Source organism: Helianthus annuus, chromosome 9 (genome assembly GCF_002127325.2).
Source record: "Helianthus annuus cultivar XRQ/B chromosome 9, HanXRQr2.0-SUNRISE, whole genome shotgun sequence".
NCBI lineage: Eukaryota > Viridiplantae > Streptophyta > Magnoliopsida > Asterales > Asteraceae > Helianthus > Helianthus annuus.
The window spans coordinates 5,191,264-5,335,442 of record NC_035441.2 but is presented as its reverse complement, the minus strand read 5'-3'; the positions used below and the strand labels follow the sequence as shown (position 1 = coordinate 5,335,442).

At 38.4% G+C, this 144,179-nt stretch overlaps 7 protein-coding genes, 1 long non-coding RNA gene and 1 other non-coding gene across 10 annotated transcripts; 4 read left to right on the top strand and 5 right to left on the bottom strand.

The window, feature by feature from the left end:
- Positions 1–43,893: 43,893 nt before the first annotated feature.
- TRNAE-UUC lies at positions 43,894–43,965 on the bottom strand. The gene has a single exon. It is a non-coding gene; the product is annotated as a tRNA-Glu (tRNA).
- Positions 43,966–45,913: 1,948 nt separating this feature from the next.
- Positions 45,914–46,733, top strand: LOC110874058. Its single transcript, XR_002555597.2, has 2 exons — positions 45,914–46,114; positions 46,463–46,733. It is a non-coding gene; the product is annotated as an uncharacterized LOC110874058 (long non-coding RNA).
- A 5,793-nt stretch (positions 46,734–52,526) lies between these two features.
- On the top strand, positions 52,527–58,230 carry LOC110877078. The gene is made up of 7 exons (XM_022125236.2): positions 52,527–52,688; positions 52,810–52,871; positions 53,787–53,870; positions 54,026–54,080; positions 55,893–56,028; positions 56,797–56,847; positions 57,905–58,230. Exons 1-7 carry the CDS (start codon positions 52,589–52,591, stop codon positions 58,002–58,004), a joined length of 588 nt encoding a protein of 195 aa, XP_021980928.1. The 5' UTR covers positions 52,527–52,588; the 3' UTR covers positions 58,005–58,230.
- Positions 58,231–58,844: 614 nt separating this feature from the next.
- LOC110877079 (60S ribosomal protein L31) lies at positions 58,845–76,072 on the bottom strand. Of its 2 annotated transcripts, none has more exons than XM_035977251.1 (3): positions 75,919–76,072; positions 61,538–61,651; positions 58,845–59,217 (listed from the first exon to the last, which is right to left on the bottom strand). In XM_035977251.1, exons 2-3 carry the CDS (start codon positions 61,618–61,620, stop codon positions 58,938–58,940), a joined length of 363 nt encoding a protein of 120 aa, XP_035833144.1. In that variant the 5' UTR covers positions 61,621–61,651; positions 75,919–76,072; the 3' UTR covers positions 58,845–58,937. The 2 variants fall into 2 exon arrangements, with proteins under 2 accessions (XP_035833144.1, XP_021980929.1); XM_022125237.2 differs by lacking the exon at positions 75,919–76,072 and adding an exon at positions 61,785–61,873 and having other exon boundaries at positions 61,538–61,648.
- Positions 61,645–65,955, bottom strand: LOC110875182. The gene is made up of 3 exons (XM_022123381.1): positions 65,250–65,955; positions 63,760–63,898; positions 61,645–61,648 (listed from the first exon to the last, which is right to left on the bottom strand). The coding sequence occupies exons 1-3, from the start codon at positions 65,953–65,955 to the stop codon at positions 61,645–61,647; spliced, it is 849 nt and encodes a 282-aa protein (XP_021979073.1).
- A 688-nt stretch (positions 76,073–76,760) lies between the features above and the next one.
- Positions 76,761–77,289, bottom strand: LOC110875183 (Werner Syndrome-like exonuclease). Its single transcript, XM_022123383.1, has one exon. It carries the CDS (start codon positions 77,287–77,289, stop codon positions 76,825–76,827), a length of 465 nt encoding a protein of 154 aa, XP_021979075.1. The 3' UTR covers positions 76,761–76,824.
- Positions 77,290–78,154: 865 nt separating this feature from the next.
- LOC110875184 lies at positions 78,155–79,430 on the bottom strand. Its single transcript, XM_022123384.1, has 2 exons — positions 78,480–79,430; positions 78,155–78,313 (listed from the first exon to the last, which is right to left on the bottom strand). The coding sequence occupies exons 1-2, from the start codon at positions 79,428–79,430 to the stop codon at positions 78,155–78,157; spliced, it is 1,110 nt and encodes a 369-aa protein (XP_021979076.1).
- A 2,511-nt stretch (positions 79,431–81,941) lies between these two features.
- On the top strand, positions 81,942–82,487 carry LOC110874059. Its single transcript, XM_022122994.2, has 2 exons — positions 81,942–82,241; positions 82,346–82,487. The coding sequence occupies exons 1-2, from the start codon at positions 81,980–81,982 to the stop codon at positions 82,390–82,392; spliced, it is 309 nt and encodes a 102-aa protein (XP_021978686.1). The 5' UTR covers positions 81,942–81,979; the 3' UTR covers positions 82,393–82,487.
- Positions 82,488–90,423: 7,936 nt separating this feature from the next.
- On the top strand, positions 90,424–103,523 carry LOC110875185. Its single transcript, XM_022123385.1, has 3 exons — positions 90,424–90,574; positions 90,664–90,970; positions 102,851–103,523. Exons 1-3 carry the CDS (start codon positions 90,424–90,426, stop codon positions 103,521–103,523), a joined length of 1,131 nt encoding a protein of 376 aa, XP_021979077.1.
- Positions 103,524–144,179: the final 40,656 nt, after the last annotated feature.

Genomic DNA, 144,179 nt, shown 5'->3' with positions numbered 1-144,179 from the left:
AGAATAAACAACTTCAGCACGAACTCGCCTAAGCCAGTCCATGCCTACTATGATGTCAAAGCTACCCATTTGCATAGGTATAAGGTTGATCGAAAACGTATGATCGTTGAGAATCAAGGAACAATTGGAGAGAACGGAATCGACAGTGACGGTTTTACCATTAGCGACCTCGACAGCGAAAGATTTTGGCAACTTAGAGCGTTTACACTTGAGCAAGGACTCGAATTCTAACGACACAAAACTTTTATCGGCGCCAGTATCAAATAGACAAGAAGCATAAATATGGTTCACAAGGAACGTACCAGTAATGACATCATTCGCGTTTTGAGCTTGAGCAGTAGTGAGAAGAAAGGCTCGGCCTCGAGCGGGTTGTTGAGCCTGTTGTTGCTGCTGCTGCTGTTGTTGCTGTGGTTGTTGTGGTTGTTTTCGTTGAGGACAGACATCTGCCATGTGGTTGACATCACCACACTTATAACATGCTCGCACACGAACGGTTTGGTTCTGAGGTTGATTGGGAGCAGGGTGTTGAGCTACCATAGCCTGGTTTTGATCGGGCTTCAGGTTGTTGCGACAACGGTTGGCAAAATGCCCTAGCCTGTTACAGGTGAATCATTTGCGACAGGGGGTGCCAGTAGGATGATGGTAAAAGCATTGGTTGCATTTGGGCCACGACCCAACGTAGTTTCCTTGTAAAGGTTGTGGGTTTGGCGGAGTGACGACCGCACAATTTTGGCTTGAAGCCTTCCGCTTCTTGCCTTGGTTTTTCTTAGACGGTTGGGAGGGTTTGAGCTCATCAGGAGCGTCAATTGTAGCTTGGCGTGCACTCTTCGTTGAAACCTTGTCAAAGCTTCCATGAAGAACGCAGTTGTTGTTAAGTTCGGTGGCTATACGAAAAGCATCTTCGATGGTTTGGGGATTAGCAGAGGCAAGGTGGTTTGTCAGGGAAGGTGCAACACAACGAACGAATTTGGCTATGGTCTTAGGAACGGTCTCAACTTGTCCAGGGCAAAGAACACTGAGTTGTTTAAAGCGCGTAATCAGGCCATCCATGTCACTCCCCTTTTGAGTAAGGTTCCAAAATTCGTTCTCCAATTTTTGGAGTTCATGAGGGGGACAGAAGTGGTCTTTCATAAGCTATTTGAGATCGTCCCAAGGCATAGCATGTGCGACCTCGTTTCCTCTTTTGTTACGTTCAGTCGTCCACCACTCGAGTGCCTTTTCACGAAACGCCCCAGTTGCATTCAAGGTTCTTAGTTCGTCAGGGCAACCACTTTGCAAGAAGGTAAGCTCGATGGCATCAAACCAGTTCATCATGGCGGTAGCGCCATTCTTGCCAGTAAATTCTAAGGGTTTACAAGCCATGAATTGCTTAAACTGGAAGGTCGGTTTGGGTTTGTCTGCCTTTGAGTCAACAGAGCCATGCGGTGAATCGGTTTGAATCTTACTAATGATGTCGGGTGGGACTTTAGCAAATTGCTTGGCCATAAATTTCATGCAATCTTTTTGAGACATGGCGGTGGAAGTCGAACCCTTCTTTGACTTGCGTCTCTTGGAGGAACTAGACGACATCTAAAAGATTGAAAAAGAGAAGGAAAGGATGAGACTTGATCATTAGTTGAAAATAAGGTTTGTGTATGTAAAAGCAAGTAAATGTTCATGTATCAAGTAAAGTTCACATAGAGTTTCCACATGCATTCAACAAGTATAACACATAAGTTGCGTAAAGAGGGTATAAATTTAGTTTGTTCACGAGAATTATTATTGTTTGTGATTGCGGTAACGTGCGAAATGATTAAAACGACATTTCGAAATAAATGAACGTTCAAGTATAAAATCACATATAAATTGAGATACATAAAAGAGAGGCTCAATAAAACATAGGATTGTTTCGGGTAGAGAAACGTCGACAATTCCAAAGTGGGTCGAAAGTCCTTTCGATTTAGAGATATTGTGCTTTGGCCTATAAGTAAGATACTCTCGTCGAGAAGCGATTAACGGTATCTTACCCTTCCGGTTACTACACATCTCTAAATGATTGGAACATTCGGGACTTTGGCGAGAATAAAAATCAAGGAATGGGACTTAATCGACAAGATGCGGGTTTCACCCCTAACTTGACGATCTCGTACCCTAAATGTGGTTGGTACTTGTCGGCCAAAGATAAAATTTTGACACTTTGACAAGGGTCCACTAGAGTTGAAATGGAAATTACCATTAAGTTGTGGATGTCACTCCTAGCTTAATGGTGAATTTCGTGCAAAAATAGATTAAAGGTAGAGTGAGAGTCGTTTACCAAATTGTGGGTTTCACACCTATTTTGGTAAAGTTGTCTCGTTGATGTTAAAGAGTATAAAATAGCATAAGTGTATTCGTGTTAGCCTTAGGAAAGGCGCATAAATTTAATAACAAGAAGTGTAGCTAGGAAGCATGCATGGTAGAGTACAAAAGTTTTAAACAACAAATAAGAGACAAAATTCCTAGGACTATAGATTAGGGCAAAAGCATGGCAATTTTCCTAATTCCCTATAGTTATGGCTCTGATACCAATCTGTCACACCCCAACCAATGGCGGAAACATCAGGATGAGACGAAGTGTGAAGATTGCTCGAGACATCATAACGCTAATAATTGTGACAAGTATTTAAATAATCCGATTTCATTTCATAAGATAAACTGTCAACATTGCAAAAAAATTCAAATACGACAAGTTTAACGAAATAACATAACAACATAACAAAATTGATACAACATATTAAACCTAAACGTCAATATGTGTATCTAGGCATCATTGCTACTTCATTTCATAGCATCGTCATCATCAACCTGTAACATGTTAAAATAAAATTCAATGCAAAAGCAAAGGCGAGTACACAAGGTTTAAATAGTATAACATAAGTATAAAAACATTTTACTCGAATCCACATGGCAATTTGTAAGCAAGGTAATTAGCATGCATATCATTACATCTAAACCCAAAGTGTCCACTAGTATTTAGCATCCCTCGCCACAAAGTGACGAGACCGTATAGTATAAAGACCTAACAATCCCCCGTCGGGTGGTGTGCTACTCCTATAGCGCTATAATTGTTAAGCGAGGGTGTAACATAGTAATGGCATAAAGCATGTATTATCTAGCATAACAAGTAGCATGTATAACGGATTGAGTTCACAAAGTATGTTTAAGTGTGTGTAAGTGTAGTTTTTGTATGGTAACATGTTACAACCCAAAAGTGGTTTAAAATGTAAATGGGTCGAGTGTACTCACGGTTTTGCAAGTCTTGAACTTGGGAATCCGAGAGTAAGTTGGTTGTTGGATTAGCTAGTTGGAGCACCTTGTCCTTCTACACAAAGGAACAAAGTGTATGAGTTTGGGGAAATCGGAAGATTAAGGATTCGAAACTAAAGCGACATGAAAATATTATATCAAACTAATCATCTTCACACATAACACTTGTATGACACTTGGTAACCACAAGGGTTTTAATGATTTCATGAGTTGAACACCCATAAGAATCATAACAAGGTTTAGGTCCTTAGACGATGTTCTACTACTTTGACAAATGAACATGATTTCAACATCAAAGGTTCGAGTGTACATAGATATTATTTAGGTTGTATAGTATATTATTAAGTCCAAATGTTCAAGTATTTCAAATATGAGGTAGAAGATTACATCTCCATTTAGGTACCTCAAGGTGTGTCATAGAAATCATGTAGGAGGTAGGAAGAACAAGCTTCCATTTAGGCACCTCGTATATGTTCACCACTACACTTGTTGTAACAACAAACAAGGAGGGTCATGAACTAAGATTAATACAATAATGTAAACAATCTATGCTATGAGAAATCATCAAATCATGTGGGGATTTTATGTTGGAAAAACCCAAGTTGTTCCATAATCACTCCTATATCAAGTTTGAAACTTGAACATGATTTGTGGGTTAAAATCCTAATCAAAACAGAATTTATTTGAGGTTTAACCTCTGATTTTGTATGTCTCAACCTTGTTTTTAAGCCTAACTAACCATAGAAGTGGTTATAATCATAAGGACATAGGTTTGAGATGAGTTAGACTCAAGTTGAACAAGTTAGTGAAGAATAGATGAAATCATAAATGAACAATGAACTTTGGAGCCTTTTTGCCAGAGTTCCAGGGACTTATTTACTGTGAAAAACCCATGGAATCGAAGGTAAGGTAGATCCAAGCACATAGGAAAAAGAATGGACTAAATCGGACAAGTATTGAATGAGTTATGCTCACTTTAGTGAAGCTTGCTGAATCTGTCCGAAATTCTGATTATAGCTGCGAATTTTAGGGAGTTTGAGAGAGTTTTGAGAGTGAGATTTGAGTTTGTAAAGTGGTAAGGAGGCTGAGATTAAGTTGTATTTATAGGGAAGGATTAGGGTTTAGGTTGGTTGGCATTAAATGTAGTTTGTTGAGTGTTAAGCTAAAAAAATTTAATAAAATAAAATTCAAACAGGAACATATAGTTGCGGCCAGACATGGCTGTTTACAGCCACAACATCTCTTACTAATTAATAGTTTAGGTGTTGAATAATATTAAAAGTTCCACTAACTAAATACATATCAAGTTTTAGGTTCTTAATTAATAAAATAAAAAAAGACAACTTGAAAATGTGGGGTTCTGGTCGTTGGCTTAGATAGCCATCTACCATCTTTTTTTTCATTTTTTTTGCAACATAATATTTGAATAACTAATATCAACGTGAATTGATGTTTAATTATATTGTTATTATTATTATTACTATTTTATGGTTATTAGAAATACTATTATTATTATTATATTACCAGTATTTAATCATGTATTTAATAGTTAACAAGCATGTATAAGTAATAAGTATCGGTATGTCGAGTATCGGTTGCGCGTATGCATTCGAGATTGGTAACGTATAACCCAAGTATCGCAACACGTATAAGCATGTATATAAAAAAAAAGAAAAAAAAATAGAATTTCATTACGATCGAAGTCTCGGATTTACATTGGTTTGAAACGAAATACGAAATACAAAAGGAACAAGCTTCCAAAAATAGAAATACAGGACACGTTTTCTAATTATGGAAAGTACAAAGTAGCGGGGCGTTACAGGTCAACATATGAGCATTTAACGGAAACTTGCATAATAATTAGACAACTAGTGAACCAAGCCGTATAACCACAGAGGGTTATACTAACATATAAATAGGTCCAAAAGAAGCTTTAAGGTAATCCTAAACTTGGCCTAAACGGGTCAGAAATGAAAGTCAAAGCGAAAGTCAAACTATGCGTCTTTCGGTTCCAAACCGGGTCTAAACTGAAAATTGTCGAGTTGAACATGTTGGGACATGTTCTTACATTAATTACCAAGTTATTTTAATGATCAAACAGGTTGCATGTATCCTACATTGCTAATTATGCATAAATTTGAAAATAATCATTCTGTTGACTTTTTTAAGATAAGCTTTGACTCGACAATTAACATTGTTAGAGTGGGAATCTGAAAATACCCTTTTAAGGGTTTGTTACCCACCTAATTACCTATTTATAGGTATTTTTAATTCGAGATATTACTGAGTAATTATTGATTAATCTCGAAGTCAAACCTTAATTACGACGGTTTGACTTTTAGCTAATTAACTAAGCTAAAACGGATTAGAAAGGATTAAGGACACTTACAATAGTCCTAAATAGGATTAGGGACTTAATGAGAACTTGATTGCTGTCCAGAGAGCTCCAGAAATGCTTGAACCACAATTGCAAGTGAGCAAGTGAAGTGGTTACAACTTCACCTCCTTATATAGGGAACAAGAGGTCACAAGATGTTGCCAAAGTGGTCTACATGTGTTGCAAGATCATCCCAGGTGTCCCTAATATGCTATAAACTGCCTAGTGAGTCCCTGATTTCGAAAACCATTCATGAAAGGCGGTGGAACTGGCTGAACAGGCAGCTGTCCATTTTCTGCTGCCAGCGACAGGCTTACGGATCGTAAGCCAAAGCTCTTGCAGCCCGTATGCTCCTTTTGTGGACCGTATGATTGTACGGTTGCGGTCCGTAACCGACCCTGGTTAGATACGCCCAGATATGCACCTTGCGGACCGTAAGCCTAGGGCCTTACGGTCCGTATCCGCTGACCAGAACCAAAAATTTTTATAACTCTCAAGCCTTGACCATGCAACTTCATAGACTCCGAATTTTCATGCTTTTACTGCAGTAGGGGACCACCTAGTTAGCCATTGCATGTCTAACCATGCATTACACTCTTTTGGGATCTTGTGGGAATTTTGAAATGACGGAAATCTCAAGAATTTCTCTTGGATTCTCATATAGTTGGACAAGAATCATATTTCAAGTGTAATTCCCCTAATCCAGAAGTTATTTACTGGATGTTATTGTAACAATTTAAAGAATCCAATTTTCCATATAAGAATGGAAGTATTTATTTGGAAACAACCGGCTAATATATCATATGTTTATCAAACGATTTAAGGATCTTGGGATTTATAATTTGAGTCGCTCAGAGGTGTTTTAATAAGATGACGCCCTTTTTAAATCCTACCATACATCCTTATTTGATCCGGGTTCCTGACACGTTTGTCTTACTTGACACGTGTCTTTAATTTATTGGATATGAATTTTCGAGGTGTTACATCCTCACCCCCTTAAAAGAAATCTCGACTTTGAGATTTACGAAAACAATTAAGGGTATTTCTCTTTCATCGTGGACTCTAACTCCCACATATACTCGGGACCTCTACAGGCATCCCATTTGACCTTGACAATAGGCACATGCTTCCTTCAAAGCTTCTTTACCTGTCGATCCTCAATCGACACAGATTTTTCCACAAACTTCAAGCTCTCGTCTATGTGCACATCTGTATGTGGTATGACTAGCGATTCATCAGCTAGGCATTTTTTCAGATTGCAGACGTGGAATACATTATGAATACCACTGAGCACTTCAGGTAAGTTTAACTTATAAGCCACTGATCCTAGACATTCAATGATCTCGAATGGTCCTATATACCTCGGGCTTAACTCACCCTTCTTGCCAAATCGCATTACTCCTTTCCAAGGTGATACTTTGAGCAAAACTTTATCGCCAACCTCAAACTTGAGAGGTTTTCACCTTTCATCAGCATAGCTCTTCTGCCTATCCCGGGCAGCTTTTAGGCGGTCACGAATCTGGACAATCTTGTCCGTTGTCTCAAAGACTATATCAGGACCTGATAATTGAGTGTCTCATACTTCTGCCCAACAGATGGGCGTTCTGCACTTTCTACCATATAGTGCCTCAAAAGGTGCAGCCTTGATGCTGGTATGGCAGCTGTTGTTGTAGGAGAATTCAACCAAAGGTAGATGCCTATCCCAACTACCACCTAGATCAATCACACACGCACGTAGCACGTCTTCCAAGGTTTGGATGGTACGCTCACTCTGCCCATCCGTTTGAGGATGGTAAGCCGTACTGAAATTTAAATGCGTGCCCAAAGACTGTTGGAAACTTTTCCAAAAGTGCGACGTGTATCTGGTATCTCTGTCAGAGATAATAGCCACTGGTACTCCATGTAGAGACACAATCTTATCAACGTACAGTTAGGCTAACATGTCAGAACTATAAGTCTCTTTAATGGGTAGGAAATGTGCTGACTTAGTCAGTCTATCAACTATGACCCATATAGTATCATTTCCTTTCTTTGTCTTTGGCAGTTTGGTGATGAAATCCATCGTCACCATTTCCCATTTCCAAGTGGGAATTTCTGGCTGTTGTAGCAAACCTGACGGCTTTTGATGTTCAGCCTTGACTTGAGCACACGTCAAGCACTTAGCTACATAAGCAGCTATAGACTTTTTCAAGCCTATCCACCAATAGTTTGCCTTCAAATCCTGGTACATCTTGTCAGCTCCAGGATGAACGGAATATTTGGAACTGTGGGCTTCCTGAAGGATGACGTCTCGAAGTCCTCCATAAACAGGAACCCATATTCTTCCATTTAATCTTAGGATTCCGTCCTTGCCATAGGATAACTGTTCTTCAGTTACTCCTAGCTTTTCATTAGGATAATTAGCTTCCAACACAGCCTCTTTCTGTGCAGCTAACAACCTTTCATTCAAACTATTCTTGATTTCAATGCTCTTGGCATTGATCCTTATTGGCTTTACTCTTTCTTTTCTGCTCAAGGCATCTGCGACTACATTAGCCTTGCCTTGATGGTATCTTATTTCACAGTCATAATCGTTCAGAGTTTCCATCCAGCATTGCTGCCTCATGTTCAAATCCTTCTGATTGAACAGATGCTGAAGGCTTTTGTGATCAGAATAGATCACACACTTAGTTCCATACAGATAATGCCTCCATAGTTTTAGTGCGAATACAACGGCACCCAGTTCCAAATCAAGGGTGGTGTAATTCTTCTCATGCACTTTTAACTGTCGTGAAGCATAGGCAATGACCTTGCCTTTCTGCATTAACACACAACCCATCCCGGTGTGTGATGCATCACAGTACACTACAAACTCTTCAATCCCATCAGGCAATGTCAATACAGGAGCATTGCTCAATTTCTGCTTCAAAATATCGAAAGATTCTTGCTGCTTAGGCCCCTAGTTAAACTTGCTATTCTTGCGAGTGAGAAGAGTCAGGGGTGCTGCAATCCTTGAGAAGTTTTCAATAAAGCGTCTGTAGTATCCTGCCAATCATAAGAAACTGCGAATCTCCGTAGGCGTCTTCGGCTCCTGCCAGTTCATGACAGCTTCAACCTTAGCGGGATCTACTTGGATACCACGCTCACTCACAACATGTCCAAGAAATTGGACTTCTCGAAGCCAAAACTCACATTTAGAAAATTTGGCATAGAGCTTTTCTTGTCGAAGCAGTTTCAGAATGCGACGGAGATGCTTCTCATGGTCAGCTTGATTCTTCGAGTAGATGAGGATGTCGCCGATAAATACGATAACAAATTTATCCAGATAGGGTTTGCACACGCGATTCATGAGATCCATGAATGCGGCAGGTGTGTTAGTGAGCCCAAAAGGCATCACTAAGAACTCGTAATGACCATAACGAGTCCTAAACGCAGTTTTGTGTACATCTTCATCCTTGACCTTCAATTGATGGTAGCCTGATCTTAAATCAATCTTGGAAAAGTAACTCGCTCCTTGAAGCTGGTCGAACAGGTCGTCGATCCTGGGCAAAGGATACCTATTCTTTATAGTGACCTTATTAAGCTCACGGTAATCGATGCACAAACGCATCGAACCATCTTTCTTCTTGACGAACAAGATTGGCGCTCCCCATTGAGACGAACTAGGTCTAATAAAACCTTTGGCTAGCAGATCATCTAGCTGCATCCTCAATTCCTTCATCTATGTTGGTGCTAGTCTATATGGAGCTCTTGCAATAGGTGCTGCTCCTGGAATGATGTCGATTCTGAACTCTACTTGTCTATCTGGTGGCAAACCAGGTAGTTCTTCCGGGAAAACTTCGGGGTAGTCAGAGATGACCGGAATATCTTCAATCTTGGGTTTCTCCTTACCAATGGTTACCTGTGCCATATAAATGACACAACCCTTCTTCAAACATCTGGATGCCTTTAGCATAGTCACTTGCTCAGGCAATCCATGCTGAGTATCTCCTTGAATGGTAAGTGGTTCACCAGACGGGGTCTTGATCACGACTTGCCTCTTGTTGCACACAATCTGGGCTTGGTTATGCGATAACCAATCCATACCTATCACTACATCGAAACCGGCTAACTTAAACGGAAGGAGGGACAAGGGAAAAGAGTGGTTCCTAATGGATATAACACATCCATCTAACACAGTCGAAACTGTTTCCATGGTCCCATCAGCTAATTCCACCTCATAATTCACACTTAAGGTTTTAACAGGCAATCTTAGCAACTCACAAAACTTATTATCTACAAAGGATTTATCTGCTCCAGAATCAAACAATACTCTAGCGAAAACATCATTAATGAGAAACGTACCAGTTATAACATTGTCGTTCTGGATGGCCTCCTGAGCATTCATTTGAAAGACCCTGGCGTTGGTCTTCTTCCCTTCCTCAGCTTTCTTTGCCAGCTTTGGGCAGTTGGTCTTGATATGCCCTTTTTCATTGCAATTGTAGCAAGTTGCATCCTTCAGCTTTTTGCACTCAAGGGTCCTGTGCTCAGAGGACTTGCAAATCCCACATGCCTTTGGCTGGGATTGGGACTTCTGTTCATACCTGCACTTCCCGAAATGGTTCTTCTTGCAAATCTTGCACTTGGGCCTATCACCCGATTGATGCCCATCTTTCTTGGTTTCAGTCCCCTTCTTGTGGTCATGGTTTCCTTTGTGCTTCTTGTTCGACCGACGTGAATTATCATCCTCACGTTTCCTTTTCTCCGTGTCAGTATTTCTCAATAATCTCTGTCTCACTGCGTCCAGTGTGAGGGACAGAGATATATCAGCTACGGATCTGAATGTAGCGGGCCGAGAGGCCTTCACGCTTGCTTTTATTTCTGGGGCCAAACCCCCAATGAAACGTGCGATTCTTTTGGGTTCCGGGGTCACAAGGTCCGGAACCAATCTTGACATGGTGTTGAAGCTTGTGAGATAAGCCTGGCAATCCAGGTTCTTCATGACCAGAGATAGAAAATCAGACTCTATTTTTTCAACCTCATGCTGAGGGCAGTAATTTTCTTTGATAAGAGCAACAAATTGCTCCCATGACATGTTGTACAATGGAACTTTTCCCGAAGCTTGAATTAATGATCTCCACCACGCTAGGGCTTCACCCTTAAATGACTGGGACACAAACTTTACAATGTCCCTTTCAGCACAACCACTAATGTCTATAACAGTGTCCATTTCATCCAGCCAAGTCATGCAATCCACAACGCCCTTCTCCCCAGTAAAATCTCGGGGTTTGCACGAAACAAAGTACTTGTATGCGCAACCCTTGGCGCGAGGTGCATCATCGAACACTATCTTCTTAGGGTGAACACTGTTCTCATTTGATGAGTGTCGATCATCATCCTTCTTAGGTTTAGGCTGGACAGAGGGTGGTTTGCTATGAGCCTCAGAATGGGTTTTTGGTTTGGAATGAGGTGTAGACAGGGTTCTACTTTGGGTCCCAGAGGACTCACTGTTCTGCCTCTCCAAATCTTTTGTAACGGCGTTGTCCACTAGTGCTTACAATTCCGCACCCGTTAACTGGATTCTAGCGTTATCGTGGTTTTCCACCGGATGACTATTTGCTTCATCCGACCCAGCCATGTAGCTTCAATTGCTACATATGAAAATAATGGGCAAGGTTTTATTTAAGAGTTTTTACATTATTTCATATTCCATTAACCATGGTTTTAAATTGCCATTTTAGGTTAATTTGCTACAATTTTAGGATTCTTATCATTACCCTAAATTTTTAATTAATAATGGCACATAAGGCCTAGTCACAAGGACAATTTGATCTAATTATAAACCAGGATCTTATAGTATCCAGGTGTTTTAGGTTCGAACCACAGTTCATCACCTTTTCTTGACAGGGAGTCGTGAGCTACCACTGTCCTTAGTCCCGGAGGACATTTAATTATTGCCCACAGGCACTTCGTCCACAAGGGGCGGTTATATAATTAAGGGAATTTAAATTAACCCTTTTTAAAAGATGGCCTGTGTGACTTTACTGATTCACAGTTTGCCAAGAATGTTAACATACTCAGAGATGTTAACAAAATTTGGAATCCTTTGGACAGGTTCTACCGTCTTGGCCATGTCTACAATGACACGTGGCTAGGTTTTATCCCCAAGATTCTTTTAATAATTAACGCAGAGCAATCCTAATTTGAGATGTTAAATTGGATCTAAATCTAATTATGGAACTGTCATCTTGGCCTTGTCTTAAGATGACATATGGCTAGGTCTTGTCCTTTTTAGATTTTTGCCATTTTAATATAATGGTAGATCTCTTAATAAAAAATTAATTTCATTTATGTTATATTTCATGATTATGCATATAATAATTAATAAGCAAAACTGAAAATTTAAATCAAACATCTCATTAAGATTTAAACAGTACATCTTGCCCTAAACGGGACTTCTACAAAATAACATGCCCACGCAGGGGCGAAAGACAAACAATTAAACCCATGCAGGGGTCAACTAAAAGACATGCCCAGGCAGGGGCAGAATACAGAAAGACAAGCCCACGCAGGAGCTGAGTACAGAAACAAAAAGTCCACGCAGGGACTGATTACAACTAAACAGATAAACAACAAAGGTCTTTAATGACCCCTTCTCTTGGACTTCCCTTTGAGTAGGTCCGACAGACCCTTAAAGAAGCCTCGGTTGCTCTCCCGTACCGTTCGAATTTCCTCTTCACAGTGGTCCAATCTATCGAAGACCTCTTGCTGGCGCTCCGGCGGGACCAGCGGCGGCTGATACAGAGGTTGAGGAGGTGGCGGACGCTGGTACCCATAAGTTGGGTAACCAGTGGTCCAAAGACCACCATAGGGTCCTTCTGGATGACGAACATTGTAGTCCCATGCCTCCTGGTATGGGTCCACATTGGCATAGTCATAATTGGTATGAGCCGGCTGCTCAAAGGGGTTATACACCGCTGAACCGGCGTAGGCAGGGATTGGGTTGTCAAAACCCACTGGTGGCGCCATAGGCGCAGAGTTGATCTCTGGAACGGGGTTTGATGGACCCCCTATCTGCGGTTCTTCTTCTTCCTGGAGTGGCGGATAATGACTGCCACTCGAGGGCTCGGGAGTGCTGATGCGGACTCCCCCTCGCACGGACATCCGTGCGTTTGACCTTCTCCGCCTTGGTGGCTCCGGAGGCGGTTGTTGTTTCACTGGTGGTGGTGGTGGCGGAGTGACTACCACAAACCGAGAATCCTTGGAAGGATCCTGCTGCTGTTGTTGTTGCTGCTGCTGCTGCTGGTATGGGGACGAGTGTTCAGAGGGCGTGAAATACCAGTCCCACTGAGTAAACCTCGCCTGGTAGCTGTCAGGACCACGGTAAGGTGATCCATGAAAAGATGACCCATCAGAGATTTCGATGGGGTGGTTCGGGGTCCCAGTGGCAGGCTCCACGGGATCCGTATCTTCGTCCATGTCATTTTCACCCGAGAAGTGATCCTCGGGTCCTAGTGGGTTAAAACCCACAGGTTCTTGAATAAAATTAGCCGGGTTGAACCGGCTCTGGAAAGCAGGGGTAGGGTCACAAAAGAATGGTGTGAGTTCGACCGCTGTAATGGTATGAAGGAAGGCGGAGGGTGGTCGGGCTCGTTTTCGGATTGCGGCTCGAAAGAATGTAAATAAGACGGTGAGGAACTTAAGGAGACTGATCGCCTCCCGGGTTCTACGTAAACCCTCCACGGCTCCTGCGGGCTAGTGCTCATTGTAATCGAAGGGGTACGCTGGTGCGAAGGCCCGGCTTCATGGTCGTGTCCCGTAACTGGGCCCTTGCCTCGTCCTCTCAAAAACCTTGGCGGCATTCTTAACCTGCAAACATGATTATGATAACCACAACAATATATAAAATAAAGACCAAATAAAACAAAACAAAACAGAGTTTGTCCTATGTTCTTTGTCTAGACTCGGAACTCGAGGAATGTGCAATTTGTGCACTGAGATTAAACACAAAAGGCTAGTGTTTAATTCACTCAGTGTTGGCTCTGATACCAACCTGTCACACCCCTAATTTCCACGTGTCACCAGTGGGCCCGGTGGGGGTATAGTGACGTAGTTGATATCGTCATAGTCAAACAACACAAATATATAAATGCACAGCGGAAGCAAAAAGATAGATTTATTTCAACCAACAAATTGTAATATCCAAGTATCACAAGTAGTCCAAACAAATCCACAGGCGGATCAAAATAAAAAGGAGAATTGTTCAACAGATTCATTGCATCCAAGCTTGCGAGACTCTAAACAATGCTAAGGAGAGGCCAGCCTATTTCGTTTAGAACCTGCACTTAATCTTTTTGGGGAAAATACATCAGATTACACTGGTAAATACGAATTAACTGACTCATTTTGAAAATGTTTAAAAAAATTGCTTTAAATGCACATGGCACAAAACTTTTTATAACGTGGGATAATTAATCAAGGTTAAACTTGTAAATGAATTACATGTTTGTTATGCGTTTAGTCGCCCGGTTCGTGCCGGGTTTAAGATTAATAGACACACCACATAGTATAAATCCGCGGCGGGAAACCAACGGTTATACCTTAATAATATGGACACATTGTCGGGTGTACGCCTAAACCCGCGTGTCAAGGTCGTGGCCATTTCATGAATGATGCCAAGGATATCCGGGACATGGTCATTAAACTCTCAAAGTCGTAAAACAAACAAAACAAATTTTTAAACGGGTCACATTGATAATACTCAACTACTAATGAGTTAAGGTCAATTGCCCGACCAAGCGGTATTTTATATACCGTACCCCAAGCCCGTATAAGGGAAAATAAGTTAAAAGTATTTACTTGAGCAAGTACAAACCACAACAAGCAAGTGCAAGTTTCTTTTACTGGATCTTCTATTCTGGAACGAAAGTTTATAATAACCTATTAGAACCCTAACGGGTCTTTAATTTAGCTTAAGCTTAGACCAGTTAGTTTTCAAGGATGAATACGGTTCAATCGCATGAAAAGCGAAAACCGGTTTAGAATGTAGTTTTTTTTTTTTGACCCGACAAGCTTGCATGCTTGTTTTATATGGGCAACTTAAACACATTCTGGATTTGAGATAAAAATGATATGGTGTAACCCGTTTCGGCTGATATGTGTAAACTAGTTACATAAGCCGATCCAAACGCGAAAATGCGTAACGAGTAACCATAATAATTATATACAAGTTTCCTGAGTTAATATGCACTAAATATGTTGTTATATCAGTAAGATAGGTCCTATTATGCCCAAAATAATTTTAAACTCAATTTATGCCTCATAAGGGTATTTTGGTCATTTTAAAGGGTGTAAAAGAGTTAAACTAGTAACCTGAGTTACATATCTGAATAAATCAGTAATTATACTTAGTTTATTATGTTATAACAGTAGGGTATCACATATATGTGAATTTTATTAATTATAACCATCCTACGCACTGAAAGGGCATTTTGGTAATTTCACATAAGCCTAAAAGGTCAAAACTGGAAACCTGAGTTTAAAACTTTAGTTTACTGTTATAATACAAAAATTTACTGAATATATCAGTAGGTATCGATCTTTATATATATAAACTAGTTTTGAGACATACTATGTCGTAAAAATGCCTAAAAAGGCGATTTGGAGCCATTTCCGGGTTTGGTATAAAAAGCTGATATTTTTAAAATTCCAGAAGGCTCAAAATACTTTAATTAACATATTAGTTCAGTAGAAAAAGGTTTGGGGTCAATAGGGTTCATCAAACTTATTTTATAGCCTAAAAGGGCGAAACCGGCATTAGTCGAATTAAGCTTAGAACACTAAGTTATGCTCAGCCTAAAATTGAATAAAAATCTTTAAAAATCCCAAAATATACTTTTATAACAGTAGGTATAAAGTTTTGTATAAAAATTTGGGTTTAGATAGGCAATATGAAATTTACTCAATTTAATTACTAAAGAAGCTTCTAATTACGCTAATGAGCATAACTCTTAATCTACACCTCAAACTGATCTCAAATTTTAGGTGCAAGCTTATAAATCAGTAGCTAAGGTGTCTACCCTTTTACATTTTCAAAAATCATACTTTAAGGTCATTTGGGCATAATGGTCAACATATGAGCATTTAACGGAAACTTGCATAATAATTAGACAACTAGTGAACCAAGCCGTATAACCACAGAGGGTTATACTAACATATAACTAGGTCCAAAAGAAGCTTTAAGGCAATCCTAAACTTGGCCTAAATGGGTCAGAACTGAAAGTCAAAGCGAAAGTCAAACTATGCATCTTTCGGTTCCAAACCGGGTCTAAACTGAAAATTGTCGAGTTGAACATGTTGGGACATGTTCTTACATTAATTACCAAGTTATTTTAATGATCAAACGGGTTGCATGTATCCTACATTGCTAATTATGCATAAATTTGAAAATAATCATTCTGTTGACTTTTTTAAGATAAGCTTTGACTCGACAAGAACATTGTTAGAGTGGGAATCTGGAAATACCCTTTTAAGGGTTTGTTACCCACCTAATTACCAATTTATAGGTATTTTTAATTCGAGATATTACTGAGTAATTATTGATTAATCTCGAAGTCAAACCTTAATTAGGACAGTTTGACTTTTAGCTAATTAACTAAGCTAAAACGGATTAGAAAGGATTAAGGACACTTACAATAGTCCTAAATAGGATTAGGGACTTAATGAGAACTTGATTGCTGTCCAGAGAGCTCCAGAAATGCTTGAACCACAATTGCAAGTGAGCAAGTGAAGTGGTTACAACTTCACCTCCTTATATAGGGACCAAGAGGTCACAAGATGTTGCCAAAGTGGTCTACATGTGTTGCAAGATCATCCCAGGTGTCCCTAATATGCTATAAATTGCCTAGTGAGTCCCTGATTTCGAAAACCATTCATGAAAGGCGGTGGAACTAGCTGAACGGGCAGCTGTCCATTTTCTACTGCCAGCGACAGGCTTATGGACCGTAAGCCAAAGCTCTTGCGGCCCGTATGCTCCTCTTGCGGACCGTATGCTTGTACGGTTGCGGTCCGTAACCGACCCTGGTTAGATACGCCCAGATATGCACCTTGCGGACCGTAAGCCTAGGGCCTTACGGTCCGTATCCGCTGACCAGAACCAAAAAATTTTATAACTCTAAAGCCTTGACCATGCAACTTCGTAGACTCCGAATTTTCATGCTTTTACTGTAGTAAGGGACCACCTAGTCAGCCATTGCATGTCTAACCATGCATTACACTCTTTTGGGATCTTGTGGGAATTTTGAAATGACGGAAATCTCAAGAATTTCTCTTGGATTCTCATATAGTTGGACAAGAATCATATTTCAAGTGTAATTCCCCTAATCCAGAATTTATTTACTGGATGTTATTGTAACAATTTAAAGAATCCAATTTTCCATATAAGAATGGAAGTATTTATTTAGAAACAACCGGCTAATATATCAGATGTTTATCAAACGATTTAAGGATCTTGGGATTTATAATTTGACTCGCTCAGAGGTGTTTTAATAACATGTCGCCCTTGGGTCGTTCAGAGGTATTTTAATAACATGACGCCCTTTTTAAATCCTACCATACATCCTTATTTGATCCGGGTTCCTGACATGTTTGTCTTACTTGACACGTGTCTTTAATTTATTGGACATGAATTTTCGAGGTGCTACAATCACGAAGGAAAAGCAAATGTAGTCGCAGATACCTTAAGTCGTAAGTATCATGAGAAACAACGACGAGTTCGTACTCTTAGATTCAATCTGCAATTGGATTTAATGGAACAATTAAAGAAAGTTCAAGAAACAGCAATCGAAGACGATGCTGAAGGAATGAAAGGACGAATAAAAGAGTTAGAGCAAGGAAATGATGGAATTTGGAGATTCCATAAGAAAAGAATTTGGGTACCTAAGCAAGGAGAATTAAGAGATAAGATTTTAGAGGAAGCTCATAAATCTAGGTATACCATACATCCAGGAAACAATAAAATGTACCAAGATTTAAGAAATAATTTCTGGTGGATAGGTATGAAAAAGGACATAGCTAGATATGTTTCTAAGTGTCTTACTTGTTCACAAGTTAAGGCAGAACACCAGAAACCTTCAGGTCTACTTCAACAATTAGAAATGCATGTATGGAAATGGGAACTCATAACAATGGACTTTGTTACTAAGTTACCCAAAACCAGAAAAGGTCATGACACAATTTGGGTAATTCTAGATCGATTAACCAAGTCAGCTCATTTTCTACCCATGAAGGAAACCTTTAGCATGGAAAGGTTAGCCAAGTTGTATGTAGACGAAGTAGTATCCTTACATGGAGTTCCACTCTCCATTGTATCGGATAGGGATAGTCGTTTCACTTCCCATTTTTGGACTAGTTTCCAGGAAGCAATGGGAACTCGACTAAATTTAAGTACTGCATATCATCCACAAACAGACGGACAAAGTGAAAGGACGATACAAACTTTGGAAGACATGCTCCGGGCATGTGTGATAGATTTCGGTGGAAACTGGGATGATCACCTACCTTTGATCGAATTCTCCTATAATAATAGTTATCATGCAAGCATCGAAGTTGCCCCATTCGAAGCACTGTATGGACGAAAGTGCAGAACGCCAGTTTGTTGGGCAGAAATAGGAGAAAGACAATTATCAAGTCCTGAAATCGTGCAAGAGACCACCGACAAGATAATCAAATCAAGGAAAGACTAAAAACGGCTCGAGATCGTCAAAAGCGTTATGCTGATAATCGACGCAAGCCACTAGAGTTTCAAGTTGGAGACAAGGTACTCTTGAAAGTTTCTCCTTGGAAAGGAGTAGTACGGTTCGGTAAGAAAGGAAAGCTGAGTCCAAGGTACATAGGACCATTCCCAGTAATTCAACGAATAGGACCAGTTGCTTATCGTTTACAACTACCAGAAGAGTTAGCAAGAGTACATGATGTGTTTCATGTATCCAACCTCAAGAAATGTCTATCTGACGAATCCCTGGTAGTAGCTCTTCAAGATATAGAGGTAAATGAAAAGCTGAAATTTATGGAGAAACCACTGCAGATAGAGGACAGAAAGATCAAGTTTCTCAAGCATAAACGACTCGTGCTAGTCAAAGTCAAGTGGGATTCGAAAAGAGGACCCGAATACACCTGGGAGCTGGAATCAGAGACAAAGCAAAAATATCCTCACTTATTTCAATAAATCTCGAGGACGAGATTTTAATTAAGGTGGGGAGGATGTAAGGACCTTCAAAAATGTCCCTAAACAACCCATAAATAAAAACCCAGACCCCTGAAAACCTAATCCATATCAAAAATCAAGAAATCAAGAATTATGGTTTTCAGGCGGGCCGCGTAAGGGTTAAGCATGTCCTTACGCGGGCCGCGTCAACTCTATGATTGACCGGATAAGCGTCCAGATCCAGGTGTCGCACGCGTGGCAAGTCTACTGATGACAACGTAGCCCTAATCTAAGAATAGATAGCCCTCGCGGGCCGCGTAAATGTTATGCATGGGTTTACGCGGGCCGCGTAAAACCCATATTTTTGTTATAAATAGCCTGGACATCGAGCTTTCATTCTGTGTCGAAACCAACTTTCAAAAACGAAAGTATACTGTCCAAAAGTTGAATTCACTTTCAAAATTAGCGAGGCGCTGCTACGATACCGGGTATTAACTCGATCGCTGCTACGATTCAATATCCGATCGATTGAAACTATCCGATGAATGTTTAGAGTTAATTACTGTTTTCGTCCCTGTGGTTTGTCAAAAATCACTATTTTAGTCCATTAGTTTAAAAATTGCGATTTCAGTCCCTGTGGTTTCACTTTTGAAACCATTTCAGTCCACCTCGTAACTATTTCAGTCCCTGTACTAACAGAATAAATGGATTGAAATGGTTACGAAAGTGAAACCACAGGGACTGAAATGGTTACGAAAATGAAACCACAGGGACTGAAATCGCAATTTTTAAACTAATGGACTGAAATAGTGATTTTTGACAAACCACAGGGACGAAAATAGTAATTAACTCGAATGTTTAAGTGCTGCTCAAATTAGGGTTTATACTTTGTCATTCGTCGTAAAGTATTGCACTTTGTCATTCGTCGTGAGGGTTTAATCTCGTGAGTTATCGTAAATGTTGTATTAGTTACTGACCTAGTTCATGTGCATTGTTATTTAAATTAGGTTATCAGGCTAATCAGTAGGCTAAACTCTGCCCGCATAAATCTGCAATGTGAGTCCATTCTCTTTTCTCACAGTTTGTGAGTCATTCTCTTTTTACCAAAATTGCTTTCAAAATCATGTTTGGTTTCAAAGTTATAATTACAGGGATTAAGTCTTTGTAGTCTTCAATTACAGTCGGTATGTGGGATTTTGTATACATTACTTGATAACCGTCACCATTGGACAACGGGTTAGCCAAGGGGTGATATGACCATAGTCACAGACGCCATTGGACAACGAGATAGCCAATAGGTGGTCGAGTGACAAATACCGTGGGTAGATGGTGGATATATATAAACATTGTAATCGCTCTTAATACTGTAACAATGCGTCGTTTTAGACAAAAAGAATGATTCACCAGTATTTCCCCGCTGACAAAACCTTTTTCAAACATGTTTCAGGTGATCTGTTATGATCCAGGAAAAGTGTCGTGAAGCACTACAAGCTTAAGGAAGTGGCTCAATATAAATAAAGAAACATGTTTTGTAAAATAAGGATTTCCCAATGAAATCACTTTATTGTAAATTACGGGGTTTATCCCGAATTATGAAATAAGATAAACGGACATTTCAAGTTTTAAAAGATCCTGTTAAAAATCTTCCGTTATCGCATCAATTAAATACCACGGGTTCCTGTCCCGCGGCTCCTGACCGGGTCAAACCGGGGCTGGGGCCGTGACACTTCGTATCCCTAGAATTTAAGAATATACTTGGGTTAGTTGCCAGTAAGCTAGATATTCCGTACTTGATAGAACTAGCTAATGGAAAGCTAGTAGAAGCAAATGAAGTCATTAGAGGTTGTGTGATAGAACTCGGAGAGCGTGAGTTTACGCTTGACCTTCTGCCAGTCGAGTTGGGAAGCTTTGACGTAGTAGTTGGAATGGATTGGTTATCAAGTAACCGAGCTGAGATCATATGTCATGAGAAGATAATCCGTATTCCGTTGGCGAATGACGAGACGATTATAGTGCACGGAGAAAAGCATGATACGCCTCTAAGGATTATCAGTTGCTTGAAGGCACGAAAGTTTGTGCGCAAGGGATGGGTTTCCTTCTTGGCTCACGTTATTGACAAGGAAGCCGACGAACCAAAGTTGGAAGATATCCCTGTGGTAAGGGAGTATCCTGAAGTCTTCCCTAAAAACTTGCCAGGGTTGCCGCCGCAACGACAAGTCGAATTCCATATTGACTTAGTTCCAGGCGTCGCGCCTGTAGCCAAGGCACCTTATCGACTTGCACCCTCAGAAATGCAAGAGTTGTCGACGCAGCTTCAGGAGCTACTGGACAAGGGATTTATTTGACCAAGCTTCTCGCCTTGGGAAGCTCCAGTTCTGTTTGTAAAGAAGAAGGACGGTAGTTTCCGTATTGCATTGACTACCGAGAGCTGAACAAGCTAACAATCAAAAATCGGTACCCTTTGCCGAGGATTGATGATCTCTTCGATCAACTTCAGGGTTCGAGTTACTACTCCAATATCGATCTTCGATCAGGTTATCACCAGCTGCGGATTCAAGAAGAGAGTATACCAAAGACTGCTTTCAGAACTCGTTATGGGCATTACGAGTTTCTAGTGATGCCGTTTGGTCTGACAAACGCGCCAGCAGTATTTATGGATCTAATGAACCGAGTTTGCAAGCCATATCTCGATAAATTCATGATTGTATTTATCGATGATATTTTGATTTATTCAAGAACGAAGGAAGAGCATGAACAACACCTTAAAGCCATCTTAGAATTGCTCAAGAAGGAGAAACTGTATGCGAAGTTCTCGAAGTGCGAGTTCTGGTTGCGTGAGGTCCAATTCCTTGGTCATGTAGTGAATAAAGATGGGATTCATGTGGACCCCACCAAGATCGAGGCGATAAAGAATTGGGAAACTCCTAAGACGCCAACTGAGATCCGTCAGTTTCTAGGTTTAGCTGGGTATTATCGCAGATTCATTGAGGATTTTTCTAAAATCGCTCAACCGCTGACCTCCCTTACTCAAAAGGATAAGAAGTACGAATGGGGAAATAAGCAAGAAGAAGCTTTTCAGTTGCTGAAGAATAAGCTTTGCGATGCACCTATACTATCCCTACCCGAAGGCACCGATGACTTCGTGGTATACTGTGACGCCTCGCGTCAGGGATTGGGTTGCGTGCTGATGCAGCGACAGAAGGTTATTGCTTATGCTTCGCGCCAGTTGAAAGTTCATGAGAAGAACTACACCACACATGATTTGGAATTAGGTGCAGTGGTGTTTGCATTGAAGATTTGGCGACATTATCTGTATGGTACGCGTTGTACGATCTTTACCGATCACAAGAGCTTACAGCACATATTCAACCAGAAGGAGCTTAATATGCGACAACGCCGATGGGTGGAGCTGTTAAATGATTATGATTGCGAAATCAAATATCACCCAGGAAAGGCAAATGTGGTGGCAGACGCCTTGAGTCGAAAAGAGAGGATTAAGCCCATAAGGGTTAGGGCTTTGGAGATGATCATACAAACGGACCTCTCGTTGCGCATTCGTGCCGCACAGAGAGAAGCTCTTAAGAAAGAGAATCTTAAGGATGAATATCTCCATGGGATGGAAAAGAAGTTGGTACCCAATGAGGAAGGAACCTTGTGTTTCATGGGATGAATTTGGGTTCCCCTCTTTGGTGGTCTTAGAAATGTGATTTTCGATGAAACTCACAAATCGAGGTACTCCATCCACCCAGGATCAGATAAGATGTACCAAGATTTGAAATATTTTTACTGGTGGCCAAGACTAAAAGGTGATGTTGCGACCTATGTTGGAAAGTGTTCGACTTATGTCAAAGTGAAGGCCAAGTATCAGAAGCCTTCAGGACTCCTACAGCAACCCGAGATACCCATGTGGAAGTGGGAGCGGATCTCGATGGACTTCATAACCAAGTTGCCAAAGACACCCAGAGGTCATGATACGATTTGGGTAATCGTAGACCGTCTGACAAAGTCTGCGCACTTTTTGCCAATCAAAGAGAAAGATAACATAGGTAAGCTAGCTGAGCTATACCTAAGGGAGATTGTGGCACGGCATAGAGTGCCTATCTCGATCATATCTGATAGAGACGGAAGATTTATGTCAAAGATTTGGCAATCTTTCCAGGAAGCGTTTGGCTCTTAGTTGAATCTGAGTACTGCCTTTCATCCACAGACGGATGGTCAGAGCGAGAGAACGATTCAAACGCTTGAAGATATGTTACGAGCTTGTGTAATGGACTTGGGTGGAAGTTGGGACACACACCTGCCTTTGGTTGAGTTCTCCTATAATAACCAGTGTTGTAAAAGTCGGATTCCAAGGCCGAGTACTCGGCGAGTACTCGGTCCTCGGAACCCCTCCGAGGCGACTTCCTCCTAGGCGGACTTGATGTGTGTAAAATGCAACATATAAAACACATCAATTAAGGCATAAAACTAACCCTTTTTAAGTACTAATGTTGGAAAAAGAGTGTTTTTGTCTTCCTTTTGTATTTTCAGGATGAAATGAGCTCAAAATCACAAAAGAAGCAAAAAAGACCACTAATTCTACCATAAATACAAGAAAAGGAACAAAAGTGGACTGCCCGGACCCTCAACGGCACCTCCCAAGGCAAAAAGAAGGAAACAGAGTCTGAACACGCCCCGTGTCCAGCGAACACGGGGGCGTGCCCAGGAAGCAGCAGAAAAGACAAACCAGTAGAAGCTTCCATTGCCCACCACGGGGCCGTGTCCAGCGAGCACGGGGGCGTGGTGAAAGTACAGCAGGCGCATTAATTGTAATTCGCAATTACAATTAATGAAGAGAGAGTGTCAGGCGGGCACGGGGCCGTGTCCAGCGGACACGGGGCCGTGTCCAGCCTTCTGTTCAGCCTATAAATAGAGGAGCTTGGCTTCATTCTCTCTCATCCCTTGGCACACCACCTCTCTCACACTTCATCCACCACCCACCACCACCATAACACCATCATCCACCACCATCATCCATTGTCCATCGTAGAGTGTGTGAGTCGTCTCGGGATCCAAGATTGATCGTAAGAGTTCTTGACAATCAAGCCCATGTTTGCCTAAGTCTCTTACATCACTTGGTGAAGACAAGTGTTTAGTATAATACTTTTTATTTTTAATCCTTTGCACTTTTTATTTGGTTTTGTATTAATGACTTTAATAACTAGTTACTTATGTTGAAGGTGATCTTTCCTTATCGTTTGTCCGTGGTGTCTTGGCGTTATTTTACTGTCTATATAAAATAAAAGATTTTCACCATTCATATCTCCACGGTCTATATGGAGGTATGTTGGCTACCTGGTCGGGGGTTAAGGGAACGGTTTGGTAAGGGTCTTGCCCTTGTTCAGCGTTTAGAGGTCCTGCTTGGGACCTGGGTCAAATTTAGTAGGATCTCCTTCAATGCCCATAGGTATTGGATGGCGGGGATCCAAACTCTTTGACCCCCTCATAAGTTAACTACTATTAATACTATAACCCGGCTATTTAGGACTGTATCCCTGCTGACTCAGACTACTTAGCCGAGGGTAACGTCGCCGCCAAAAGCGGGGCCTACCATAATTTGCATTAATAACTTAATTCATTATCTTTCAATAATCCGACCCTTTAGGATTGTATCCTTGCTGACTCAAACTACTGGGTTGAGGGTAACGTCGCCTTCAAAAGAGGGGCCTACTACAATAACTAAGATAATCTCTTAAACAAGTGCAAAAGTGCGAAAATAATCAAAGGTTATACTAATACACGTGTCGGAACCAAGTGATTCATCTTGTCTATCTGTTTTTATTTTATTTTTATTTTCAGCATTTAGTTAGTTTTTATTTTTCTTAGTTTAAAACATTTTTCTATCTTTTTGATTTGATTAGACGTTGAGGATAAACCGGTATTAAAAGCTCTTGTGTCCTTGGACGACCTCGGTATCTTACCAACACTATACTACGTCCACGATGGGTGCACTTGCCCATATGTGTGCTTAGTGTTAGTAAATATCGTGTTTTATAAATTTAAAACTTGGCTAAAAGTGTAAAAAGGGCTTAAATATATATCTAAAAACATATATACACTAACACGCATCAAGTTTTTGGCGCCGTTACCGGGGACACAAGGATTTTAAGAAAGCTTAAAATCGACGGCCTAATCAGTTTTTCAAAACCTTTTCAAAACGCGCGCATTTTTCTGCATTTTAGTTTAGTTTTGCATTTACAGTAGCCTGAACACGGGGCCGTGCTCACTGAACACGCCCCCGTGCTGCATATTTTTAGAGTAGATACCCAGATACAGAGTCTGAACACGGGGCCGTGCTCACTGAACACGCCCCCGTGCTCAACGTGACCAGTAACTTTAATTAAAACGCCCAGATACAGTCCCTGAACACGGGGCCGTGTTCACTCAACACGGGGCCGTGTCCAGCTTCTGTCTCCGTCTTATTTTTGTTTTCTGGTCCCGAGACTCAGTTGTGATCTGTTGAGTGATTCTTATGGATCAATACTCAAGAGGTTACAACTACACCTATGATGAGGATGATTATAGGGGTAATTATTGCACTAATTGTCGTAACACACGCTCGGTTCAATATAATAACTCATATCAACCATCCAATTCATACAACCATTATGAGGAGCCCAGGTACGAGCCATCAACTTCATACACATCCTATGAAGACCAAAGGTATGAACCTACTCCCTCATACTCATATTTTGATGAACCAAGGTATGAGCCTTCATACTCATACTTTGAAGATTCAACATATGAGCCACCACCTTCATACACTTATTATGAGGAACCATGGCGTGAACAACCCACCTCATATGAGTACTATGAAGAACAAAGTTTCGACCCTTATCCATCATATACTTACAATGAAGAACAATGGTGTGAACCATCTACTTCATATGAGTATTATGAGGAACCTAGGATCGAGCAACCGGATTCAAGCTTTGAGGATCCAAATTCTTTCAATCTCACCGAAGTGACTAATAGGATATTAGAACACATTAAAACTATCGAACGTTGTATAAAAGAATCTCGCGCAAGGGAAGAGGAATCCCGCGCAAGAGAAGAGCTAAAAATGATAATAACGTAGAGATAGTTGAAAGTGTAAAAATGGAAGAACAAGAAAGTGAAAAACCGACACATGAGTTAAACAACGAAAATGGTGAGTCCGTTAATGTTAAAATTCAAGAAGAGTCTAATTTTGAAAAAATTAACCTCTTGTCACCTACTTTCGAAAACCATTGTTTAATAACCCCTCATGCCAAGTTTTTAAAAGAGTTAAACACTAGTGCTAAAATCAAAGACTTAGTAAGCGTTAAGTTAACTAATGATCAAACCTCGCTAATAAAAGAAGACCCTTTTGAAATTAACATCACACCGGTTCCATGTTTCTTTCAAAATTCCTTTATTAGTAATATCACCATTGATAAAGATCTCTGCGTTAACATAATGCCTAACTACATTTTTGAAAAATTAAGTGTTAGTGATTTTACTCCACTTCAAATACCCATTTTTCTATCCGATCGGAAAGTAATGAAATCAATCGGTGTAGTTGAAGATGTTTTGGTTCAAACAAATCAAATGGTAATCCCAACCGACTTCGTCATCCTAGATGACGCCCCCTTAGTCTTGGGAAAACCTTTTGTACAAACTCATAAAGCTTTGAAGAACCGGAAATTCAACAATCTACCTCTTCAATTAGGGGCATTCAAAAGGAGCATAGATCTTGAGCGCTCAATGAAATATCCTTTTGGCAACAATGACCCCCTAATTGAAGATGAAGCTGAACCACCCGATACAACCAACGAAGAAGACCACTTTGTCGAGGAAGAGATAGCCATAGAACAAACTTTTAAGGTTCTTGGTCTAGATGAGCCACAAAATAAGGTGTCTTCTAAAGACCCACCCATTGAGCTCAAAGAACTTCCTAAAGGTTTGGAATATGCTTTTCTAGGCAAAGATGGTAGTTTACCAGTAATTATTTCGTCTAATTTAAGTAGTATAGAAAAAGAGAAATTAGTTAACTTACTTAAAAAACACAAAAACGCAATCGCTTGGAAGCTTGTAGATATTAAAGGAATAAGCCCTTCCATGTGTACGCACAAAATTTTAATGAATGATGACTACAAGACGGTAATTCAACCACAACGAAGAGTGAACCCCAATGTTCAAGAAGTGGTTAAGAATGAAGTCATCAAACTACTCGACGCCGGACTAATCTACCCTATCTCCGATAGCCCGTGGGTAAGTCCAGTCCAAGTAGTCCCAAAGAAAGGAGGTATGACGGTAATAACTAACGAGAAAAATGAATTAATACCAACGAGAACCGTCACAGGATGGAGAGTCTGTATAGATTATAGGAGATTAAATGAAGCAACTAGGAAAGACCACTTTCCTTTGCCCTTCATTGATCAAATGTTAGAAAGATTATCCGGTCATAAATTTTATTGTTTCTTAGATGGTTTTTCAGGTTACTTTCAAATACCGATAGCACCAGAAGACCAAGAGGAAACAACTTTCACATGTCCCTACGGAACTTTTGCATATCGACGCATGCCATTCGGTCTATGTAATGCGCCTGCAACATTCCAACGTTGTATGGTCGCCATTTTCCATGATATGATCGAAAAGACAATGGAAGTCTTCATGGATGACTTTTCCATCTTTGGAGACTCATATGACCAATGCCTCGATAATCTTGAACGAATGCTATCCCGATGTGAGGAAACTAACCTCGCCCTTAACTGGGAAAAATGCCATTTCATGGTAACAGAGGGAATAGTACTCGGTCACAAAATCTCAAGCGAAGGAATGGAAGTTGATCGAGCTAAAATAGAGACTATTTCTCGATTACCTCCTCCATCCTCCGTGCGAGCAATCAGAAGTTTCCTAGGACATGCCGGATTCTATAGAAGGTTTATCAAGGACTTTTCAAAAATTTCGAGACCTCTAACAAAATTGCTTGAAAAAGATGCACCCTTCATCTTTGACAAGGAATGCAATCAAGCATTTCTAACCCTCAAGGAAATGCTAGTCAGTGCACCTATCATGATAGCGCCAGATTGGAAATTTCCATTCGAAATCATGTGTGATGCAAGCGACTTTGCTGTTGGAGCAGTCTTGGGACAAAGAAAAGAAAAACATTTCCACCCAATTTATTATGCTAGTAAAACTCTTAATGATGCACAAGAAAATTATACAACTACAGAAAAAGAATTACTAGCGGTGGTATTTGCTTTTGATAAATTTCGTTCTTATCTTGTTCTTTCTAAAACAGTAGTTTATACAGACCATGCAGCCATCAGGTACCTCTTCAAGAAGCAAGACGCAAAACCCCGTTTGATAAGGTGGATTCTACTTCTCCAAGAATTCGACATTGAAATCAAGGACAAAAGAGGAGCGGAAAACACTGCTGCAGATCATCTCTCACGCTTAGAAGACCCAGCTTTGGAGACAACCAGGGACGAGCAAATCAACGAAAAATTTCCCACGGAGTCCCTGGAAATGATGGAAAGTAAACAAGAACCATGGTATGCCGACTACGCTAATTTCTTAGCTAGCGGTATAGTCACCAAAGGATGGCCACATCATCAAAGAAAAAAATTCTTTGCCGATGTAAAGCATTACTTTTGGGAAGACCCCTATCTTTTCAAAATGTGTGCCGACCAGCTCATCCGAAGGTGTGTCCATGGTAATGAAGCGCGAAGAATACTCCGTCATTGTCATGAAGGTCCATACGGAGGACATCATGGTGCCGCAAGTACCGCACGAAAGGTATTTGACTCAGGATTTTACTGGCCAACCATTTACAAGGATGCACAAAACCTTGTAAAGATATGTGATGCCTGCCAGAGATCAGGTAATATTTCTTCCAAAAACGAAATGCCTCAAAATGGCATTCTCGTTTGTGAAATCTTTGATGTGTGGGGACTCGATTTCATGGGACCTTTCCCACCTTCAAAGGGAAACAAATATATACTTGTGGCAGTAGATTACTTGTCTAAATGGGCAGAGGCCGAAGCTCTTCCAACAAACGATGGGGGAGTGGTGGTAAAATTTCTGAAAAAGCTGTTCTCTCGTTTCGGGACACCAAAGGCTTTGATAAGTGATAGAGGTACCCATTTTTGCAATCATCAACTCGAAAAAATATTAACAAGGTATGGGGTCTATCACCGGGTCTCGACAGCATATCATCCTCAAACAAATGGGCAAGCCGAAGTGACTAATCGAGGTTTAAAACGAATACTTGAAAAAACCGTAGGAATAAATAAAAAAGAATGGGCCGACAAATTAGACGACGCTTTATGGGCTTTTCGAACTGCTTATAAAACCACTATAGGCACAACCCCATATAAACTCGTCTATGGAAAAAGTTGCCACTTGCCAGTAGAAATCGCTCACAAAGCCTACTGGGCAATAAAAAACGTAAACTTAGATTTAGAAGTTGCCGGTAAAAATCGATTTTGTCAAATAAACGAATTAGAAGAACTTAGGAATTATGCATATTCTAACTCCGAAATTTATAAAGAAAGAATGAAAAATTTGCATGATAAATATATTAAATCTAATGAATTTCGGGTTGGAGACCAAGTTCTATTGTTTAATTCACGACTTCGATTATTTCCTGGTAAGTTAAAATCTAGGTGGTCAGGACCTTTTTCCGTCACCCATGTTTTTCCACACGGTGCAGTAGAAATTAAAACTCGAAATGGGACACCATTTAAAGTCAATGGCCAACGGCTGAAACTCTACAGAGGATCCATTGAGGATGAGGAAGAGGAAATCACACTACAAACGGTCAACGAATAAACTCGTACCCGACATGTTACAGGTAAGTGTACGTTCAAAACCAGTAAATCATCTAACCATTTTTCGGAAATAAGGGGCATGCACACGAGCACATAAAATATATATATATATATATATATATATATATATATTTCAAAAACTTCGCCCGGCACGGGGCCGTGTCCGCCGAACACGGGGCCGTGTCGAGGTGACTGTCGGGATAAAACCCTCTTTTCCTATCAGTTACACCATTCCACACGCCCCGTTTCACCGAAAACTCTCTGGTTAGAGGCGATTTTCTGCAGATTTCGAACGTCACCACCGAATCTAACAACGTCAAGGTATGATTCTATCCTTCTTAGTAGTTAGATTAGTTACTTGCATGTAGTTAAAACATCAAAAATTGGGGGAAAATCTAGGGTTCTTCATGTTCATCCGGATCGAACTCAAAATTTTTGATGAAAATTGTTAGTAGTAGTTTAGAATAGAGTAGTAGGAAGTAAATAGACATGTATTGTTGATAGATTCGTCCGATTTCCAACTAAAAACCCAAACCCTTGTTCTTGAACTGAAAAACACGAAATTGAAAGGGTAAATGGTTTGTTTTTGGAAAAATGACACTTAGGGTTTCATTTTTGGGGGAAACCGCTACTATTGGGCTAAAAATTTTCAGGTTTTCGAAACCGGGACGAAAAATGGAATTTTTGGGTTACAGACGCCTGGACACGGGGCCGTGTCCGCTGAACACGGGGCCGTGTTCAGCCCACTGTTTGCAGTTTCCAAGCCGATTTTCCTGGTTTCGTACTAACTTCTTATGTATTCTTTTCAGATGTCGAAATTCACAAGGTTTGGTGCAAACGAACTTGACGCTAGGGCACGCTACGAGGTCCTACAAACAAGACCCGTAGAATACCCAAGGCGGGCATGTACTGATTTGCTAACCATGGTGAACCAACTGGACCGCTTCAACAACATTGTGAGGGGTCCACTGCACGTAGCATTGACTGCCCGACTTCGGTCGGTCCACCAATGCACGATGGAGTTCTATAGCACCTTCATCTTCAACTCAAGGCGCGAACCGTTTGATCATGACGCGGTTGAATTTCGATGTGGAGGGACCACCTATAGAACCTCCATGGCGCAGTTTGGAGCCATTATTGGGCTATACAATGATGAAGAAGCGGGAAATGAAGAGAATACAGGGGGGTTAAGAGACTTGGATGCAACCGAACGCCAAGCCGCATGGGCTCAAATAGGTGAAGGAATCTACAACCCGAGCAGCACAAAGAGCACCAAACTGAGGGACCCGCTATACCGCTACATCCACAGGCTCCTCACGTACTCGCTGAACCAACGCCATGACAGTAGTGGCGTTGTTGGGTTGAAAGATTTGGTTGTCCTTCACTGCATCCACAACCAGAAGCCTCTCGATGTTCCTTACTTCCTACTGCGAAACATGCACTTGAACCGCCTTGCCTCTGCTCCTACACCAATCTTCTTCGGGGGATGGGTGTACCGTCTTTTCAAGCACTTCACGAATATCCCAAGGTCCTTCGAAAGGAGTCCGTGGTCGGGACGGGTCGATTATCATATTTGCCGAGCCATGAACTTGCTTTATGAAGCGGAGGACGGGACGGTGAGCTTTCAGAGGACGCAAGGCTACGCATGGAACCCGCAGGAGGCTCTAGTTCTTCATGCACCACCTCCACATTTCCAATTCCCACCCCAAGGCGATCCGGGTCAATCCTCCTCTCAAGGAGGCGGTTTTCCTAATTTTCAAAGTTTACATGATCTTTTGCAGGAAAACCTTATGTGCACCAGGAACACCTACAACCTCGCCAACAACACATACCACCGGGTTGGAGCTATCGAGCGCAGCGTCAACGATATACAAGATGATATCGGTAGCATCCGGGAGTACATGGCGAGGCAAGGGGGTGGAGGTGATGGTAGTGATGAAGACATGGAGTAGGAGCCTGGGAGGAACAAGGGGCTGGCTGGTGATGAGCCCACAGGTTTGATTGCCCTTCTTATCCATCAAACAATTCATGGCCTGCGTGCCAGTTGTCGAACAATTTACTTTCCTTAACTACTTTTTATCTTTATTTTGTTTTTATTTTATGTTTGGATAATGTTTGAGAATGATAAGTTAGGATGGTTTGTGCTTGGTTGGATGGTATTGAATGATTAAACAGGTGCAATGCGAGGGTTAGAGTGCTAAACATTAGCACTTGCAGCCCTAGGATGGAGAAACCGGGAGAAAAACCTATTTTTTCTGGCTAACAGACTGTCCACACGGGGACGTGTCCAACCGACACGCCCCCGTGTCCATCTCCCAGATCTGCTGTTTGGCTACTGACCTGCAATTTTTTGCCCGACACGTGGCCGTGTTCACCCAACACGCCCCCGTGTTCATCTTCTGTAAGTTTTTCGTTACTGGCAGTTCACCACGGGGCCGTGTCCAATGGACACGGGGCCGTGTCCAGACTGCCAGTAACACAAATCCTTGCTTTTTAACACAATTTTATACATTTTAATCAACCAAAAATATTGTTTTTGGACACATTGAGGACAATGTGTAATTTAAGTGTGGGGGGGATGCTAAAACCTTGAAATTTTGCAAAATCCTAAAACACAAGCCTTACACAAAACTCTATTGGAACCGCTAAACACCCCAAATTTTTTTCAAAAACTTTCTCATTTTTTTATTTACTTGTCTTAGTTTAAGTTGGGAATAACAAAGTCTAAAAAGGTTATATTTTTACAAGTTTACAACCGATAGCGTCGTGATAAAAAAGGAACCAACATAAGAAAATTATGAAACGGCATAACAAGTCTAGTTTAAAATTCGATTATATATGCTTGGTCACATTAAAAACCCATTCCCACAAAAGTGAGTTTTGAGCCTTTATTGAGCATAAAAATACACATATTTAGATTAAATGCTCATTTTTCGTTTCTTGTGTGAATAGCCGCTCGGTACTTACAAATCTAGAACTTGCCACGACGATACATTCCCGGTCCTTACCAACTTAAACCCAAGTAAGTAAATGATGGAGGCATTAGGACTAACTATTTTTCTTTCAAAACCATTATTTTCCATTTTTTTTTAACTTACCCAAAATCCCCCTAGATAGCCCCTTTGAGCCTAAACCTTTCATTTCATTACCCCAAAAACCATTTTTACCCACCAAAAACCTTTTTCATTTTTTTTTCTCACCCTTTATTTTAGTAACAAGCTCGGTTTTTCGTCAACTTACCCTTTCATGTGACATCAAAAAAAAAACAAAAAAAAAAAAAAAAAGCTATAAAAAGCTTGTTTGGAGAAATACTTCAAAAATAATAAGTCACTAAAAACAAGGTATTTTACGAAAACCGACGCTTGCTACGATTTTCGCCTTTTTACTAACCACTAACCAACCACCCACCTTTAAACCCAAGCATTCACCCAAAAAAAAAAAAAAAAGTCCTCTTGATATTTACAAAGGTAAAAAGTTAAAAAGGAGGAGGATTGATTGCTTGGCAAGCCTATGGAAATACGTAAGTTCCGTGCCGCTCTCGAGTGATTCACTAAAATATACACCTTCGGCCGAGTGTTGAGTGATCTCCCGTGAGGTATGTGAACTTGTATATAAATGGAATTTTAATAAAACATGTTATGCCCAAATAAGTAATTTATCTTGTGAAAAGTTCAAAATAAATCATAACGAATAGGATTGTAAATAAATAAAAATAAAACCTATAAAAACCTTGGATTCCCGACACTCTAGGACAAGCTAAAAAACTTCTCTTCTACCTATTCCATTTGGGAGTGTAAGCCACATTTAAAGAGTTTTGCTTGAGGACAAGCAAAAGTTCAAGTGTGGGGGTATTTGATGTGTGTAAAATGCAACATATAAAACACATCAATTAAGGCATAAAACTAACCCTTTTTAAGTACTAATGTTGGAAAAAGAGTGTTTTTGTCTTCCTTTTGTATTTTCAGGATGAAATGAGCTCAAAATCACAAAAGAAGCAAAAAGACCACTAATTCTACCATAAATACAAGAAAAGGAACAAAAGTGGACTGCCCGGACCCTCAACGGCACCTCCCAAGGCAAAAAGAAGGAAACAGAGTCTGAACACGCCCCGTGTCCAGCGAACACGGGGGCGTGCCCAGGAAGCAGCAGAAAAGACAAACCAGTAGAAGCTTCCATTGCCCACCACGGGGCCGTGTCCAGCGAGCACGGGGGCGTGGTGAAAGTACAGCAGGCGCATTAATTGTAATTCGCAATTACAATTAATGAAGAGAGAGAGTGTCAGGCGGGCACGGGGCCGTGTCCAGCGGACACGGGGCCGTGTCCAACCTTCTGTTCAGCCTATAAATAGAGGAGCTTGGCTTCATTCTCTCTCATCCCTTGGCACACCACCTCTCTCACACTTCATCCACCACCCACCACCACCATAACACCATCATCCACCACCATCATCCATTGTCCATCGTAGAGTGTGTGAGTCGTCTCGGGATCCAAGATTGATCGTAAGAGTTCTTGACAATCAAGGCCATGTTGCCTAAGTCTCTTACATCACTTGGTGAAGACAAGTGTTTAGTATAATACTTTTTATTTTTAATCTTTTGCACTTTTTATTTGGTTTTGTATTAATGACTTTAATAACTAGTTACTTATGTTGAAGGTGATCTTTCCTTATCGTTTGTCCGTGGTGTCTTGGCGTTATTTTACAGTCTATATAAAATAAAAGATTTTCACCATTCATATCTCCACGGTCTATATGGAGGTATGTTGGCTACCTGGTCGGGGGTTAAGGGAACGGTTTGGTAAGGGTCTTGCCCTTGTTCAGCGTTTAGAGGTCCTGCTTGGGACCTGGGTCAAATTTAGTAGGATCTCCTTCAATGCCCATAGGTATTGGATGGCGGGGATCCAAACTCTTTGACCCCCTCATAAGTTAACTACTATTAATACTATAACCCGGCTATTTAGGACTGTATCCCTGCTGACTCAGACTACTTAGCCGAGGGTAACGTCGCCGCCAAAAGCGGGGCCTACCATAATTTGCATTAATAACTTAATTCATTATCTTTCAATAATCCGACCCTTTAGGATTGTATCCTTGCTGACTCAAACTACTGGGTTGAGGGTAACGTCGCCTTCAAAAGAGGGGCCTACTACAATAACTAAGATAATCTCTTAAACAAGTGCAAAAGTGCGAAAATAATCAAAGGTTATACTAATACACGTGTCGGAACCAAGTGATTCATCTTGTCTATCTGTTTTTATTTTATTTTTATTTTCAGCATTTAGTTAGTTTTTATTTTTCTTAGTTTAAAACATTTTTCTATCTTTTTGATTTGATTAGACGTTGAGGATAAACCGGTATTAAAAGCTCTTGTGTCCTTGGACGACCTCGGTATCTTACCAACACTATACTACGTCCACGATGGGTGCACTTGCCCATATGTGTGCTTAGTGTTAGTAAATATCGTGTTTTATAAATTTAAAACTTGGCTAAAAGTGTAAAAAGGGCTTAAATATATATCTAAAAACATATATACACTAACACGCATCAGGACTCAATTAGTCGGCCTCGGTCAACTCGGCGCCTAGTCGGCCTAGTCGGCGCCTAGTCGGACGTAGTCGGAAAGAGTCGGCCTAGTCGGTCTAGGCGGTCAATGTGGTTTATTGACTTTTAATTAGTCAAAATCGGTCAAAATCGGCCTACTCGGCCTTATACTCGGACTACTCGGCCTTGTACTCGGACTACTCGGACTTGTATTCAGAATATTTGAACTTTAAACATGTTTCATTATAAATTATACTCAGTTGACATGAATTATGCTTATTTTAACATATGTATAATATATAATAATTAATTTTCTTTATAGTTACCATGTCCGCGTACTCCCCGAGTACTCTCCGAGTACTCCGATTACTCCCAACTCCCAGTCGGCCAACTAGAGACCGCCTAGCGACTTTTACAACACTGATAATAACAGCTACCATACAAGCATCCAAGCTGCACCGTTTGAAGCTCTCTATGGACGAAAGTGTCAATCGCCGTTATGCTGGGCAGATGCAGGCGATAGAGAACTGGTTCGTCCTAAATTGGTTCAAGAGACGACAGATAAGATCATTCAGATCCGAGAGCGCATCAAGGCGGCTCGTGATCGACAAAAGAGCTATGCGTACCAAAGAAGGAAGCCTTTGGAATTTGAAGTGGGAGATATGGTTTTGTTGAAAGTCTCACCTTGGAAAGGTGTAGCACGCTTTGGGAAGCGTGGAAAGTTAAACCCATGATTCATTGGACCGTTTAGAATCCTGGAAAGGATTGGCACTGTAGCATATAAGTTGGAACTACCTGCAGAACTTAATGGCGTTCACGATACATTTCATGTATCCAACCTGAAGAAAAGTCCAACACAGGAAACGGTGGTTATCCCTGCTGACGAAGTTCACATTGACGACACACTCCATTTTACCGAAGAACCCGTTGAGGTTACTGATTAGAAGGTTAACAAAACTCGGAGGAGTAGTGTTAAACTTGTCAAGGTTAGATGGAATGCGCGTCACGGCCCAGAGTTTACTTGGGAGCGTGAAGACCGCATGAAAGCTAAGTACCCACATTTATTCCCTAACACCCCTGCAACTAGTATTAGAGCTTAAAACTTCGGGACGAAATTTTCTTAACAGAGGGAGAATGTGACAACTATCAAAAATCCAGGTATCCGTACAATTAATTAATCATGATTAGTGCCTAATGACTGTGCTAAATTACAAGCACCTGCTTTTTGATTTCTGCTATACACCTACATGTGCATCATACATTGTTTAATATCATACAAATATTGCATGAAAGCTATATTGCCTCCAATGACGCATTAAGTACAGTTAGCACAATTATCTGATAAATCAGGAAGATGCTGACAGAACTCAGCACATAGACAAACAGTGTTTTGAGACCTAGTATGAGCCAGAAACTAAGTACTACACTAGTATAGTGTGTAGGAAAGTAAGGATCCCAAAACTGCCTTTCTAAGTGATAGTTTAAGTGCCGGAAAGTGCCTAAAACTCACCCAAAGTGCTGAATTCAGCATAAATCAGCATTTTAACAATCTAATTTCATGCAAAATATGCTTAAATGGTCCTGAATGCTTTCCTAAGTGTCGGGAATTGAAAGTGTCACAAAAGGGTACATAAAGAACACTAAACTGTATAATTTAGCACTTTAACGAACCATTATCTAACCGAACAACCGGACACTGCCCGAAACATCAAATTTACACTAGAAGCACTGTTTTAACATTACCAAGCTACTTATGATCCCCGAACATCATAACACCTCCTAAAAACATCTAATAACTAGAAATCCTAACTAACACTTGGATTTAAACTAGTAACTAACCAATTTGGTTAAAACCTAATCTAGACCCCCCCCCCCACACCTAGTTCACGGCCATACATGGCCCCCACATGAAGATTTCATTTGTTTAATTTATTTGATCTTGTGTTTGCTTTATAAGACACATTATACATAAGTTAAAACTAGAGAATGGATTATAAATATAACCTAAGTGTCAAGCTCTCATTCTTACACATACTTGAAACACACACTACTCTCTCTTCTCTCCCTCTTGTGCTCTCGGCCGAGATCAACAACACCACCATCATTCATTCATCTTACATCTATTACAAGCATATACCAAGGTGTTAGAGATCCTACAAGGAAGCTTGGTGGCCTTGAAGCTTGAAGGACCCCTCTTGTTTGCTTTTATCCACTCATTTTCTTCACTTGAATCATCCCTAGCCTTGAGCTAGTGGTAAGAACCTTGATCTATCTATTTCACATCTATTTTAAGTGGTTAAAGAAGTATCATGATCAAAAACTTGAAGAACACTAAAGATCATAAGCATGAAACATGAACATAAGCTTGTTTAATGATGTAATCTTGATGAATATGAGTTGTTATGATTGTTGATCATTGATTGTTTGTAGAAATGATGTTGATCATCATATGATCTTGCTAGATCATGATTAAAAACATAATCTAGCAAGATGAGAGGATGAACTTGATGAAAGTGAATGGATCATCCTTATGAAAATCATGAACTTGAAAGAATAAAGTTGTTTTCTAGAAAAACCATGATCAAAGTAAGTTGTTAAACATATAGATCTAAAGATTTATGAATGGTTTTTCAAAGAAACCAAGTTAAAAATAAAAGTTTCATTTGATCTTGGTTCATACATGAACAAATCTTGTTTTTAGTGGTTAAACAAGTGTAAGAACACTTGTGTAACAAGAAGATTGCATAAAGAAATATTTTTAGAAAATATGTTTTGAAGTTGTAAAGATCCAACTTCCTTAAAAGTGAAGTTTTTAAAGAACTAATCACATTTTAAAGGGTAACAAGACTTACTAAGGACACTAGTAAGTTACTACAAATTTTTACAAATATGCAAGTTCATGAAGTAGTAGATCATTACTTGTTTATGGCAAAATTGGTAAGTGTAAGTTGTTTAGTGTTGATTGTGAATTGATTGTGATGATTTTTACAAAAGAAAATGATATGCTTGAAAGCATGGAAACCTCCATTTTTAGGGGAAACTATGGCAAAATTTTCTAAAAATATAAACACTTACAAAAATATTTTTAAACAAATATTTACAAGTGTATTTTAACCATGAGTTTTCCACATAAACTTTGCCATAATTTTTGTTACAAAAATATAAGTATTGGAGATTGGTTTTCATAAATAAAAGTGACTAAATATGTATTTAGGAAATATATATTTAGATGACACCATGTGTGTGATTATTTGTATATTTAGTGTATTAGTTATATTATTTTAGGACTTGAAATAATATAACACATCAAAATACCAAGAATCACAATCCAAAATAATACCAAAATTCTAAAGAATAAATATACAAGCTTACACAAAAATATTGGAGAACCAAACTATGAAATGAGACTTACAAAAATATTCCGGAATTTATTCACAAAAGTATATTTGGTAAATAATATTTTGGGACACCAAGAAAACAAAATATGATTTTTACAATTACCACAAGAGTATATCATATTTTTGACAAGGAAAAAGATATTATTTTTGGCAAGTATGAAATACATATTTTCTTGAAATTTTTAGAAGATATATTATTTTTAATATATATTTTTTTCTTAAACAAACATGAAATACAATATTTTTGGGAAAAAATATACACTTTCTTAAATAAATGTGAAATATGTCATTAATGGGAAAAATGAGTTTATATACAGATTTTCCAAGTGGACTTGAAAATATATTATTTTTGAAACTTATAAGAGAATACAAATATTTTTAAATAATTTTTCTAAGTAATATCCTTAAAGTATATATATTTTGGAAATATATATTGGATTTTTATTAAGGATACTATTCCGGAAAATTTAATACGAAATTAAGTATAAAGAATACTTAATGAATACAATAAAAATACGTATTCTCGTACATATAAATACACACCGGAATACGACCTCAAAACATGGCAAAAATACACATGTATAAGATACCCACATCCTTGGGAAGGAAATACATGTATAAATACTTGGGAAGTATTATTACAATAATATTGTTCAACAATTATTCCAAAATTTATAAATATAATTTAAGTTAAAATATTAATTATATTAACAAATAATTATGTAACTTGGAATAATATCGAGGACACAAAAGAAACGTAACTCAAAGATATTAATACTAAGTCAAGGCACGGCCCGTTCGTCTAATAGACATTAGTACGTTGTACGTAGTCATGTTCACCAAAGAAGCTCGAATTACGATTGCTGAAGACGCAAGACAGTGAGTTCATGTCCCCCTTTTCTTTTAACTGTTTTCGTTTTATAACTTCGGGGGTGAAGTACATGTTACAAATGATTACGACTACAAATGATTTACAAATGAAATGAACTGTTAGATCATGTGAAAGGGTAGGCGTTATCTTGAGACCATTAATCCTTTAGAAGGACCGAGGGGCATGAATGATAGATCTATTTGGATGTTGCGAGCCCCACCCATGAGTCCGCGAGTTGGCTCATGTGGTGACTATGTCGTTCCAGCCGGGAGGCCCGGTGCGAAATACGCAAAGGATTGAGCCTTCCTACACCGTTGCACACATATTGATGGCCTTGCAAACCATTAATTGATCTGTTCATTTTCACATACGAACGTACATACTTTCAATGATTTCAAAGGTTATTCATACTCACAAACAAACACATGAACTCGCTCAACTTTTGTTGGTTTTCAAACTACATGTATTTCAGGGAATTAAAGGTGGATCTGGCGAGCGTTCGAAAGTTTCAAGTGTTGTTAAGAATAAAAGATGTCATCCATGGTCTTGAGATTTGATTTGGGTGTCCTATCCTGGACAAGACACCACTCCCAAATCTTGGTTTTTATTTAGAGTCTTTTGATGAGTCCTTGTGAACTCTTAAACAATTTGCATAGGTTGTAAAACTTGAAATTGGAGTCTTGTTTAAACAATGATGTTTGTGATGTTTTCGAATCTATTTAATGGATGACGATCTATGGTTTTATCATATAGATGTTGTTATGGTTGAATACGATGGTATTAAGAAAGTCACACCATAATCACGCTTCCGCAAAAGTCAGGGTGTGACAGTACCATGAGTGGTAATTGATATGACTTGGAAACAAATGTAATCGCGAGACCGCCCTCAATACTGTACAATGCTTTTTACTTAAACTTGATTAAACTAGGATTCACTCACCAGTATTTCCCACTGACAAAATGTTTTTAAACGCGTTTCAGGTAACAAAATGTGAAAGCCCAATAGAAGCCAGCTGGACAGCACTGAAGGCTTGGAAAAGTGGCAATAAAGTTACCTAAAATAAATAGATGTTTTTATTAAATAAAATAGGATTTATTCATATTAAAATGTGTGTACTTAAAACTTGGGTTTTATCCCATGTGTTTAATATTATGAAAGTATGGTATTTTACTCTGATAAAATATTTCCTAACTACGGTCCTGATGTAAATTCCGCTGCCAAAATGGATAAAACCTAGATACCACCGAAACTGGCCGCGGCCGCCCGTTCCCATGTTTGTTAAAGGGGACGGGGGTTGCGACAATTTGCATATGAGTGTTTGTGGCTTTAATATGAAATATATATATATATATATATATATATATATTGCAGGAAAGAGGTCATGTATACTCACGGTTTGCGAAGTAATTTCCATTTAGTGAGGTTGACGAGTCTTGAGTTTGTGGAACACCGAAGTTACCCTAAGAGGGAAACGAAGGTGTGTGAGTTGCGGTTTTTGTTTATTGGACTCGGAATTTTAGGAGTTAACATATATGAATGCAAAGTAAGGTGCCATGAGAATGGTCAGGCAAGGAGGTAGGATGAATTTCATCCATTTAACCTCATCATATGATTCACCAAAGCACAAAATCATCAACTTAGTTGATGGTTTCGTTTGTCATGAATATATACTAAAATAAAAAAAATTACATAAACTACTAAATCTTAAAACAACCAAGTGAGCAAGCTAGATGTGTGTATCCCAAACATGGAGAATGTTTGGGGATGTGATGTAGCCTTGTCCCTTTGTTCGAAATTGTTTTGAGATTTAGTGTATGAATCTAAACTAAAGTTTAAACGAGTGAGGTAGTGGAACAAGATTGGAGAGCCAAAGCTTCCATGGTTCATACATTCATCAAAACACAAATCCTTAAACATTAAGGTTGAAAGCATGAATGGTTCCAACACTTTTGAAGTCACTTGAGACTTTTAGGGCAGAATTTTAGGGAGGTTTTTGAGCCTCATTTCTTGTGGAAATCAACCACAACACAAACCTACAACTGTTAGCTTAGTTGGGAGCAAGGTGGGTATAAGATTCTATCAAGTTTCAAGCAATATATACAAGAAATAAAAAGATGACTCAAAACATAATTTTAATACCACTTTAGACCTCAAATGTGGTGAGGTTCCACCTTAGTTTGCCATGAAAACTTGTGGACACCTTCCTAGAGGTTGTCCAAGTAGTTTGAAAGAAGATTTGAAGAAGAAAAGTGAAGAAACGAGCTCAAGACTCATTGTTTTGAACTTGGATAAATCTGCTCAAGCTTAAGAAATGTAGAGATTTGAGAGTGTTTGAGAGAGTGCTTGGAGTGTGGAAAGTGTTTTGGATGTGGTAAGGGGTTGTATTTATAGTTGGGATTAGGGTTTGGGTGTTAAATGGGGTGGTTGGGGTTGAAATGAGGGAAATGGAGTCAAAATTCATGAGTTTGAAAGCATTCTGCCAGACCTGGTGCTTTTTGCACGGCCGTGCAGATCAAATGCATCGTCGTGCGGGTCACAGAACGCAGGGTGGTGTGCATCAGGTTCGCCGTCATGCGGATCGTAGTATGCATGGTCGTGCGCATCAGTTGCATAGTCGTGCACCACCTGCAGAATTTACCAAAGTTTCTAGAATTTGCAGTTTGGCCCCAGAGTTTGATAATTTCATTATTTTATGCTAGAAACTCATAATTAAGCATGTTTTTAGGTATTCCAAGCGTATTTAAATATGCTACGAGTATGATGAACGCATGATTGATATTCAAAGTTTTTTAAGTCTCGGTTTTGCGTATAAACACGTATTTAAAGATTGATTGCGTATATCACAGAAGTATGAAATGTATCACGTATGAGTATAAAAGTGAATTCCCATTATGATCAAAGTCTCGAATTACAAGATTGTAAATGAAATACGAACACAAATTTCTGAAAATAGGAATACGAATACAACTTTCTAAATAAGAAAAGTACAGAAATGCGAAACGTTAAAAGTAATACATACACTTGGTCCATTGAATATGAAATATTGTCTATGTTATTATTAATTCTTAACAATTCAAGGAATAGTACCTTATTTTGTCTTTTTTGGTTTCTTATTTTTACTTTTATCATAAAAAACTTAAAAGAGCTTAGTTTTTTTTATTAAATTTTGCTTTACTTTTTTTTCTAGATTTGGTCGTTGTTTGGTTGTCATTTAGCGCAGTGTTGCTCATCACATTTAGTCGCTCAGGTTTTTTTCCCCTCGACTTTCTAATACGTGTCAATATAAACATCACTTTGTCTATGTTTGACGTCACGTGAGTCACAAGGTATTAAAAATCCGTGCTTTTGTTTTACGTCGTTTTCCGTTATTTGGCGTCGTTCAGTTTCTATAGATTAGAACGGTTTTACTATCCCGCCCCGCAAAGCTGGTAGCATGGTTTTGCGACACCCCCGCAACTAGGGGTGTTCAGAATTCATTTCGAATTCGAAAAATTCGAAATTCGATTCGATTATCAAGAATTCCATTCGATTATAAGAATTCGAATTCGATTCAATTCGAGTCAAGCAAATCGAATACTAATCGAATACGAATTTATAATTTCAAATTCGATTCGATTCGAAATTCGAATAAAAAATATACATTTTTTTATTTTTATATATAATACATATATAACTTTTATTGGGCTATATTATAAATTATTTTCAAAATTTATTTCAAGTATTAAAATTACCCGCTACCAAATCCACTACATGACTCATAACTAAACCTAAGTAACAAATCTATCAATAGATTTCTAACCCTAAAAATATTAACTTGTAATGTGTAGTGGTTATTTCCGACTTCTTGTTTTGAGGTTTAGACTTATGGTGCTTTATTTAGAACTTTTTAATTTGATATGGTGCTTTATGGCTGTCTTAAAATTATGTTTCATTTTGATAGTTTTTTACATGTTTTAAAAGAATCTTAATCGAATCGAATTTATTCGAATTCGAATTCGATTTTTTAATCAAATACGAATCGAATACAAATTGGGTTTTCTATTCGAATCGAATTCGGTATGTTTTAATCGAATTTGAATTCAAGGAAAATTAAAAATTATTCGAATAATTCGGAAATTCAGTATTCAACGAAAACCCCTACCCGCAACGCAACGGCTTAAGGCTAGTTACTATAATTCTTCACATATTGCTTTGTTTTTAGGTTAGTTTGATAACAGGTGATGTTTTTAGATCTTGCGAGTGTAAACATCACTCCAATCAGGAAATATATAAAAGTGGAACTTGTTAAGAAGTTCCAGCAATCCAATCTCCTAAAACATCATCAGCATGGTTTATGAATGAATAGTAGTCAAAGTGAAAGCAAGTTCTCTTTGGCATTTTAACGAACAATTAGCATACTTAAGATCAAAAATAAATGAAAAAAGGTTCCATTGCCGGGAATCGAACCCGGGTCTCCTGGGTGAAAGCCAGATATCCTAACCGCTGGACGACAATGGATTTGTTGTAAAAACTTGGTTATGACTCTATAAAACCTATAGCTTCACACCTTGTTATAAATATAGAAACATAGAAATTATAATAGTGTGTAGTTTTTTTTTTTGTACTATTGATTCGTAACAAAAATACTGCTTTAGTCTTTTTTTAGTTTATTGCATATAAAAGTGGGGAAATATAATTTGATATGTGATAAAAAGAGGTTAATAATATAGAGGGTTATATTCATTAAACTTATTTTTGTTAAAAATTATAAATACGATCCAAACTTAAAATCCTATGTAATATGTAATTCTACATTTCTATCAATGATAGGAAGGCTATATTCTCATATATTTTCATTGCAGCTGTATAAAATTCATATTTATATTCATACTCCCATCAAACAGGGGTATATTTAGCATTGTTAGCGTGACACCGATAACAAATATTCAAATATTTATATGTTATATGTACCTGACATAAGTGAGAGTTTACATGTCCTTGGACGGTGATACCATATATCTTCTAATGATAATACACCATGGTAAGCCTAAAATAGAAAGGAGTTTTGAAGGTATATTACGCTTTTAACACAACACGGTAAGCTCAAAATAGAGAGTAGTTTTGAAGTTGTTTTACGCTTTTAGCATGAGTTGGATCAATAAAATTATATCTAAGAGTATCATGGCCAACCCACAGCAAGTGCCGGGTAGGTGACTGCTCTGGCCCAAATCGAAAAAGGGCCCGAAAAATTTAGAATTTATATATACATATATATATATATATATATATATTTCAAAAAATATGTATGTTTTTAAAGAAAAAAACTTAAAGGGTCTGGATTTATGAACAAAAAACGTTAAAGACCACCTATTTCAATGCTCAACTATTTTAGTCCACCTGTTTTAGTGTGTAATAGATTAATGACTTGACCCATATCAATAAACAAACATAATAGATTAATGAATGAGACCCAATTTTTTATCTTGCACACGGCCATAAATTTTTTATGATGTTCGGAGACGGCCGTGAAGAGTATCATTGTGTATATTCCTTAATCGTAAAATTTTAATTATTAATCAATCTTTGGTTAAGTTTTTTTACAGCAGCAAGTTGAATCATTAAACTTAACCAAATATATTTATATATAATATATGTAATTCTGTAATATTGACTTTTATGATATGAGGGGTTGGTTCCGGTACAAACCATATTTATCATACAAACCATAAGAACAGATCCTAGCACTTAAAAAAAGTTAAATTAGCACATACTAAAATAATACATACATAAAAGTAGCACTTTTGAATTATATTAGCACATAAAAATTAATCAAGATAATTGATTTTAGCACATATGTGAAACGATATCAGCACTTTTCTTTATCAGCACATTGAAAACAAAAAGAAGATTCAAATAAATAATTAATTGTTTGTTAGCATAATTATAAGGAATTCAAGATAATTGATATTATTTAGGTTATCATTTTACAAATTCTCTATAATTGGTTGGATATCACATGACACTTTTTAAATGGTTCTTACAGTCTTAACGTTTGTATACGAAATGTGGTTTGTATTTAATCCTACTCCTTACGATATAAATAATAAAATAGAATTTTAACATTTTTATAAAGAAAGAAAACCAGAAATAAGAACAACAAAAAGAAAGAATATTCGACAAAGGGGCAAACAATCATATGCATGTGCTAACCCAGCTCAATCCAGCCTAAACTCGTACATCTTAACGTGCATCCATTCTACACCCTACACGTGGCATTGATCAACGGCCAAAATAATTTCTTAACTACATAATCTTCTTTGTAATCATCATTTCAACGACCATCCAGAGAGGTCGTTACATTTTAAGGTTATAAATTAATTAAAAAAGAAGTAATTAATCTTTTTTAAATAAATATATCTTTGTTCTTCTCTCACTATATATACATCTCATGTAAACACATTTATGGCTATGAAATACTTGAAAAATTAAGGTTGGGTATTTTTCAAGATTTTATTATTTATTTATTTTTTAGAGTAAATAATAAATTTGGAAATGGAGTGTGTGAGAATGAATTTTGTGATGGCTATTTTCGTTATCACGGTTTCTTTGATTCTTTCAACGATCAATGCTCAAGCTTCTTCCCCTGCCCCGGCCCCTTCAAGTGATGGTATGTTTCTCTCTTGCACATTAGATTTCAACGAGTAGTGTGAAAACCGATCTAGACTAGTCGCTCTAATCAGTTAAACTGTCGTCAGTTGATTTCTAGATAATGAACCCATTACAAATAGACTGGTTGATTTAGAGTGTAACTGATAAAAGCGGTGAAAACTGTCTATCTAATCTTTTCCCTTTGGGTTTCTCAAATAGATTATCCATGTTATTATATTAAATAGATATGAGAAAATAGAGTTGTTATATTTTTTTTTATAAAAAAAGATTAAACCAAATTATTAGGGGTGTGTAAATATGTGTGTGTAATATTTGATTTCTAAATTGGTTATGGTTATTGTTATAGGTGCAACAATTGATCAAGGGGTGGCTTATGTGCTCATGATGGTTGCTTTGGCCTTGACATACATCATGCACTAGTTCTTTTTAATCTTCCAAACAACTTCTTGGGTTTGTTTTGACTTCTTTTAAGTCAAACTCCATTCTTTGTACTATAAAGATTCATTCTTTATTTTATCTCGTTTTAAAGCATTGGTTCAATTCTCAAATGTAGCATGGAACTACTTGGAAATGTGATTATTTTTAAATATCCATGTTGCTTTGTATTTTGTTATAAATTGTTAGTTTTGCTGCAAAACTTCAGAAAAATAATACCTCTTTATAATCAGGAAATAACTTAAAAGAGTTGCATATTCTGAAACTTTACAATTAGACTAATAACATCAGTACATCATAATAATTTTGAAAATATTTAAATTAATTTTTTTCGAACGATAAAGGTTCCATCTACCCTACTTTACACCAATTATTTAAATAACTCTCTTTGCCCAAGTTTAAACCTGGGACGTCCTCAGTGGCGTCTCTGAGAATTCACGTGCCCTGTTCGAGCTCGAAAAATGAGCCCCTATGCTTTAATGATAAACAATATAATTACGACAATGACAAAAATTGTAGTATTTGATAAACTATACAATTATAATAATGACAAAATCATAGTATTCTAATAAGTTACATACCGTAATAACTAATAAGTTAATATAATAGCTAACTAATGATTCGTGCAGCCCTCCTTGCGTTCTTCATAACAAATTGCTAAATCAACTCTTCACAATTTATATTATCTAAGACTTTGTTCTCGATAGCTATCATCGCCAACCCACTAAGTCTATCTTGAGACATTGTAGATCGTAAGTAAGATTTTAACAACTTCAACTTTGAAAAACTTCTTTCTGCAGATACTACAATGACTGGAATAGTTAATAATATTCTATATGCAATGCATGTTTCTGGGAAATAATCATTTTCTTTCATATGCTCCAAAACATCTACAGGGTCCCTCGGCATAACTTAAGCTAAATTTATTGGTTAGTGATGCACGAAATAACTTAAGCTCCATATATAGTGCCTCGGCATCAATATCTGAGGTCCCTTCAAACTTGAGTGCATCTTCTTGTTCCTGTTCTACTTCTACTTCAACGTCTTCTTGTTGATTTTCAACATTAACTGTAGGTGGATTAGGCGCCAAAAACTTTTGTATAGCACAAGCTTGAGACTTCACCAATTCTTCCGCTCGTTTCCTTTTTTGACGTTTTTGCCATCCAGATGCTTGTTTAGGAGCGATTAACGCCTAAAAATAATAATCAATGTTCAACAATTAACAGACTAAAAAAATTACGACAACACTTAATCAATACGAGTATACGACAATATACGGTTTCTGATGTTATGTTCTATCGATGTTCAACAAAATAATAATCGATGTTCAATAATTAACAGACTTACGAGTCAATAACACTAAACGAACGGACTTGATGTTATGTTCCGAAACTTCTGAAATCGAAAATTCAGAATCAGAATCGCCCTCCTGCAACACAACAGTGTCTGATGTTGTTGACTTGTTGTTCTTTTTCTAACTTCTGGTTTAATTATAAATATGATGATGATATTCGATTGTTAGTCGGCCCTTCTTGTTTTGTTTCCAGCAATCCAGCGTCTTTAGTGTTTCTAGGGGATATGGGTTCTGATGTTCGTTCAATCGCCCTTTCAGTTTCCAGCGTGTCAGTGTTTTTTTTATTTTCATTTTTTAAAATCATATTAGTATTGGGTTGGACCCAATAAACCTAATGTTAAGTTGGGTAAATTATAAAGCATAAAAAATGTATTTGATAATGGGCCTCTATATTGGATTTGATATGTATTTACAATTTTTTTTATAAAAAAAAATAACATATACATATATATTGATTTTTTTTTAAAATCTCGTGCCCCTCGAAATCACAGGTCTTGTGCGGAAGTCCTCCTCGCACACCATAAGAGCCGCTCCTGGACGTCCCTCTTAGAGATATATGCCCCTACTATTGGGTTAGCCCCACATTGCAATTAAAATTTAAATGTTTTGAGGAATTCAATTAAAAGTTGACGAATAAATATGTAAATACAAGGGAAAATGTCACAAAAAACCAACATACTTTCTAAAATTTCTTATAAAAGTCCCTTCACTTTTTTTGCACATAAAAACCAACATACTTTCTTTTTGTTAAATTTAATGTTTAGAGGGACTTTTATATACAAAAAGTTATTAAGAGACTTTTATGAGACAAAAAAAAAGAAAGTACATTGGTTTTTTAGTTAAAAAAAGTAGAGGGACTTTTATGAGAAAAGTTAGAAAACATTTGCCCTAAATATAAAGAGAAACAATATAAAGGAAATTCGAATGTGAATCATTAAATAATTGATGTTAATATTTAATCAAGTAAAATACAAATCTTCCTATACTAATAAATAAAAATCTTTTTTACACGTGTCACTCTCTGATGCCTCACCACTTTTAATAATAATATTAAATATTAATTTTTTATACACAAATTATTATAATATTAATTAATATAGTTAGAGATAAACGTATAAATTCAAATTAAATTAATAATTATCTATAACTAATATAAAGGATTTAAATGAATATGGGGAGATTAAGATAATGTATGTAAGTAAATTTATATTAGGATATTTATTTCTGTGATTTATTTTATTATTAATTTATATATTTTAATTTTTTTATATTTAAAGATTCCAAGATCACATTTATTTATTTATTTTTCCTTTTATAACTTTAGAACAACTTCTATAAAATTCTGAATTTAGTGTTGCAACATATTTATTTTAGTATATGTTTGATATAAGTTTTATTAAAAATTTTACTGTTAATTACACAGGGTTATAAACTTGTGTATTACACGGGTTTGAGGATTAAATTTATATAATTTAATAATAATGTATGCACAAATTTACATAAATAAATTATTCTCAACCATGTAACTTGAGGGGCAATGGAGATAGTAAATCATGAAACTTTATTTCTGGTCGTGACTTCGTCTAAATCTTAATAAATGGTCAATTGCAATTTCATAATTAACCACTTTGATGTTATGATTTTTAATCTGAGAAAAAATAAAATATACTTATAAAAAAGTTATTACAATATGTAAACGTTATATATAACGAAAATATAACCAGAATCAAATCATAACAAAGCCAAGTTGTGTAAAAAAATTGTCCATAATATAATAATTATGTTCTCATCTTACTATCCAGTATATTATGGAGTTGCTAAGCCAATGTAGATACATGTTTGCTTTATGCTACTATACATGACCGATATAGGTGTTAGATTTACCTTTTTAATCAAATATCGCAAATATATGGTAACCATACCATATTTACTATGGTAACTATTTCATTTCCTTAATTACATGATTTTATTGGATTTTCTAAACTATTTTGCACGTTTCTAATTTTTTAACTCACGAAATATTCTTATAATTATATCCAATTATATTATAAAATTTTATCCTCAAACCCGTGTAATACACGGGGTCTATAATCTAGTACAAAATATATGAAAATATATACTCAAAACAATATAAATGTGATTTAAAATTAAGACTTTGTATATATTATAAATTGTTTTCAATATAAGCTACCTTTGTTGTAATTAATTAATGTTGTAGTTATTTTTTTAAGGGCTAATTTTTTCCCTTAAATACTTACACCTCCTAAGGATTGAACATTGGTCTCACAAGAGATAATTCCTCTTGACCACTAGACTATAAGGCTCGAGGATGTGGTTGGAGCCTCCTAGGGGCTTTATCAGGCCACATAAGCGCCACCTAGGATCCACCTCAGCGATGGGCCTTTATCACGTCCCTCTTTAACTTGCATGGCGTGGATGGAGCCCCCTATTAAAAAGTTAAAAAAAAAAAGATTTCATTGGGTGAAATGACATGGGCCCCACCTGATAAAGCCCTTCGAGCTCGTTACCATTATGGAGCCCTATCAATGGCACCCCTTCTTAAAATGGTGGGTGGGGGTGTATAGCGCCGGGGGCGCTATAGAGTGTGAGGTGGCGAGGGTGGCGCCTCCATACCCTCCGGCCTAACCTAAATGACTAATGTTGTAGTTAATTAATTATACTTTCAAAACTTTCAGTGTTTTTTTTTTCCTAAACCGACACTAACATTATATTACACTAAACATCCTCACCTTGTGTTAGGCTAATCATTTAGTGACCAATTTTAACAATATAATGTTGCATCAGTAGCACATTGCTTGATGTATTGCAAGTTTTACCAAAAGAAAGAGGTATTGGTTGGAGATGACCACAAGAATTATAGTAGGTAATTATAACAACCTATTTTGATGAAGTATAAACTTCTACTAAAGCGATTATTTAACGTCACCATTTATTGAAAGAAATACGTTACAAAGTAACACAATATGCCACTGCTACCAATGTAACATTATATTACTAATTTTGATCGCAAAAATAATAAGGTAAAAATATAATGTAGACGATGTCAACAAAGCAATAGGTGAGAACATGTGAACATCAACGACTATGTAACGGTTAAAAGGAACTCATAACATGCTATCGTTTCGTCGGGTGTCATGAAAATATGTACATGTGAAATGGAATTAGCCTTGCTTTAACCTTTTGATGAATGAAAATGTTTCACAAAATCATTAAAATGGTTTATTAATCGGTATGTTATTAAAGTGTTAACTACTAGTTATCATATATCAGTTATTAACTATTAAGTATCTAATTCATATGTGTTACATCAATTGTGGAAATCCCGTCTTGTTATGTTTCTTTCCGTTCCGTTCATATGAGAGAAATTAGCTGTGGATGAAAAGAGAACTCCACAATTAAGTTTGCTTGAGTGAGAGTAATTCATGGGTGATTTCTTGGAAAGTTTCCACTTAGGCAACCAAATACATGTATGTGAGCTCTTCATGGCAAACATATGAAGTGAATAATATTGGTTGATATAAGAGTACTGGATATTACAAATGGCATTAGAGTAACTACTATCCAACTACTATCCAATTATATATACGATGGGAAGACAAACCTCACCTTAGGCAAATCCTACATAAACTTTTAACTAGTGTTTTGTTTTTATACACAAGTACCGAGCCACAAGGAATATCCTGCGTCAAAGATCTCCAACGTGTTTTAGACGCATAGGATGTGTATGAAAAGAGAACTAATAGTTAAGAATGCTTAAGTAGGAGCAATCCATGATGGTTGATGGGAGCCGTTTACTTTTAATTGGTCTTTACTCAGTTACGTCCGTTCATATATATTTAGTTATGTTCGTTCATTTATATTCATTTGTGTTCGTTTATATAATTAACGAACGAACAAAAAACAAACATGGACACGTTATTAACGAATGAACACTAACTAAAAAACCTCTTTCGTTTAGTTGTTGGTGTACAATCATTCATTCCGTTAAAGTTAAATGAACTCACAAAAAATTCCACATTCGTGTTTGTTAGATTGGTTTAGAGTAGCGTTCATGAGTCGAGCAGAGCTAGGGCAAGCTCAGGCTCGACTCGGCTTGGTTTAGCTCGATTTTAAAAAGAAAAATTAATACAAAGCTCTCAAAATTCAGTAGTTAATACTTCAAAAAAACATATCCAAAATAAGTTTAAGATAATACATTACAAGCCAAAATCAAGCTAAATAACGCAAAATAAGTTTTAAATTTCAACGAAGAACAATATTAGTTATTAGCATGATAACCAACCTTCAAATATGCCATAAATATCAAATTACAAGCCGAAATACATGTAAATAATAATAACTTTTTTCTAATATTATAATGTATATAAAAATAAAATACACTATAAGTAAAATAATCTGAGCCAAGCCGAACCAAGCTACCAAGTGAGCCAAATAAAGCCAATCTGACTCTCGCTACGAGCCGAGACGATCTAGGCTCGCTTTCTAACCAAGCTGAGCCAGCTCGGCTTAGTTTTAAACAGAGCCATATCAAAGAAACTTTTTTCAAACTAAATCCGAATAAGTTTTAAGCGAGTTACGAACCGCGAACTTTACGACGCCTTCACTTCATAAAGGACACATTAAAAGTTAGTTGAGGTGTTTGGAAGGTTTTGATCGTGGAGGATGAAGAGGCTAGCGAAGGGATGGAAGAACATTCACTCCGACTCCGACGACGAATTCTCTCTTCCGACCAGCTCCGATTTCCAACCCATGGATACCGAAGGTCTATTTCTCCTTCCTTTTCATTCCCCCAATTTTCTAAATTAGGGTTTACAATTTTGCACGAACAATTTAAACTTTCGTTCTCGATTTACTAAATTCATTAATTGATGAACGTGTGACAGAGCAGGAGGAACTTGTTAGGTCACTTGAACGATCTCAAGCTCAACAATCTCGGTTTTGGCGGGTAATTTGTTCACAAACACATTGTTTGATTGTCTAGTGTTGTTTTTGGATCAGAAACTTTGAATAATATTGGTAATCGTATCTAGGGCTGTAAACGAACCGAACGCTAATTGTTTGACTGGAAGTTCGTTTAATAAATGTTCAATTGTGTTTGTGAACGTTCGGTAATATGTTCGCTTATGCTTGTTTACGTCCGTTCATGGTCGTTTGTTTTGTTTAGCTTGTGTTCAGTTATTAGTGAGTGGTAACCAAGGTTTTAAAAATCGGTTTTTAAGTCATACTGGGTTGGGCTCTAAAATGGTTTTACCTGGTTACTAGACCCTATAAATTCCATAAAATACAAATTCATCTAAAAAAACAGTCAAATCTCAACTTGGGTTTATGTAACTGATCATAGTTTTATCTAAAAACAACTATTTTTATTGTAAACTATTAAGCATTTTAAGAATATTTTTATTAGTTATAAACAGTATTGCATTGTACGAGGTGAGTAACAGTTTCAACAACGATGAAATATTGGAATAGAAGACACGAGGTTAATTACCGGAAATATGGAATATCAATATTACCTTAATATCGTATTTTATTAAAATTAAGAAATCATATCTTAAGATAATGCAAACCTGTTCAACGGTTTGAACAGGTAGAACCGGATTTTCCGCTGGTACATAAGACATACCGTATTCGGGTTTTACCGGCCTTTATCGTACCGGACTCGTGTCAGATATCCGGTTTAACCGGTATAACCAGCCGGTTCATACTGGTATTTAAAACATTGGTAGTAACTTAGATCTTTGAAACATTATTTTGGGATAATCATGTTCATGCTTATTATGTCTTAACTTGTGTATTTGTTGTGGGATAATTATGTTTGTGATTATTATATCAAGTGCTTAACAAGGTGATCTTTGTGTAGAGCGTGTTTGCGGGCCTGCTTTGTTGCTTTGTGGCGTTTCTCATTTTCTCCATTCATGGACAAACTACAATGCCCTGGGAATTGGTATGTTATATGATGTCTGTAGAATGACAAACAACAATGTCTGCCTATTTTGGGAGATAATGAGTTTTTTTTTTTTTTTTTTTTTTTTTTTTTTTATGATCAATATGTTTTTCTTTATATGAAGATTGTGCAATAATTATGTTTTCTTGTAACAGCGTTACCATGCGTACTTCATGGGTGAGATTGAATCATGGCTTGTGATTGCTGCAGGTTTGATTTTTTTATTTAAGTTTATATACATTTATTTTTTATTTGATCTACATAGACAATATTCTATATCTAGACCATCTTACTAGAACTAAAATACATATATAGGATCATATGGTAATGTCTTCTCCTATTCCATATTTTGGCTCCACGGATTAGGATCAAATACAAAGGATCCTAATTGTAAGAAGTGTAAGAAAGATTTATAAAGTGACAAGTGTCCAATAACCTAAAAAAACCCACTACACAAAAAAAAAAAAAAAAAAAAACCCTTCAACATCCACCACCACCAAAAACCTAAACCCCCACCCCTCCTCCCCAATCACCCACCCCCAAATTTTTTTTTTTTTTTTGCCGAGGGGGTGGGTGTTTAGTTTTTTTTTTAGATTTTTTTTAGGTTTTTTTTTTTTTTTTGGGGGGGGGGGGGTTTAGGTTTTTGGAGTTTTTTTTGGTGAGGTATAGTTTTTTTTTGTTCTTCTTTGCCGCGTGGGGGGGGGGGGGGGTTGGGGGGTTTAGGTTTTTGGGTTGAGGTGGGGTGGGGTGGGGGTGGGTGTTTAGGTTTCGGGTGGTGATGTAGTGGGTTTAATTTTAGGTTATTGGACACTTGTCACTCTATAAATCCTTTTTACACTTATTACAATTAGAAGCCTTTGTAGAATAACTTGACCCTTGGTTCCACAGCTTTGATGTCATTATGTAACTGCTTATGTCATATTTTGTATCCTCAACTAATGTAAAACTATTCCTTAAATTACAATAAAGAGTAAAATGCCATTTTCGTCCCTAAGGTTTGACTAGTTTGGCGACTTTCGTCCAAAGGTTTGTTTTTTCACGTCTGGATCCAAAAGGTTTGAGATTTTGCCATTTTCATCCGGCTCGTCATCCATTTTTCTCCGTTAAGTCATAGGTATTTTCGTCTATTTTTTAACTTTAAGGGCAATTCGGTCTTTTTCACTTTATGTACAAGCATTTAAAATACCCCTGACTGAATCCGTTAGACCAAATTGTCCTTTAAGTTAACAAAAAAGAAGAAAATACCCTTGACTTAACGGAGAAAATGGATGGGGTTAACTCCGCAGATGAAAATGGCAAGATTTCAAACCTTTTGGACCCAGATGCGGAAAAATAAACCTTCGGACGAAAGTCGCAAAACTGGCCAAACCTCAGGGACGAAAATGACATTTTACTCTACAATAGTCAATAATTCATTTTCACAAAAGCGTCCAACTTAAAATTACCTAATTTGCTCATTATTACCATTACGAAGTACAAACAAATTAATAAGGAAAAATTACAAATTTTGTCCTTTATCTTTATACTACTTTTCAGATGGTGTCCTTTTTAACGAATGTTGACAGGCGGTGTCCTTTACTAGGTATTTTGTTGCAAGTTTAATCCTTTACACCCAACCCAGTTAAAAAACCCTATTAATTGTTGACAGGCGATGTCCTTTACTAGGTATTTTGTTGCAAGTTTAGTCCTTTACCTAGGTATTTTGTTGCAAGTTTAGTCCTTTACCTAGGTATTTTGTTGCAAGTTTAGTCCTTTAGACCCAACAATTAACAGGGTTTTTTAACTGGGTTGGTGTAAAGGACTAAACTTGCAACAAAATACCTAGTAAAGGACACCGACTGTCAACATTCGTTAAAAAGGACATCACCTGAAAAGTGGTATAAAGATAAAGGACAAAACTTGTAATTTTTCCAATTAATAATAGATGGGTCTGCACGATACCTGTGTTTTCTTTTTGAGGGTATTTTAGACATTTAACACACAATACAGCAGTTTTCTTAAATTTGCATCACTCTTTGACAGATTGGGCAGCAGTATTGGTGTGTTCATTGGCAATTGCTGGCTTGTTGAATAATTCACGATCTCGTAGACGGTTTCTTTGGTTCTCTTGCTGTGCTGGCGTTTTGTTAGCAGTTTTCTGGTTATATAATATGCTAAAGTATTAAATTCGTAACACTTTTTTTTATTTTTTTACTTGCACATCGGATTTACGCTTTTCATATTACCGAAATGAAACGAGTGGGTTATTGCATAGTTGTCAATAGCGGCTATAGCGACCGCTATGTAGCGAAGCGACCGTGTGTCGCTATTTGGGTCATAGCGACCCAATAGCGTGAATAGCGACAGTTAGGGTTTTTTTTTTATTGATGTAAATAGCAATTAGATATAGCTATAAAATAGCTGGTTTTATAGGTTTTTGTTAAATATACATGTAAAATAGCATATATACCAAGGTATTTTGATATAATATACATATAAAATTTTTCAAAATTATTTTTCTAGTGTATCGCTATATATAAAATAGCGGTCGCTATTTGTCGCTATTCGCTATGTAGCATATAGGTCCCTTGTCGCTATTTGTCGCTATTCGCTAATAACAACTACGGGTTATTGTAATTTTGTCAAATTTTTTCCATAATGGTAAAGTTTTATCTGATTGAGAAGACAACATAATGATTGGAAAACATATTTTTACCATCACAGACTATTTTTTATAAATAAATTGATATTAGGAGGTTTTATGTTTTCTAATATGCTTTCGGGTGCTTCTGATCTGTTTGACCCGTTTGACTCGGTTGATGTAGAGTATAACCCAAACGGGCCATTTACCTATGAATAGGTTAAATTTGTCACCTTTACGATGTACCCTCAATGTTTTTACTACGTTTGAGTTTGACTCTTACAAATTGCTGTTCTTTTTTTGTAGGCTGGATAAATTCAGATGGGATGTTATTTGGCTTCCTCTTGGTCCCTTGAGGTACTACTTATTACTTATTCTCTTTCCCTTTAATTACACCAAAATGCTAAGCATTTAATTATGGTGATATATCGGTTATCCCCATGTAAAATATCGGTATTGATATTATCGGTGATATTGACTGATATGTCGCCGATTTTCCCGATATCAATACCTCCTTAGTTGTACTTATACCGTTCGTCTTTCTTCTCATTGCTGCTATTAGTGTTTAAGTCTTAATTATTAATAGTTAGTGTTTAATGTTAGGGGCTGTTTGGCAACATCTGAATGGTTAAGCGCTGGACCAGTAAGAGGAGGTCTGAACCATTAAGTGCTAAACCAGTAAGAGGTCTGAACCATTAAGTGCTGAACCAGTAAGAGGTCTGAACCATTAAGAGTCTGTATAAAGCTTAACTGTTTAGAGGCAAATATCTGACCAATTCAGATTATAGGTCTTAACCATTCAGACTCTGTATAATGCTTAACCATTCAGAGGCAAATGTCTAAACCATTCAGACATCTGCTCGTGAAACAAACAGTTTGAACCATTAAGTGCTGAACCAGTAAGAGATATGGACCATTAAGAGGCTCATTAAGAGGTAAGCAAACAGCCCCTAAGTGTTTTAAGTCTTATTCAGTTCCTACTTGCTACAATTGGCACTGTTTGCAAGTTGCAAAAGGTTAATTTGTTTATGGTAGGAGAGTAAAGTATATACTGAATTGCTAGTGTTAAATTGCAATATATATAAATTCTGCATGATATTAAAATTACCGATATCTCACCGCGATAACCTATATCTCAAATATCGGTTCTCGACCAATATCCGATTTTTTACTGCATTAACTGCATAGCCAAAATGTTTACTTTCACCTTTGTCATTTAATGTAAGATTTTCTTCTATGTTATATGTAACATAGTTTCAGTTTTTTACAATTTTCTTTTAAAAGGTGGAAGCAGGTTACATTTTAGTGTAATAACCCCGTCATTTTCCGGTGTTTTATTCAATCTAAACCCTAAATAATAACCATGTTACAAACAATCTTTTTTCAAACCAACAAATTTGCATTTGTGTTGCAGTGGAGCCGGGTTTTGTCTCTATGTGGATACGCTTCTGAACGAGTCATCTGAGGAAGTTAAAAAACTCAGAGGCTACATGTATGCCTACAAGTCCCGTTGACTCGGATTACAAGTGACGGATTTCTGTTTCCTTCTATGGCAAGGAGGTAGCCACGAGATGTGTCGAATTTGTTAGATTATAAGCATGATTCCATGAGGCGTAAAGAATTTTGCATCAAGTTTTAAAGACCATAGAAAATTTTGTACATTAGGTGGAGATGGAGAGGAATGAGATTTTGTTTCATGAAGGTTGCATTAATAAATAGTGGACTTGTTTTTGTTCCTTATATCTAGTAGTCAACATGTGTGAAATATGAACAAGCTCGGGCTCGGCTTGATTATAAACCGAGTTGGCTCGGCTTGGATTTGAAACCGAGCTGAAAATCTAAGCTCGGGCTCGGCTTGGTTTTAAACCGAGTTGGCTCGTCTCGGCTTGGCTCGATTTTAAAAATAAAAATTAATACATAGCTTTCAAAATTCAGTATTCTAAAATATTATTTAATACTTCAAAAGAACATATTCAAAATAAGTTCAACCTGATACATTACTAGCTCGGCTCGGCTCATGAACAGCCCTATTTACGCTTAAATAATACAATTAAATGCATATCTTGACTTATTTTGCAGGTATAATGGTATGAAAAAAAGTCATTTTCTAATTTTTCTAAATACATTATCTGGTTTTTCTAATTTGTTTATACTATGTGGTTTTTCAAAAAGTAAGTAAATTGCCAAAATCGTCCCTGGTGTTCGGCGATCTGTGCCAGTTTCATCAAAAACAATTTTTTTGTATCATATTGTCCTTCACTTTTGAGATTCTTTTGTCATTTTCATCCAAACGTCTAAATCTATGGCAGACGATTTTTCAAAACTATGGCAGACGATTTTTCAAAACTATGGCAGACGAGTGTAAATCTCCCACCACAAAAGATAAACTTAAAAGAAATGTAAATAAAACGTACCAAAAATTAATAAGAAAATTACAATTATGTAAATCAATCTTCATCATCAATGATTTTGGTCCCAAGACCCTTCAATCCTTCTGCAGGAATTTCAGCTACAGTAACAAGTGAGTAAAGTTCTTCCTTTGCATCTTCATCATCATTTCTCTTGCGCGCGATTCGAACCCTAATTCGTCTTGGGATACTTCTGATTCCACGGCTCCAAACGTATTTGTTTAGTTTAACATCAACGCGTACGTCTGTTGTTCCCATGGCTTTTTGTGCAAACTTCTTGATTTCCTTGATAGCTTTTGGCGCTTTCTTCTTAAATGTGCTGTAAAAAAAGAACATGTGAATCAATATTTACAATCATACACGTCCCATAGAATTATTTTGACTAATGTCGATGCCACAAAGGCGCTATATGATAAATACAGCGTATAATAAGAGTAAAGTACACGGATGGTCCCCGTGGTTTATCAAAATTTTGGATTTAGTCCCTAGCTTTCCAAAAGTACACAGATGGTCCATATAGTTTGCACGTTATAACGCATTTAGTCCCCAACTTTTTTCCAAAAGTACATGGATGGTCCCTGTGGTTTGCACTTCGTAACGTATTTAGTCCCTAACTTAGACTTGCTAATACCTTTAGATTTGTTGGTTGGCGACTAAATGCGTTACAAAGTGCAAACCACACTACCACAGGGACCATCCGTGTACTTTTGGAAAGCTAGGGACCAAATCCAAAATTATGGTATACCACAGGGACCATCCGTGTACTTTACTTGTATAATAATGTTTTTTTTTTACTTTTTATAGAAAATAGAAGTTAACAAAAGTGTGGCATTTCCATCAACATATATTTGATAACAGAAAAACAAGCGTGCAACTCTCCGAAAAAAAACCATATATCATTCATAACGAGTAAAAAAAAAACAATAATGCAGATCAAATGAGGCAGAATTGACAACATTATACATTTTGTGTACTGGCTACATTAAAAAATATTTAAAAAATATTACAAAGAAATATTACAAAAAATATTTGATTTGCAATAATTAAAAAAATATTACAAAGATTTATAATCAAGTTGAAGAATAGTGAAAATAAAAACTTTGGCAAGTCAACCCAGCCTATTTGAACAACCAAACCCAACCAGTTTCAATCTATTTCCCAACTACAAGTCTATAATCATAGTTGTCAATAGCGAGCGTAGCAATCGCTATAGCGCGCTACGTAGCGTATAGGTCTAGGCTCGCTATTAGGGTTGTAGCGATAGATAGCGACAATTTATTTTATTTTTTGTTTCTTAATATAAATAGCAATTAAATATAGCTATAAAATAGCTCGATTTTAGGTTTTTATTAAATATACATGTAAATTAGCATATATACTGGGGTATTTTGATATAATATACATATAATTTAAAAAAAAAAACATTTCTAGTGTATCGCCGCCTGCTATTTATCGCTATTCGCTATGTAGCATACAGGTACCTTATCACTATTTGTCGCTATTCGCCATTAACAACCATGTCTATAACAACCAAACCCGTTTAAACATATTTCCCGACAAACACAACCCGGAACACTCATTTCGCAAAATACGCGAGTCTTTGGACTTTAGAGAGAAGACTAAAGAATATGTATGGTATCATCAAAATCATAACGCCAGTCCTTACCGGATGGATGTATAACATGATATGAAAAAAACGAATTATTAATATACCACAAATGTGCAATAATCAACAAGTCGGAATGGTAAAATGTCGATATCTCTTCACGAGAAGAGACCGAATGGTAACGAACTTGTCAGTGCAATAGCAATAACAACGATACAAAGCACATAAAGATGCCTAGAGTTCATTTTATAAAGCCATTAACATCATGGATAACATATAAACACGCATAGGGTTCAAATTATCAAAACATTAACCAGAAACCTATGCAGTTAATGCGGTAAAATATCGGATATCGGTCAACGACCGATATTTGAGATATATGTTATCTCGGTAATTTTAATATAATGCAAAATTTATATAGAGTTAAATGCCATTTTAGTCCATGTGGTTTTGGCCATTTTGGCAAAAGTTCTCATTTTTCACCTATGGGTCCAAAAAGGTTTCAGTGTTGCCATTTTAGTCCACTAGGTTAACTTCATCCATCATTTCTGTTAACGAGAAGGGCGATTCGGTCATTTTGTATGGCCGAATTGTCTTTCTAGTTAACAGGAATACATATAAAATGACCGAATTGCCCTTCTTGTTAACAGAAAAATTGGATGAAGTTAACCCAGTGGACTAAAATGGCAACGGTAAAACCTTTTTGGACCCACAGGAGAAAAATGAAACCTTTGGACTAAACTGCCAAAATGGCCCAAACCACTGGACTAAAATGACATTTAACTCATATATATATATATAGCAATTTAACACTAAAAATTCAGTGATATATTGGTAAAATATTGGTGATATATCGGTCAATATCGCCGCTAATATCGGTACCGATATTCGACACCGCTTTTATACTAGAGGACCGATATATCACCATATTAACTGCATAGCAAGAAACACAATCAAACAAAAAAAAAGAAGAAATTAAATCAAGGAATAAAAAAAAGAGAAAAAATATTATAAAAATTAATGGTGTACTGACCATCCATGTGTACGCTTGTGAAGATTAATGGTGTACTCTCTCGTCACCAACTCTTCCTTCCTTATTTTCGTCTTCTCTATCATTCTTTTGCCTCTGCAAATCGCACCTCACCTGCAAAAAATATTATCAAAATTAATAAAATGTTAAGAAATTTTCAATCGATTTCATACGAGACAGTCAAGATCAATACAAATAAATACACATTGATTAATTGAAGTAATAGTGAGAGAGAGTTAGAGAGAGAAACCTAGGGTTTTGAAAACTGTTGCGCAGGAGGAAGACGGAGGGAGGATATAAAAACCCTAACCCGAAAGGGTCCAACCCAACATTCAAAGGGTACTATTCGGGTTACCGTTTTTTTAATATTTGTGGGCCTTAACCCGAAAGGATCCAACCCAACATTCAAAGGCTAATGGATTCACTAAAAAGGTACTTAATATTAGTGGTGCACAAAAAACTCGAACCCGGACCCGGACCCGAAAAAAAAACCCGGAACCGGGTATTATAAAACCCGGGTTTTTCATACCCGAACCCGAACCCGAACCCGAACCCGAACCCGACCCTACTCGTAGGGTAGGGACCGGGTATGCATATTTGATCTAAAACCCGAACCCGGAACCGGGTTTTTTATACCCGGTTTATACCCGAAACCCGGTTTTATAAATACCCGAACCCGGAACCGGGTTTTATAAATACCCGGAACCGGTTTTTTAAAAAAAAAAAACCCGATTTTGATGTAATCTTGTTTAATTATGTATGCATTAAGACTTCTAGTTCTTATGATTTAACAAAATTATGTATGCACTTTGATGTAATCTTGTTTAATTATTAGGTTTCTAATGATATTTGCCACCGCTACTTAATTATTTAGTATATTTCATTACAAGTGGAAACAAATATGCCAATATATGTTGGCCCTTCTATTTTCTTTGTTTGTTTAATATCATTATTAGTTTTTGTATTTAATAAATTGTGCCTCTGTTTATAAAGTTCAAGAATAACCACATGAAGAACTATAAATTGTGCCTCTGTTTATCAATAGATTTGATGTCTATGTGTGAGAGTTATGTTTGATACATTTTATAAGCATAGTTCCGGTCGGGTTTTTTTAATACCCAGTGCAGGTTTTTTCCCAACCCGATGCATACCCGAACCCTACCCGATGAATACCCGAAACCGGAAATAGGGTATTAAAATACCCGGGTTTTATAAAACCCGACCCGAACCCTACCCGAACCCGGGTATATAGAGTATACATTTTTGGTAGAGAACCCGGACCCGACCCGGTTTTAAAAAAAACCCGATTTTGTAAAACCCGATCCTACCCGAACCCGATCCTACCCGAAACCCGGTTTTTAAAAAAACCCGATTTGTGCACCACTACTTAATATCACTAGTATAAATTTTTATTATTATTATTAGAGTAAATTGCCAAAATTGTTCCTGAGGTTTGGGTATGTTTGTCATTTTCATCCAAAACAACTTATTATTGAGCAGTCAACTCTCATAACACGGATTCTCTCTAAGACAAACATGCCCAAACCTCAAAGACAATTTTGGCAATTTACACTTATTATTATTATTATTATTATTATTATTATTATTATTATTATTATTATTATTATTATTATTATTATTATTATTATTATATAAATAAAAATACCTTTCGGGCTCGTGTCATGTGATTTGGGAAGGAAGGTGTGTGTTTTGGTGGACAAAGTTTTGGGGGAAGGGGTTAGTCGTAGATCTGCGTTAGGACTCTCATTGAAAAAACAAAGTTAAGCTTTTAAGTATTTCGGATTATTTGGCTCTGGAATACCTATCCGAAGGTATAGGTGGAGATCGCTAGTTCGATCCTTGAACTGAGCGGGTTTTACCTCACCACATTGTTGTGCCTTCGGGCGAGTGTTCACGGGCTTCGGCCCTAGGTGAGGGTTTTCCCCGGTTCGGAGGCGAGTGTATACCGATGTGGTAAATTTCGTCAGTAGCCCATTTGAAGTATTCGTTGGCCGTTCAAAAAAAATTCACTTGACACCTTGGGGATAAGTTTTCTTTATTTTAGCAAAGATATGGGTGGTCAAACATGAAGGTGAATACGGACCGCTTTCGACCAACAATTCACAAACATGGTATATAAAAAGATAACATCTTATAAAAACATGAAGCTGAATGCATCTAGTAATATTATACTATATAGATGCATTATAGGTATATATAGGTACCCATATTCCTCAAACATATACGATAAACTGCGAGACCCCAAATGGCTCCTTATTGACCAGTCAACTCTCATAACACGGATTCTCTCTAGAGACTTTCTCTCACTACTTTCTCTCTCTAGAATTCTCTCTCTACTCCGCCCTACGAATAACAGAAATATTCATAACACAGATCAAAATCTGTACGGTTACACTGGGAAACTCAAGAACATGACGAACTCGATGAAGATCAAACCCAGAAATTCAAAATTATTTTTTATTTAAAAAAATTAATAAAATTACAGAAAATTAAAAAAACAATATTAATCATTACTAAACATCATATAATTAATTATAAATTAACTAACCACTAATTAACACTAAAATAAATAATTATAAATTTAAAACATTATTTATAATCCTCTCTTATTAATTAACAATTACTAGACGTAATTACAACAACACTTAACACGTTAACAACTTCGATGATCAAAAACAACATACTTAGCTACAATTAACACCAGACTTAAGCTACTTGGTTACAAACACATCTAATCCCTTTTACACATCTATTGACATAGACAACAACAAATTAACATCTCTTTAAGACATATCCCCTAACGGGGCCATTTTTAAACACCTAACACGATTCATCCTAAATACATTAACCCTAACACCAGAGTTAAACCTAGTTTAACTTATCAAATTAACCCTAAATACACTCAACCTACACACGTTAACCCTAAAGACTATATATATATAACTAACTAAATAGGATTTAAACCCAGTTAAACCTTCATTATAACCCTAACTTAGTATAAATGAGTACATTTAGTATCAAATAAACACCAGACTTAACCCTAACCACTTTGCAAACATCATTAGCGATATCCCGCTCTACAGTCATCAAAGAATTCAAATTCAAATATGTGGTAACAGTTGTTCCCACTAACAGAAACTTTTAACTTTTCATAAACCTACGAGATCAAAACATGTACCTTTAGTCTGACGAACAACCAAACACTATCATTTAAAAAAAACAGCAGATCAGAACTTTATATTAAAACAGAATATCAAGAACACGATGAACATACACCACTATCATCAAGAACAACATAAACATCAACCTAGGTACTAAAAATATATAATTTTTTTGGGTAAAGGGTTACCCCGGTGATTCTATTAAATTCAACCGCAAATAAGTACAAGTAGTGAGGATGAGTTCCACACTAGTTCATATATAGGACATGCCCCATATATGTAAAACAAAGCAAACAAAAACTATGACACCCCATAACCTAGCCTACTATACATCAAGAAAGAGATCTAGTAGACAAGACAATGCAAAAACAAAAACAAAATCCTCAACCGCCATCATCAAAAATAAAGCTGCCACAAACCGGCAACCCCTTCAAACGAACCAATAACAGCCTATCCATTTGAGAATTTTGTGGAAGAGGTGCTTGCCCCTGCTTTCGAAGAAAAAGGATGGATACCCGATGTCATAAATTTACTCGTTTCATTGTAGACTTCAACTACCTCCTCTTCATCCGAATCCTGCCTATCAGTCACCTGTTTATCTTTTTTCTCTATTCGCCCCACAGTTTTACCTTCCTGATTACCATCATCGTCCTTAAGGGCATCAAACGGGTTTGATGTTGAAACCCGGTTCGAACTCCTCAGAGGCGGTTTTGGTTTAGGATTGGTAACTGGTCTATAAACAAACTTAGGTTTCTGATTTTTCATGTGTAGACCTTGGTTGTTAGTTTTCTTCTTTTTAGCACCCACATCCTGGAAATCATCCACATTCTTTCCAGAATCCCCGTTTGGAACAACCTGAGGGTTCTTTGGGCACGAACTATCATCATGACCAAAAACACAGCAAGAAGAACACTGTAAAGGCTCCCAATCATATTCAATCTTTACTTCCACCTTAGAATAACCATTACCATCTAAAGATGGAATTGCAACAGTGACACTTCTTTTTAAGTCAGCCCCTGCCTGCACTTCAATAAGAGCTCTAGCGTAACTACTTCTTCCCCAAGATTCAGCACACATCGTAGCAGTATACGTATCCAACATCTTAGGCACCCCTATCTTTGATGCAATCAAACTAAGACCATCCTCAGTGTATGCCGTTAACGGCACATCGTGCATCTTTACCCACACCGGAATAGCTTTAATATCCTCTTTTTCTAGTCTGATAGAGGCCGACCACATCTTCAAGATAATCGGAACATTTCTTATCATCCATGGCCCATCAAAAAAAAAAAAAAAAATAAAATAAATTATACAAAATTTTATAAAAAATAACAAGTACTATAAAACACTCATTCATTTGATTAACAACTACCAACTCTAATTCTAACTTCGTTATAATTAACGAATCTGAACCAAGAACCAGATCGACAAATAAAAACAAGTAGTATTGTCAGTACTAATTCACCACCGTAATTATAGCCTACTTATAATAAATACTATGCAGTCAATAGCGTGCTATAGCGCTTAGCGGACATACGAACCCATAGCGGTCCAAATAGTGGTCCCGCTATTAGCGGTGCTAAATCCCGCTAATTTGAAACCCATATAGCGGTCGTAGCACTGCTTTTAGCGGTTTTTCTTATTTCAGCCCAAAAGTAATGTAAAGCCCACATTAATTAACTTTTGTTTATAAATAAACCCAAAAGTAAAGGTCCACACCCAAAATTAAACCTAAATCGAGACCAAAAGTCTTCACTCGTTGGTTCTTCATCAGTTCATCATTCAACAAAATTAAACATAAATCTCTAAATTGCTAGACTTCCCCAGTTATTGTTTTGGATTTTGATATTACTACTAATATTTTGCATGATAATGTGATATTACTATAAATTTTGATATTATTATTAATATTTTTCAATATATATATTTTTCAACAGTACTCCATCGTACTGAACACGCCAATATAAAACAGTAAATTAATAAATCAAAAATAAAATTAAAAATAGATAAGCCTTATTGGAACAATATAAGGCTTATAGCAACAGTACTCCAACGTACTGAACACACGCCTAATAAATAACTAATTAAATAAATCAAAATAAAATTAAAATTACATAGGCCTTATCGTAACAGTACTTCAGCGTGCTGAGCACGTTCAACAAATAACTAATTCAATAATTAAAAAAAGATAAGCCTTAAGGGAACACTGAAAGGACACGTGGTAGCATCTCCTACATTCATTTTACTGAGCCTTACAATACATAAGGCTTATATTGTTACGATAAGCCTTATAAGAACAGTATCCATAGTTACGATAAGCTTTACTGGTACAGTATTCACTATTACGATAAGGCTTACACTGTTACACGAAACGTTGGGAGTGGCAAAATTGTAATTACTTCCAATTGTCCGGACACAAAACTGTAGACTGTCACCTGGCTGCGCCTCCATCAATCAAATTTTCTCTCTCCTCCACATGTCGTCATCCCATTCTCCAGCACCTAGAGGGGCTGAATGCATCTAGTAATATTATAATATATAGATGCATTTAGAGATATAGGTATATATTTGCTAAACGACAAAATAGCTGACGTGTCACGTGTGAACAAACCAAAATACCCCTGAAAAAGTGCTGCAGTACTAACAGATCTGTTAGTACTGTTCCGTTAATTAGACTAACATTGTCACTTTTCAAACCATAAGGACTAAAAGTGTAAATCTAAACCCTGTTACGATAAGGCTTATCATAACAGTGAAAAACATGTGGCACAATCTCAGCCCTTCCTTTTTCTCCTCCAGACGACGTGGCAAGCTCTCCTCCGTTAGATCACCCTGCGGGCCAGGCTCCAATAGACCCAAAGGCTTCTAGTAATATTATATATAATTAATGTTGATATAAGAACAAAAAATTGCAAGCTGTTCCCCATAACAAATCAACCATTACACCAAACTTAACCAATGTGTTTACGACACTGGCCCGAACCGCAACATTTTGAAGGACGTCATGATTATGTATTTTCTAGGACCAAGGTCTTTGGTCCCTCCACACCAAGAAAATGTAGAATACAATCATAAGTTTAATGACATTTAGTACTATAGCAAAATATTGCGATTCTACCAAGAAAATGTAAAATCTGATCATAACTTATGAACATTTTACCTCTCAATTTGAGTAAGAAGTGTTCCATCAGTTTGCTATTCATATTCCATAGAAGAGAAAAATCAAGTTGAAACGACAAAGAGTACAACAGTTTGTACCTCCACAAACCACAAGATCAAATAAGGTTAGAATTCAAGTTCAAAAACAAGAAAAACAGCAGAAAAGGTTATTAAACTATATAATAAAATTTCTTTACAAAGAAATATAAAATATGAAAATCACATAGATAAAATCATTAAAAATAGATTATTAACAGAAAGAACTATATCAAGAAAGGAATTCACGCTACAATAGCAACCTTTGTCACTCAATCAACCGCAAAGTACAAGCCTCAAAGTACAAAGACAAGTTGTAATGGGTTTTTAGGTGCTTTGGTAACGGCATTCTATTTCTCGAATGTATGTTCAGTCATGTAAAATACCATAAAAAAACCATCAAACCACAAAGCTATTAAACTATATAAAAATAATCTCTTTACAAAGAAATAAAATATGAAAATCACATAGATAAAGTCATCAAAAATAGAATATTAATAGAATAAACTTCATCAAGAAAGGAATTCATGCTACAATAGCAACCTCCGTTACCCAATCAAACGCAAATTACAAGCCCCAAAGTACAAATACAAGTTGAAATGAGTTTTTAGGTGCTATAGTAATAGCATTGCTAGCTAGTTCTCAAATGTAAGTTCAGTCATGTAAAAATATCATAAAAAACTGTGAAACTGCCAAGCTATTAAACTATACATAAAAAATCTGATTACAAAGAAATTAAAAAAAAAACATGAAAATCACATAGAAAAAATCATCAAAAAATAGAATATTAACAGAAAGAACCTTATCAAGAAAGGAATTCACGCTACGCTAGCAACCTTCGTCACCCAATCAACCGCAATGAGCCTCAAAGCACAAAGGCAAGTTGTAATGGGTTTTTAGGTGCTCTAGTAACGACATTCTTATTTCTTGAATGTAAGTTCAGTCACGTTACCATAAAAAACCGTCAAACCACAAAGCTAGTAAACTGTATAAAAATAATCTCTTTACAAAGAAATAAAAATATGAAAATCACATAGATAAAACCATCAAAAATAGAATATTAATTAATAGAATAAACTTCATCAAGAAAGCAATGCTACAATAGCAACCTTCGTCACCCAATTAACCGCAAAGTACAAGACTCAAAGTAAAAAAGACAAGTTGAAATGAGTTTTTAGGTGCTCTAGTAACGGCTTCCTGTTTCTCAAATGCGACAAAGCTATTAAACTATAAAAAAATATCATTACCAAGAAAAAAAATTATTAAAAAAAAGTAGTCAAAATCATTAGAAACGAAAAAAACAACTTCGTTCAGAAAGCAATCCATGCTACAGGAACAACCTTCATTACCCAATCAACCGCTAAGTACAAAGACAAGTTGAAATGAGTTTTTAGGTGCTCTAGTAACGGCTTCCTGTTTCTCGAATGTGACAAAGCTATTAAACTATAGTAAAAAAACTCATTACAAAGAAACATGAAAATCACATAGATAAAATCATTGAAAATAGATTATTAACGGAAAGAACTATATCAAGAAAGGAATTCACGCCACAATGGCAACCTCCATTGCCCAATCAACCGCAAAGTACAAGCCTCAAAGTATAAAGACAAGTTGTAACGGGTTTTTAGGTGCTCTGGTGACGGCATTCCAATTTCTTGAATTTAAGTTTAGTAATGTAAAATACCATAAAAAAATTGTCAAGCCACAAAGCTAGTAAACTAAATGAAAAAAAAATCACAACAAAGACATTAAACTATAAGAAAATCACATAGAGAAAACAATCATCAAAAATAGAATATTAACAATCATCAAGAAAGCAATTCACCCTACAATAGCAACCTTCGGCACCCAATCAACCACAAAGTAAAGAAGATCTAGACTACTTTTACAGTAATAAGATTTTAGTTAAGTCATACTTTGCATATTTATAACTTTATAAACGAAGAAATTAATTAAAAAGAGTGTAGGTTGATCCAACCCTTTTTGGCCCATTTTGACCCATTACAGTTCAGGATGAGTTGACACGAAATACTTTGTCCAGGATCTCTATTGTTATAGGGTAAATTACTTTTTGAGTCCCTGTGTTTTAGTGGTTTTAACTAGTTGAGTCCAAAAGCAAAAAGTTTAACGACTTGAGTCCTTATAAGCATTTTCATTAACCATTTAAGTCCAAATTTTAACCTTTTGAGTCCAATTTTTTTGGACTCCAATCGTTATAAAATAAACAAAATTGGACTCAAAACGTTATAAAATAAATGACTAGGGACTCAAGGCGTTAAACTTTTTGATTTTGGACTCAACTGGTTAAAACCACTAAAACACAGGGACTCAAAAAGTAATTTACTCATTGTTATATAATAAGAGTCGGTATGATTAAAACACATATATTTTCTCAATAATACCCTAACCTCTGTAGAAACGATAACCATAATTCACATACTAATAAAAATACCCTTTGGACCTGTTTGAAAAATGTAACCAGAACCGATGGATCCAAAAGTAAATGGGTCAAACTATACTTGTAAAAAAAAATATGAGATGAGAAGTTATTAGTTATTACCTCTTTCACGTAAAATAAACCAACATGTTAAAAAATTTGCCAACACCTGAATTGGGACCCCTTCCCTTCTGGTTTCTCTGATGCCATAAACGTTTGACCACGTGTAACCTATGATAAGGCTTTCAATGGCTTGGTTGCCACTAGGGGTGCAAACGAGTCGAGCCTTATCGAGCCCGAGCCGAGCTTGAGCCTAAAATAAAGCTCGTTTGCTTATCGAGCCCGAGCTCGAGCCTCGCATGTGAAGCTCGTTAGGCTCGTCGAGCCTTAGTGTAAACGAGCCGAGTCGAGCCGAGCTTATTCAAACGTGTTTACAAGCCGATCTCGATCTAAAAATAAGTTTATTTAGTAAACGAGCCCGAGCCCGAGCTTCACTTATCGAGCTCGTGAGCCTAAGAAGTCTATTATTTATATTATTTTTATTTAATATTTTAATTAATAGATAATAAACGAGCCGAGCCCGAGCCGAGCTCGAGCTTGAGAAAATACAAACGAGCCGAGCTCGAACCTTGAAAACAAAGCTCGAATCGAGCCGAGCTCGAGCCCGAGCTCACATAAGTTAATCGAGCTCGAGCTCGAGCCTGGTCAAGCTCGGGCTCAGCTCGACTCGTTTGCACCCCTAGTTGCCACCTCAGCAAATTCTTCCACTACAGAAGCATCTACAACAACAATAACCTAAACAGGCATCCATGATTACGGTGAGAGACTTTTTAATTAATTTCAATGTGAAATTTACATATTCAGTATTGTATTTTACAAAATGCTTATCAAAGATGTGCTTCATATAGCATTTAGCGCATATTCTGTTTCAGCTTCAGTTTGAAGCAGGGGCGGTTCTTAGTAGAGCTCTGGCAGGGCCATGGCCCGGGCAAGTTTTTCGGCCGTTGTGCTAATTTTCCACATTTCGATCGAAACTTTTTATATATACTATGTTTGGCCCGGGCTTGCACGGGCTTTTTTTAGTGCCTGTGTCTTTCGGCCCTGGCACATTCAACGGGCAAGATCCGCCACTGGGTTTGAAGCAACATACAAGAACATGAAAAAAGCCATGATGGATGAAAAACACGTATAATTGGCAAAATGGGCTGCCCGGATATCGAGCCAAAACAGGTCGGATTGGGTTGGCCTGAAACACCTTTTTGTATATATAATTATTATCTAAATATGCTTAATATTGCATTCTTTCAAAAAGAAATTACTTACTTGAATAGAAAGACTTAGGAGGGTTTATAGTTAGTTACATTATAACACACATTGGGCATTTTTCAACCCGTTCATCCCATTTTACACTTTTCATTTGACCTATTTTTCCACCGGAGAAAATCAAGTCTAGTGATCCAAAGAGAAAATCCTTTACATCTTTATCAGTTTCAACGACTGAACCATCTCCTCCAAATGGGTCAGACAAGCTGGAAGCCATACGCAGGGTACTCAAATTCATAAAAACCTCTTAAATGTATTTATTAAGAAAAGATCAAGATTATTTTTGTAATATTTGCAAAATAATCATTTTAAAATTCGAAGAAATGAATAAAATGAGTGATTGTATTCTAGCCCAATCCGTTGTGACCCGAATTAAAAATTTGACTTCTTCAACCAATTTCTCAACCCACACGACCAATCCATTTGGCCATCTCTATCCAAAAGGTATGAAAAGATATTTCTTTGAAATAAAACAACCAGTAATTACAGTGTATGATATCCAAAACTAGCTTTAGAAGAATCTATAAAGGTTTTATGGCTTGAAGAAAAAACATGTTTACCGTATACAAACAACAAAAACTATTGTTACAAATGCAACTGACCTTATCATCATACAAGCAACACCTCAAAACAAAAAATGCAACTGACCATGTTAGTAGCCAAAAATAGATAATCCATGTAATGTCGATATAAGAAAAAAATGCAAGCTAAGTTCCCCTTAACAAATCAACCGTCACACCAATCTTAGCCAACGCCATTCCTATCTCTCGAATGTGACAACGCTATTAAACTATAGTAAAAAATATGAAAATCACGTAGATAAAATCATTGAAAAAAGATTATTAACAGAAAGAACTATATCAAGAAAGGAATTCACGCTACAATAGCAACCTTCATCGCCCAATCAACCGCAAATACAAACCTCAAAGTACAGAGACAAGTTGAAATGGGTTTTTAGATGCTCTAGTAACATAATTCCTAGTTCTCGAATGCAAGTTCAGTCATGTAAAATATCATATAAAATTACAATAGAAATAAAAATAATCTATTTACAAAGAAATAAAAGTATGAAAATCACATAGAAAAAATCATCAAAAAATACAATATTAACAGAATAAACTTCGTCAAGAAAGCAATTCATGCTACAATAGCAACCTTCGGCGCCAAATCAACCGTAAAGTACAAGTCTCAAAGTACAAAGACAAGTTGAAATGGGTTTTTAGGCGCTCTAGTAACATAATTCCTTCCTGGTTCTCGAATGCAAGTTCAGTAATGTAAAATACCATAAAAAAATTGTCACGTCACAAAGCTATTAAACTATATAAAAAAATAATAACCAAGACATTAAACTATAAGAAAATCACATAGATAAAATCATGAAAAATAGAATATTAACAAAATAAACTTCATCAAGAAAGCAATTCACGCTACAATAGCACCCTTCGTCGCCTAATCAACCGCAATGTACAAGCCTCAAAGTACAAAGACAAGTTAAAATGAACTTGTAGGTGCTCCTATTTCTCAAATGTAAGCTCAGCCTTGTAAAATACCATATAAAGTACAAAACTGTCAAACCACAAAGCTACTAAACTATATAAAAAATAGCATTACCAAGAAATAAAATATTTGAAAATAAAGTAGTCAAAATCATTATAAACGGAGTATCAACGAAAAGAAACTTCCTTCAGAAAGCAATCCACACTACCGCAACAGCCTTCATCACCCAATCAACCGCTAAGTACAAGCCACAAAGTACAAAGACAAGTTGAAATGAGTTTTTAGGTGCTCTGGTAACGACATTCCTATTTCACGAATGTGACAAAGCTATTAAACTATATAATAAAATCCCATTACAAAGAAATATAAAATATGAAAATCACATAGATAAAAATTATCAAAAACACCAATATTAACATAAAGACCTTTATCAAGAAATGAATTCACGCTATAGTAGCAACCTCCATCGCCCAATCAATCACAATGTACAAGCCTCAAAGTACAAAGGCAAGTTGTAATCGGCTTTTAGGTGCTCTAGTAACGGCATTCTTATTTCTTGAATGTAAGTTGAGACACGTAAAATACCATAAAAACCGTCAAAGCACAAAGCTATTAAACTATATAAAAATAAACTCTTAACAAAGAAATAAAAATTGAAAAATCAAATAGATAAAATCATCAAAAATAGAATATTATATAATAGAATAAACTTCATCACAATTCATGCTACAATAGCAACCTTTGTCACCCAATCAACCGCAAAGCACAAGCCTCAAAGTACAAAGACAAGTTGAAATGAGTTTTTAGGTGCTCTAGTAACAGAACTACTCGCTCTCGAAAGTTCAGTCATGTAAAATATCATAAATAAAAACAAAAATTGTCCAACTGCAAAGCTATTAAACAATATATAAAAAATCTGATTACAAAGAAATAAAAAAAAACATGAAAAACACATGTATAAAATCATCAAAAAAGCAAGTCACGCTACACTAGCAACCTTCGACACCCAATCAACCGCAAAGTACAAAGAAGAGTTAAATGGATTTTTAGGTGCTCTAGTAATAGCATTCCTAGTTCTCAGATGCAAGTTTGGTCTTGTAAAATACCATATAAAAGTGTCAAACCACAAAGCTATTAAACTATATAAAAATATCATTACCGAGAAATAAAAATTATTAAAATAAAGTAGTCAAAATCATTAGAAACGAAAAAAAATTATTCGGAAAGCAATACAGGGACAACCTTCATTACCCAATCAACCGCCAAGTACAAAGACAAGTTGAAATGAGTTTTTAGGTGCTCTGGTAACGACATTCCTATCTCTCGAATGTGACAAAGCTATTAAACTATAGTAAAAAAACTCATTACAAAGAAATATAAAATATGAAAATCACATAGATAAAATTATTGAAAAAAGATTATTAACAGAAAGAACTATATCAAGAAAGGAATTCACGCTACAATAGCAACCTTCATCGCCCAATTAACCGCAAAGTACAAGCCTCAAAGTACAGAGACAAGTTGAAATGGGTTTTTAGGTGCTCTAGTAACAGAACTCCTCGTTCTCGAATGCAAGTTCAGTCATGTAAAATATCATAAAAAATAGCAATAAAAATAATCTTTTTACAAAGAAATAAAAGTATGAAAATCACATAGATAAAATCATCAAAAAATACAATATTAACAGAATAAACTTCATCAAGAAAGCAATTCACGCTACAATAGCACTAGGGTTGTTTAAAAAACTCGTGGCTCGCAGCTCGCTCGAAACTCGCTCGAAAAAAGTTCGAAAAGAGCTCGGCTCGAAATTGGCTTGGTTTTAAACGAGCCAGCTCGGCTCGGCTCGGTTTGTAAACGAGCCGAGCTCGAGCTTGGCCTGGCTCGGCTCGCGAGCTCGTGAGCCAGCTCGATAAGGTTTACATCCTTCATTTTTTGTTCCACATCGCTCAGAAAACAAAAAACTAAGGGAGTATCTCCCCTATAAAAGAAGGTAAAGAAAATGTACTAAGTGAGTTAACTATATATACTTACAATTTAGCCAATTGGTTAAATATAATTGCAATTATACCCCTTATTCTATGAACAAATTCATTTTTAGGGCTTTTTAAGTCGTAAATTTTGCGGTTCTTTGTTAGTTCGAGCTAGATCGAGCCGAGCCGAGCTAGCTCGAATTTTAATCGAGTCGAGCTCGAGCCTCAAATCTCAGCTCGATTTGAAATTCGAGCTCGAGCTTAACCAGCTCGAACTGAGTTCGAGCCGAGCTCGAGCCGGGTCGAGCTCGGCTCGGCTCGTTTACAGCCCTAAATAGCACCCTTCGTTGCCCAATAAACCGCAATGTACAAGCCTCAAAGTACAAAGACAAGTTAAAATGAGCTTGTAGGTGCTCTGGTAACGGCATTCCTATTTCTCGAATGTAAGCTCAGTCATGTAAAACACCATACAAAACAAGAAAAGTACAACACTACAAAATCAAATAAGTTCAGAAGTCTAAATTATAAACAACGAAAAAAGATTAAAAAAATAAATGAAACAGGTCTTGATTGTGTCTAAATTTGTTTATATCTGTCTGTATATTTAATCGCTAATCAACCCAGAAAAAATAAGAATTTCAAAAACTTGCCAATTAATTAGTTGCAAGAACACGTCAGATGAGCGTTGATTGAAAAACCTTAAACTCGCAATTATGCCAAAAGCGTGCAACGCAATTCTTGTTTTACAAAAGAATGGTTGTGTGCGTACTTGTTGAAGTGTTGATTCAAATATAGTGTGATTATCGGCTACATCTAGTTGATCTGAAACCGACGATGTATAATGTGGTTTGATTGAGACACCCTGAACCCGTTGATTGAAAACCCTAAATTTGCAATTCTCCCAAACCCTGCAACGCGACTCTAGAAATACCAAACCACAAGGGTTTCTTTTCTGACCATATTGTGCGCGCAAGAATGTTGGGACATTTTTGGATTTGATTAATTTTATTTTGTCTAAAAATTATGAGACCCTGTGTGTTTGTGCACTCTGTGATATTACCCCCTGCCACCACTGTCACCGCCATTCACCACCACAACCACCACTGCCACCTCCAGTCACCACCACAACTTAATATCCCTTTCATATATAACACCACCACTACTTCCGTCACCGGAAACCTGCAACTCCGGTCATCTTCTCCAACGACTGCCACCTCTGCCACCTCCAGCCACCACCACAACCACCACTGCCACCTCCAGCCAAACCGAAGCTGCTGCTGAGTCAGCTAAAATGGCAATAGTTGTCGCAGTTACAATGCATCCGGTGTGAAGTTTGATGAATCAGACTGTGACGAACAAGTATGCAGCTAAAATGGCACTGATTTGAAGTTATATTAGTTGAAGTTATATGTAAATAAAAGATATGATCTGAAATACTCTTTCAACTTTTACGATCAAATATCACTTTGTTATACCACCTTCCAGTATTTAGTAAAGTGGAACTTTGTACATATAAAAGTTTACAAACAGAATTTTTGACCCCAGTCACATCAAAAACTAAATACTAACAACCCTATTTTTCTTACAATATAAACGTTACAAACAGAATTTTAAAATATTAAACAGTCGCATCAAACACTAAATATTAACAACGCAAATTTTGTGATCATAGATTGCAACCTTCACTCAGTTATGATTCCCATTAATCAAGATCATCCCTATCTGAAAACTCAAGAACGCATCAACAGAGGCATACTGTACCTGCAACAAAGTGAGACACTGATCATCCCATCTACTCATCGTAACACTCTTCGGCTTGTTTATCTCCTTCCCAAGAACTATCCTCGCCAGTTGCAACAACCCAGCCTTCTTAAACTCCCTCACACCGTACACATCCGTAGCCAGCGTCCTTAAATCCACCGTCTTCGCAACCTCCACGCCATAATCCTTCCTAAGTTTCTCGACATCATTCTCAATCCCGACCCCAACAAATATGTAAGAAGGGTTACCGAGGAAGTTTACGAGCGATTCAGGGATTAAAGTGGCAAGGAGGATTTGGAAAATCAGGCAGTGGCGTCCCACACATAGTTGGAGCGTGGCGATGGGGTTTTCGAGGTTTCGGGTTTGGCAATAGCTAAAATGGCAATGCATCCCGTGTGAAGTTTACGAATCCATGTGGTTGAGTTGACTGGTTTGATTCTTTGCTGGCTAAGTATGCAGCGGCTTCTGCGGCAGCTATTGCCATTTTAGCTGACTCAGCAGCAGCTTCGGTTTGGCTGGAGGTGGCAGTGGTGGTTGTGGTGGTGGCTGGAGGTTGCAGAGGTGGCAGTGGTGGCAGTCGTTGGAGAAGATGACCGGAGTTGCAGGTTTCCGACGGAAGTAGTGGTGGTGTTATATATGAAAGGGATATTAAGTTGTGGTGGTGGCTGGAGGTGGCAGTGGTGGTTGTGGTGGTGAATGGCGGTGGCAGTGGTGGCAGGGGGTAATATCACAGAGTGCACAAAACATAGGGGGTAATATGAAAGGGCATTATAGTCATTTCAAGTTATAGTCAACAGATTAGTCAACAAATTTGAGGCCAGGGGGTAAGGTTGCAACATAACAGCAAATAGTGGGGGGTAAAATTGCAATTATTTCCTTAGGGGGGTAAGGGTGCCAATGGACCCTAACCCCAGGGGGTAAAATTGCAGTTTACTCTTTTTTTAAGAAGCTAAAGTTTCTTTTTTACGTTAGGGTGGAGGGTATGGTTCAATCACTCTAGGGTGATTGAGTTATTCTCTACCCAATAATAGCATGCCATGTCAACTCCCCATTTTACACTCAATCAGAGGGTATGGTTCAATCACTTTAGAGTGTTTGAGTCATATATTTTTTATTTCTAGAAATTATTCATAAATAAATAAACATAATTTAATGTAAATAAAGGTACTTTTAATTAAAAAAACACATTACATAAAATTAAAATAATAACATGACATTAAAATATAAAAATAAAATAAAAAAAAAACTAATTTAACTATTCGTCGTCGGAATCCGCCAAAAGGTGGGGTAAATCTTGTTCCCCAAGATGCTCCACAAGATCATATTTTAGTCTACAATGCGTATCTTCATCAATGAGCTCGTTATAAACAATGTCTTCGAAAACGGGCTCAACTGGAGGATCCCGAATATGTACCTGTGCAATCACATTTCCGTCATCTTTTAGAATCATATTATGCATAATAATGCATGCATATACGACACTCCTAATTTTTTTTAACACTTATAGCACGCATCGGTCGATGAAGTATACGCCATTTTGCCTTTAAAACACCAAAAGCCCGCTCCACGTCTTTTCTTGCCGCCTCGTGTTGCCTCTTTAACTTCTTTTCTTTCCCAATGCGAGGATACGGAAATGATTTCACAAACATGGACCAAGTAGGGTAGATTCCATCGGTAAGATAGTATCCACGCTTGTACAAGTGGTTGTTCACGTAAAATGGGCATTTTGGTGCAGTTCCATTTCGTTCAGTAAGAAATAATGGAGATTGTTGGTGCACGTTGATGTCGTTTTGTGAACCTGGTGGACCACAAAAACATGCCAAATCCATAAATCTTGACAGGCCACCGCTTCGAGCATAACTGTCGGGTGACTGTGATCCCCCCCCCATATATTGACCCCGCAACTCCGTTGGACACATTCTCCAAACAAAATATGTACAATCAATACTACCCAACATCCCAGGAAGGTGATGTTTCTCCTCATGAGCTTGGTACAAGAGCGCAACGTCGTGGCTAGTAGGTCTACGTAAAAACTCGGAAGCGTATAAATTACATACCGTTTCGCAAAAATTTTCTACACTTTCTCGGGAAGTCCTTTCGGACATATTTAAATGCTCGTCGTACTCGTCTGGGGGGTTACCGGTTGCAAGTTGCTTAATCGCCGACGTAACTTTTTGCATCGGTGTAAAACTCTTCTTCAAACTCGCATCCACGATGTCTTGAAACCACGAGTTATTCGCTTGCACGTCACTCAAAATTTTTAAAAACAAGCATTTCGACAGACGAAACCTATGACGAAAAACCTCTTCGTTGAATACGGGCTCCTCGACAAAATAATCTCTCATAAGGTTTTCATGACATTTCACTTGATCTCGACGGACAGATTTCCTTTTTCTAGAAGTGCCCCTGTCTTCCAGTTCAGCGGCTTCGTTAATAAGATTTTGAAAAAAAATTAAACTACTATCGCTCGAGGAAGAATCATCGTCTTCACTAATATCAATTGGAATGAATAGCGGTGGTATATCATCCATTGGAAAAATAGAAGAAGTGAATTTTTTTAGACAATAGTTGGATGGAGAAGAAAATGGTGAAAAATGGTGTTGAATGGTATTGTTTTTATAAGGAAAAGTTGAATTTTTTTTATATAACGGCTAGTCCTCAACGGTCATATTCCTCAAACAATTCACTCTATCAATCGGTGAGTATACACCGAATCTTCACAATCACCGAACACCGAACTATGGCCGGGGTGGTTCACCGATCGGTGAAACCATTCACCAATCCCACTCAAACAAGCCATACTGACCACCCTTAGTAATTTTAAACTATTCTGGCTTACCACCCGATTAAAAAAAAATGGTTAGTTCAATAGATATATCATATAACTATTTTAAAAATCTGATTTGAATAATTATATGATACTAGCTTATCATCCGGAACTGCTTTCTGGGCTCAAGAAAGTTTTTTATATTTTAATTTTATGAGTAATCTCACACTTATTTTAGTGTGAATGTTTTCTTTTTTGATTGTGCTCTAAAAATCGTTTTCTTTTATGCTTGTTGGTTAAGGCCTCCCAAATAATCGAGAATTTTTCAATTTCCTTTATTTTTGAAAAGCTTATGATCTGATTGAAAACCACTGGATAAGGCCTCCTAAATAATCAATAATTTTTTAATTTCCTTTATTTTTACAAAGCTTATGATCTAATTAAAAACCACTGGTTAAGGCCTCCCAAATAATGGAGAATTTTCCAATTTCCTTTATTTTTAAAAAGCTTATGATCTTAGTGAAAACCACTTAGAATAAATTTCACTCCTTTTGCTTGCAATGATTGGCAAGAACCATCTTGGATTCTTGATCAATTTCGTAAGAATTATGAGTCGCAACATCTTGATTCAAGTGATGATCTAATTGATGACATCCTCCGTATTAAACTAATTGATGGTTTCTTAACCGGATTGCTATGCAATGAATTAAGAGTAAAATATGCCCATAATTGGACTAATTAAAACACTCTCTTACCAATTGTTGGAAATCAAGAAGGAAAATTGATTGATGAGACACATATTAACACGTAAACACAACGTTCAGGTTATAGTGCATTCATTCTCGTTTACATAAGAAACATAGGTGTATGTATACATTCTTATCACATCCCGATTTTACGACACCCCAAGGGTGTGACCATAAGTTGGTACCCTGATTTTGTCGTTATTAGTAATTATTATACTACTAGTAAGTTGGATTAAATTATAGCTTCATAACGGGGAATTGAACACCCTTGTTAACAAAACATTTATTTTACAAAAGGTAATCTTTACATCATATTGTGTTTCCAATTTAGCGGCTATAACAACTCATTGGGTTGAAATCAGGTCAGGAGAGTTAATTCCGCTATTGCGAGTACTTTGGGCTACACCATGGTTTCCCGGTAATGGAACCGAATGATAAGAACTCAGATTGATTGAAATTAACGATCAAGAAAGATTACAAGGAATACCTAATTTGAGAATGATTGATCTTAAACACAAGACTAATAATCCAAATTTACTAAACAAAAAGCAAAATTAAACAAAGTTTACTACTAATACTCTCACTAATAGCAGTTACTAAACTACTCTTAGTAACTTCTTATGAAGTTTTCCTACTAATTTTTTAGTTCACTATATCATTAGCTGGGTTCAAGTTTTTGTCTTGGTTTGGGTTTATTTTGGATCACCCGTTACTAGGTATGTATCAAATTATCACAGGAGAAACTTGGATTAACAATAAATGTTTTTCGGTTTACTATTTTTCTTTGTCAAATAGAAAGACTAAACCTGTGACCCAAATTTGTTGAATTACTTTACACTTAACTCAAAATCCCAAGAAGGAGCTAAATCTGAATTTTGTAGATCATAACCTACCTTTATAGAAGACAAAAAAAAGCAAAATCTTCCATCCCAATTTCGCTAAGTATAGCAACATATCGCTTTGATCAGAAAAAAAACTTACCCCTAAATAGATTACTCTAACTCTTCTGTTTGTATTGATCTAGCATCCACTTTTAGCCCTAGCCTTGGAATTGAATTATTGACTGGGGCAAACTTTGCCACATGGAGGGATACGGTTAAACTGACTCTTGGTATGGTGGATCTTGATTATGCCCTGAGACATGACCCTCCTGCTGCTCTGACTGCTGAAAGCAATGCAGATCAGAAAATAGAGCATGAAAAGTGGGAAAGGTCTAACAGAATGTCTCTTATGGTTATCAAGAATTCCATCTCAAGTGCCATTAGGGGAGCTATACCTGATTCAGAGAGAGAATGCTAAAGAATATCTAAATTCAGTTGAGGAGCAATTCAAGGGATCTTCTAAAGCACATGCGAGTTCTCTAATTTTGAAGATGCTTACCACAAAATATGAAGGGACTAGTGGTGTGCGTGAGCACATAATGATGATGAGCGACATGGCCTATAAATTAAAGGGATTGGACATGGAAATAAGCGACGGTTTTCTAGTGCACTTCATCATGACCTCTCTTCCTGCACGTTTTAATGCTTTTAAGATCAACTATAACACTCAGAAAGACAAATGGTCAATGAGTGAGTTGATAGCAATGTGTGTGCAGGAGGAGGAACGTTTGAAACTAGAACAACCAGAAGTTGCTTATATCGCTACCACTAAGTCAGTGAAAAGGAAGGGAAATTTTAAAGGGGAAAGTTCCAAAGTCCAGAAAACGAATTCAAATACTGTTTCCAGCCCTAATGTCTCCAAGGGACAGTCTCGTTGCAAGTTCTGCCATAACAAAGGGCACTTGCAACGAGATTGTTCAAAATTCAAGGAATGGCTGGCTAAGAAAGGTACTTATACATTTATGATAATTGAATCCTTTAATATTAATGTACCAATTAACACATGGTGGGTTGACTCTGGTTCAATGGTTCATGTTACCAATTCCACACAGGGATTCCTTACAATCCAGAGGCTGGAAAGAAACCAAAGAACACTTAGAACGGGAGGAGGGGAAGAACTTGAAGTTGAGGCCATAGGAACCATGCAACTTATTATGAAAAATGGTCATTGTATTAAACTTTATGATACATTATATGTACCGAAAATTACTCGAAATTTAGTATCAGTATCAAAATTAGACAATGATGGTTTTGAAGTTTTACATGGGCATGGAAAGGTCACTATTAGTTTAAACTCCCAAGTTCTTGGTTGTGGTTATCTGGATGGAAATCTCTATAAGTTAGAACTAGATGATAGCTTTTCGAAATCTTTGTTGTCATATAACGTGAATGAGAAAATCAACAAACGAAAACGAAAACATGATTTGGAAACATCATCTAAATTGTGGCATCGACGTTTAGGCCACATCCCACGAGACAGAATGATAAGACTCGTGAAGGATGGTGAATTACCAGATCTTGATTTTAGCGATTTTGGAACATGTGTTGAATGCATTAAAGGGAAAAAGACGAATAAAAATAAAAAGGGTGCCACAAGGAGTTCTGGATTATTAGAACTCATACACACTGATATTTGTGGACCTTTTCCACCTGGCATTACTGGCCATACGTCTTTTATTACTTACATAGATGATTATTCTCGGTACATGTACCTGTATTTGATTAAAGAAATATCTGAATCACTTGAAATGTTTAAAACTTTTAAGGCTGAAGTTGAAAACCAACTTAGCCGTAAGATAAAGGTAGTGAGATCAGATAGAGGGGGTGAGTATTATGGTCGACATACAGACATTGGTCAAGCTCCTGGTCCTTTCTTTAATTTTTATAAAGAACACGGGATAGTGAACCAATTTACCATGCCAGGTACACCTCAGCAGAATGGTGTTGCTGAGAGAAGAAATAGAACCCTTATGGACATGATAAGAAGTATGTTAGCAAACTCGAATTTGCCTAAATTTTTATGGACTGAGGCATTGAAGACAGCCGTTCTTATACTAAATAGGGTTCCTTCTAAATCTGTCCCAAAAACTCCTTATGAGATTTAGACAGGAAAGAAACCAAGCTTAGAGTATATGAAAGTATGGGGTTGTCCTGCTGAAGCAACACTTTATGATCCTTTGAAAAAGAAAATTGACATGAGGACAGTCAGTTGCTATTTCATAGGATATCCCGAACGATCAAAGGGATATAGATTTTACTGCCCTTCACACGTTACCCGTATTGTGGAAAGTCGAATTGCTGATTTTATAGAAGACTTTAAGGTTAGTGGGAGCAGTGAAAATGGAGTCTTTAATTTCCAAGAAGTGCAAGAGGAGGGGGGGATGGGTTTTTCAAATTTATCTCCTATTACACCTCTTGTACATGACACTACACCACCTCATGTTTCCTCTGAAATTAATGCTCCTAACGTCCCTAATAATGAAGGCACATCAAACTCACAAGAACATAACCAAATCCTTGAACCAGTTAATGAACTTGTTGAACCTGAAAATCAGTTTAGGAGGTCATCAAGGCCAAGAAGGCCCACTAACCTTGATGATTATGTAACCTACCTTAATGAAGCTGATTTGGATTTAGGAAAGTATAACGATCCAACCTCTTATAATGAAGCCATTGGTAGTGATAAATCTTTAGAGTGGAATAAAGCTATGATTGATGAGCTTGATTCCATGAAAAAGAATGGCGTTTGGGAATTGGTTGAATTACCCAAAGGGGTAAAACCCGTAGGATGTAAATGGGTATTCAAAACCAAATTAGACCCAAATGGAAACGTCGAACGCTACAAAGCACGATTGGTTGCTAAAGGCTATACTCAAAAAGAGGGAATTGATTATCAAGAAACCTTCTCACCTGTCTCACGGAAGGATTCTTTGAGAATCGTTATGGCATTGGTAGCTCATTTTGATTTGGAGTTACATCAGATGGATGTCAAAACTGCTTTCCTTAATGGTGACTTACACGAAGATGTGTTTATGACTCAACCTGAAGGCTTTAAACCTAAAGGTCAGGAACACTTAGTCTGTAAGTTACAGAAATCCATATATGGGTTAAAACAGGCATCACGTCAGTGGTACTTAAAATTTGATGAGCTTATGAAAAAACAAGGCTTTATCAAGAATCAAGTGGATCAATGCACCTACCTCAAAATGAGTGGGAGCAACTTTGCTATACTTGTCCTTTATGTGGATGATATCCTTCTGGCAAGTAATAGTTTAGATTTGTTGCATGAGTCAAAGCGATTACTTTCGCGAAATTTTGACATGAAGGATCTCGGAGAAGCCTCTTACGTAATAGGCGTCGAAATACACCGAGATCGTACTAATGGGATATTAGGTCTATCCCAGAAGGCTTATATTGATCGTGTTCTTACACGTTATAACATGCAACAATGCTCTCCATCAGTAGCTCCAGTAGTTAAGGGAGATGTTTTCGGCTCTTTTCAGTGTCCCAAAACAGAGGTTGAAAAGGAGCAAATGAGATTGATACCTTATACTTCAGTAGTAGGAAGTTTGATGTATGCTCAAGTCTGTACTCGTCCCGATATTGCATATATTGCTGGAATGCTAGGCCGATATCAATCTAATCCCGGCCTAGATCATTGGAAAGCAGCAAAGAAAGTGTTGCGATATCTACAAGGAACGAAAGACTATAAATTGACATACAGAAGAACTGACAACTTGGAAGTAGTAGGCTATTCCGATTCTGATTTTGCTAAATGCAAAGATGATAAGAAATCGACTTCGGGGTACATCTTTATGCTTGCAGGCGGACCAATTTCATGGAAGAGTCATAAGCAACAGTTAACAACAACCTCAACGATGATGGCAGAATATGTTGCAGTGTACAATGCAACGTGCCATGGGATGTTGTTAAGAAACCTCATTACTGGACTCAAAGTTGTTAACTCCATATCACGACCATTGAAGATTTACTGTGACAACTCAGCTGCTGTTAGTTTCTCAAACAGTAACAGTTCGAGCGGAGCTGGTTTATACCTCGATACAAAGTTTTTGTTCGTTCGAGAACGTGTAGAGGAAAATAATCTTTGTATCGAGCACATAAGCACTAAAGATATGCTAGCGGATCCGATGACTAAAGGTCTGCCACCCAGAACTTTTCAAGATCTTGTAATGAGAATGGGTTTTAGTAAAGACCTTGTATGAAAGCATACACTGTGTGTGAACGATTATTATTTCCTTGAATGTTTTATTTTATCTATACTAATGTTTTGTGCGCACCTTATGATTTATAGACAAAACTTATGTAAGGTAATTCTTACCCTAAGGATTTTATTTCTGTCATTTTTTTGGTTTTATTATTTAGTGTTTTATATTGAGACTTTAGTATGACTGTTGGGGGTCTCGAATTGAGTTCAATTCGAATGACTGTAACTATCTGCTATAGTTTTAACATGAAACTAGATGAGTGTTTTAAACTTGGCCAAAATTACTTAATACTCATCACAAATGATCACTCGGCCAAGTGGGAGAATGTAAGAAATAACCCATAATGTGGCCTATGGATCATTTGAGATATGTTTACCAACATGACATAACGGGTCCCTAACAATTACTTGATGGGAGTAATTGTGAACATTTACAATTAAGGGACCATTATGACTATTATGATTTCCCTTAATTGCCTTTAATGAGAATGCCAAAGGAGTTTTTTTTATGTAACTTATAAAATGGATGGTCATCTTATTCATTCATGCATGTAGAGAATAATACTACTCCTAAAACACCAATCAAGGCTTCTCACTTAGTCTCCATCAACCAAGGCATCATAACGGAATCATGGCTTCATCATCATCAGCGAAGATAACCATTCCAACATGTAAGTACCTCTATTATATGTTCATGTTCATGTTTGGCTTGATAAACGTGATTAGGCTTTTAATTTTAGATCCATGTTTAAAGATATAATCAACAGAATGAACTTTGTCTGATCTAAAAAAAGACTTCGAAAAGCAATGTTGTATATAACAACTTGCTGGGAAAGCAAAACAAATTAAGTTTATCTATAAACACAATCTACCGGTCGAGTCTAGGTGTCAGTTTAGGTAGTATCTAGCATTCCCTGATATACATCGTGACATACTGATAACCTGTTAGACGGGATTTAAGCATTAGCTCAGAAAACCACCCTCCAAAGATCAAGGCAGTATACATGTGATGCATAGTAAATTAGTGAAAGTATTTGTAAGTGGGTAAAAAAGAAAGTTGAACCTATTTAAGCCCAACCTAAGACGTTAAGTTCAACGTGAAGGATACACCATCAGTTGTAGTTGAGAAAGAAGTTAGATACATTTTCTTTTATCATCATAAGAACCTGTTACAGAAAACTCACTATCAGAACCCGTGAATTCACAATAGAAAATAAAAAAAAACATTGAAAAGATTTTTATAGTGTTTTTCTCTATGGATCACCATCGCCGGATTCCAATCCCGGAGAGTGTCCAACGTCGGATTACTAAACTTTTCATCACAAATCTTCAAGAGGGATGTAGCGGTTCAGATTTGGCGACTCAGATTCGTCCATTTGGGCAGATTTTCGATTTGTACATTGCGCGGAAAAGAGACAAAGGAGGCAACAGGTTTGGATTTATCTCCATGCTTGACGTTAAAGACAAGGACGAATTGCTCAAAAGTTTACGTAACATTCGTATGGGTGAATACAAATTATGGTTCAGCATTGCTCGCTTTGTTCTTGAAGATGGGGAGATAAACAATCGCCAGGCTGAAAAATCGAACCATTCGGTTAATGGTAACAATAACAGGAAGGTGGAAGAGGTTCATGTGGAGGCCATGAAAGGTTCGTTTCATTCCGGGGAGAGATCGTTTAAAGATATGCTTGTGGGGAAGACGGTCAATGTAGACAACAAGATTAATGCGTTCACTTCGTTGCATGGAAGAGCGTTAGTGGCAAGGATGGTCGACCTTCAAGCATTGAAAAACATAAAAGTTATTTTACAAGAAATATGCCCGGGGTTAGGGAGAGTTTAGTATCTGGGAGGAGTAGACGTTTTGTTGTCCTTTGAAGATTCGGAAACGGCTGAGGCAGTTCAGAAGGCTACCAAGTCGGTAGTGGACAAGTTCTCAATGGTTAGCATATGGGAAGGACAAGCGTTGGGTTTCGAGAGATTGGCGTGGTTAAAAGTTCAAGGCATTCTTTTGCATTTGTTAACAAATGAAGTTATTGATGTTGTAGGTGGTATGTTCGGTAAGGTGGTGCACAAAGCTAAAAGATCAGATATGGATCTCGATCTCTCATACGAGTACATTGGTGTTCTGGTGGGGGATGGGAAGCGTGTGTCGGAGGAGGTAGTACTTAATTGGAAGGATCGCAAGTTTCGGGTTTGGGTGATGGAGGAGTTGGGTGAGTGGATTCCGGACTTCGTTGAAGAAATTCCTCAGCAGGATGACGAATCGTCGGAGATAGAAGAAGATGAGTCGTTGGATGATTAGTCATCGGAATCTGAGCCGGAAATTTTGCCCGATGGAACTGAAGAAGTCAACATGAATGTTGACCGAATTATTACGGAAACGTATAAAGAAATTAATGACGGGAGTGATGACTTTCAATCATTGCCAACTAAAGAGTCAGCTGATAATTTGGAAGGTAATGATTGTGAGTTTATGCCTGCAGTTGACTTTCGTTTTGATGAGGTTCTAGAAGATGTGGAATGTCAAACAGCTACAAATGTGAATAAAAGAAAAAAGTATAAAAAAGATGAATCGGGCCGGCCCAGTAAAGGCTATACTAGTAGCCAAGAAAGCTTGAAAGTCATTAAGAGGTCTAAGAATGAAGATCCGTTTGGGTTGGATAAATTATTAGGCCTTAATAATAGTGTTGGTGAAAATGATATTGAAGTCCAAAGGGTTTTTTCGGCTAATGTGGATTCTGATACTTTGGACTTAAACAGTCAACCAATTTCCAATGAAGGTGTCGACACTGAAAAATCATGTGAAATTTCGAAGAACTCTTTCGAGGATGTAATTCGGCTACAAGCTGAAGAAGTAGAAGCGACCATAGCCTTGGGAGAGAAGCTGGGAGCCAACTTGCATAATTGTGGCGGGATGATTCAAGATTCAATTATACATGAAGGCTTACAAGGTGGTAAGAAATGAATTGTCTTTCTATTAACATTCGCGGTGTTAGGGCTTGTGGGATAGCGGGTTGGATAAAGAGGATTAAAAACGAGTTTGGGATTTCATTCATTGGTATGCAAGAGTCTATGGTGAGTAATCTTCAATCGAGGTTGGTTTCTAATTACTGGGGAGGTTTGGGGTTTAAGTATGAGTTTGTTAACGCTATCAGGAACTCGGGTGGTTTAGTGAGTATGTGGGATCCAAAAGTGTTTTCGAAAGACTTGACTCGGTGACCAAAGACACAAATTTCCTTCACGTAGCGGGTTTGGACGGTTCTATTCGGGTGAATATTATCAATGTTTATGCTCCACAAAATAATGTTGATAAGAGAAACCTTTGGGCTAGAATCAATCAGGTTATTCAGATGGGTCAAGGTTGGTGGATAGTTTTTGGAGATTTTAATTCGGTCAGAGATCGGGATGAAAGAAAAAACTCTATTTTTTGATCCGGTTTGCGCCCGTGACTTTAATGATTTTATTGATGAAGCAGGGTTACGGGAATATAATTTGAAAGAGATGAAACATACATACATGTCTAATAGAAGGGGATATTGTAAGCTGAGTAGAATCGACAGAATGTTCGTTTGTGACAATGTGTTTAATAAATGGCATAATGCATGTGTTAGAGCTCTTAATAGAGAATTCTCGTACCATTCTCCTATGGTCTTATCGGTGAATGATACAAACTTTGGGCCGAAACCCTTTTGGATGTTCGACTCGTGGTTGGATCGTACTGGTTGTGTGGATATTATTCATTCGGTTTTAGAGGGTTGGGTTAATAATGGGCCGGCGGATATTAACTTGCAAAACAAATTGAAGCGGCTTCGGTTCTGTTTAAAAGAGTGGTTCAAAAAGTATTGTGTTAAAGAAGTGGGAGATGAATCTCGGTTACAGAAAGAAAAATAGGAGATTGAATTACAAATGGAATTAAAAGACTTGGATGAGACAGATCTTTGGGTGTGGTCAGAATGCAAGAAAACTCTTGAAGAAATCGAGCATCATAAAGCGCGTGACATTAGACAAAAATCTCGAGTGAAGTGGGCTTCGCTTGGTGATGAAAACTCTAGTTTCTTCCATAGCGCTGTTAACGGAAGAAAGGCGCGAAACTCTATTCCGGGCATTGTGATTAACGGGAATGGGTTGCAAAGCCTACGCTGATTAAGAGAGAAATAATGAGATTTTATAGAGATCATTTTAAAGAGGCGGCTCCTTTTCGCCCAGAGCTACTATGTTTGGGTTTGAAGAAAATTAATGAACAGGATAGTGTGTCTTTGGTTGCCATGTTTTCGAAACAAGAAATCAAAGAGGCGGTTTTTGATTGTGGCTCAAATAAGGCGCCAGGGCCCGATGGGTTTAATTTTCGTTTTGTCAAGCGTTTTTGGAACTTGCTTGAGGAGGATTTTTATCATATCATGGTGGAATTTCACGGGTCAGGTACTATTAATCCAGGTTGCGGGTCGTCTTTTATTACTTTGATTCCTAAGGTCAAAACGCCTTTGGTTCTTAAAGATTATAAACCTATTACCCTTATTGGGATGATTAGTAAAGTTATTTCTAAAATACTAGTGAATCGTCTCAAAAGGATTATGGGTCAGGTTATATCCGAGTCACAATCGGATTTCTTATCTGACCCTTTCATTCTTGATGGTCCTCTTGTGGTTAACGAGGTGATGGAGTGGTTGAAAAAAAGAAATAGGAAGGCTTTTATGTTAAAAATAGATTTCGAGAAGGCCTACGACAATGTCGATTGGAACTTCTTGATATCTATTATGTCTCAAATGGGTTTTCCTCCGATTTGGTGTCGTTGGATTAAAGGAATTCTCAAGTCTTCTAGAGCCGTGGTCCTAGTAAATGGCTCACCGATGTGAAAAAGGCCTCCGTCAAGGTGATCCTCTTTCGCCGTTCCTATTCTTAATTGTGATGGAATCTCTGTCTTGGTTATTGGAGAAAGCTAAAGAGATCGATGAATTCAAGGGTATTAATTTCTCGGATAATGAAGTGGATATTTCTCATCTTTTCTATGCGGATGACGCCCTTATTTTAGGAGAATGGTCGCGCGAGAATATTCAGAGTATCGCCAGGATTTTTCGGATTTTCTCTCTCTGTTCGGGTCTTCGGATTAATCTTCATAAGTTGAATTTATTGGGGTTGGTACCGAAGACATGGAGGTCGATAATATGATGGAAATATTGGGATGTAAAAAGGGAGGGATTCCTTTCGTCTACTTAGGAATTCAAGTTGGGGCCAAGATTACTCGTATTAGTAATTGGAACCCGGTTATTGAAGTTATAAAGGCTCGTCTTGCGTCTTGGAAAGCGAAAACTTTATCGATTGGAGGCGCGAAAACTTTATCGATTGGAGTCCGGTTAATTCTCATTAAGTCGGTTCTTGAAAGTTTACCAATTTATTACCTTTCGCTTTACAAAGCTCCTAAGGCGGTGATTGATACTATTGAGGCTATTATGAGGCATTTTGTGACAACTCGAGTTTCCAAGATTCCATCTTCGCATTAATTGCGCGTTAACTGTTTAGTTGTTTGATTATTTGCCTTGTAATTGTACACGTTGGATTATATATTGAGAAGTTTGTTTGATATCATTATCTATTTAATGTGACTTAGGTGTTTATTATGTATCCTGTTTGAAAACTTAAATCACTTAAACCTTGGAAAGGTCCGACGAAACACAAGTGTTTCGCCATAAGCCACACTGACGAAACAGAGTTTGTTTCGTCACAAGCATCTCGACGAAACAGGGTGTTTCGCCAGCCCATGATTATTACCGAAGCCCAGTAAGGGCCCAAATACGCTACGCGGATATTTATTAGGTGTTACAGTTTCATTCGAGACACTTTTAGCAAATCAGAAACCCTAGAGCTCTCTCCCCTTAGCGACAGCAATCCTGTGTGTTTGAAGCCTACTAGATCGATCAAGTTAGTGTTTCCGTTGTCACGGTTAGTGTTTCACCCTTGCATGATTTAAATTGATTGTTATCGCTGCATGATTCATCGATAATATATAATGTTTGGTCTTATGTTTGGAATCCCTTTTGATTGGTTATTATAATATGTATGAATAATAATAAAACTCGTAAACGCCATTCGAACTATGTGATGACAAAGTGCTGAATCTGCGAATGTTTAGGGTTCTTGATGTTGTAGTTTTGAATAGGATGTTATTTTATGGGATAGATTGGTTGATGTTGTGAATCCGTGAATTTGTGTTCATGTAATAGTCATTGTATGATAAAGATCGATTGAGATTAATGAATGATTTTCCTCTGATTGGTTGAACATCGAATGATTTCTGTATGATGATGATTGATAATAGAGTGTAACGGCTGTGGATAATGACTAGGGTTTCTGGGTAATGATTCGTTACACGACGTAACTGACGTGTAGACGAAACGCAAATCACGGTGAAACAAGGAGTGTTTCGCCGAGAGCAAATATGACGAAACGGAGGGTGTTTCGCCGAAGATGATCACGACGAAAGGGATGGGTTTCGTCGAAAGGGATTTACGACGAAACGGTGTGTTTCGTCGAGTTGTTAAACTGCATAGTAACTTAGTTTGATTCTGTTAAGGTTTAACTGAGTTAGTTAACTGCTGTTAATGAAATGTAGGACTTACATGAACTTGTATAACTGTTAAATGCTATGCGTTAGTTGTTACTACATGTACGTGATGATCTTGACTGTTAGTCAAACTTTGTGAATGTTAACTGATTATGTACACGTGCGTACTTTAGGCCTTGACTGATTATTTGTGAGCACATACTTTAGCATACCGAGCAAACCAAGGTGAGTTCACACTTCCAAGGCATGGGATTCCCGGTGGGTTGGGAATGGGATTGTATGACTACCCGTACTTTCATCTCTATTAGACTGATTAACACCATCCTCGGTTTGGGAAGGACGCCAGTGCTAAAACCTACGTAAAGCCTACGTACTATTGTCCTTGGTTGGAAAGGACACCAGTGTTAGAACCTACGTAAAACCTATGTACTATTGTCCTCGGTTTGGGAAGGACACCAACGCTAAACCTACGTACTTGATACGTACTACTGTCCTCGGTTAGGGAAGGGCACTTACGTAAAACCTACGTAAACTCATACTTACCACTGTCCTCAGATTGGGAAGGACACTTATAGATACGACTAGTCTAGTACATACAACATGGGAAGCCCCCATTTAATATTGTAAAGGTTTGGAGACAAAGATACTGGGTAACGCATGGTTATGAAACGAACTTACAATTTCTGAAACGAACTCATTAACTGAACAATCAACTGTGAACTCGCTCAACTTTGTTGTTGACTCTCTGTTACATGCCTTGCAGGGCGTTAGGTACTCATGGAGCTTGCACTGGGAGGCGCAGTCGTTGTGGGACATGGACAGTGGATGCCATGTTAAAAGCATTATGACATTTTGAACTTAATACTTATGTTGGGTTTTCATATTATCCTTCCGCTACTTAAACTATGTTTTGTTTGGACACCAATTATATTGTGTTGGATTTCATAAACTACTTTTAATTATATGCTATGTTCAATATGATTGGTGGCTTGATCCTGGTCAGTCACGCTTCCAAGCGGTGATACTCCGCGTGTGGATTTTGGGGGTGTGACAGATTAGTATCAGAGCCATTGGTTATAGTGAACTTGGTTTTAAAAAGGGGAAAACTTTTGGATAAAACCAGACTATAACCAGAACAATGCTCAACGATCCACAACGACGCTTCGCTCCATGTGCAAGACTCAACACTATAGGTGATATGGTTTATGTTTTATTGCCTACTTGTTAGTTACATAGAACTTTGCTCATGGTATGCTTAGATAAACGTAGCAACTAATATTTGAAACACATGTGTGCTTACTCGCTTCTGTCATCGCATTTTCGCGAACCTCTCTCACTCATGTTTCCCTTTTGTTATGAAGATCATGAGTGGACGTGTCAATATGACTCAAGCCCAGTTGACGGCTCTGATTAACGAACAAGTTGCTGCGGCACTTGCAGCCGCTCAAGCAGGAGGTATACCCTGTAGTCGCAACTCACTCTAGGATCTTTAGATCCCACACTCCTAAACCAACTCTTGTGTTTAACCTTGTCCTGTTCTTATACACAACAGGTCAGCACGCTTAGCCAGCTGTATGCACGTTCAAGACTTTCATGGATTGTCGTCCTAGCACATTCAGTGGCACTGAAGGGGCCGTTGGACTCCTCCACTGGTTCGAGAAGCTCGAATCGGTCTTCGAGATGTGTGAATGCCCTGAGGCTCGCAGGGTGAAGTATGCCACTGGTACTCTCGAAGGCATTGCACTGACTTGGTGGAATGCGCAAGTTCAGATGCTGGGGTTGGCGGCTGCTAATGCCACCCCATGGAACGACTTCAAGGAACTGATCAAGCGGGAATACTGCTCTCGTGATGACATCCACAAGTTGGAAGTGGAGTTCTTTAACCTGAAGATGACAGGGTCAGAGATAGCGGCGTATACGAAATGGTCAAACGAGCTGGCCATCTTGTGTCCAACTATGGTGGACCCTCTTATCAAGCACATTGAGTTATATCTTAAAGGCTTAGTACCAGAGATTCAGAGCCATGTGACCTCGTCTTGCTCATCGTTTCACAGACAAGGCAGTGGAACAGAACAAGCTGCCTAAACGTATCAGTGCTGCTACCGCTACTACCACTTCTGCTATCCCCAGTGACAACAAGCGAAAATGGGATGGAGATTCCAGCAAGGGTTCGACTACAGTTTAGTTCCAGGCACAACAGCGACAAACTAACGACTACCAGAGTCCTGGTCAGCAATCTTCTGGTAGTCAGGGGTAGGGTGGATATCGAGGAAATCACCCAAAGTGCAACATATGCAACAGACACCACCGTGGTCAGTGCAACAAGGGTCGTTATTAGAGGTGTCTCAAGATGGGTCATGAAGCTAAGGATTGCAGGAGCTCACGGCCTGCAAATCAGAATCGCCAGCAGCAACAGCAAGCACCGCAGAATCAGCAACGACAACAAGGCAACAAAGGATGTTTTCATTGTGGCGCTGAAGGTCACTACAAGAGACACTGCCCACAGTTAAACCAGAATCAGAATCAGAACAACCAAGGAAACGGGAACAATAACGGGAACAACAATGGGGGAAACAATAATGACAACGGTGCTAGGGGTCGTGTGTTCGTGCTGGGTCAGGGTGAAGCAAGGAATGATCCTAATGTAGTAATGGGTAAGTTCCTTCTCGATGACTTTTACGTTACTGTTTTATTTGATTCGGGTGCCGATACCAGTTATGTGTCTCTAAAAGTTAGTCAAATGCTCAACCGCACACCAACACTTTTGAATACCAAGCATGTTGTAGAGTTAGCAAATGGTAGAAGTCTAGAGGTCACACACATAGTTCAGGGTTGTAATCTTGTCCTCGCTGGTCAGACTTTCTCTATCGATCTCATTCCTATAGTTCTGGGTAGTTTCGACATCGTCATTGGGATGGATTGGTTATCCCAACAGCAAGCAGAGATCTTATGCAAGGAAAAGATTGTTCGTATTCCCCGTTCTGGTAAAGAACCTCTCGAAATTCAAGGCGACAAGAGTGGTGCTGTGGTGGGCATCATCTCGTTTCTTTAGGCCCAGAAGTGTTTGCGAAAGGGCCACACCGCTATTTTAGCACTTGTTACTGACGCATCAACGAAAGAGAAAACAATAGAGAATATCCCAGTAGTACGCGATTTTCCTCAAGTGTTTCCGGAAGATTTACCTGGTCTACCGCCTCATCGCCAGGTCGAATTCCAGATCGAGCTAGCTCCTGGAGCAGCACCCATAGCTCGAGCACTTTATCGCTTAGCTCCAACCGAACTGGAAGAACTGTCCAAGCAACTGCAAGAACTTTTGGATAAAGGTTTTATTCGTCCTAGCTCTTCGCCTTGGGGAGCTCCAGTGTTGTTTGTTAAGAAGAAAGACGGTACTTTCCGCATGTGCATAGATTACCGCGAACTAAACAAGGTGACCGTGAAGAATCGCTATCCTCTTCCACACATCGATGACTTATTCGACCAGTTGCAAGGGTCGAGCTACTACTCCAAGATTGATCTGAGGTCAGGCTACCATCAACTGAGAGTCCGGGACGAGGACGTCTCCAAAACAGCATTCAGAACTCGCTACGGCCACTACGAGTTTCTGGTCATGCCATTCGGGCTAACAAACGTGCATGCAGTCTTCATGGATCTTATGAACAGAGTGTGCAAGCCTTACTTAGACAAATTTGTTATTGTATTCATCGACGATATTCTGATCTACTCTAAGAGTCAGGAGGAACACGAGCAGCATTTACGACTCATTTTGGAACTCCTTCGAACAGAACATCTGTACGCCAAGTTTTTAAAATGCAACTTCTGGCTTCGTGAAGTCCACTTTCTAGGCCACGTGGTAAACAAGGATAGAATTCATGTTGATCCATCCAAGGTAGACTCAATCAAGAACTGGCCTGCACCTCGCACACCAACGGAAATTCGCCAATTCTTGGGTTTGGCAGGTTACTACAGGAGGTTTATCAAGGAATTTTCCAAGATTGCGCAACCTCTCACCTTACTAACGCAGAAGGGAGTTACTTATCGATGGGTTAATACTCAGGAATCAGCATTTCAGCACTTAAAGGATAGACTTTGCAGTGCACCTATCCTCTCATTGCCTGAAGGCACAGACGATTTTGTAGTTTATTGCGACGCATCAATTCAGGGTATGGGTTGTGTATTGATGCAACGGGATAAAGTCATTGCTTACGCCTCGCGCCAACTTAAGATGCATGAAAGGAATTACACTACGCATGATCTAGAGCTGGGAGCTGTAGTTTTCGCGCTCAAGATATGGAGACATTACCTGTACGGTACCAAGTGCACCATCTACACCGATCACAGGATTCTCGAGCATATCTTCAAACAGAAGGAATTAAACATGCGTCAACGTCGATGGGTCGAGCTATTAAACGATTACGAATGCGCGATCAAGTACCATCCGGGCAAGGCTAATGTTGTGGCCGACACCCTCAGTCGAAAAGATACTACACCTAGGCGTGTACGAGCATTGCAACTCACCATCCAGTCTAGTCTTCCTGCACAGATACGAGATGCTCAGGTAGAAGCATTGAAACCAGAAAACGTCAAGGCTGAAGCCTTACGCGGCTCAAGGCAACGGTTAGAACAAAAGGAAGACGGCGCCTACTACGTAACAGGACGCATTTGGGTCCCGCATTATGGAAACTTACGCGAGCTAGTGATGGAGGAAGCACATAAGTCTCGCTACTCAGTACATCCAGGTTCGGATAAGATGTACCACGATCTCAGAACTACGTATTGGTAGCCTAGCATGAAAGCCCACATAGCAACTTACGTTAGCAAGTGTTTGACCTGTGCGAGAGTCAAGACGGAATATCAGAAACCATCAGGCCTACTCCAGCAACCAAAGATACCACAATGGAAATGGGAGGAAATTTCCATGGATTTTGTTACTGGCCTGCCTAGATCGCAACGTGGGAATGATACTATTTGGGTGATCGTGGATCGACTCACAAAGTCTGCACACTTCCTGGCTATCAAGGAAACAGACAAGTTCTCTACCTTAGCAGACATTTACTTGAAGGAAGTGGTTTCGAGGCGCGGGGTGCCAACCTCTATTATTTCCGATCGTGATGCACGTTTTACTTCGGAACTGTGGCAAGCAATGCACAAATCTTTTGGCTCTCGATTAGACATGAGCACAGCTTATCACCCTCAGACGGATGGGCAGTCTGAGCGCACTATTCAAACTCTAGAAGACATGCTTCGGGCATGTGTAATCGATTTCGGCAGCAGTTGGGAAAAACATCTCCCTTTGGTGGAGTTTTCGTACAATAACAGTTACCACACCAGCATTCAAGCCGCTCCATTCGAGGCATTGTACGGGCGTAAATGCCGATCACCTCTTTGTTGGGCAGAGGTGGGTGATAGTCAGATCACGGGTCTAGAACTTGTAATAGACGCAACAGAAAGAATTGCTCAGATACGACAACGAATGGCGGTAGCTCGTGACCGTCAGAAAAGCTACGCTGATAAGCGCAGGAAACCACTCGAGTTCCAGGTTGGGGATCGAGTGCTACTCAAAGTCTCACCTTGGAAAGGTGTAGTTCGTTTTGGCAAAGGGGCAAACTCAATCCGCGATATGTCGGACCGTTCGAAATCATCGAGAAAATAGGCAAGGTGGCCTACAAGCTGAACCTACGAGCAGAACTTGGTGGAGTTCACAACGTTTTTCACGTGTCAAATCTGAAGAAGTGTCTGTCAGATGAGACTCTCATTGTTCCTTTGAAGGAGCTCACTATCGACGATCAGTTGCGATTCGTCGAGGAACCAGTTGAAATCACGGACCGAGATGTTAAGGTCCTCAAGCACACCAGAATACCTCTTGTTCGGGTTCGTTGGAACTCCCGTCATGGCCCAGAGTTCACCTGGGAACGAGAAGATCAAATGAAACTCAAATATCCCCAGTTGTTCGAGAACAATGCAACCACTTCTGAGGCTGAAGCTACTACAGAATTTCAGGACAAAATTCCAAATCAACAGGGGGATAATGTGACACCCCAGGAAAACCAGTAAACTACTCAACTTAACTAGCTTCCTCAGTAACCGCATGCTAAATTTCGGGATGAAATTTCTTTCAAGTTGGGGATAATGTGACAACTCGAGTTTCTAAGATTCCATCTTCGCATTTATTTTTCGTTAACTATTTAGTTGTCTGATTATTTGCCTTGTAATTGTACACGTTGGATTATATATTGAGAAGTTTGTTTGATATGATTATCTATTTAATGTGACTTAGGTGTTTATTATGTATCCTGTTTGAAAAATTAAATCACTTAAACCTTGGAAAGGTCTGACGAAACACAAGTGTTTCGCATAAGCCACACTGACGAAACAGAGTTTGTTTCGTCACAAGCATCTCGACGAAACATGGTGTTTCGCCGGCCCATGATTCGCCGAAGCCCAGTAAGGGCCCAAATACGTTACGCGGATATTTATTAGGTGTTACAGTTTCATTCGAGACACTTTTAGCAAATCAGAAACCCTAGAGCTCTCTCCCCTTAGCGACAGCAATCCTGTGTGTTTGAAGCCTACTAGATCGATCAAGTTAGTGTTTCCGTTGTCACGGTTAGTGTTTAACCCTTGCATGATTTAAATTGATTGTTATCGCTGCATGATTCATCGATAATATATAATGCTTGGTCTTATGTTTGGAATCCCTTTTGATTGGTTATTATAATATGTATGAATAATAATGAAACTCGTAAACGCTATTCGAATTATGTGATGACAAAATGCTGAATCTGTGAATGTTTAGGGTTCTTGATGTTGTAGTTTTTAATAAGATGTTGTTTTATGGGATAGATTGGTTGATGTTGTGAATCCGTGAATTTGTGTTCATGTAATAGTCATTGTATGATAAAGATCGATTGAGATTAATGAATGATTCTGCTCTGATTGGTTGAACATCGAATGATTTCTGTATGATGATGATTGATAATAGAGTGTAACGGCTGTGGATAATGATTAGGGTTTGTGGGTAATGATTCGTTACACGACGTAACTGACGTGTAGACGAAACGCAAATCACGGCGAAACAGGGAGTGTTTCGCCGAGAGCAAATATGACGAAACGGAGGGTGTTTCGCCGAAGATGATCACGACGAAAGGGATGGGTTTCGTCGAAAGGGATTTACGACGAAACGGTGTGTTTCGTCGAGTTGTTAAACTGCACATTAACTTAGTTTAATTCTGTTAAGGGTTAACTGAGTTAGTTAACTGCTGTTAATGAAATGTAGGACTTACATATACTTGTATAACTGTTAAATGCTATGCGTTAGTTGTTACTACATGTACGTGATGATCTTGACTGTTAGTCAAACTTTGTGAATATTAACTGATTATGTACACGTGCGTACTTTAGGCCTTGACTGATTATTTGTGAGCACATACTTTAGCATACCGAGCAAACCAAGGTGAGTTCACACTTCCAAGGCATGGGATTCCCAGTGGGTTGGGAATGGGATTGTATGACTACCCGTACTTTCATCTCTACTAGACTACTTAACACCGTCCTCGGTTTGGGAAGGACGCCAGTGCTAAAACTGTGACAACCCGAGTTTCCAAGGTTTCTACTTGACTTAGTACTTGTTCACTAGATGTCGTTTCTAGATACATGTTGTGCCTTACAAGTGTGTTTTATAGTTTGATGTGCATAGTTGTATTAATGTGTTGTATTACGTTTGTGTTTGGGAATCTTAAAAGCAAGCAAGGAACCCACGAAATCACCCCAACCCAAATGCCCTACCCGAAAACACCCCCTTGGTGAGGACCCCTACCCCACGAAAACACTATGTTGGTGAAAACACTTAAGTGTTTTCGTCCACACTAAACTGCCGAAAACATGGAATGGGCTTTGGCCCAATAACGATTTAATATAGGTTTTGTTTTATCCAGTGCTTGAGTTCGATAACTAGTTAGCAAACCCTAATCACCTCACACACACTCTCTCGTTCACCTTTGAAACCCGACGGCAGTTTTGAGCACTCAAGTTCCATACGTCGATCGATTTACTGTCTTCTCTACTTGGGTTAGTAATCCCTTATTGATTAATATTTGTTTGAAATCATCATGAATTGTTTGTTGGTATCATATATTAACTGCTTTTATGAGGTGTTATGATCATATGATCTAATGGTGATTGATAAACAAATGATTAGATCTTTGTGATTTTAAATGGTGCTCGTTAATCTTTAAGAAATAGTGACCGGGTATAGGCTATTGTGTATGGTAAATTGTTAGTTTGGTCATGATTCTATGCTAATAATATTCATGTAACTGTAATGCGTATTATGGTCTAGAGTTAAGAAACTGTTCTTGATGAAATCGGTGGTGATGATATTAATTATTCGGATTGAACGATTGTTGGATGAAACCGTCAAAACTGTTAGTGTCGTTTTGGGTGGCTGCTGAGTATTTCTGACATTGTGGATAATGTTGACGTCAACTGCATTAATATCGATTAGGTTAACACATGGACTGAGCTGTTTGTGAATGTGTATGTAATGATTGACTAGATCTTGATACATGGTTACTGTTATGATTGATGACCATTAGGACTTTGGTTCCGTAACTGTTGCTGTGATGATGATGAATTATTGTTTAGGCCGACGAAAACACTACCCCAACGAAAACACTTTGGGTTTTCGTCACCCAAGTGTTTTCGTCAATTGGAGTTTTCGGCCCAAAAGTGTTTTCGGCCCAATTGTGTTTTCGCCAACAAAGGATCTCGGCCCCACTGTTTTCGGCCCAAGTGTTTTTGGTCCAAAAGTGTTTTCGGCTAATAGTCCTTAATTTGTATATGAAATCTGTTAAGTATGCAACTACGTTTAACTTATTAACTGAGTTAAGTTTATTAACTCAGTTAACTTCAGGTATGTAACTTTGTTAAACAAATGAACTTTAGTTAAGTTGGTAAGCTAATAACCTAATTGTTTGTGAACTCTATTAGATAATTAACACTGTTAGTTTATATTCCTGTATGTATGTTGATTCCGTTAAGTTGTAAACTTTGTTAAACATGTTAGCTCTGTCGAGCATGTTAATTGATTAACCATGTTAGATATTACTAAGAACTCAGTTATATGGAGTATGACTGTGTGAACATGAACCAACTGTTATGTGCTACTTGATGAGAAATGCATAAACACACTATGTGACGTTAGATTTGTGTGCAAGATTGTTACGAACGAAAACTGATTGTATACACGTGCGTACTATAGGTCATGATTGATTAATTGTGGACGTGTAACCCTTTTAGCATACCGAGCAAACCAAGGTGAGTTCACACAGCCAAGGCATGGGGTTCCCGGGTGGGAATGGGATTGGATGACTTATTGTATATACTCAGATGATAGAACCTAACGACAAGATACGGCTAGACTAGTAACACTTATTGAACTGATCTTCGCACACCTGCCAAGGGTTGGCCGCGATATTATGACTGACTTCGCACACCTGCCTTAGGAAGGCCGCGAACTAAATTTACTAATCTTCGCACACCTGCCTGGGAGGCCGCGATACAAATAAACCTAGTCTAGAATACTTGGGAAAGACATCCCCTAATCTTCGCATACCTGCCTGGGAGGCCGCGATGGAAACTAATACGATACATGACATAACGAACGAACATACTACTCACACTATACTATTACTGAACTATAAACTGTGAACTCGCTCAACTAGTTGTTGACTCTCTATTACATGCCTTGCAGGCTTATAGGTGCATATCCAGGGAACTTGCTGTCTGGGAAGCTGGAGTGATCATGGGTCAAGACACATGGATACGCAACACAAGAATTAAGAACTTACATGTGGTTTTATAAACACTCATTGAGTTAAATATGCTTCCGCTGTAAACTGTGAAATATTGTAATATTGTAACACTTGTTGTTTATAAATGAAAGTACTGTTCACCTATACTTATGAGTTCAATGTGATTGATGGTTAAGATCCTGGTCAGTCACGCCTCCAAGCGGTGGTACTCCGCATGTGGATTTTGGGGGTGTGACAAAAACCTACATAAAGCCTACGTACTATTGTCCTCGGTTTGGAAAGGACACTAGTGTTAGAACCTACGTAAAACCTACGTACTATTGTCCTCGGTTTGGGAAGGACACCAGCGCTAAACCTACGTACTTGATACGTACTACTGTCCTCGGTTAGGGAAGGGAACTTACGTAAAACCTACGTAAACTCATACTTACCACTGTCCTCGGATTGGGAATGACACTTATAGATACGACTAGTCTAGTACATACAACATGGGAAGCCCCCATTTAATATTGTAAAGGTTTGGAGACAAAGATACTGGGTAACGCATGGTTATGAAACGAACTTACAATTTCTGAAACGAACTCATTAACTGAACAATCAACTGTGAACTCGCTCAACTTTATTGTTGACTCTCTGTTACATGCCTTGCAGGGCGTTAAGTACTCATGGAGCTTGCACTGGGAGGCGTAGTCGTTGTGGGACATGGACAGTGGATGCCATGTTAAAAACATTATGACATTTTGAACTTAATACTTATGTTGGGTTTTCATATTATGCTTCCGCTACTTAAACTATGTTTTGTTTGGACACCAGTTGTATTGTGTTGGATTTCATAAACTTCTTTTAATTATATGCTATGTTCAATATGATTGGTGGCTTGATCCTGGTCAGTCACGCTTCCAAGCGGTGATACTCCGCGTGTGGATTTTGGGGGTGTGACACGTTTTTTGTGGGTGGGTTCTAGTGAAGAAAAAAAGATTCCATGGGTTGCTTGGGATATAATAACTACTCCGAAAAAGAAAGGTGGTTTGGGTGTGGCAAAGTTACAAGAGGTAAATGATGCGCTTCTTCTGAAATGGACATGGAGATTTAAAAAAGAAGGTAGTAGCTTGTGGAAGAAAATTATTTTGGGATGTCATGGGTCGAGTAGGCCTTGGGCTATGTTACAATGTAACGCCTCGGCTAGTGGTTGTTGGAAACAAATCGTGAAAGTGGGGGAGAAAAAACTCCCAAATGGTTCGGCTCTTAATACTTATTTTGTTGGTTTGCTTGGCGATGGTTCTACTATTAACTTTTGGGGAGACATTTGGTTACGAGAAGAACCTCTTCGACTTACATATCCAAACTTGTTTTGGCTGGAAAAAAAGAAATGGGTCAAAGTTTCGGCTCGGATTCAATGTGTGAACAATGTTAAGAGCCTGGAGTGGGATTGGAGGATGCCTCCTTCTTCGTATGCGGAATTGACAGAGTTGTTTCAACTTCTAGGCGATATCCAAGAGTTGAATTGGAGAGGAGGTCTAGATGATTGGAAATGGAAGGCAGAAAACGATGGTATTGTCACAGTGTCCGCTGCAAAGAAATTGATCTCCGCTAATTCTATGGCTTCTAATAGTCCAAAGGTAAAATGGAAAGGTTAGGTCCCTTTAAAATGCAAAATAATAGTTTGGAGTGCTGCTCGTAATCGACTTCCAACTACTTCAGAGCTCCTGAAACGTGGAGTGAATTTGCAACACGCCTCTTGTGCTCTTTGTCAAACGGATCAGGAAACGGAAATTTATTTTTTCACCGGGTGATTGCTTTCGAATGAAGTTTGGAGTAGAGTTGAAGCTTGGTGCCGGTTGAATCCTATTTTTGCTTTCGATGTGACAGACCTTTTGCAAGTAGCGGAGACTCAAACAAATACAAATACATCTTAAGAGGTATTGTTTTCATTACAATGTGGGCGTTGTGGAATGAACGTAATGCTCGTATTTATAATAACAAGTATCGAAGACCGGTTGAGGTTATGGAGATCGTAAAGTCGACGTCGTACTTTTGGATTCGGAATAGATCTAGATTGGAATAATTGATGTAAATATCCTATGGATTTGATCTAATTTCGTTTGTTTGCCCGGGGGTCCTTGTTTTGAGGACCGCTTGTGGTGCTTGAATGAAGTTTTCCTTTCAAAAAAAAGGTAATGATTAAAGGGGCTCCATCCCATACCATATGTGTTATTGAGAAGATGCAATAGAGCCCTTTCAATGATGTGGCGTCTATGTATCGTTGATATTGTTGCAAATCATTCAATTTGGGTACATTGGATATTCAAGGGGCTTACCAGATTGAAGTCATAACCGCAACTTTGTCTTTAGCATTATATGAGTAAATTATTATTTTGGCCCTTATGGTTTAGCCAGTTTAACCATTTCAGCCCAAAAAGGAATCTTTTGACATATCAGATTCCAAGGTTGCATTTTATAACGGTTTTGGCAACTGACACTAACTTTGTTACTTTTTTGCAGTTAAGTATAAGGGTAATTAGGTAATTTTATACCTTAGGGGTTGTTTTTGATAGTTACAAAGTTCTTTTAATATTTAAGAGGTTATTAATGCAATTACTCAAGCTTTTTTTTATTATTTCGTTATTTTCACAATTACTATTAACAAAATATGTTTTATATATATAAATAAATATGTATTTTCATTAAGCGTTTGTTTTTTATAAACGTCATTTTTAAAATAATTTATTTTTTTAACCTTTTTTAAACCGTCTATCGTTTTTAAAATTATTCATTTTTAAACCGCTTGTTTATTAAAATCGTTCTTTTTAAAGTTGCTTGTCTTTTAAAGTTTTTTTAAATGATTCATTTTGTACCGTTCTTTTTTAAAATCATATTTTTACTTTTTAACAATTCGTTATTTTAAGTCATTAAATTTTAAAAGCGTTTCTTGTTAAACCGTTCCTTTAAGAACCGTTTTTTAAAATCGTTCATTTTTGAAACTTTTTATTCAGTTTACTTATAGCCATTAGGGAAAAAGAACTTCAGAAAATGAACGATTTTAAAAATCCAAGAAACTAAAAAACAATCGATTTTAAACGAACGAGTGGTTTAAAAAATGAAGATTAAAAAAATGACGTTTATAAAAAAACAAAACCTTAAAAAAGTAAGTTAACAAGTGTAAGCAACTAGAAAATGCACGAATTTAATAAACGAAAAGTTAAAAAAATAACGAATTTTGAATAAACAAACGACCCAAAGAAATTGAAGATTTGAAAATGAAATAAACCATTCTAAAAAAAGTTTAAAAATGAATGTTCTTTTGCAAACTTTTTATTAGAATGTTTTTTTTTTCAAATTTTACATTTCTTTTGTTTTTTTTATACACGTTGTTTTGTAAAATTTAAAAATGAAAGACTTAAAAAGTGAGTAGTTTAAAAAATAAATGATTTTTAAAATAATGGTATAAAATAAAGTGTTTAACAAAACTTTAAAAGACAAACGACTTTAAAAAGAACGATTTTAAAAAACAAATGGTTTAAAGAGGAATAATTTTAACAACGATAGATGGTTTAAACAAAATGTAAAATAAAAAATTATTTTTTTAAAATGGCATTTATAAAAATAAACGGTTAATGAAAATACATATTTATTTGTATATTTAAAACGTGTTTTGTTAAATAATAATCGTGAAAATAACGAAATAATAAAACAAAACTTGAGTAATTGCATTAAAATCTCTTAAATATTAAAAGAACTTTGTAATTATCAAAAATTACCGCTAAGGTATATAATGACCTAATTATCCTTACACTTAACTGGAAAAAAGTAACAAAGTTAGTATCAAGGGCCAAAATCGTTATGAAATGCGACCTTGGGGTCTGATATGTAAAAAGATTCCTTTTTAGGTTGAAATGGTTAAACTGGCTAAACTACAGGGGCCAAAAGAGTAATTTACTCGCATTACATATATACATTTTATAATTATATCTAAGGTAGTTTAAATTTAAACTAACTAAGATTCATCATTCTTCTTTCTATCTTTGAAAATTCAAGAAAATGTGAACTTAAACACTATGCAAAAGGTTGGATTTGAAATGGTCAACATTGATGAATTTTGGCTTCATTTATATATCTTTTTTTGACTTGATACAGTTTGGATATCTTGATTGAAAACGAGGCTTAATTTTTGGTGTATAGTGGTAGTAATATCCAATTTGATTATGGGTTTTTGCTTGAAAAAACATTATTTTTTACCTTTTGGTGTTTCTTGGGGGAATTGTTCAACTTGATCATGGGGTTCCTATGTTCATAATAATATTTTTTTAGTAAGCATTGGATTTAATAGTATGTATCATTCTACATTTTTTCAAAAGGATGGTATATAAACCTCTAAATTAAGTTTTGAATCCATTTTTCTATATACTGTTTATTATAGCAATCATCTTTCATTATAAAGTGTAAAGTGTAATATATGCTTATTTATTCTAAGTACCTAATTATGTGTATCGCACATGTTTATCATAGTATATAGGAAAGTCGTTCCCTTTTAAGTGGTTAAATGTTTGGTTTCATGGTGGATATTGGTAAGGGCGGACTCAAGCACACATCAAGGTGGGCGGGCGCACCCCCAGGGAAAAAAAAATTTAGTGTTAAATTCCGTCGAAAATCTCGTCCGTACCCCTTGAAATTTTTCGTCCGCACCCCTTGGAATTTTTCGACCACACACTTGAAATTTTTCGTCCGCACCCCTTAGGTAAAAAGTGTTATCAATTTATATTTTAATTTTTTTTAGTAAACTCTTATTTTTTTAAAAAATACTACCTAAATTATATAACTTTTAATACGTAACTAAACCCAAATACTCATACCTTTACCCACTTATAATTCCTAACTAGCTAGCCCACTAAGTCTTAGCCCATTAACCAAACCCTACAATATTTCAAACTATAATAAAATAATTAAAGCGCAAAACCTTTAGAAATTCTCTCCCGCTCTCTCTTTCTCTTGCGTCCTTGCACTGCCAACGAACAACATCACCCAACGACAACAGTCCAGCAGCCGGCGACCACCATAATCAGCCACCATACCACCGTTTTTGACACCAAATCTAACCGGAATCCGAACACGGGTAAGTTTCTTTGTTATTTTGATGATTTTGGTTGATATTATAGGAGAAAAAAGGGTAATAAAGTTGTTAAATAGGTTTGAAATTTTGTGTGTTTTGACGTTGTTTATGGTTGTTTAGATGATTTTTAGGGTGATTATGTTGTTTATATATTTTTAGGGTGATTACAACTTACGTTATGATTTCTAGGGCTTGAATAGTTGAAAATTAAAATTAAAATTGAAACATTATATTATGGAGTGATGAACTTATGTTATATAAAGAAAGAATTGCTTAAGAAATTAGCTTTAGATGATGTTTTGGATAGATTTCAAAAAATGAAAACCCGTAGGGCGTCGACGTTTTAATTATGTTTGTAACAAGGTTTGACATGTTTTTTGATGATTATATAAATTTAGTTTGATGTTCGTTTGTTTTACATGACCCGACCCGATACGAACCGATTTTTTTACTTATATACCTAGGGGCCTAAAATTTTTAAAAATGTTCCGCACCCCCATGGAAAAATTCCTGGGTATAGGTTTAGACCATTTGGCGTGGAAGCCACAACCACGCCGGAACACCATCCAGGAGGCGGCGTTGTGGCTGGCGTGGGGAGGGGGCGGGAGAATTTCCATAGGCGTTGTGTTGTTGATGTTAATATGGGTGATGGTGATTGGGTGTGGTTTAGAGATTTGTTTTTCCTTTTTATTTAATAGATTTGATTTGTAAGATAATAATAAAAAGTATGTGTCACGTGTTACACCACGCCATTCTTTCACGCCTTGTCTCACTCCTTTCATTTTTAAACCACACCACTATTCTGATGCGTGCTGACGTGACGTCCACATGTCACACAACTTCTCCTTTTCTAGCCCCCCTCCTCACTCCATATAGTCTTAGTAGCTGTGTGAGTGTGTGAGTTAAGGCATTCTAAAAAGAAAATCATTAATTACAGAGAACATCCTTTATGTTTAAAGTTCATCCCAGGTTTCATTTTTTCCACTACTTAACATCCGGTTTTCAGTTAGCATTCTTTAATGACTATTTTACCCAAACGCGTAACATACAATAATATGTAAAAACTTTGTTGTATATATACTTTTAGGGGTCTTCAGAAAAAAGCGAAACCAAATAAAAACTGAAAACCGAACTGTAACCGTAACCGAAAAAACCAATCCGAATAACGAATTCGGTGTTTGGTTTGGTTTTTAACCGAAACCGAATTGTGAATTTGGTTTTGTTTTGGTTCTATATATATTTTTATTTTGTTTATTTGGATAATTGAATAAACAGCTAATTTAACTAATTATTAAATAAAAATAATAATATTTAATAAACCATTTAAATTTATCGGCCCACATGATAAATATAAAGCCCAACTCACAAACTAAGCCCACTTATTTATATAGTTTTACTCTTCAAAATATAGTAGGGTTTCTAAATTTTCACATATAAGGTTAAAAGATGATTTATGTTGACTATTTCTAGTTTCTATGTTCTATGTTTTGAATTTTAAACTTTGTAGTTGTGTGTACGGCTATTTTCTGGATGTGTTTGTTTTATTTTGAATTGAAACTTTCTTTTATTTACATATAGTTCGATTTAAATTAGTTGCTGACTTGATGTTAAGAAGTTGGAACATAAACATTAATTATAAATATCAATTTGGAAAAAAAAGTACTTACGAACAATTTGGTTGAAATTGGTTTTTAACTGAATCAAAACCGAATTGAATTTGGTATGGTTGGGTTTGGTTTGCATATTCCTAATTTGGTTGGTTGGATTTAGTTTGGGGTACAAAATTTTGAAAAACCGAATAAATCGAACCGTATAAATCAAATAAACCGTAAACCAAACCTGTTGATGCAACAAACACGGGACCAAGGATGGTAGCTTGGCTGGTCAGGCAAAAGGGCTGAAAGGTTCAGTTTTGCCTAACGCAGGTCGCGGGGTCCCTCCACGTTTGCAAAACGTGGAAGGAGGTTCACTAGTATGATTGAGATATTTGCTTTGAAGTTCTTTCTTCGAGACTAGCTCGAATTCAGAAAAGAAAGCAAATGAGATGAATCTGATGGAGAGTTATTTGGAGGTGACAAAGAACTCTTGAATGACAAGAGATTAAGGAATCTCTGCTTTTTGGAATGTCCAGGAAGTGTCTTCGAGCTGTCTTCTTATAGTGGAAGACACCTCTCGAAATGGTATGGACCATACTAGCGGAACCTGTTTGCTTATGGAGGGTTTCCCCTTTTGGGGTTCAAGGCTTTGGACCCCTGGTTAATAGGGTGTGCCTGTACAGACCTGCTCTGACTTTGTGAGTTGGTGAGCGTGAGTTGGTGAGATGAGTTGGTGGACATGACTAGTTACTGTTCCTCGATTCACTCATTATACAGCTTTTCATCCGATGAACCTTTCAACCTTTTAAGCCCTTTGCATATTAATAATTTTATTTGTCTTTGGGCTACCCCCGTCGTCAGCCCCCCAAGTCAGAGGTTTTTGGGGTATTATGCTCAAAGACTTCTGACTTTTATGCATGTCTTGTAAAGGCTTCAAGGGTTCGTTGTTTGGAGGCTTGAAGGGTTTGAGGCGGTTACTTTTTGAATTTTGAATTTTAATCGATTTGACAGTTGATTTGACATGTGTCAGGCGGCGAATTGGCAGAAGTTACTTATTTACCTTTAATGCCCCTACTTTACTCTCTTATTTGTTTTAACTATTGTAAAGTTTCTTCACTTTCTTTGCAATCATTCACCGTTTTCCTCTTCTCAGGTTAGTTTCTCTCTTCCATTATCGCTTTTACTTTGTTCTTATCATGGGTGCCCTTAAGGATTTAGCGAGGTCATTCTCCCGGATGACACAAGAGGAAGTAGACCTGTTTTGCCTTGAATATGGCATTGATAAACAGTTTAATCCGACCGCCCCTGCTTGCGATGTTTCTATTGACAAACCGATTCCTGGTTTTATTGCTTTGTATTGTCGCCATTTTCAATGGTCCAACCTTCGTTACCCTTTTTCGTTTTTCGTTCTGAACTTGCTTGAATATTACCGAGTGTCCTTTGGGCAAGTTCATCCAAAAGGGATGGCTAGGGTTTTACATTTTGAAGTGCTTTGTCGTGCTCTTGGTTATGATCCCCCCCTGTTGCTTTTCCGGAGGTTTTTTCGTTTAGCCAAAAATGGCGATTGGTTCACGTTTGAAACAACAAAGATTGATACTTGTCTTGTTTCGTCCATGGTTACAACCCTTGGATCCTGGAAGGATACCTTTTTCTGGGTTTCTGAATCGATTGTTCCATTCAAAATGGTGTGGAGGCATCCGGATGCTGTTCTCAATGATCCGGAGCCTGCTGAGTCTGAATTAAACGATGCCTTTCTTTCTGCTATTCGGGGTTGCCCTTCGAGGGTTCGTCCCTTTCCCGAACATTTGTTAGTGCTTTTAGGGGTTAGTAATATTTGGGCAAAAGTTGATCGGGATCCGGTGTTGATGAGAAATGGCCTTGGTATGCATTTTCTCCCTATGCCTTTTCGTCCTACTTTGTTTGTGACTTATTTTCTTTATTTGTTTTTTGGCAGTTATGTCTGCTTTGGACTTCATCAAGAGTGACGATACGTCCGATGTGGTTTTTGAAGATGCTCCGACTGTTCCGGGTGAAAATGTTGTTGTGAGGACCTCTGAGCAGAGGTTTGAGGGCTCGGGTTATGTCAGTGTTGAAAATGTGAAGGGTTTTACCAAGTCCAATGTTCCCAAGCCTTCAACTCGCCGGTTATCTCGTCGTTTACTGAAGGCTACTCCTCAATCCACTTCCACTGAGCCAGTGGATTTGAGTGATGACATCGAGGTTTCTGAGGATCAGGCTGAGGCAGAGGTTGAGAAGGAGAAGGAATTAGTTGTGCGTGGTAAGAAGGTTCGAGGGAAGAAGGGTGTTGTTACCCCTGTTCAAGAATCGTCTAGCAGGGACGTTGAAGGGTTGAACCCTGAGGGCACTTATGTGCCTGCTTGGTTGGTTAAGAATGATGACACTTTTAAGGATGCTGCTGTTTGTGAAGATGCTCTTAGTCATCTTGCTCCTCCTTCCGTTCGTGAAGCTATTGCTGAGATGGATGATGACACTATGTTGTCTCGCATGGTTTTAACTACTTGCAACCTTGCAGCCATGCTTCCCCAAGGGATTACACGCTTTCGCCAAAGGATGCGGGAGTATGAGGATTTTTCTAAAAAGAAAGACAAAATGAAATCCTCCCTTGCATCAATGAAGAAGGAAGTGGCTGGGTTTGCAGAGAAGGAGGCAGCTTGGAAGAAGGAGATTGAGGATTTGAAGAAGATGCATGCCATTGAGATGGGTGACCTGAAGAAAAGCTTTGAAGCTAATTTGCTGAAGTTGAAGGCTGACCGAGAGGCCTTATCTGTCCAGCAGAAGGCTTTTCGTGAAGAAAAGGAGGGGTTGAAGGCTTCCGTTGGTCAGGTGACTGCGGATAATCAGTGGTTGATCGAGCATGGGTTTCAGCAGGTTGTGACTTATCTTTTGCACTCTAAGGAATTTAACTCTGCCCTTGGTGATGTTTACACAAAGCTGCTGAACCTGGGGAAGCATCAAGGCCTTACTGCTGGCTATAAACTTCATGAATCTGGGCAACCTTTGGAGAAGTCACTCGTGTATCGCCCCGAGGCTTCTGATGTTTTCAAGGCTTCTGTTGAGCAGATGGAGAGGCTAACTTACCCTTATATTCATGAGGTATCCTCCTGCTTTGGTAAGCCTTTGTCTGTTTTACAGGGATTGAAGCCTGAAGGGTTGAATGAGAAGGTTTGTGCTGAGGTTTTGGGCTCTTTGTCGAGGAAGAGGTCTTACTCCGGGGACAGTGATGATACCCTTTCCAGTCTGCCTGAAACCTCGAAAGATGCTGGTTTGGAAACCTCTGCAGTTGGTGGTGAAGAAGGTGTGAAGGTGAAGAAGACAAAGAAAGCTAAAAAGTCTAAGGGTGAAGGTTCCAAGCCCTCTGATAACTGACATTTATTCGTAGCTTTCTTAGCAAACATTTTATGTTGTGTAATGTTTTAAACAATGTTTAGGTTTTAGGGACCCTTAAGGTTCCCATGGTTGGTTGGTTGGGCCTATATGGCTGTTAAACATTAGTTTTATTTGCAAGTCACTAGGGCTTGCTTTAACTGTCTTATGGAGGTCTTTTATGGCCTTTCTTAACTTATGGCATGATGTTTGTCGTTGATGTTTTTGTTTGTTTTACTTGCTTGGTTTGTTTTGTGGGGTTTCAACCCTTCAAGCTCTTTTTTTTTGTATGATTGCTGCCGGGTTGAAGCCTTTAACCTTTCAAGCTAAGTATCCGTTGGTTGAACGCTGGGTAGCTTCTGTTTTGGTTTGTGTGTTTGGTTGGTAGGCTTGTGTATTTATTTTTCTTGCCTTGTCTTTGTTTACTTTGTCTTTATGTTTTTTACACTTTAAAGGGTTCAGTGCTGCAGTCACTTTGCCTTAGTGTTTATCATCAAGACGTAGTATCTATCCTTTTCTTTTATTTCGTTGTAATTTGTTTGATTTCGTAAGTCTGTTTATTGGGTACATTTTTTAGACTTAAGGAACGATTGGTGTAGGCTGTTCAAACCTGTCTATGAGACACTATTGTTTTTCTTTGATAAGTCTCATGGAGTTGTATTGATTTAGGAACTCACCCCTTATATAGGTCCATTCAACCCTTGAACCTATTGAGCGATATGGCCTGGGAGCTCATCCCCTTACATGGCCCTTGCCATGGAGTTTTTTGCTAGGTTCTCAACCTGATATTAGGATAGAAAGACAAGTTTGATAAAGTAACTTCATTCATTCAAGCAACATTTGCTTTTACAAAAGGTTTTTGTTTTGCTACAAACCAAACTTTCTAAACATAAAACCTTCTAAGGGTTTTTCCGTTCCAGTGCCTTGGAAGCCTTTTGCCTTCTGAATCTGCCAGCTTATAGGATCCGCCCTTGTGTGCTTCGAGGATGGTGTAAGGACCTTCCCATTTTGGGCCTAGTTTCCCTTGGTTTTCCTTTTTGCTGGCTTCATTGTTTTTGAGGACTAGGTCCCCTGGCTTGAATCTTTCGTTCTTGACCTTTTTGTTGTAATAGGCCTCCATCCTTTGTTTGTACTTGGCTTCTTGTATTGCTGCTTGATCCCGGGCTTCTTCTAGGAGTTGCAAGTTCAACATGGTCTCTTGTGTGTTTACATTGGGATCCATGTTGACAACTCGTTGGGTTACAACTCCTATTTCAGCTGGGATTACGGCTTCGGATCCGAATACCAAGCTATAAGGTGTCTTTTTGTGACTTGTTTTTTCCGTCGTTCTGATTGCCCATAAAACGCTAGGCAATTCCTCCAGCCAATTACTTTCATATCTCCCCAATCTTGTCTTGATGCCTTCTACAATACTTCTGTTGGTTCTTTCAACCTGGCCATTTGATTGCGGGTAGGCCACTGAGCTGAAGATTTGGTTGATCCTGTACTCCTTGCACCAAAGGCTGAAGGGTTTCTCGGCGAATTGTTTCCCATTATCGGTGACAATTACCCCTGGTAACCCATAGCGACATATGATATTCTCCCAAACAAAGTCTATGACTTGTTTTCCTGTGATTTTGGCAAGGGGTTTAACCTCTGGCCATTTGCTGAAGTAGTCGATTGCTACCAATAGGAATTTTACTCCCCCTTTGCTTGGAGGGAATGGACCGACAATGTCCATTCCCCATTTATGGAATGGCCATGCTGAGGTTATGGGGACCAAGTCGTGTTTGGGACTTTTTGGTATTGGTGAGTGGATTTGGCAGGCATCGCATTTCTTTAGTTGCTCAGCGGTGTCACGATGCATTGAAGGCCAGAAATATCCCAAATTCATAAGCTTTGCAACCACCGATCTAGCTCCAAAATGAGCTCCACATATTCCTTCATGCACTTCTTTGACCAAATATTTGCTTTGTTCAGGGCCCACACACCTTAATAATGGTGCAAGGTATCCTTTTTTATAGAGGATTTCTCCTTGCAACACATATTGTCTTGCTTTGATCTTTACCCTTTCAGCTTCCATTTGGTCGTTGGGTAGTTCATTGTTTTGAAGGAACTTCTTTATGGGAGTCATCCAATTTGGATCTTCCTCGGTGACCACATCTTGTACTTCCAATTCATCAATTGAACGAGCCTTCAACACTTCAACCAACACCTTTTTTGTGAGGTGGGCGAATGTGAGGGACGCTAATTTGCTTAAGGCATCTGCCCTTTTGTTTTGGGATCTTGGAATTTGTTTGATGTTGCATGCTTGAAAGGTGTTCATTAATTCCTTGGACTTTTCTTTGTACCTTCTCATGTTGGGCTCTTTGGCAACATAGCTATCGTTGACTTGGCTTGATACCAATAGTGAATCAGTGAACACTTCAAGCTTGTTGACTTTCATTTCTTTGGCTAGCCGGAGACCAGCAATCAGTGCTTCGTATTCAGCCTCGTTATTGGTGGTCTGAAAGTTGAAACGAAGAGCATATGTGAATTCTAGCCCTTCAGGGTTGATTAAGATTATACCAGCTCCTGACCCTTCAACGCTTGAAGCCCCGTCTGTGAATAGTTTCCAGGCTTCAGGGTTGGAGGGTTCAGTGGTTGTGGTGTTTACTTCCTCAGTCTTTTGGCTTGGGATTTCTACTAGGAAGTCAGCCAAAACCTGAGCTTTGATTGCTTTTCGTGGGACATAGGTGATGTTATGTTCACCTAGTTCCACTGCCCATTTTGCCAATCTTCCCGAGTTTTCAGGTTTTTCAAGCACGTTCTTAACAGGTTGGTCAGTGACCACTTGTATAGGATGTGCTTGGAAGTACCTTCTAAGCCTTCTGGCTGTTTGGACCAAGGCTAGGGCTAACTTTTCAAGGGGAGGATATTTGGTTTCAGCCAGTTTTAAGGTTTTGCTGAAAAAATAGACGGGTACCTGAGCCTTATCCCTTTCAATGGTTAGGACGGCACTGATGGCTTCATCGGCGACTGAGAGGTACACCGATATGAGCTCCCCGGTTTCCGGTGCTGCGATATCTGGCAGTGAAGCAAGGTGCTGCTTCATTTGATTAAAAGCTTCCTCAGCCTCATTGGTCCATCTGAAATCTTTCTTATCTGAACAATTCTTGAGCGTTTTGTAGAATGGTAGAGATCTTTCGGCCAGTTTTGATGTAAAACGTTTCAAGGCTGCAAGCTTCCCATTTAAGCTTTCAACCTCCTTCTTGGTTCTTGGTGGTTTAGCTTCGAGAACAGCCTTTACTTTGTTGGGGTTGGCCTTGATGCTTTGCTTTCCCACAATATGACCCAAGAATTTTCCTTCATCAAACCCAAACGAACATTTTTCAGGGTTAAGCTTCATGTTGATTTTTCTAAGATTCTTGAAGGTTTCTTGGATGTCATCAAGCATCTGGTATTCCGTTTTGCTTTTGATCACCAGGTCATCGACATATGCTTCCATGTTTCTTCCAATTTGGCTTTCGAAGGCTTTATCGACGAGCCGTTGGTAAGTGGCTCCTGCGTTCTTGAGGCCAAAAGGCATTTTTTGATAACAGAAAATGCCCTTGTCGGTGTGGAAAGCCGTCTTTTCTTCGTCTTCTTTTTTCATGAGGATCTGATGATAGCCTTTGTATGCATCGAGAAAGCATTTGAACGGGTATCCCGTGAGTGAATCAACCTTGAGGTCAATTTCTGGGAGTGGGTAACAATCTTTAGGACAAGCCTTGTTAAGATCCTTGAAATCTATACACATTCTCCAAGAGTTATCAGGTTTTCGAACCATAACAGGATTAGCAATCCATGACTGGTACTTAACTTCTCGAAGAATGCCAGCTGATACAAGTTTTTCAACCTCTTGGCAAGCTGCTAGGCTTCTTTCAGGTGCCAGGCTTCTTTTCTTCTGCACCACTGGCTTGATATTTGGTGGTATTCTTAACTCATGTTCAGCAATGTTTCGAGGGATTCCGGTCATATCCTCGGGGGACCAAGCGAATACATCGCTGTGATGTTTTAGCAGCTTCTCAAGGTATGAAAGAGTCTCTTGAGAAAGGTTGGGGTTGACCCTTATTCGTTGTTCAGGGTACTTGGGGTTGATGACTAACCCTTGCTTGTCTTTCTCGTCATTGGAGCTTTCTCCTTCGATTAGATAAGCTTCCTGTGAGGGTTGAAGGGTTGCAATCCCTCTCTCGGTGGGGAACTTGACAGTGCCATGGCCAACGGATACAGCCATGTAAAATGCACACTGTCCGGGTCTCCCTATGATCACATCATAATTGGAAGGGATATTGATAACCACGAAGGTTAGTGATCGAGTCCTTTCCTTTAAACCTTCCCTGAAACATACGTTAAGAGTTATTTGCCCCAAAGGTTTCAAGGTTATATCAGCGATACCTTTTATGGAAGTCCCGGAGGGTTGAAGCCTTGAACGCTCCTCATTGCTTAATCGGTTAAAGAACTTTTCGAACATGATTTCAGTGGCTGCTCCCGTGTCTATGTATGCTTTGCATGTTTGTAAGGTCCCCACGAGGGCTTCGACCACAAGAGGGCCAGGTAGTGGGTCCTTCTTTGTTGGGGGGAAGCAGACACACTGAAGCTCCCAAGCTTCCAGGCGTTGTTTCTTGTAAGGGGCCTTGTCATCAGAGTACACCATGTTTACTTCCTTTCCTTTGCTTTCAGCCATTTTGTCTCGGACTCCTTTTACCAAGTGGGCAAGTTCTCCTGACTTGACAGCCTCTTCAATTCTCTTTTTCAGTTGGAAGCAATCATTGGTGTGATGTCCCTTTTCTTCATGGAATTCACAGAACTGAGTGGAGTTCTCGTTTTTCCGACTTTTGGGAAGAGGCCTGGGAGGTCTGAAGTTTTGCTTGACCTCTTCCGTTGCCAGGATCTCCTGAGGGGTTTTGGTGAGAGGAGTGAAACTCATGTTTTTATCTCTGCTTGGAGGGTTACGCCCTTCAACCCTTCGAGGGTCTGAACCCTTTGGGCGTCTGTCGTAAGAGTTGAAGTTGCCTCTCTTTCTAGCTGGACTGCTACTTCGCCAACCAGAACCCCTTTTCCTTTGTTCCTTGATATCAACAGCTTCTTCTCCTCGGATATGAGCCTCGGCTCTTTCAAGGGCTTCTTCCAAGGTTTTGGGTAGAGATTTGTTGAAATCTCGTGTGAGATACTTAGAGGTTATGGCGTTCATAAAACCGGCAACCCTCATTTTCTCATCAGCCCCCACGTAGGTTAGCCCTTCTTTTTTGTACCGTTCAATGAATGCTCGTAGGCTTTCGTCATCTCGTTGTTTTATTTGGAAGATTACAGTCGCGTCTTTGACGTATCTCCTTTGTTGGGAGAAGTTTGCCAGGAAGCCTCTGCTGAGATCATCAAAGCTTCGAATGCTTTGAGCAGGAAGGTCGTTGAACCAAATTCTAGCGGACCCAATGAGGGTTTGCATGAACATTAGGCAACATTCAGCATTCGACCATTTTTCTATTCGAGCAGCACCAGTAAAGATTTGAAGATGATCTTCTGGATCTTCGGTCCCATCATACGTTTTGATGTGGGCAGGCATTTTGATTTTTGACTGGAAGTCATAATCAGCTATCTGTCTTGAAAAGCATGAAAGGTTGCTTGGCTTGTAAGGTTTAGCCAAGTCCTCTTCAGGTCTCGTGCCTCCGTTGTTATTATTGCCTTGGTTTCCCTGGGTGGCCAGCACTTGATTGATGAAGTGCTGCCAAGGGAAGTGGGCCATCATCTGAGACATCACATTGGGCACGAAATTGAAACCTTGAAGGCTTCCAGGACCAACCGAGCAACTTACCCCAAGAGGGGTGCTGGCAACAGCACTTCGTGCTAAAGGGAGCACGGACAGGGCCTGCTCCCATGTGGTATTCAGAGAAGTGGGACAACTAGTCACTGGGGATTGTAGGAGTTGGTCGAGGGTTAACTCGTGTCCCAGAGGAGTACCACTAGCGGTTGGTTGGGAAGAAAGAACCGGGTGAACAGTGGGATTTGTCATAGTGGACAAATAAGGATGAAAGTTTGAAGGGTTGCTGGGACCAGCTTCCCCTCTTGTAACGAAGGGTGGTAGAGGTGGTCCAGGAGATAACGTCGGCTCAGGCTCGTCATAGTCTAGACGAATCCTTATACCTTTTTCCCTTTCTCTGTTCACATGTTGGTTAAGAAGTGATCTTAACTCAAGGAAGTTATTAGCGACCCCCTCGGGGGTAAGTTCAACGCGTGTAGGAGTGTCAGATACACCAACGTTGGGAGACGGAGCTCCAGATCTGGATGGGGTTGGTGTGTTAAAGGTGAGGAACTCGGGTGTACTCCCCGGAGTTGAAAAAGGCGTTGTTATTGTTGTGTGAGCTTGACCACTTCCCGGGGTAGAGGTGTTAGGAATCTGGTTCACCTCCCCCGGAGATCCACTTTCTGACATGGTGATTTTGAAAGGAGCTACACGTACCAGGTCTCTTTTGAGGAGAAACAGCGGCGTAGCCCCACGGTGGGCGCCAACTTGTTGATGCAACAAACACGGGACCAAGGATGGTAGCTTGGCTGGTCAGGCAAAAGGGCTGAAAGGTTCAGTTTTGCCTAACGCAGGTCGCGGGGTCCCTCCACGTTTGCAAAACGTGGAAGGAGGTTCACTAGTATGATTGAGATATTTGCTTTGAAGTTCTTTCTTCGAGACTAGCTCGAATTCAGAAAAGAAAGCAAATGAGATGAATCTGATGGAGAGTTATTTGGAGGTGACAAAGAACTCTTGAATGACAAGAGATTAAGGAATCTCTGCTTTTTGGAATGTCCAGGAAGTGTCTTCGAGCTGTCTTCTTATAGTGGAAGACACCTCTCGAAATGGTATGGACCATACTAGCGGAACCTGTTTGCTTATGGAGGGTTTCCCCTTTTGGGGTTCAAGGCTTTGGACCCCTGGTTAATAGGGTGTGCCTGTACAGACCTGCTCTGACTTTGTGAGTTGGTGAGCGTGAGTTGGTGAGATGAGTTGGTGGACATGACTAGTTACTGTTCCTCGATTCACTCATTATACAGCTTTTCATCCGATGAACCTTTCAACCTTTTAAGCCCTTTGCATATTAATAATTTTATTTGTCTTTGGGCTACCCCCGTCGTCAAAACCGATGAACACCCCTATATACTTTTAGTCGTGTGAGCCTTTATACTCGATAAAAAATAGGTGTTCAATATCTGTTTACAAAACAACCGAAACCCAAAATCAAACCGAACTTAAATCGTATACACCTAAAGCGAATTGATACACTTTGTTGCTTATATCGTCTTTCCTTATCTTTTAGTTGTGCTTTAAGGAACTTCGTTTCTGCTTCCTTTTGAACAAGATGTTTTGAAGTGGTTCGCTATGAAGTCCTAGTATTTTAACTCCAGTCTTATTTTTTTGAACGATAAATTTTTTTTATTCGATGCTGTTTGTGCCCCCCCCCCCCCACACACACACACTCAAGGTGTTTAAAAAGCTTTGGTTTTGCCAATAAACCACCACCCGAGTTGGTTAACTCCAGTTTTATTAATTATGCTTTCAAGAGTTTGTTGTACTTAGTTGACAAGGTGTTATTCTTCAACACATGAATTGTGGACTTGTGGATTGGGAAGTTGATGATGAAAGCAATAGAGTTACTTGATGCTTAGAAGTTGTGGCTAGGAGTTGATAAGAATCAAAGACAAACTCTTTAACTTGAGGACATATTTCGGTTTGGGTTCGTTTTTCAACCGAACATAACTAGTTATTTGGTTTCAATAAAATCAACTCATGTCAAACTAGATAAAACCTATGTATACGACCCATCAAACGTTAGTATCATGATATTACATGTTTAGTTAAAAATATTGAGACAAAAACTTAGTTTTTTGAAAAGTCAAAAGTTTGTAAGAAGTGATAATTCATATTCAAACTTTTGACTCATAAAATTATTGATTCATCACTCGCTTTTGATTTTTCTTCTTTTGGGTTCTCAGTACCACCAAAAACAAAATTTCAAACACGTTATGAAATTGAATTTCTTGGTTCCAAAAATCCAAGAAAAAATAACTTGAGTCACAATCTTTTTAGTATTTCATTTGCATTACGTTTTTTAATTGCTCTAAATTTTTGGGTCGGGTCAGGTGAGGTTTGAACTAGATTTAAAAAAAAAGAAAAAACAAGATATATAAGGATTGAACCTATACCCTCTTGTTGTTAAAGAAGGAGGATTACCACTACACCAGCTTTCCTTTTCTTTCTATAGTGTCTACCTAATTGTATTTATGGGGTCCTTATATAATTTAATATAGCGGATCTACTAATCTTTTAAAAAAACATTGGGGTTCGGGGACCACGACCCATTCAATGTGGGTCCGCCCCTGTACACAGAGAGAGACGTGATGTCGTGGTCACGCAAATTTAATCCCAAGAACAACTATGTAGATAGTGGCAAGTGGGTATCGAACACAGGGAGTTTGTGGAAAATGTGTTATTTAGAAGTGTATCTAAGTTAGCTAAAATTAAATTAATTGCAAGAAAAAATAAAATTCAAGAGTTGGGTTGATTTGATTGGTTTTAAAAACTAAGATTCATTAACTAATTTGCAAAATGAAAATTTGGATTGTAAACAGTTGAGAGACAAATGACTATCTTGAGTTTCCGGTTTGGTTCGACGTTTGTGTTAACATTTCACTAGAAAGAACTACATAGACATAGTTTATGTATAATCAATTGCAGTGATGAAAGGGGACTAAGTACTCAGATTCCTAGAACGTGAGGTTGTCACCCGATGATCAATCAACCCTTACCCAAACCTAACTATACCCATGATATCTCGATTGCCAACGGCACCAAGAACGTATGGTTTCTAATTAGTTCAACATAAGAATCAACAAGTTACTAACAACCAATTATACACCATAACAATCAATTCAAATGAAAGGAATTGTTATTCTAGAAATATAAATAAAAACACAAAAGTCTACCACAAACCTTCAACACAAGATAATCATCCAAGTATCTAGCCACTCATGGCTTTAGCTAACATAATGCAAGAAATGGAAAAATATTGTTCACCAACAAAAACTAGATAAAGATTTAGTGAAAAGATAGTTCCAAGATATGTTTCTTCACTCCCAAATGCTCTTCATATACTCTCTAACTCGTTCCCTCCAAGTAGTAACCGAAAATATATGATTAAGAGCCATAATGTTCCATCAAAAGCCCCTTAAATGCGGATGTTACACTTCTGGATCAATCGGCGCCGTAAGCTACGCCGCCTGCCGTAGCTTACGGCGGCCAGCGAACAAAAACAAGTCAACCAGCACCGTAAGGTACGGCCAGTCGCCGTAGCTTACGGTGATCATTATTCTTTTACGGCCAGTGCTTCCTGTCTTACGGCGATCAGTTTTGGCAATTGTCAAGGTGCCGTAGCCTACGGCAGTGGCCGTAGGTTACGGCGCTGAGTGGTCTTTTGCTCTTGTTTCCTTCATTTCACTTGGTTCCCTCACATCTTGATTATGCCAACTTCTAGTATCCGTTCAAGCTTCCTAAAACCCGCATCTTGCACACATTAACACCTGCATCATCAACATCTTGTGATTACCTAATTCAAGCAAATAACCGGATAAAATGTAGAATGTGCGTTATATTAAGCCTTTTAAGGGTTGTCCTATGGACCACCCGTCACATCCCCACACTTACCCGTTGCTTGTCCCAAGCAACCAATTCAAAACCATTTTCACCCAAAAACGATCGAATATGCAAACCAAACTAAAGTGCCGTCCTTCTACTAACTTTTTATCATACCACAAAGCACACCCCTCACAAAAAGTCTCGGTGACAAGAAAAATTAGCAAGTTATGCTAAACCACTCAATGCGTATATGTGTGTGTGTGTGACAATAAGCTTGTATGAGAATCAAGTTTCCTCCTAACAAATATTTAACATGCTTTTGAATCAAAGGAACTTACGGGTTGTAACGGGGCTAGGTGTAAAGGTAGGAAGTGGTGGAATACATATTAGAAGGCTTAATTGATTTGACCCGGTTTTATTTTTACTACTAAACAAAGCAACATCAACTATATACAAGACATCATCAACTTCTAAACTACTATCGCAACTAACTCTTTTTTTTTCTCTCTTTTTTTTTTATTTTATTTTAAAATGACTCATATATACAAGGACATCACAATCACAAACTAAATTCCTAAACCGGGTCATCTCAATAGGGTATAGTTTATATGGGAAGTAGGCTTTGGGCTTCAATCGAATGGCTTAAGGATCAAACATAGCTTTCTAAAGACCAAACCCCCACCCCTCACAATACCAAGCTCATATATGTAAAGTATGAGGTCCAACCCACCAATCCCGCACTCTCACACATCTAGATGAGGCTACCTAAAAGTCCCCTATCATCTTCAAAAGCATGCCAACTCTAGGATTTAACAAGCATTCACACGCAAGTTCTATTTACACACTACACACACCGCCGCTCAAGCAAAGAATTAACTCTCATATGTGGTTCAATTCTCACCAAGAAAAAGCTAAGAACGGGTGTCGGTGTGTTAAATGGTACAATATCAAGTTTTCAAATTTTTACACTTTTCGCTTGGATTTGCAAAAATTTTTGAATTTCTCAAAAATTTCCCCCATCCCCACACTTGGGATACATTGTCCCAATGTATGGTTTTGAGGGAAAGATCACTTTAACCAAGAACATCCCCAATTGCTTATATTCTCAAACCCAAATTTTTTTTTCTTTTTAAAAGACACCACCAACTCTCACAACCCAACAACATATTAACACGAACACCACCCAACCTCCCAACCGCAACATAAACATAAACACATAGACATATATACAAAAATGTACAAAGGAGCAAAATACGACCTGGCTAGTAGTACTTCGGCTGTGGAGGCCCAAAAATGGATGTCATCATATCCGTCCACTCTCCAAAGCCAAATGCTCCACCGCTACTACTGCTTCCTTGATCACTGCTTGGATTTGCTTGTTGATAACTCATAGCATGCGGGTCCACCCACTGAGAATGGTGCAAAGGCGGGGTGGGGTATGACACACTACCATCATATGGTGGCAATGTGGTGTAGTCCACAATGGGTGGATCTCCTACAACTGGCTGCCCCGCATGCCATTGGTCATGCATGCGTCTTTGACGATCATCCAAGTAACGGTTGTTTGTTTCTTCTTCACGGGCATATCTATGAGCACGGTTCCATTGCTCATTTCTATCGTAACTTCTTTTGATAGCCCTTTCCACACTAGCACCCATGAATGTTTATTGATCAAAGAGCATCTGGTTTGGTTCACTCCAATCACCAAAAGTGGGTGGCCGCCTTTGTTGAATGATTTGACCCATATCCCCCGAATGGGCCCAGTACGGATCATAAGCCTGTTGTGCATAATCAAATGCACTACCCACATAACCAGATTGTACGCCAGCTCCTTGAACCCCCGCTTGACCGGCACCTCCTACTTGAGCATCTACCATGAATGTGTCTTCACGGTAATCATCATCTCCACTTACTTCATCATCTGTTGACTCAGGCTCATCGGCCTCACCTGGTCGTAACGGTCTTGCATCCACTTTTAACGCCCTCCAACGTCTCCCATCTGTTTTCAACCTATGATACCTCTCCGATTCCGTGTAAACCCAATCTGAACCAAGATTCTTAAGGTCGAACGGTCTGAACCTCTTGTAAGAACCTTTTTCATCTCCTTTAATTGCCCCATATTTCTTAAGCAATGCCGTAATCAACCGGCAATGAGGTATAATCTTCTTTTCCCCACTATTCTTGCTTAACCAAATGTTGTTCAATACTAAGAACCGGAAAGGAACCTTAGGTGACCCATGCATCATCATGTATAAGATTGGCACTTCTTGGAAACGCACCTCCATCTTGTCACCCCTCCTTGGAACAACATTATACATGCAAAATGTCAACAACAACTTCGCTTCCATCCTCAAATTTCTTCTAAATAACTTCCCATGTGTTGTACCCGGAAGGAAGAGGTAGTCAAGCATATTTTGCCATTGTGGATGCTTAGCGGGCTCATGGTAAAGATCTTTGAGGCTTGGATAAATGTATTCGTTGGCTGGCCCATCATCAAACCTTGCTATCTTACGCAAAGAATCATACGACATTTCTACTTTCACCCCATTACACCATCCTACTAACCGCATCTTGCTTGGAGACTTGAATGGAGGACATTCAAGTGATGCCACCCACTCTTGAATCTGCGTGTCATACATCTTCTTCACCTCACCATCATAGCATTTCATAGCCGCCCCCAACCCAATGCATTAAACTTGTCCGTGATCCCGAATGGTCCGAAATCAACATGCCGAATCTCCTTTTCACAAATAAACGCTTCACCTCTCTGTTTTAGCTTGTTCATTTTCTCATGGAATAGATCCTTTCTCCATTCCGCAGGTTGTTCCAATAATGAATCGGACGTCCAATCCGGCTTGGGACCCCTTGGAGGTGCATCCTCCTCCGAATCCGGGTCACCAACCCGGGTCAATTTCCTCCTTTTTTGTTGTGCCGCATCCCCTTGAGAAGAACTTGCCACTCCTTTTCCTTTCTTAGACGCCATTCCTACACACATTCAAAAACCATGTAAACAAATCAAGTTAGTATTCTTGCCTAATTTTCCCCACACTTGCTTCATGTTATGGGTATAGATGTGCAAGAACCAAAAATTTTATTCTTTCAAACAAAATTTTGGCATGATGTCCCCTAAAATCAGAACTTTTCTAAAATTTTAATTAGACATCAAACACATTCATACCCATAGCACTCAATGGTTCTCAAAGTTCTATCATCTATCTCATACAAGCAAGTGTGTAAGCAAAAACATAATGAAAACTTACAAACCTCAATGTACTTCAAAGAATGAAAAGAAATTGCATACCTTGGTGTAGTAGAAGATGAGAATCACAAAAACTTGAAGTTCACACAAAAACCCCCAAAAAACCCCAAATTTTCGGCACCTAGGGTTTGAATTTCGGACCAGAAAACGTGATTTTCTTCCAAAAATTTACCCACAATCGGAATGCTCGTGAAATTTTAGTCACAAACGACCCAAAAATCACTGAAATCGGGCTTGATTTGAGAGATTTATGAAGATATGAAGGTTGGAGAGTAATGGAGTTTTAGGGTTCTAGAGGTAGAAGAAAGGTGAAGAAGGAATAGAACGTGTGGTTGGGGATTAATGATGGAATTGTGTGGGTGGGGTTATTGTTGGTTATTTTATTATTATTATTATTAAATTTTCGGTTTTTTTTTATATGAAACAACGACCAGCAAAGGGCCCCCAAGACCTGCTCGGCGCCGTAAGCTACGCTCCTCGCCGTAGCTTACGGTGGTAACTGGGAAAGAATTTTGCGCCGTAGGTCAGGAGCTGACCGGCGTAAGCCTTTAAATGGTGGATCAGCGCCGTAAGCTACGCCCCCCACCGTAGCTTACGGCGGGTACTGGGCATAGGGGGGCCGGCACAAGCTTGTGAATTTTTTTTTTTATAATTTCTACTTTTTATGTGTTTTTATAATTTTTAAGAAAAACATAAAATATTACCCTACCCCCCGTTAAAAACCCGTGTTGTCCTCAACACTATGTTCGGGTAATCAGTAAAAATTTCCCCACACTTGTTTCGAACACCGGTTTAAACGGTACTTATTCAAAACGCACTAAACTAAACTAAATATTTACAAATACCAAACCTGGGCCTCTTTCACATTTCCTCGTCATCCACTGGGCGTAAAATGTAACCCACTTTGTCTAGCTCGAGATTGTTGATATCATTACCTTCCAAGTACGGTTTGAGCCGATGCCCGTTCACCGTTTGTTGCTTGTTTGTTTGTTCGTCTTGAATATCAATATCACCGAACCTTCCCACTCTTCGGACAACGTAAGGACCCATCCACTTGCTTTTTAGTTTCCCCGCAAACATTTTCAGCCTTGAATTGTACAACCACACCTTTTGACCCACTTCAAAGTTCTTTTTCTTTATCTTCGCGTCATGAACTTTTTTCAGTTTGTCTTTATATGCGGATGCACATTCATAGGCTTGATCCCTTATTTCCTCAATTTCATTCAATTGAAGCTTTCTCGCCCGACCCGCTTCATCATAGTTTGCGTTCACCGTTTTAATTGCCCAATACGCCCGATGTGCCAATTCCATAGGCAAATGACATCCTTTCCCATAAACCATCCGATAAGGAGTGGTATCAAGTGGAGTTTTGTAGGCCGTTCGGTAGGCCCACAACGTATCGTCAAGCTTGCTTGACCAATCCTTCCGATCCGTTCTCACCGTCTTCATTAAAATCTCTTTAATTTGCCGGTTGGAAACTTCGACTTGACCACTCGTTTGCGGGTGGTACGGTGTAGCAACGCGGTGGTTCACATTGTATCTCTTAAGCAACTTTCCGAAATTGAAAATTTTGAAATGCGAACCGCCATCACTTATTATCACCCTAGGCACACCAAAACGAGCAAAAATATTAGATTGCACAAACTTACATACGACGGAGTGATCATTGGTCCTTGTGGCAATAGCTTCAATCCATTTCGACACGTAATCAACCGCAACCAATATATATAAAAACCCATTTGAGTTTGGGAAATGACCCATGAAGTCTATTCCCCAAACATCAAATACTTCTACTACCAAAATCGGTTGTAACGGCATTTCATCACGTTTCGAAATACTTCCCATTCTTTGACAATTGATGCAATTCCGGGCATACTCACAAGAATCCTTGAAAATCGTGGGCCAATAAAACCCACTAGATAACACCCGATAACCCGTCTTGTTCCCACTAAAATGCCCTCCACATGCCGATGAATGAGCATGGATCCAGATCTCTAAAACTTCTGTTTCGGGAACACATCTTCGTATCACTTGATCGGCCCCGATTTTGAACAAGTCGGGTTCATCCCATATGTATTGTATCACTTGACTAAGAAACTGTTGTCGTCTCTTCCTAGTCCAATGATTTGGAATTGCACCCTTAGCCAATAATTAACGTAATGGGCATACCAAGGTGCAACATAAGTAGAGACGGCCAACAAGTGTTCATCGGGGAACCGTTCATTGATTTCACTTGGGTCATCAACACCTTCCAACGGGATTCGGGACAAATGATCCGCAACAACATTTTCACATCCCTTTTTGTCCCGAATCTCAAGATCGAATTCTTGTAGCAAAAGCACCCAACGAATCAACCGGGGCTTCGCATCCTTCTTTTCCATCAAATATCGGACCGCACTATGATCCGAATACACTATCACCTTGCTCCCTCAAATGTAAGATCTAAACTTGTCCAAGGCATACACCACCGCTAATAATTCTTTTTCGGTTGTGGTGTAGTTGAGTTGCGCCTCGGACAAAGTTTTGCTTGCATAATATATCACCACCGGCTTCTTATCGACCCTTTGACCCAAAACCGCTCCAATGGTCGTGTCACTAGCATCACACATAATCTCGAACGGCTTTGACCAATCCGGTGGTTGCAAAATAGGAGCCTTCACCAACTGTTCCTTCAAAACATGAAACGCTTGCAAACATTCGTCAGTAAAATCAAAGGGAACATCTTTTAATAACAAGTTACATAAAGGTTTTGTAATTACACTAAAACCTTTAATAAACATTCGATAAAACCCCACATGTCCCAAAAAAGATCTCACCCCCTTAACATTCTTTGGTGGGGGTAAAGATGAAATTACCCGAATCTTCGCTTTGTCTACCTCTATTCCCCGGTCCGAAATGACATGCCCCAAAACAATACCCTCTTTAACCATAGAATGGCTCTTTTCCCAACTTAGTACCAAGTTTGTCTCAACACATCTTTTTAAAACTTTTTCTAATTCATTAAGACAAGAGTCAAAACTTGGACCAAAAATGGAAAAATCATCCATAAACACTTCAAGAGCTTCCCCGACCATGTCCGAAAATATACTCATCATACATCTTTGGAACGTGGCGGGGGCGTTACATAGTCCAAATGGCATTCGCCGAAAAGCGAATGTACCATATGGACATGTAAACGTGGTTTTGTGTTGGTCGTCCGGGTGAATAGCAATTTGGTTATATCCCGAGTACCCATCCAAAAAACAATAATATTTTTGACCGGAAAGTTTCTCAATTATTTGGTCAATGAAGGGTAACGGGAAATGGTCTTTTGAGGTAGCCGCGTTTAATTTTCTATAATCAATACACACTCGCCACCCAGTTACCGGGCGAGTGGCGATTTGCTCACCTTGTTCATCTTTCACTACTTGGATGCCGGATTTTTTAGGCACTACCTGAGTTGGACTTACCCACGCACTATCCGAAATGGGATAAATGATTCCCGCATCCAACCACTTGATGACTTCTTTCTTCACCACCTCTCTCAAATTCGGATTTAACCTTCTTTGTGTTTCACGTGTCGGCTTTGCGTCCTCACTTGTAATAATCTTGTGCATCACAATGGATGGACTTATGCCTTTTAAATCGGCTATCGTCCACCTAATCGCCGCCTTATGAGCCTTCAACACCCGCATCAATTTTTCCTCTTGAGCCACCTCCAAGTTGGAGGCAATGATCACCGGTAAGGTGTCATTCTCTCCCAAAAATGCATACTTTAGGTGCTTTGGTAACTCCTTCAACTCCACACTTGGTGGACTTTCCAAAGAAGGCTTTGTGCCCGAATCAATTTCCACCGGTAAAGTATCCGTTTAGTAGGTCCATGGTGGACTTCCTTCCTTCATCGCGAGAGCTTCTTGCTCTTTCTCTTCTACCTCCAACTCACATGTGTGAACCTGCAAAGACATGTCACAAATACAAGAGCCCAAAATTTCTTCTTCGAACTCCTTCGGGTCGTAGCCATCTATAAAATCTGCTAAGAAACACTCGTCACCATACATATTAGAACCGTTAGTAAAAACATTTAACCTCATTTTTCTATTACCGAATGTCATGTCAACCGTGCCATAACGACAATCAATAATAGCATGTGCGGTGTTCAAAAATGGCCGACCCAAAATAACATTTTGTTGTTGAATTGGGTCCGCGGATGAGTAATCTAGCACAAGGAAATCAACGGGATAATAGAATTCATCAACTTTAACTATAACATCCCGTACGATACCCCGGGGAAGTTTATGAGACAAGTCGGCTAATACAACCGTTGTCTCAACTCGCCTCAATGGACCAAAATCGTATTGGTCGTATAACCCCCCCGGTAGGATACTTACTCCGGCTCCAAGATCCAATAATGCCCTTGTGGTTTGAAAATTTCCGACTTGAATGTTTATTAAGGGCGTTCCCGGATCTTGTAACTTAGGAGGAAGGTCTCCTTTCAATACCGCACTTACCCGCTCCGTCAAGTCTACCAATTTAGGCACTTTTTTGTTGCCTCTTTTGAGTACACAATTCTTTTAGAAACTTGGCATAAGCGGGCACCTGTTTAATAGCTTCAAGTAAAGGAAGATTAATTTTAACCTGTTTGAAAACCTCCCACATTTCCTCTTTTTGAGGACCCCGTTTTGAAATAAAATTTTTTCTACCCGGATCTAATAAAGCCGAAGGAAACGGTACTTCACTAGACTCCTCACCCTCATTTACTTTTTCTTTTTCTTTAATAATTTCGGGTTTTTCAAAATTGGGTTTTTTAGAAGAAACAATGGGTGGTTCATTTTCTTCATCACTATCTTGACCCGTTATATCCTCAACCACCCCATCAACCAAATCCGGTGGAGGATTGGTTTTGTACTCTTTCCCACTTCTCAAAACACTTACATGATGGATATTAACATTGTTACCTCTTGACGTACTATGGGATGGATTTACCTTAGTGTCGCTTGGTAATTGACCTTTACTCTTCTTCAATTCGGACACTTCAGTTGCAAGTTGACCCATTTGAGTGGTCAAAGTTTGGATTGCTTTGTCTCGCGCCTCATCCTTTTGTATGCGAGCGTCATCCATTTGGTTCCTCTTTTGCATTTCTGCTTGCATGCTCTTCAACATTTCCATCATTTCATTACCACCCGAAGACCCCCCTTGTTCTTGACCCGCTTGGTATTGCCTTTGGTATCCTTGGTTGTTCCCACCTCGATATGCACTTTGATTATTATAAGGTTGGCGCGAACCATAATTTCCTTGGCTACCTTGGAAATTCGGGTTTGATTGATTCGAAGGGTTCCCATAACGAAAATTAGGGTGGTTTCTCAACCCAGGGTGATAAGTGTTAGAATTCATATTGAAATTTCTAGCACCCCCTCCTTGACCTTGAACGGCATGAACTTCTTCAAATTGCCCTTCCACCATTCCTTGGCAATTTTCCGCCGCATGACCTATTTCATTACACAATGCACAAACATCATAAATTTGGTTAGAAGTTTGTGTGTTACCATCACCAACCGCATGCACTTGTGTTCGGGTAACGGCCGGTCGTGCTCTCCTTGAAGCTTGAGCCTTTCTCTTTGAAGTGATTGCCATTTGTTCCAAAAATTCCCAATCCTCATGCTCATAGTTTGTGCCAAAAGTCCCATTTGTAATGGACATCAAATCTCGTGCATCTTCGGCACACAACCCTTCATGAAAAGCGTTCATTAACTCCCAAAGCTCAATCCCATGGTGTGGACAATTTTTAATCATCATGTTTAAGCGCTCGAAGGCTTCATGGAACATTTCGCCTTGTTGTTGTTGAAAGCTCCTCAACCCTTTTCTCGCATCATTGGTCTTTTGGGCGGTATAAAATTCATCTAAAAATGTTTGTTGCATTTCCCCCCAAGTATAAATAGATGCTGAAGGCAAAGTGTAGAACCACTTCTTTGCCTTATCTTCCAAGGAAAATTGAAATAAGACCAACTTCACATCATCGGCTGAAAACCCTTGACTCCCAAGAGTGTTGCAAATTGAGTCATAAGCCTCTAAATGGAAGTAAGGCTCCTCCGTTGCCAACCCTTTGTATTTTGGTAAACTTTGCAAAGAGTTGGTCCTCACTTCAAATGTTCTTCCTTGGTTATTATGAGGGATGACCACCGGTGAAGGATTGTGAGTGATCACCGGTCTAAAATGCGCTTCAATACCCCTCGCATTTTCCCTAAGATGCCTCCTTGGCACACCAAATCGACCCCTTGGACGAACTTGACCCATTGGTCTTTGTATAGGCCCTTGTGGTGCATTTGGTTGTTGAAATTGTTGTTGTGGCACCGGTGGGTGTTGAATTGGCCTTTGGAATGGCGGTTGCACATGTTGTGGTCGAACTTGTTGCAAAGGAACCGGACGTTGCAATTGCGGCCCTTGTGGCCTTGGCCTAATATGTTGAGGCATGAGTTGTTGTTGTTGTACCCCACCAACATTTGGAATCACTTGTACTTGGCCTTGCATATAACCGTACTCCCCTTGCTCTCCATCACCCCCATAAGCGTACCCGTCTTCATCAAAACCTTCAAACTCCTCATAACCTTCATCATACCCATCTCCTTGAATTCCCGACGATTGCCCAAATGGAAGAGTCGAGTATTGGAAACCCGACTGATTTGACGGTCGAAACGGTGTAGCATGGACAATGGACGAAATTGGTGCTATGGTATGGCTTGAATATGACGGACCCGCACCCGGAAAGAAATGTGATAAAGGTGGTATAGTAGTGGAAGGGTTAAATGTGACAGTTGGTTCTTCTTGTGTAGTAATGGGCTGTGTGGTGTTGGTTGATGTGACATTTTGAAGTATGGTGGGTTCGGTAGTATTTGGTGGAATGGTGGTATTTGGTGAAGGTTGAGTGGATGTTGGTATAAATGATGAAGTGGATTCACCCGTAGTTGGTGGCGGTGGTGGTGGATCCATGTATCGAAGTGGTGTAATTGGTGTAATTGGTGTTGTTGGTGAACTGCTGATTGTATTTTCCCTTAACAAAATTCGGTTTGCTCGCAAAGTTCGCTCGATTTCTGGATCAAACACTAGTGGTGAAAGCTTGTGAGAGCTTCTAGTACGCATGCACCTGTAAATACCTGCACACTAAACACACCTCGCGTAAACCAGAAAAAATAACAAACTCAAAGCAAGAACAAAAATAACACACGTTGCACACTACTCCCCGGCAGCGGCGCCAAAATTTGACGTGATGTCGTGGTCACGCAAATTTAATCCCAAGAACAACTATGTAGATAGTGGCAAGTGGGTATCGAACACAGGGAGTTTGTGGAAAATGTGTTATTTAGAAGTGTATCTAAGTTAGCTAAAATTAAATTAATTGCAAGAAAAAATAAAATTCAAGAGTTGGGTTGATTTGATTGGTTTTAAAAACTAAGATTCATTAACTAATTTGCAAAATGAAAATTTGGATTGTAAACAGTTGAGAGACAAATGACTATCTTGAGTTTCCGGTTTGGTTCGACGTTTGTGTTAACATTTCACTAGAAAGAACTACATAGACATAGTTTATGTATAATCAATTGCAGTGATGAAAGGGGACTAAGTACTCAGATTCCTAGAACGTGAGGTTGTCACCCGATGATCAATCAACCCTTACCCAAACCTAACTATACCCATGATATCTCGATTGCCAACGGCACCAAGAACGTATGGTTTCTAATTAGTTCAACATAAGAATCAACAAGTTACTAACAACCAATTATACACCATAACAATCAATTCAAATGAAAGGAATTGTTATTCTAGAAATATAAATAAAAACACAAAAGTCTACCACAAACCTTCAACACAAGATAATCATCCAAGTATCTAGCCACTCATGGCTTTAGCTAACATAATGCAAGAAATGGAAAAATATTGTTCACCAACAAAAACTAGATAAAGATTTAGTGAAAAGATAGTTCCAAGATATGTTTCTTCACTCCCAAATGCTCTTCATATACTCTCTAACTCGTTCCCTCCAAGTAGTAACCGAAAATATATGATTAAGAGCCATAATGTTCCATCAAAAGCCCCTTAAATGCGGATGTTACACTTCTGGATCAGTCGGCGCCGTAAGCTACGCCGCCTGCCGTAGCTTACGGCGGCCAGCGAACAAAAACAAGTCAACCAGCACCGTAAGGTACGGCCAGTCGCCGTAGCTTACGGTGATCATTATTCTTTTACGGCCAGTGCTTCCTGTCTTACGGCGATCAGTTTTGGCAATTGTCAAGGTGCCGTAGCCTATGGCAGTGGCCGTAGGTTACGGCGCTGAGTGGTCTTTTGCTCTTGTTTCCTTCATTTCACTTGGTTCCCTCACATCTTGATTATGCCAACTTCTAGTATCCGTTCAAGCTTCCTAAAACCCGCATCTTGCACACTTTAACACCTGCATCATCAACATCTTGTGATTACCTAATTCAAGCAAATAACCGGATAAAATTTAGAATGTGCGTTATATTAAGCCTTTTAAGGGTTGTCCTATGGACCACCCGTCAAGAGAGCCGGATGAACTAAGAAGTTGATTTTCGGTGAAAAGTGTGTGACGTAGATCTGGACCATTGATCAAACTTTTCTACGCTTTTGAGCCGTTAACAATATAACCAATCGAGTTGTATTCAGAATAATGTATTTTTTGTGTCGTAAACTATACAGATTATTGGTACCGTACCAGACGATACGAACTGAACTAAACTGATACAGGTAACGTCAGGACCATTATCATTATTATTGAAACCAATATCGGTTTTCGTTTTATGTATTTGATTGATGTAACATAATTTGTTGTTTTTCATTTATTTTTGTAAAATTCCAAATATACCGCTGCTACACACTTATTTTTATCTACGTTGCGGCACATATTTTATTTAAAACCGAACCGCCATATCGTATAAAAATCACCCAATAGCTAGTTTAGTAACATATAAAAACCTTATTCGAAACCCAACCATTGCAACATGCGATCATATATGGATTGTCGGTGGGGTACCGGACGATACGAACCAAACCGGTGTAGGTCGAACGTCGGGACCATTATCATTTTTGTTATAATTGAAACCAATATGGTAAAACCCCTGGCTTAACCCAGAGCAATTCGTGTTCCGGATAAGACTCGAACAAAATCTCTACATTAAAATGTCATAGAATAACCAATGCACCAAAAGGTCATCCACGGTTTTTTAGTTAGTTTTAGAGTAGGAGTAAACTACAATTTTACACCCTGAGGTTTACAGGCGGGATCAGGTTTCTCCCATATTTTGAAAATCGATCAACTTTACACCTCGACGTTTCCTAATTTCATCAATGTTGGACCCTATATGATTTAACCCAAGGGTATTTTTGTAATCTTACCCATATTTATATTTTTAATTCATTTTTCTTCTTTTCTTTTAATTATTTTTTAATTTAGAGTAAATTACAAAAATCGTTCTTTATGTATGTCACTTATTACAAACTGTGTCCTTTGTCTTCAATAATTACAGAAAACGTACTCGATGTTTGCAAACCCTTGCAAGTTATGTCCTTTAGCCCTAAATCAGTTAATTTTTTTGTGGTTAAATCTGACCAAGTGAACCCCACATGAGGGTATTTTGGTCATTTTACTCTCATGTGAGGTCCATTTGTTCAGATTTAACCACAAGAATACCCTCATGTGGGGTCCATTTGGTCTGATTTAACCACAAAAAATTAACTGAGTTAGGGCTAAAGGACATAACTTGCAAGGGTTTGCAAACATCGAGTACGTTTTCTGTAATTATTGAAGACAAAGGACACAGTTTGCAATAAGTGACATACGTAAAGGACGATTTTTGTAATTTATTCTTTAATTTATGAAAAAGAAAGAAAATCAAACAACAAAGCACTTCTTCATGAATTCTTCATAATTGTTTAGTGATGGTGAACGAATCCCACCAAATATATAGGGGTTCGTGAACGAATCGCATCAGATCTACAGGGGGTTCGTGAATTGCGAGAGGTGGCGATGGTTTATGATGATGGGATGAAGCGGAGGAAGATGGTGACGATGGGGTATTGTTATAGGTGATACGACAGTGGGTTTTGGTTGTTGGGGTGATGTTTAGTGACGGTGGTGTAGGTCGGAGGAGGTAGGGGTTTGGTTCAGGTTGATGGTGTTGAGGGTGGTTGTTTAATGGTGGTGGGGGGCAGGTATGGTGGTGAGTGATGGCGGTTAGAGGTGGTTGTTGAGTGGTGGTAGATGGTGGTGAGTGATGGTGGTTAGAGGTGGTTGTTGAGTGGTGGTAGATGGTGGTGAGTGATGGTGGTTAGAGGTGGTTGTTGAGTGGTGAGTGATGGTGGTTAGAGGTGTTTGCATCTGGGGAGATTTGAATTTGCTTTAAAAGTTTATTAATCATTCCATGAATTTGTTTTAATAATAATAATAATAATAATAATAATAATAATAATAAAGGGTAAAAATGACTTTTAACACACAAAGGGTGCAATATTGATGGAATCAGGAAACGTTGGGTGTAAAGTTGATCGATTTTCAAAATAGGGGTATAGCTGATTTCGCCTATAAACCTCATGGTGTAATTGAAACTTGACATATGATTGTAGGAATATGGAACTCTTAAATCATTACTTGGTATATCAATCGAAACTTAATTCCAAGAAATCATTTGTGAAAAACCACGTTATAGCTCTTTTAGAATATTAGATTTTTTTACGTTATAGCTCTTTATTTTGAAGGAAGGTGCTTGACGAGCATCTTTTAACCAGAGCCAACCTCAGGGGTGGGCGGACCGCACCCATCTGAGGCCCGTTTTCCCCGGAGGGGCTATATATAGTATTTAAACTTAACAAAGAAATGTCAAGTTACTATATTCGAAGATTTTCTGGCTAGTAACTACGGTGTGCCGCTTTAGCGAAGTTTACGGTGACCTAGTGAGATGCAGAGAGAACATAGTAGAAAGAAGATGATAAGTATAAAAGTGTTGACCTGTGTCACAGCCCCCGGTCCCTAGTTCCCGGGAACGGGCGGCCGTGAGCCAGTTTCGGTGGTATCACGTTTATTTATTCAATTTGGCAGCGGAAATTTTCATCAGGACCGTAGTTAGGAAATATTTTATCAGAGTAAACCACCTCGTTTAATAATATTAAACGTATGGGTAAAACCCAAGTTTTCAGTACACATATAGGAATAAATCCTATTAATTTAATAAAAATATCTCTTTTATTCTTAGGTAACTTTATTGCCACTTTTCCAAGCCTTCAGTGCTGTCCAGCTGGCTTCTATTTGGCTTTCACATATTGTTACCTGAAACGCGTTTTAAAAACATGTTCTCAGTGGGAAATACTGGTGAGTGAATCCCAGTTTAATCAAGTTTATATAAAAACAATTTCACAGTGAACAATATGGAGGGCGCATCCGCAATTACATTTGTTTCCAAGTTATATCAATTACCACCACACGGTAATGTCGTTCCGACTTATGGTCATGTTACTCCTTTACCAGGTGGTAACAAATTTTGTATACAAAACCCCAAATTTATCGACTGTAATTGTATTCTTACAAATACTCAATAACTGTTATTCGCATGGAAATTTAAGGTTTTGTAAAAACAGTTAACAAAAAGATTTACAAAAAGTGGATCAACTCACAAAAATGAGTATATAAAAAGAAGGATCACTCACATTGCTATCTTAGGTTATTCTTTAGGGTTTCCTGGTGAATATCTATAATTTACACAAATGCACGTGTGTTAGTATAATAACCTATTTTAACATTAGTAATACCCTCCCCGAGACGGCATTCCAACGACTACGTCGGGCAGAACCACGACAGCCGTTACGGAACCCTAGATCAATCGGGCAGCGTATCTAATACGTCTCCAGGGGTTACAATACTTACATCGTAGCAGAACCTCGCTATTTTAGGGGGTATAATACCCGGGTATAGTAACGCCACTATAGAAATTTAGAAAGAAAGAAAGGAAATGAACGACAGACTGAAGGCCCGTTGCCTTCTATTTATAGTGCTGAATTCGGACTTCCAGGCGGCCCGCGTAAAGTAAGGCTAACCCTTACGCAGCCCGCGTCAACATGCGGTCAATGAGTAGCTTAGCTGGGTCACCCTCTAGACTTGACACGGTGATGACACGTGTCATCACCGGGCTGCGCCACATTCTAGGTCGCTCGCGGCCCGCATTAACTTAAACGAACACGTACGCGGCCCGCATGAACTAAAGAGTTCAGCGGAGTCCAGTTACATCCTTATGCGGCCCGCGTTAAGTTGAGGTGAGGCCCTACGCGGCCCGCCTCAGCTTACTTTTTAGGGTTTTTAATTTATTTTATGTATTATATTATACTTTGTGCTCGATTTTCACATACGGGGTGCATATAAAGACATATTGATACATTTCAAGATATGTTAGGGTGTCAGAAATATTATGAGGGTGTCGGTTTTACCGAGGGTTGTTATATCCTCCCCACCTTGTTTTAGAGCTCGTCCTCGAGATCTACTGGAACAAGTGTGGATATTTCTTTTGCATTTCTGATTCAAGCTCCCATGTGTATTCAGGTCCTCTTTTGGAGTCCCACTTTACTTTGACCAGAACTAATCTCTTATGCTTGAGATTCTTAATTTTCCTATCTTCAATTTGTAGAGGTCTCTCTACAAATTTGAGTTGTTCATTTACCTCTATATCTTTAAGAGGTACTATGAGTGATTCGTCAGCTAGACACTTTTTGAGATTAGATATATGAAATACATCATGTATTCCTGCCATTTCCTCTGGCAGTTGTAGCTGATAGGCTACAGGTCCTATTCTTTTAAGAATCTTGAAAGGTCCAATATACCTGGACTAAGCTTTCCTCTTTTGATGAATCTTACCACTCCTTTCCAAGGAGAGACTTTTAATAATACTCTATCTCCTACTTGAAATTCCAATGGTTTACGTCTGTTGTCAGCGTAGCTCTTTTGTCGATCACGTGCTGCTTTCAGTCGTTCCTTGACTTGAATGATTTTGTCAGTTGTTTCTTGTACTATCTCAGGTCCAGATAATTGTTTTTCCCCAATTTCTGCCCAACAGACTGGGGTTCTGCACTTTCGTCCATAAAGTGCTTCGAATGGTGCAGCATTGATACTTGTGTGATAACTGTTATTATAAGAAAATTCTATTAAAGGTAAGTGTTCGTCCCAATTACCTCCGAAATCAATTACACAAGCTCTAAGCATGTCTTCCATTGTTTGGATTGTCCTTTCGCTTTGCCCGTCTGTTTGAGGATGATAAGTTGTGCTTAAATTCAACTTGGTTCCCATTGCTTTTTTGAAACTTGACCAAAAATGAGAAGTAAAACGGCTATCTCTATCGGAAACAATTGATAAAGGAATTCCATGTAATGAAACAATTTCATTTACATATAATTTGGCTAATTGTTCCATACTAAAGGTTTCTTTCATTGGTAAGAAATGAGCTGACTTGGTTAGCCTATCTACAATCACCCAGATTGTATCATTACCTTTTCTTGTTTTGGGTAATTTGGTAACAAAATCCATTGTTATCAATTCCCATTTCCAAACTGGCATTTCTAATTGTTGTAACAAACCTGAGGGTTTCTGATGTTCGGCTATAACTTGTGAGCAAGTTAAACATTTAGAAACATAGGCTGCTACATCCTTTTTCATTCCTATCCACCAGAAATTTTTCCTTAAATCCTGGTACATTTTATCACTTCCTGGATGCATCGTATATTTAGATTTATGAGCTTTTTCAAATATACGGTGACGTAAATTTCCTAATTTAGGTATCCACATTCTCTTTTTATGGAACCTCCAAATTCCATCTGTTCCTAGTTCTAATTCCTTAATCATTCCTTTTAATTTTTCAGTATCCTCCTTGATTACTGATTCTTGTGCTTTTCTAATCTGATTGTTTAAATCTACTTGTAGATTTAATTTAAAAGAACGTACCCTTTTTGGCTTTTCATGATACTTTCGACTTAAAGCATCTGCCACTATATTTGCTTTTCCTGCATGATACTGGATATCACAATCATAATCACTAAGTAATTCCATCCAGCGTCTTTGTCTCATATTCAACTCTTTTTGCCCGAAGACATACCTTAAACTTTTATGATCTGTAAAAACAGTAAACTTACTACCATAAAGATAATGTCTCCAAATCTTAAGGGCAAAAATTATAGCTCCTAGTTCCAAATCATGGGTTGAATAATTTTCTTCATGATTTTTAAGCTGTCTAGAGGCGTAAGCTATAACCTTTTGACGTTGCATTAATACACATCCATATCCTAACTTAGAAGCGTCACAAAAGACTACAAAGTCTTCAGTTCCTTCTGGTAACGCTAGTATGGGTGTATGGGTTAATCTTTGTTTAAGGATTCTAAAAGCTTCTTCTTGTTTTGGTCCCCATTCAAACTTAACAGATTTACAGGTTAACTTAGTTAAAGGAATGGCTATTCTAGAAAAATCTCGGATAAATCTTCTATAATAACCGGCCAATCCTAAGAAACTTCTAACTTCAGTTGGTGACTCTGGGGTTTTCCATCTGGTAATTGCCTCGATCTTTGTCGGATCTACATGAATTCCTTCATGGTTAACTAAATGTCCGAGGAATTGCACCTGTTCTAACCAAAATTCACATTTTGAAAACTTAGCATAAAGCTTTTCTTTTCTCAATAAACTTAAAAGTAAGTGCAAGTGCTTTGCATGCTCCTCTTTACTTTTAGAGTAAATTAGAATATCATCTATGAAGACAATTATGAATTTATCCAAATATGGTTTACATATTCGATTCATCATGTCCATAAATGCGGCTGGGGCATTGGTTAAACCAAATGGCATGACAGTAAATTCATAATGACCATACCTTGTTCTGAATGCGGTTTTAGGAATGTCCTCTTCCTGTACCTTTAATTGATGATATCCTGATCTTAAATCGATTTTAGAGAAAATCGAGCTCCCTAAAGTTGATCGAACAAATCATCGATCCTCGGTAATGGATACCGATTCTTAATCGTGACTTTGTTCAATTCGCGGTAGTCAATGCTCATACGCATTGATCCGTCCTTCTTTTTAACAAATAAAATCGGCGCTCCCCATGGTGATGAGCTTGGCTGTATGAATCCTTTCTCCAACAATTCGTCTAGCTGTTTCTTAAGTTCTTGCATTTCAGCGGGTGCCAAACGGTAAGGTGCTTTGGCAATTGGTGTTGTTCCTGGTAACAGGTGAATTCTGAATTCAACTTCCCTGTCGGGTGGTAGTCCTGGCAATTCTTCTGGAAAGACATCTGAAAACTGGGACACTACGGGAATGTCTTTTAATTCTTTTCCTTTCGTGTTAGTGATTATAGAAATCAAATACACTATAGATCCTTTCCTTATATAACTTGCAGTTTTCATCACAGAGATGAATTTAGTGGATCTAGATTGTTTATCTCCTTTAATTGTGATCTTTTCACCTCTTGGTGATTTTATCTGAATTGACTTTTGATCACATAATATATTGGCTTTATTGGCTATTAACCAATCCATTCCTAACACGACATCAAATCCTACCAGATTCATTGGGTAAAGGTTTGCAATAAACTTTTGATTAAAAATTTCTATTCTTGCTCCTTGCAAGATTTCAGAAATCTTAACGGTTTCTCCATTTGCTGTCTCCACTAGACATTCATGTGGCAGTTTAGTTAATGATTGATTTAGGAGTTTGCAAAATGAAGTATTAATAAAATTTTGGTTGGCACTAGAGTCAAATAATACTTTAGCAAAAATATCATTAACTAAAAACGTACCAGCAATGACGTCCGGAATTAGTCTAGCTTCGTCTCAGTTAGAACGAATGCTCTAGCATTTTTAGTGTTCATGTTGTTTGCAGCTGGGGCTAACTTTGGACAGTTTGGCTTGATATGACCTTGTTCTCCACAGTTGAAGCACATTCCATTAGTTGGTTTTCTTCTGCATGTCTCCTCCTTATGTCCTGGTGCTTTGCAGAAATTGCAGTAAGTAGAGCATTTTCCAGAATGCTTCTTTTTGCAGGTTTTGCAGTATGGTGCAGAGGTAGAACCTACATTCCTACGATTGGAATTCCCAGAACGGAATTCTTGAGTAAGTCTTTGGGTTAGGTTTCTCCTCTGGTCTTCTTCTCTAGTTCTCACTAGTTCATCAGTCAAGGTATTGGCTAGTTCTACAGCTTCCTCTATGGTTTGGGGTCTAGCTGCCTTGACTACATGTCTAATCTCTCCAATTAATCCCCAGATATAACGGGAGATTAACACTGGTTCTGGTGATGCAAGGGTTGGTACTATCCTAGCATATTCAAAGAATGTGGTAGTGTAACCCTTACTGTCTACCCCGACCATTCTAAGATTCAGAAACTTATTTGCTATCTGTTCCTTTTCATTGGGAGGGCAAAATTTCCTTTCTACCATATTTTTGAATTCCTCCAATTCCATGTTATAAATTCTATCACTTCCTCTTGACTGGAGGATAGTGTTCCACCATTCTAGGGCTGCGTTTTTAAACAGATTTGAAGCAAACATTATCTTATCTTCTTCAGCACATTTACTAATTTTCAGAACAGCCTCAGTTTTCTCTATCCAGCGTAGGGCTGCAATAGGTCCTTCATTGCCCGAGAATTCTATTTGCTTACAGGACCAGAATTCCTTGTAAGAACAACCATATGGCATGGTTCTTCTTCTTTTGGGAATGGGCGCTTGAAGTACGTTTCCATTGTTCACGCTGTGTTCCGGTTCACTTGGTCGCTTACTGCTATGCTTACTTTTATTATTCGCTTCTTGAACTGTTTGAATAATAAATGGCATTGCATCTATAATTCCTTGTGCCACTATGTGTTGAACGACACTATTATCCATTTGGTTTCCATTGTTATTGTTGTCCGGATTCTCATTAACCACGTTAATGTTACTCTGGTTATCGTTATTCACATTATCCTGATTTTCCTCGTCGGCCATCTGAATTTTACACAATTACCAAATATTAATATCACAATTAATATTTGAATATAGCCAATCACATGACACGCACTTTTAACCAAAAGCGTCGAGCATTGCGACTTTTACTCTATTTATATAGTATGCATCATTACACACCAGTACTGAAATTTAAATTACAATACCGACTGAAATATAAAGCTACAATACTAGTAGTAGGCATCCGTAGTGGTATATATATATATATATTTTTTTTTCTAACACATACACACATATATTATTATTATTATTATTATTATTATTATTATTATTATTATTATTATTATTATTATTATTACTACCGTTCCTGCCATCACTTTTATTGATATGGATTCATCCAAAAATCCATATTACGCTCGTCGTATTTCCAGATGAGGCGTTCTCCCACCTGTCGCATTCTCTCACTGCTTTCTAAAATTTCCTCACCGAAAGTCCTAAGTTCTTGGACATTTTCTGCACTCATTGGGGGTGCAGGTTCTAGGACTGGGTTTGGAAACTGGGGTGCGGGTTCCTGGTACGGAGGCATAGGGGCCTGGTACGGGTATGGATTCTCTAAAATTTCCCTAACATATGCATCACTAATATTGTAGGGATCTTGAGGATCTAACCCTGGATAAGCTCCTAAGTTGGGCATTGACACATTTTCTGTATTGGGTTTTGTTGCACGTAGTCCCTAACATCGTCCCACCAGGGGTCGTAGTTGTTTGGGTCTAGAGGATTTAGTGCAGGTACCCTAGGTATCTCCTCCGGGTTGTAATCAGGCATTTCTATTTGATTTTCTACCTCCATGGGTTGGTCAGGATTTTGTGGTTGTGGTTGGGGTGCTAGCATTTGTTCCAGGTTTGGGTCAGCAGAAGTGGTTGCTAAAATATGGATATTAGCTATACCCCTATTCAGCATATCCTGATTGTAGGCATCAGTTTCTCTTTTTGCTGCAGCTAACACTCGCTGCTCCTGCAACTTTTTCATTCGTTTCCTACGCTCGTGCGCTCCCCTACTGAACCATCCCCTCTTTTTCTGAGGAAATGGCTCTTCAGATTGAGCCTTAAACACAAAGATTCATTCTTTTGTGTCAGCAGAATACCCTGAGAGGGCAGGCTGAGAAGAGGAGGTGCCTTCGCTCCTAGGCGAACCAGACAGTTGACGATAGGCGTCAGAGGGTCCTTGGTCGCTCATACTGTAAACTAACAAATTGTCAGATAACACATAGCAAGAAATACAATTATACACGTATTTCCATAATTTATTTCCTAACACTTTGAATTTTGATGTCAGCAGAACACTTCTGTGGCTGAATCAGTGGCATAGCTCTGATACCACCTTCTGTCATAGCCCCCGGTCCCTAGTTCCCGGGAACGGGCGGTCGTGAGCCAGTTTCGGTGGTATCACGTTTATTTATTCAATTTGGCAGCGGAAATTTTCATCAGGACCGTAGTTAGGAAATATTTTATCAGAGTAAACCACCTCGTTTAATAATATTAAACGTATGGGTAAAACCCAAGTTTTCAGTACACATATAGGAATAAATCCTATTTATGTAATAAAAATATCTCTTTTATTCTTAGGTAACTTTATTGCCACTTTTCCAAGCCTTCAGTGCTGTCCAGCTGGCTTCTATTTGGCTTTCACATATTGTTACCTGAAACGCGTTTTAAAAACATTTTGTCAGTGGGAAATACTGGTGAGTGAATCCCAGTTTAATCAAGTTTATATAAAAACAATTTCACAGTGAACAGTATTAAGGGCGCATCCGCAATTACATTTGTTTCCAAGTTATATCAATTACCACCACACGGTAATGTCGTTCCGACTTATGATCATGTTACTCCTTTACCAGGTGGTAACAAATTTTGTATACAAAACCCCAAATTTACCGACGGTAATTGTATTCTTACAAATACTCAATAACTGTTATTCGCATGGAAATTTAAGGTTTTGTAAAAACAGTTAACAAAAAGATTTACAAAAAGTGGATCAACTCACAAAAATGAGTATATAAAAAGAAGGAACACTCACATTGCTGTCTTAGGTTATTCTTTAGGGTTTCCTGGTGAATATCTATAATTTACACAAATGCACGTGTGTTAGTATAATAACCCATTTTAACATTAGTAATACCCTCCCCGAGACGGCATTCCAACGACTAGGTCGGGCAGAACCACGACAGCCGTTACGGAACCCTAGATCAATCGGACAGCGTATCTAATACGTCTCCAGGGGTTACAATACTTACATCGTAGCAGAACCTCGCTATTTTAGGGGGTATAATACCCGGGTATAGTAACGCCACTATAGAAATTTAGAAAGAAAGAAAGGAAATGAACGACAGACT

Excerpts from the sequence above, each read along its gene's own strand:
- LOC110875184 (XM_022123384.1), bottom strand. The coding sequence starts at position 79,430 with ATGGATGATATACCACCGCTATTCATTCCAATTGATATTAGTGAAGAC. Across the intron at positions 78,314-78,479 it reads TAAAGAGGCAACACGAGGCG|GTACATATTCGGGATCCTCC; the intron begins GCAAGAAAAGAC and ends GTGATTGCACAG.
- LOC110877078 (XM_022125236.2), top strand. The coding sequence starts at position 52,589 with ATGAAGAGGCTAGCGAAGGGATGGAAGAACATTCACTCCGACTCCGAC. Across the intron at positions 52,872-53,786 it reads AACAATCTCGGTTTTGGCGG|AGCGTGTTTGCGGGCCTGCT; the intron begins GTAATTTGTTCA and ends ATCTTTGTGTAG. Across the intron at positions 54,081-55,892 it reads ATGGCTTGTGATTGCTGCAG|ATTGGGCAGCAGTATTGGTG; the intron begins GTTTGATTTTTT and ends ACTCTTTGACAG.
- LOC110875183 (XM_022123383.1), bottom strand. The coding sequence starts at position 77,289 with ATGCATTGCCATTTTAGCTATTGCCAAACCCGAAACCTCGAAAACCCC.
- LOC110875182 (XM_022123381.1), bottom strand. The coding sequence starts at position 65,955 with ATGTGGTCGGCCTCTATCAGACTAGAAAAAGAGGATATTAAAGCTATT. Across the intron at positions 63,899-65,249 it reads TGAAGTCTACAATGAAACGA|GGCGGAGTAGAGAGAGAATT; the intron begins GTAAATTTATGA and ends TGTTATTCGTAG.
- LOC110875185 (XM_022123385.1), top strand. The coding sequence starts at position 90,424 with ATGGAATCTCTGTCTTGGTTATTGGAGAAAGCTAAAGAGATCGATGAA. Across the intron at positions 90,575-90,663 it reads GTCGCGCGAGAATATTCAGA|ACATGGAGGTCGATAATATG; the intron begins GTATCGCCAGGA and ends TTGGTACCGAAG. Across the intron at positions 90,971-102,850 it reads ACTATTGAGGCTATTATGAG|TGAAGAAAAAAAGATTCCAT; the intron begins GCATTTTGTGAC and ends GGTGGGTTCTAG.
- LOC110874059 (XM_022122994.2), top strand. The coding sequence starts at position 81,980 with ATGAGTGAGTTGATAGCAATGTGTGTGCAGGAGGAGGAACGTTTGAAA. Across the intron at positions 82,242-82,345 it reads GGAATGGCTGGCTAAGAAAG|GGATTCCTTACAATCCAGAG; the intron begins GTACTTATACAT and ends AATTCCACACAG.
- LOC110877079 (XM_035977251.1), bottom strand. The coding sequence starts at position 61,620 with ATGATAGAGAAGACGAAAATAAGGAAGGAAGAGTTGGTGACGAGAGAG. Across the intron at positions 59,218-61,537 it reads CACAAGCGTACACATGGATG|CACATTTAAGAAGAAAGCGC; the intron begins GTCAGTACACCA and ends CTTTTTTTACAG.